Source organism: Schistocerca serialis, chromosome 9 (assembly GCF_023864345.2).
Source record: "Schistocerca serialis cubense isolate TAMUIC-IGC-003099 chromosome 9, iqSchSeri2.2, whole genome shotgun sequence".
NCBI lineage: Eukaryota > Metazoa > Arthropoda > Insecta > Orthoptera > Acrididae > Schistocerca > Schistocerca serialis.
Window position 1 is genome coordinate 329539374 of NC_064646.1, and position 144179 is coordinate 329683552.

Consider the following 144179-nt stretch of genomic DNA (forward strand, 5'->3'; position numbering starts at 1 on the left):
GCAATTTTGGTGCATAGATTCTGAGAAATCAGTACCCAGGACAACCACCTCTGGCCGTAATAACGGCCTTGATGCGCCTGAGCATTGAGTCAAACAAAGCGTGTACAGGTACAGCTGCCAATGCAGCTTCAACACGATGCCACAGTTCATCAACAGTAGTGACTGGCGTATTGTGGCGAGCCAGTTGCTCGGCCGCCATTGACCGGCCAGACGTTTTCAGTTGGTGAGAGATCTGGAGAATGTGCTGGCCAGGGCAGCAGTCGTACATTTTCTGTATCCAGAAAGGCCCGTAGTGGACCTGCAACATGCGGTCGTGCATTATCCTGCTGAAATGTAGGGTTTCGCAGGGATCGAATGCAGAGTAGTGGCACGGGTCGTAACACATCTGAAATGTAACGTCCACTGTTCAAAGTGCCGCAATGCGAACAAGAGGTGACCGAGACGTGTAACTAATGGCACCCCATACCATCACGCCGGGTGATACGCCAGTATGGCGATGACGAATACACGCTTGCAATGTGCGTTCACCACGATGTCGCCAAACACGGATGCGACCATCATGATGCTGTAAACAAAACCTGGATTCATCCGAAAAAAATGACGTTTTACCATTCGTGCACCCAGGTTCGTCGCTGAGTACACCATCGCAGGCGCTCCTGTCTGTGATGCAGCGTCAGGGGTATCCGCAGACTTGCTCTCCGAGCTGATAGTCCATGCTGCTGCAAACGTCGTCGAGCTGTTCGTGTAGATTGTTGTTTTCTTGCAAACGTCCCCATCTGTTGACTCAGGGATCGAGACGTGGCCGCACGATCCGTTACGGCCATGCGGATAAGATGCCTGTCATCTTAGACTGCTAGTGATACGAGGCCGTTGGGATCCAGCACGGCGTTCCGTATTACCCTCCTGATCCCACCGATTCCATATTCTGCTAACAGTCACTGGATCTCGACCAACGCGAGCAGCAATGTCGCGATACGATAAACCGCAATCGCAATAGGCTACAATCCGACCTTTATCAAAGTCGGAAACGGGATGGTACGCATTTCTCCTCCTTACACGAGGCATCACAACAACGTTTCACCAGGCAACGCCGGTCAACTGTTGTTTGTGTATGAGAAATCGGTTGGAAACTTTCGTTATGTCAGCACGTTGTAGGTGTCGCCACCGGCGCCAACCTCTGAAAAGCTAATCATTTTCATATCACAGCATCTTCTTCCTGTCGGTTAAATTTCGTGTCTGTAGCACGTCCTCTTCGTGGTGTAGCAATTAAAATGGCCAGTAGTGTAAATAACAATAAGCAAATTTTACACTAATACCAAAAGGTGTTTCGCGCTTACATATTCGAGCATTCTTGAAGCAGGCAGTATACACGTTGTTTCTGGACGAATAGTCAATATTTTAGAACATTCCTCGTCAATGGCCAAATAGTAAAGGGCGCGTAAAGTGGCCAAACAATGGTAACTGATAGAAGCTTATCACTTAACACTGTTTGAATACGCAAAATATTTTTAAGTGAAAAAGAAAGTGATGCACACTGAGCAGCTAAAACATTATGACCACCTACCGAATAGTCTATTATGTCCATCTTCGGTACGGATAACAGCGGCGACGCGTTGTCGCATGGAAGCATTGAGGGCTTGATAGGTTGCTGGAGGAAGTTGGTACCACATCTGCACACAAAAGGTACCGAATTCCCGCAAATTCCGTGGTCGCATCCCGGATGTGTTCATTCGGGTTCACATCTGGCGAGTTGGGGGGATAGTACATCAACCTGGAAATTGCCTCTGTTTTCCTCGAACCACTCCATCACACTACTGGATTTGTGACATGGCGTATTATCTTGTTGAAAAATGCCACTGCCGTCGGGAAACGTGATCGTCATGAAGGGGTATACGTAGTCTGCAACCAGCGTACGATACTCCTTGGCCTTTAGGACGCCTTGCACGAGCTAATCTGGACCCATGGATGCCTACGTGAATGTTCAAAAAAATGGTTCAAATGGCTCTGAGCACTATGGGACTTAACATCTGTGGTCATCAGTCCCCTAGAACTTAGAACTGCTTAAACCTAACTAACCTAAGGACATCACACACATCCATGCCCGAGGCAGGACTCGAACCTGCGACCGTAGCAGTCGCGCGGTTCCGGACTGAGCGCCTAGAACCGCTAGACCACCGCGGCCGGCGCCCACGTGAATGTTCCCCTGAGCATACTGGACTCGCCGCCAGCTTGTTTTTGTCCCGCAGTATAAGTGTCAAGGAGCTATTCCCCCGGAGGACGACGGATACGCACCCTCCCATCGGCATGATGTAAAGGTACCGGGGTTCATCAGACCCTGCAACGCGCTGCCACTGCGCCAAAGTCTGGCGCCGATGGTCACGTGCCCATTTCAGTCGTAGTTCCAGATGTCGTGGTGTTAGCATTGCACATACATGGGGCGTCGGCAGCGGATGTCCATCGTTAGGAGTGTTCAGTGTACTGTGTGCTCATATACCCTTGCACTCTGCCCAGCATTAGCGTCCGCCACAGTACGCCACCTGTCCTGTTTTACTAGTCTGCCCAGCCTACGACGTCCGGCATCTGTAATGAGGGGTGGCCACCCGACCATACGACGTCTGACCATGGTTTCACCTTGGCTTCGCCACGTGCTGAAGACTCTCACGACAGCACTCTTCGAACACGTGACAACGCGTGGACTTTCCGAAATGCTCGTACCAAGCCTCCGTACTATCACAATCTGCCCTCGGTCAAACTCAGATTGATCGCGCGCATTTCCCCTTCTACACACGGACAGTACGCTCACTGATTACCACATGCACCGTGCGCGTATCTAACTAGCAGTCATTCCTCGCCATGTAACGCTGCTATTTCTCGAACGGATTCATACCAATAGTAGGTCTGTGATCATAATGTTCTGGGTGATCAGTATATTGGAACTAAATCCGTTTTTCTGAAGGGTTACACAGTGACCAATTTTTCGTAACTAAGAGGGTACTACCGCCACTGCCATCGAAACGGCATCCCATGTTTGTTGTTCTGATTTTCGGACATATTTTCTCTGCCTGGTCACGCCTCTGTATTTGAAGGAATATCAGTCGGCTGCAGCACAGCCTTTCCAATCGGATTTTTGTATTAGTCCAAACTTAACAGAACAGGGATGGTTTTAAACAATATCAATTAATGCATAACTGTCGAAAAAGGATAGAATGGCGGATGATAGCTTTGTATATAAAAGTGTTTAGAAGTTAGTCTTATCGATTGTAATATGCGTGCTTTTGGAGCAACTAGCCCTTATGGAGTGAACAACTTGCCCACTTTTCCCGGCGAGTAGCGGTCACTTATCTCGATCGGACGCTTTATTGGTCCACAGAAGAAACTATGAAACTGAAATAAATAACAAGGAACTACATTTAGAGTCCAAAAGAGGTTGTTTGAACACTATGTTAAAAATTATTACTATCCATACAAGTGAGGTAAAAACGATACGAATGACTTATCTTACATCAGACGACTCAAATACAAAAAGTTTTCACTAAAAAATAACGGAAGAAGCTACCTCTGTCAGTATCACTGACAACAATAGCGATGTATATTAGAACTAGTGTGACCACTTCTCGGCAGGCAGCAGCACTTTTCTGGGCAAATAGTATGCAAAAGGCACTTTTCCGTCCTGGCCACTTTACCACATGTTCCCCTACTGATCTTACTATTAACAGGTAACTTGCGCAAATTAGTATGTTATATTTATTAATAATAGTAACTGCAATATGAGACAAGATCGCAAATGTTTACTAAATGTTTTGAATGTGATTTTCTTTTACTCGTTGCACTGTATTACAAAAACCTGACTGATTTTATAATTCTTGCTACAAACATGTACTACATTTGAAGGTAACCGTATCTATCATATGCTCTCCCGAATCCATGCTACTTCCGTTTCACATTTATATTATAGTAGCTGATCGGTGCTAGTTGTGGTACTGGTACTTGTCTGCGTTGTGGGACAAACAATAAAAGATTCCCGCGCTAAAAACCACTTATCGCTGACGTAAGCAGCAAACTTTACTTGTATTGTATGTTAACCGGGGGCCTAGAAACGACGGAGAGGCTCCGTCCCTGCCGCAGCCGCAGTGGTCCACAACCCCACACCGAACCACCCTTTCAGGGTTATTGTGCGGTTCGGCCCCCAGTGGACACCCCTCCCCCCCACGCCGCAAGGGAACGTCTCACACCAGACGAATGTAACCCCTATGTTTGCGAGGTAGAGTAATGATGATGTACGCGTACGTGGAGAACTTGTTTGCGCAGCAATCGGCGACATAGTGTAGCTGAGGCGGAATAAGTGGAACCAGCCTGCATTCGCCGAGGCAGTTGGAAAATCACCTAAAAACCATCCACAGGCAGGTCGGCTTCCCGGACCTCGACACAAGTCTGCCGGGCGGATTCGTGCCGGGGACCAGGCGCTCCTTCCCACTCCGGTAAACCTTACTTAGTTCACGGAACGAATTCATCAACATCAATTAAATCTAAGTATATCCTAAAATATTACTATCTCTGTAATTTTTGCTACTAAGCAATAAGCTCTTAACGTTAGTTGAATTTTTTTGATTTTGCTATTAGGCATTAGAAGGATATTGTTGAATACGGCTGAAAATCGAGGGCCGCATGAACACTTGACTCAGGCCGTCCGCGAGCCGCTGTTTGACGAGCAATGTTTTACGTGGTGAAGTCTCCTTGAATTCATCGCATCTTTATCATTCTGCACTCGTCTTCTAGGTGGTCTTCCGCAATTTTTTTTCTCCACTCCAACATCTGATGAGGAGGATGTATGAGACAGGGTAAGTACTCTGAGACTTCAATACGAATATAATAATTCCAATTCCAAAGAAAGCAGGTGCTGACAGGGGTGAATATCACTGACTTACAGTTTAATAGGTCTTGGTTGGAAAATATCAATACTAAATCTTTACTTAATAGAAAAACTGGTAAAAGCCGACCTGGGGGGGGGGGGGGGGGTGGGGGGGGGGGGGTGGTAGATCAATTTGGATTCCGGAGAAATGTAGGAACATGCAAGGCAGTACTGACCCTTCGACGTATCTTAGGAGATAGATAAAGGAAAGACAAAACTATGTTTATAGCATTTCTACAACTAGAGAAGCTTTTGACAGTGTTGACTTCAGTAGTCTCTTTGATATGCTGAAAGCAGCATAGGTACAATACTGGCAGCTATAGGAGTCGAGGGGCATGAAAGGCAAGCAATGGTTGAGAAGGGAGTAAAACACGGTTGTAGCCTATCCTGATATTATTCCTTCTGTACACTGAACAAAATAGTAAAGGAAACCAAAGAAAAAATTGGATTAGGTTCAAATGGCTCTGAGCACTATGGGACTTAACTTCTGAGGTCATCAGTCCCATAGAACTTGAGAACTACTTAAACCTAACTAACCTAAGGACATCACACACATCCATGCCCGAGGCAGGATTGGAAACTGCGACCGCAGCGGTCGCGCGGTTCCCTACTTTAGCGCCTAGCACCGCTCGGCCACCCCGGCCGCCATTGGATTAGGAATTAAAGTTCAGCAAAGCAGGCAATTGAACAGACTGGACAGTGTCTTTGAAAGGAGGTTTACGATGAACACCAACAAATGCAAAACAGGTATAATGGAATGTAGTCGAATTAAACCAGGTGGTACTGAGGGAATTAGATTAGGATGCGAGACTCTGAAAGTAGAAGATGAGTTTCGTTATTTGGGCAGAAAAATAATTGATGGTGGGCAAAGTACAGAAGACATAAAATATGGACTGGCAATGGCAAGGCAAACGTATCATAAGAAGAGAAATTTGTTAACATCGGATATTGGTTTAAGTGTTAGGAAGCGTTTTCTGAGAGTATTTCTACAGATGTATAGATGTCAAACATGGGCCATAAACAGTTTGGACACGAAGAGAATAGAAGCTTTTGAAATGTGGCACTACACAAGAATGTTGAAGATTTGATGGGTAGGTCACGTAACTAACGAGGAGGTGCTGAACAGAATTGGGGAAAAAACGAATTTGTGGCTTAACGTGACTAGAAGAAGGGATCGGTTGATAGGATACATTCTGAGACATCAAAGGATCACGAATTTAGTACTGAAGGGAAGCGTGGCGGGTAAATATCGCGTACAAGGAGCTCAAGAGATGAATACAGTAAGTAGATTCACCATAAAATTACGAGTTATTCGGAGATGAAGAGGCTTGCACACGGTAAAGTAGAGTGGAGAGCTGCATCAAATCAGTCTTCGGACTGTAGACCACAACAAACATCATCTTATGGCATCGAAAAGGGTGTCTTCTCTTGCAATTTCGGGTATTCTTTCATTTCGAATGCATTCCGGTCTGTAGATAAGACAAATTTATCCTTAAAAAATCTACCTCAATGGACGTCTTTTTTTTTTCTTTTCATTTAGCTCCAATGTTTCTTCGCCATACGTGTGTTTCTCTCTACGACTTACTACTAAAGCAAGACCTTTGTTTTACTAGTAGTTTTGTCACTACACAGCAAGGAGTTAAGCTGGCCGATTACTATTTTTCCCTGCGTAATTTTATTTGTGGTGTGTTATGTGCTCCTTCCATTTGTTTTAAAAATGACGCCAAAGTATTAAAATGTATAGACATAATAATTTGGTAGAATCCTACATGCGTGTCTTCTTGTTCATCTTTGCCCACTACCATACATTGCACGTTTTTTTTTATTATCGTTTATGTTCCATTCTGAACATATTAAGTGGAGTCGCCTTTGCCTCCTGCTATCAGAACCTGGTCACTGGCGAGGAATAAGCATACAGTATTCTTGCCCTACAGCGATTCCTGTTCCACGATATTTCCTCTTACAATTTTGTAGAACTTCTTCAAAGTCTACTTCAGTAAAGCCTGTGTCAGTGAAAACTTGGTTTCCTGCGAAAATAGGAACAGGAGTGCGTGTTTTCTTAAATAACATCCTATATATTTTTTTCGGTAACCCACTCGCACTCCTCAAAAGCTGTTGAAAAACTTATCACACTGTACCATCCACGTAAACATTATGTTATTAAATACGTAACACAAAACTCACTTCGACTTTCCTGTACTAACATACAATGCAGCTCCACAAGTCGGAGCTGACAGCAATCTGACACGCGAGGAAAATGCCTGAGTAGGATTACGTCTACCTTCAACACAATACACGAAATTGCTAATGATGCAGTTTCTATTCAAGGATTGTCTTTACTGTGTATAACATATCGTGTAGAAGTACAATAGTAACTTTCTACATGTACTCGTATTGCATATATAAAAACACTACCTGAGGTACGTATTTACACCAATCTTCTGTAAGTCCCGCTCTGCCTTTCTCTCTCTCTGTCCACCTCGTCCTGTCCCTTTCTCTGTCTATCTGCTCTACCCTCTCTCTCTATCTGCTCCTCCACCCTATATATACCCACCTGCTCCTTCATCCTCCCTCTGCCCATTTGCTCATCTTCCCTCTGTCCATCTCCTTCCCCCCCCTCTCTCTCCCTCTCTCTCTCTCCACCTCCTGCTCTCCCCTCTCTCTCCGTCTCCTCCGTTCTCTCTCTCTCACTCTCTGCCCACCTCCTTCTCTTCCCTCTCTCTGACCATTTCCTCCTCCCACTCCCTCTGTCTCTCTCTTCCAACGCTCCCTCTGTCCATTTTCTCTTCTTTTTTTCTCTGTCCACCTCCTCCTCTTCTCTTTCTCTGATCCTCTTCTCCTCTTCCCTTTCTCTTCATTTATCCCTCCCCTCTCTGTATCCATTTCCCACCCCTCCCCCTTTCTCTCTCCATGTCATCACCCCAACCCCAATAGAAGTTTGCTAGTTCTCTCTCCACAGTATTATTTCCTGATAGAAGTAATATGTGTGCCAAATTTAGTTGAAATCTATCCAGTGGTTTAGGAGGAGATGCGGAACATACATACATACATGCTTCTACTTTTAAAATGTGAATGGATTATTGCAATTACTGATCAGCTAACCAATGTTCTCGATAGACGAGTAGCATTTCTCCCTTCTATTGGTTGGTGTACATTGTTCTCACGCAAACCTTCAACTGAAGATTGACTGAATCACCTGCACGCATTTTCCTCTAGTTTCATTTTCATTTACTGCCAACTTCAGCAAGTGGGAGAGTTACGCTACCCCTGGTACCTCCACTGTCTACCAGTACAAAAAAATGGTTCAAATGGCTCTGAGCACTATGGGACTCAACATCTGAGGTCATCAGTCCCCTAGAACTTAGAACTACTTAAACCTAACTAACCTAAGGACATCACACACATCCATGCCCGAGGCAGGATTCGAACCTGCGACCGTAGCGGTCGCACGGTTCCAGACTGAAGCGCCTAGAACCGCTCGGCCACATCGGCCGGCTACCAGTACAGGAGAGTCAAACCAGTTTTTAATTATATCATGTTTACGTGAATGGTACACTGATACGTTTGTGAACAGATCTTGAGGAGTAGATGTGATTTACCATATCAAAAACGTTGGTTACTATTTACGAAAGATGTACTGCTGTTCATATCTTTGTTACGAACGAAGTTACTAGAAGGTAATCACCCTTGTTAATATCCCCCATGTAGCTAAATACTGTCTCCTTGATACAGTTATTTGGGTTGGTCAAGATAAATGGCAGCCCTGTGGGCCAATTCGAGTAAAAATATCCCTACTGACATGTGCATAATTGTTATTGATTACTGAGATATGGTTGTTAGACTGTAACTAAAAACCCCACAGCAAGTGAGCAAAGCCAAATGATTAGGGTTCAAAGTTGGAATTCCTTCGATTTCAATGCACTTCAAATCCCCTTGACAAAACCACGTGAAGCTCTTCCTGTGTCGTCTTGCTCTTTTACGAGGGAGCACTGTTTATAATTGGAACGATCAGTTCGTTTCCTATGTTTACGTTTACTTTGCAGACATTGTCTTTCACCCAGCACGTCAGGCAAAAATTAACAGAGTAAGATTCGGAGACCTCGGTGGACAAGAAACTTCACCATTTCCCCCGTTCCTTCTTCACAGGAATATTAGGTTTATATGATGGGTGGGCTGGATCGGCAGAAATGCTCTAGTTTTCTGACCACCGGCGTCACAGAACCTTGCCCTGTACATTTTTGCCCTTAGGGATGGGTGTAAGAGAAAGTCTGCAAAGAAAAAGTACGAGAAAGCCACTTCCGAAGACCCATGCATGATTTTGTTAAGCGGATTGGAAATGCAGTGAAGTTGGAGGAGAAATTTATGAAAATCAATTTGGAACCTAATCATCTGCATTTTCTTAACACCGGTATGAGTATTTGTTTGCATTACATCCTAGTTGTTCAGTCGCTACTCTCGCCCAAGTCACTGGAGAGTGCAGCCCTCTCTCGAGTTATTTGTACCTGAGAGGCAATGGCGAGGACGCAACCCTCAAGAGCGGCTAACGGGACACTCGCCATGACGAAAGGGAGAACACTTCTGAATGAGCATTCGGGCGGGGGCCGGTCGTAGGTCAGGGCCCGCGTGCCTCGTGCGCTAAAGGACGGATATGTACACTTTCTTTTGTTTGTGTTAACTGTGAATAATAAGTGCTTCTCTATATGCTATCATTCACTACAATCCGAATGGATCCGAGCCATTATACGGTCCCTTAAATTCCTAGTCTTCCACTAACACTAACAGCAGTATCTCTATAATCAATAAAAATTAGGGGCATGTTACAATGAGGTAAAATATCATTCTGCATATTTTTGTAACATTTATTACACAATTGTATACGATAGTTTTTAAAAAATATACTATTATTTTAATTTTCTTGGCCGAACAACATTTTATCTGCGCAATTACATCCATGCACTGATGAAACACACTGGTTTTTCTGAAAAATTTATTTTGATAAAATACAACAAAACGGATCAATGCACACAATGTTTATTTCAATACAAATATGTACAAGTGTCACTGAAAGTAACTGGAAAATTTCACACCATTTCTGTCACAGTTACACAAAACATGTACATTAAGCATTACACTTTCAATCCTCAATCAATAGGTTTTGTCAGAACGACATGTAAATCCACTATTCACTTGGCAGTTACTGACAGTACATACCAGCTGAAAAAGAAACGGGATTTTCGACACGCTACAAGTGACTGTTTCTTCTCGGCATTCTTTATTGGCGAAAGTTTTCGCACACGAAAGGAGAAACTGATATGTTAGCTGCCGGTGTATTTCATTTCTCAGTACCTCTCAGCTTCCTTGCATTGCTTAGACAAACGTAGGGTTGCAGCTTGTTACGACTTCCCTGTAGAGTAATAGGAACGTCGGATGAAATTTGTAATCGTAAATACCCCCTTATTTTGAATAATCCTCTATGCAACCACTGGTTTAGAGAGCTAAGATAACTGAAGCTATCTCGTTTCTACCTTGCACACAAGGTATCTGTTCTCCTTAGCGTTATCAATCAATGAAATCCAATCGTCAGGGTGATATAGATGAAAGAATATTTTGTTCTTCTCTATAAGGGCACATAGTAGAGTACTATGTCTTGTAACAAGGAGTTTCTGATCTACAGCAACGAAACATATATGGAACTGATGCCCTGGTTTCGACTCCGTGTTATGCTACTGTATTAGAATTCTGTCAGTTATTAACACGTACAGTTTTTGGTTGTGTGGGTTAGGGACAACATTTTTCCATTATGAACAGCAGTTACAATGGTTCCTGCTCACCCAAACAGACGGCAATTGTCCTTGAAGGGGGCCATTTCTAGAAAGATAAGAGCACCCGCTATCACTCAGTACCTTAAGTTTACTGTCCTTCCACTCACAAATGTTAATGTCACGTTCCCTTTTTTTATTCAAGCGACTTTGCGCTCCCGTCCTTGTCACAACATTCGTTTTATCAGACATGATGCCTTCACTTACTACATTGTTCGCCCTAACAAAGAATTTTGTGGTTCAGAATTTTACTAAAAATAATGTGAGGCGGAAACAATTTAGCTAGCGGATTCAGGACGCCATATACAATCCTATTCCGATTTGAACTCCCTGTTGACAGAAATTTGGTTACAACGTTGCTCGAGCCGACAGTTCAATTGTTGCAGAATCCAACAACACTTCTACACCTGCCGATGCTATGTCTGCTTCATTCGGATACTGGTGGCAGTTCCGTGCCACCGTGCATCTCATCTCAGCGATACATGCAACAGGGCTGTCGCATCTTGCTTATTATGGACAATCTACTGCAGTTGGTCTGGTATTGTGTAGGAACCCTGACAATAATTTAAGGATTGAGCTGAATAGATATTGTGGACAAATTTTAGTACTTCCGTAGCTTTTTGAACTTGTTCGTCACGAGACCAGAACGCAGTAGATACCGTTCGTTGGCTGATGACCAACATAGGTGTGCACAGAATATCAGAACAACTTTGTGACTGATTTGAAGAGTTACTACCAAATAGAACACGTCACATTATTCTTAACGGAGAGGAAACTTCGAACGTAAAAGTTATTTCGGGTGTACCCCAAAAGAGTATTATAGGAGTAGTACAATTCGCTATATAAACGGGTGATTCACCTAAACAGTTGACCTCCTCAGATACTTCCAAAATCTTTCACGGTAATGTAATTCTGTTTCACCTTGCAAAATTGTGAGAAAACCCTCATTATGAGATAAACGTCTCTTTTCATAGCAGTATTAACATCGGTATAACCTTGGCCTTTTCACATGGAACTACTGTAATTTCAAATGCTAGTATCGTACTTGTAAAAGATACGAATTCAAATACGTTTCTTGCTTCAAAATCCGATTACCAGTTTCGGAGAAATTACACTGTTCAGAACTTTGGATTTATTTGTTTTGAAAATGAAATCGGTTGAGGAGAAGGAGGAAAGTTTTCATTCAGTCTGTGTCGTTCACGTGTTTAATGCTGGTTCGAAATAATGAACGTCTTTCACAAACCATGAGAGGTACTAGTTCTTCACAGAGAGCCGGTCAGAGTGGCCGAGCGGTTCTAGGCGCTACAGTCTGGAACCGCGCGACCGCTACGGTCGCAGGTTCGAGTCCTGCCTCGGGCACGGATGTGTGTGATGTCCTTAGGTTAGGTAGGTTTAAGTAGTTCTAAGTTCTAGGGGACTGATGACCTCAGAAGTTAATTCCCATAGTGCACAGAGCCATTTGAACCATTTCTTCACAGAGAACAAAGAAAGAAAGGGAAGAGAACTAATGAGTTGTGCACACAACAGTACTCTGACAGGCGATGTCCAGTAAGAATGACAATTCAGCGAATAAGCAACAAATGGTTACTGCAAGAGCACTCCAGTACTAAGCACAGGGTAAGTTAACAAGCCCGCAGCAAGCGGAGCAAAGGAAATATATGTTCTGGCATCTGTTGCTCATAATCCACACGTTTGCTCCAGAGAAACAGCGAGTGTTTCTGGAATAGCTATGCCCAACGTTGTCCGCATTTTGCACGCAGACAGCTTACATCCGTACCATGTATTACTTCACCAAGTTACTCAGCGAGACTTCATAAGACAAGTGGAATTAAGTCGTTAGGTTCTGCTGATACTGCAAGATAACAAACCCTAAGTTTTAAATACTGTAATTTCTCCAAAACTACTAATCGGATTTTTAAAGAGTGAAACGTCGCTGAATTCTTTTTACGATACTAGCAGTAGGAGTTACTACACTTCCATTTAAAGAAGCGAAGCTGATACTGATATCTCTAATTACTATACAATATGCACTCAAAGCAATGCGATTACCTGCCAAAAGCCGAATAACAACGTTTGCAACCCGGTCACACGTGCAAGAAGAGAGACAATGAGGTTCTGGAAAGTATGTGGAGTCATTCTGACTATAACTCGCGTCATGTAAGACGGCGCTTCTGCGCATAGAGGCGGAGCAGTGGAGGGATGAGAACTGTGCGTGCGCGGCAGCAGAGTGTGGGCAAACGAAGTCCACGTTGCCGACCGGCGTTGCTGCGGACGACAGTCACGCTCATTTGCGCATAGTACATCGTATTATACGTTCAAGTCTATGAGGGGAATGGTAAATATTAAAACCAATTTCGATCAGTCGTCATGGGAGAAATATTAATTTACGCGTTGACGGCGTTGCATCCACGTCGCCTCACAAATTTACTCCACATAACTTTGGGAGGTGAGAAAAGCTGACACAACTTTGTGAAGACGTGAAGTACAATTTTTTCAAAATGACAATTGTCTAACGACAAGATTATTGAAACTGCTTGCAATAATTGTCATTTACTGCGATTTGAACTGTATTATAAGTAAAAATTTAATACATGACAAAATTAACTACAAGCACAAACGAAACCATTTTATTTGCTTGACAACAGATTCAACTCAATATAATTTTTAAAAATTTCTATAAGGTGTATGTGTTGATGTGTTTGACTGTAGTTGAGTGTAATCACTGCGTGTAAAAAAGAATTAGTGGTAGGAAAGACTAATGAAAATTTCGCTATTAATGGGCATTACCAAAACTCATTCAACGAACTCATTCGACATTACAGTGAGAAACCACATTTATAATCCATTGAACAAGCAAACAATTTACCATCATCTGCGAATAACTCCAGGGAATGATGACCTGTAACATCGAAAACCACCGATATCTCTCGACCAGTAACAATTACTGTCATTTTAGGGCCTTATCCAATTTGTTCCTTGAAAATGACACGGGTTTACATGGGAAAATATCGGACTTTTGACGAATTCGTCCAGCTGCTTTCTCGCATGTTATTAGAGCATACAACATGGTGGGAAAAACTTAACTTCTCCTTGGGCAATATGAGGAAAATTATAGTCTGTATAATTCAATGGATACAAAGTCCTAATCGAAAAGGACAGGAAGTTCTCATTATTATGTATGCAACTGATATGTTGACAAACACATTTTTTAAACCATGCGTCTTTAAAACTAAGCAATACTATTACTTTGTTCCAAAGTTTACATCGTAATACTACCGTCACTTCTATTTGAGTCTGTTTCTGAACAAACTGATTGCAAATTTACGATGATAAGTTCAAGGCTTATATCACCCATCACTTCCCTGTAAAAATTATTCTTTCTGAAGCTTTTCAGCATGACGCACAGATGTGCCCACACTACAGGTGGGATGTTGTCATTGCCTCATGCACAAGCGATTCAGTGAATGTTATCTTGAATTTTTTTTCCCTACCATATAGCGTTATCCTTTGCCCAAATTAATTCCATAGAGCTACACTGACAGTGACACATGGGTAAACACAAAACTGTGTGAAAGTATTCAGTTGCAAGACAGTCAAGTTTGTATGTTCTGTCACGTGACCTGTATAAATTAACGAGCTGCAGGACATTTTCACAATTCATTTGGTTGAAAGAAGACTGCGATATCTCAAACGATTCAGGAAATATGTGAGATGAACAGCTTAGGTGTATCACCCTGCATCTGAATGATTAATTGAAGAATGTCGGAAACTCTATGAGGCTACTCGTGGATGATGCCTTTGTACACAGACAAGCCGCAACGCTAGAAATTTGTAGTGAAATGCAAAAATGCCAGTCGAGGATCCATACTTGGTAAACGGATTGGTGTTGACCCTCGCCGTAAACAAATGCAACGTACTGCACATAAACTGGCAGAAATACGCATTTTTACACGAACGCCGAACAAGCATTTTAGGCAGTCATACCCATTATACAGGGCGTTAAAAAACAGGTGTCGAATACTTTTAGAGGTGGTAGTACTCAAAGAACTAAGAAAAAAAGTCCAATAAACATGGGTCCGGAAATACATACTTTCTGCGATAAACACATAGTTATAGGAGCTGTTCAACGTGGTGTCCATTCATGACAATGCACCCCTATGCCCTCCGACGTAAGGAATGACGCACTCTTTTAGTATGCCCGGTTATTGCTCTACCTGCTGGCAGCCACTGAAGATGCAACCCTGTAGTGTCCGCACATCATTGATTGGCGCAGCGTAGACCAATTTCTTTAAATGTCCCTACAACCAAAAGTCTAGGGGATTGAGGTCTGGGGAACGAGCAGTCCAACATGTGCCGCTCCACCTCCCCGACCAATCCAGAAGTCCTGAAATGTCTGCGTCAAATGTTCACGTACATTGTGACGAAAGTCTGCTGGTGTGCCATCATGTATGAACCACATTTGTATTCGTTGCTGCAATGGTCGACCTCCAGCAAGGTAGGCAATACATCAATGAGAAAGTTCAGATAATGTGCCCCACTTAACCTTTGTGGCAGCACGTATGGCCCTATTAATCTATCGCCAAGTATGCCTGCCCATATGTTGATTGAGAATCGGTGTTGATATCCTGTTTTCTGAACTGCTTGGAGATTTACTTCTGCCCATGCATGCAGGTTATGGAAATTCACAACACCATCTCTTAGGAACCCTGCGTCTTCAGTAAATAAAATCTTGGGTGTGAACAATGGATTTGCGGCTCACTTCTGCAACATCCATTCACAGAACCGTCGTCTGCCATGATGTTCCTGTGGTGTTAGGGCCTGAACGCGCTGTAGATGATACGGGTAGAGCAACTGTTCATGAAGTACCCCCTCCCAGACAACAGAGTGAGGCGCCTTCTACTAATGCTAATCGTCACACACCGATCCCAAGGTTTCTTCCACCGAACGTAGCACACGCTCCTCCATTTCGAGCATGCGGACTGTGCGGGGGAACTGACGAGCTCGCTGTTTGGTCCCCTCCCCCAAATTAACCAACCAACCCAAAAAGCCAACTGTGTGGGGCTTTCCACTGTCAGTCTTCCGATGTGAAAGGGTACGTGTGTGCCTCAGACGCTGGAAAACTTTGCCTAACAGCTTATCAGAGGGCCCTCTGCGGTATGGATATTTTTCAGAGTAGAGGTCAAGGGTTCGCAAGCTATGTCCACTCGTTAAATTGTTAAACCACAGCAGAATAAAACTTCCTGGCAGATTAAAACTGTGGGCCGGACCGAGACTTGAACTAGAGACCTTTGTCTTCCGTGAGCAAGTACTCTACCGACGTTTTTTGTGTTTGGTCGTTGCGGACGTCACATGACATCCGTTCAAGTTCGTTGTTGATTCTTTCACTCAGTTTTTTATTACAGAGGCCAACCAGCTCTCTGACCGAACACGCTGAGCTACCGTGCCGGCTTCCAACTGAGCTACCCAAGCACGACTCAGGCCCCCTCCTCACAGCTTTAATTCCGCCAGCTGCGAGGGCGCGAAAGGCAAAGGTCCCGAGTTCTAGTCTCGGTCCGGCACACAGTTTTAATCTGCCAAGAAGTTTCATATCAGCGCACACTCCGCTACAGAGTGAAAATTTCATTCTCATAGCAGAATACATTTCACTTATTGAGTAGTACGCTTCGATTGCTAACAAGTGGTAGAAGAGAGAAAATGTGAATCTACTACACCATTTATACGTACAGACAGCGAAATAACAGCAAACATATAAGTTAATCTGCGTTTGGAAGAAGTTAAAATACTATGATACGCACCCAGGGTTGGCAGTACTGTATGATAAAACACACAAACACGTTCAAAACTAATGTAGCCTACAACGCGACTCGAACCACATAATTGACTGCAGACCACCTAATGGTAGGCAGAGTATAGTGAGTAAGACGTAAAACCCTGCAGACACATTTGACGGAGCGCCAATGCAACGTCTGTGCTTATAGCCGCAACCAAGCGTCGTGCAGCCCTTCCTATAAACACGTCTTTATTTAGGAAAAGTATGCGTTCCCCGACCCTCATTTATTGGACTTATTTTTCTTGTGGAAGAATACTAGGGAAAAGTTGTCCACACACGAAAAAGGCAGCTTTCAAAACCTTCTTTTCCTGAGACTTCCACATATGTGAACGCGTGAAGGGACGGTTTTATGTGTGCTCTTGTACCCTGTGAGTCAGATGAAGATATACTCAGCAAAAATGGACAAATTTCAGAATGTAACCTCACAAGCACACGAAGCAAATATCCCTCATAACACTTCACACGAATCTACAAACAGAAATAAATGTACTTTTAACTGTAAAGAACTTGATGAAGGCAGCATGCTGTCGAAATGCATCGTCCCAAGCGGTATTAAAAGGGTGAAGCTATTATTGTTTTATTAATTTTGTGGTACAGTCGCACACCTAAAAAAATTCCGCACAAAATAGAAAAATTGCAGCAAAAATATCGCCTTCAATATTTCTGTGCACTGTTAAGTACAAAGCGTTTCCAGCATTTTAACGGAGCCGCAGGTATGCAAGCGCTAGCGCACAGGTCACGCAATTGCTAAGTCGGGGGTTCATTTCTCAGTAGTAGGATTTTTTGTACCTTTACTTGAATAACATTTTTATGCCATTTAAACACTAATTAACAAATATTTAATCATATTTTGCATAAAAATTACATCTTGAATTTTTAATTAACGTACTAACTGCATTAAAATGCGAAAATTCAGAATAAATTAAAACTTGGTACAAAACTTCGTAACATAAAACAGAAAATTAAAAATAAGTAATTCTAGAGACTGAAAAGTATTGTTCATACATATAATTTTTTCATTTACCAATACATCGTTTCGCACTTTTGTATCAAATTTTAATTTATTTTTTTTGCAATTGTTAATTAAAAGTAACGAGATGTTGCTCTTTTTTAGAAAATTATTATTTGATATTTGGTATTTAATATTCCCGTTAGATAATAAATACAGAACTCAAATAAAGTTAAAAATTGTTAGTAGCGAGGGTATTACAATTAACTGTAAGTACGCACTCTGCTACTGGCAGCTCTACAATCGCCTTCGAAATGTTAACTGTTATACAGTGTTTGGAAACCTTAAACTCATATAAGACGATCTTTTTTTGAGAAGCATATTGCACTGCTTCAGGATTGTGTCAGATTAAACTTTTTACAAGTGTAGCCGCATTAGTTCGAAATAAGACACATTTTGAAGAAACAAAATCAGATACAATAAAGTTTAATTTGATGCGGCTGGTTCACGTAGTTATTTGTAGTTGACAAATTCAGTTTACATAAGTTTGTTCCTCAGGCTGAGCAGCGTAATAAAGCCATTACCGTATAACCTGGCCGAAGCGCTTTTAACACAGTGCTGTCACCAACTTTCTCAACAGCGGATTTTCTCACTCGGTACCTGTGAGCAATCTACGCATCTACGGGGAGTGAATACGATAGCGTCCAACGCTGTCGGACTACAGGACAATCAGCGACAGAATATCGCTGGCAGCTGGCAGTCTTCAACTGCGAAGTGCAAACGGTTGCAGGCGAAAGAATAGCCTTTCATAGAGCTGCGACAGTGCTGACGCGTTGCCGTAGAGATGTGTACAAAATCGCCTTTCGTGACTCTGTCGATCACGGAAAGTCGATTATGAACGAGCTCCTCACAGGAACTACTGCTGTGGTGTGGTAGGTTACTGCTGCTGTGGTTGACACGAAACTCTGTAATATGTGATTATGTTCAGAACTTTACTACGCATGTCTCACGACCAATTATACAGGGTTATTACAAATGATTGAAGCGATTTCACAGCTCTACAATAACTTTATTATTTGAGATATTTTCACAATGCTTTGCACACACATACAAAAACTCAGTTTTTTTAGGCATTCACAAATGTTCGATATGTGCCCCTTTAGTGATTCGGCAGACATCAAGCCGATAATCAAGTTCCTCCCACACTCGGTGCAGCATGTCCCCATCAATGAGTTCGAAAGCATCGTTGATGCGAGCTCGAAGTTCTGGCACGTTTCTTGGTAGAGGAGGTTTAAACACTGAATCTTTCACATAACCCCACAGAAAGAAATCGCATGGGGTTAAGTCGGGAGAGCTTGGAGGCCATGACACGAATTGCTGATCATGATCTCCAGCACGACCGATCCATCGGTTTTCCGATCTCCTGTTTAAGAAATGCCGAACATCATGATGGAAGTGCGGTGGAGCACCATCCTGTTGAAAGATGAAGTCGGCGCTGTCGGTCTCCAGTTGTGGCACGAGTCAATTTTCCAGCATGTCCAGATACACGCGTCCTGTAACGTTTTTTTCGCAGAAGAAAAAGGGGCCGTCAACTCTAAACCGTGAGATTGCACAAAACACGTTAACTTTTGGTGAATTGCGAATTTGCTGCACAAATGCGTGAGGATTCTCTACCGCCCAGATTCGCACATTGTGTCTGTTCACTTCACCATTAAGAAAAAATGTTGCTTCATCACTGAACACAAGTTTCGCACTGAACGCATCCTCTTCCATGAGCTGTTGCAACCGCGCCGAAAATTCAAAGCGTTTGACTTTGTCATCGGGTGTCAGGGCTTGTAGCAATTGTAAACGGTAAGGCTTCTGCTTTAGCCTTTTCCGTACGATTTTCCAAACCGTCGGCTGTGGTACGTTTAGCTCCCTGCTTGCTTTATTCGACTTCCGCGGGCTACGTGTGAAACTTGCCCGCACGCGTTCAACCGTTTCTTCGCTCACTGCAGGCCGGCCCGTTGATTTCCCCTTACAGAGGCATCCAGAAGCTTTAACCTGCGCATACCATCGCCGAATGGAGTTAGCAGTTGGTGGATCTTTGTTTAACTTCGTCCTGAAGTGTCGTTGCACTGTTATGACTGACTGATGTGAGTGCATTTCAAGCACGACATACGCTTTCTCGGCCCCTGTCGCCATTTTGTCTCACTGCGCTCTCGAGCGCTCTGGCGGCAGAAACCTGAAGTGCGGCTTCAGCCGAACAAAACTTTGAGTTTTTCTACGTATCTGTAGTGTGTCGTGACCATATGTCAATGAATGGAGCTACAGTGGATTTATGAAATCGCTTCAATCATTTGTAATAGCCCTGTATACTACCTCGGATTACTGAAGAATGGCATACAACCCGTCGCCTTTGATCAATGAAATCAAAATTTGCCACAGATGATGTATTGCATAGATTTAATAGCAAAGACGAATGTTGAGAAACAAAGGACTGCAGGACAGAAAAGCAGATGGTAGACTTATCACGTACATTGATACTTCGAACATAATGTTAAGTATATCGTTTCTTTGAGTCCTAATATCCTGTTCTTCATCTGACCTATATAGTTCAACTGAAGAATAGGATACTAATGCAAAAATGAAAGAAAAAAAAGGGACAGAGCAACGTTACCACGGAGTACCTCAGTTGACATATGTGAGTTGTATGCCAAACTTCAGCTGAACTGTATAGGTTAACTGTAGTACGGGATACAAATTTAACGTTATGTCCACTTTTTCGCCTTCGCTATCACTAGTACGCTATTCTTCAGTTGATATTAGAACTATGGAAGGCGAAAGGGGCATATACGTAGAATCTGTATCCTATATTTCAGTTGACCTATATAGGACAACTGAAGAATAGGATACTAATGCTACCGATGACGAAAAACTCCACTTAGTAACAATGGCATCCTGTACTTCAGTTGAACTATGCAAAGACTAATAAAAGCGACAAACATACAATTTGTATCCCATACTTCAGTTGAGCTATATAGGCCATATACTTCAGTTGCCCTAAATGTATCAACTGAAGTATGGGATTCATTTTTTGTTTTTCGCCTTCGATGCTGATAGTATCGACTGAAAAACATCATAGTAGCACTATCAATGGTGGAAAAACCTACAACAGTAAAATTTGTATCCCGTACTTCAGCTGACCTATGTAGATCAACTGAAGAATGGAATACTAGTGTCAGCGAAGGTGAAAAACTCTACAAACGTAAAATTTATATCCCGTACTTCAGGTGATCTATATAGGTCAACTGAAAAATAGGATACTAGTGCTAGCGATGTGAAAATAACAACATACATAAGATTTGTATCCCGTTCTTCAGTTGACCTACATAGGTACGAGACACAAATTTTTCGTTTGTCGGTCTTTCCGTTTTTCGTTTGTCGGTCTTTCCGTCTTCGGTAGTACTAGTATCGACTAAAAATCATCGTAGTAAAACTAGTGCAGTTGACGAACCCTGCTTCAAATCTTCCATACTCACAGAAATAGATAAATCCAACTCACAGAAATAGATAAATCCATACCTACACACGAAAACCAAAAAGTAAAAAACTCTCCAGAATGAAAAGCAATTCTTCAAAAACATTTAAGACTCATTAAGAATGAAAAGTACCGAATGAATTGTAACGAACAAATGATTTAAATTAATACAAACGACAAAAATCAAACACAATAACAAGCCCTGTCTTTTAAAAACATTTATTTATTTCAGTTTACGAGGATGACGCCTCACTACAGAAGACAATGGATTTATTATCTATGGCTATGATGTCATTGGTCAAAGCCGATCGGTTGCATCCCATTCTTCAGTTGACCCTACTACCTTATGGAAAGCGTTTCACCACTGATTTCCAAATCAGACACTAATGTGACAGGCAGGTGGCGCAAAAACAAAATCTTAAGTGAATTTATGCTATTTAGCCACAGGAGACTCAAAGCGTCCAAAATTTTTTATCTTATGTCCCACAAAACAAAATTATCAAATTCATGTCCGACGCCTGCTAAACCATTCCAAAGCAGGTTCATATAGACTTATGAACCGATTTTCATTTACTAAGTTCGGTTGGCGGGTCGTTGCTGAACAAATAGGCGAATTCCAGGCTTCATTTAGTTGAGCCATAAACAATTTTTAAATCAATCGCTTTCGTCCGAAGTCAGGTACAGGGAGCACATTATAAATTCTCTAAGCAGCTGCCGTTCGTACGTTTTCATCTACGTCCATCTACGTGTATGCGAGGCCGCCTTACCGTATGTGGCATGGAATTCCCCTGGCACCTCCATCATTTGCAACATTCCGTGTTCTATTTACGAATGCTGTGTGGGAAAAACCGATGTCTATAGACTGCCGTTGTTGCTGAGGTCTTCAGTCCAGAGACTGATGTGATGCAGCTCTCCATGCTAATCCATCCAGTACTAAACTGGTGATGCCTTGATGCCTCAGAACATATCCTACCAACTGATCCCTTCTAGTCAAGTTGTCCAACAAATTTCTCTTCGCCCCAGTTCTACTCACTACCTCCTCATTAGTTATGTGATCTACCCATCTAATCTTCAGCATTCTTCTGTAGCACCACACTTTGGAAGCTTCTATTCTCTTCTTGTCCAAACTATTTATCGTACATGTTTCACTTCCATACATGGCTACACTCCATACAAATACTTCCACAAACGACTTCGTGACACTTAAATCTATACTCGATGTCAACAAATTTCTCTTCAGAAACGCTTTCCTTGCCATTGCCAATCTACATTTTATATCCTCTCTACTTCGACCATCATTAGTTATTTTGCTCCCCAAATAGCAAAACTCCTTTACTACTTTAAGTGTCTCATTTCCCAATCTAATTCTCTCAGCATCACCCGATTTAATTCGACTACATTCCATTATTCTCGTTTTCCTTTTGATTACGTTCATCTCATATCCTCCTTTCAAGACACTGTTCATTCGTTCAACTGCTCTTCCAGGTCCTTTGCTGTCTCTGACAGAATTACAATATAATCGGCGAACCTCAAAGTTTTTATTTCTTCTTCGTGGATTTTAATTCCTACTCCGAATTTTTCTTTTGTTCTCTTTACTGCTTGCTCAATATACAGATTGAATAACATCGGGGAAAGGCTGCAACCCTGTCTCATATCCTTCCCAACCACTGCTTCCCTTTCATGCCCCTCGACTCTTACAACTGCCATCTGGTTTCTGTGCAGATTGTAAATAGCCTTTCGCTCCCTGTATTTTACCCCTGGCACCTTCAGAATTTTAAAGAGAGTATTCCAGTCAACATTGTCAAATGCTTTCTCTAAGTCTACAAATGCTAGAAACGTAGGCTTGCCTTTCCTTAATCTGTCTTCTAAGATAAGTCGTAGGGTCAGTATTGCCTCACGTGTACCAACATTTCTACGGAATCCAAACTGATCTTCCGCAAGGTTAGCTCTACCAGTTTTTCCATTCGGCTGTAAAGAATTCGTGTTAGTATTTCGTAGCCGTGATTTATTAAACTAATAGTTCGGTAATTTTCATATCTGTCAACATCTGCTTTCTTTGGGATTGGAATTATTATATTCTGCTTGAAGTCTGAGGTTATGTTGCCTGTCTCATACATCTTGCTCACCAGATAGTAGAGTTTTGTCAGAACTGGCTCTCCGAAGGCTACCAGTAGTTCTAATGAAATGTTGTCTACTCCCAGGGCCTTCTTTCAACTTATGTCTTTCAGTGTTCTGTCAAACTCTTCACGCAGTATCATATCTCCCATTTCATCTTCATCTACATCCACTTCCATTTCCATAATATTGTCTTCAAGAACATCGCCCTTGTGTAGACCTTTTATATACTCCATCCACCTTCCGCATAAGATCTAATTTCTTTGATTTTGTGATTGTGGTCATTTCGCGAGACATACGAGGCAGGAAGTCTATGATGCCTGACTCTTCTTCAGAAGTACGCTCTCGGAATTTCAATCTCTTCGCGAAATGCACCGCCCCTCTTATAACGACTGTCACTGGAGTTTGTTGAGAATATTCGTAACACTTTCGTACCCACTAAAAGGTCCCGTGACGAAACGTTTCGCTCTTCTCTACCTCCTCTATTGAAGGGACATGGTAAGTGTCCCTGAGTGATGAGCAATACTCAAGAATCGGTCGAAACAGTTCTTTGTAAGCCTTTTCTATCGTGGATGAATTACGTTTCGTTAGGATTTTTCCAGTGAATATCAGCCTGTCATCTGCTTTTCATACTGTTAGTTTCATGTAGTCATTCAACTTTTAGTCGCTGCGGACGGCTTCTCCTCTGTTACTGCTACCAGTCATTTTTCAGGAACAGAATAAAAGACAAGTAATGGGTCTTCGCCTATTTACGCACAGTTTATAAAATTTATTCAAATTGGCTGTAATGTCATTGGTTTGCATCATACAACACTGGTTCACCTGCATCTAATCACAGAAATCGCAAAGTTTCACTCTCTTGTAATTGTGTCACCCGCCAGGTTGTTGACATTGCAGACACAAACTGGTGACTGAAAATTAAACATGTCTGGCATGATCTTAAGCACTCATGCTTGCCTATGATATCACAGGATTCGTCACGACGCTAGTTTGTTACGTATTCCACGGATAATATCCACGCCAAAAGTTATACTGTTGAACGCGTCAACTGGACAGACACAGATACGTAAAGATAGGTAAATTTCTTTTAAAAAATTTCTTTAAAAAAGTGTATAGTTACATTGCGGCCATTAACGGTGTTTTTTCTATAAGTAAATGACTATTACTACTTAAAAATTCCGCTGTGATAGGAAGGAGTTGTTAAAAAGAAACACATTTAATCTATATTTGGATACGCTTCAGCTGGGTAGACAATGCATTTCAGGAGGTACATTTTGAAAGAGTTTTATAGCTGTATATTCACTTCTTTCTGTGTCTAAGTAACATTCATTAACGGCTAATGCAGATCATACTTCGTTCTGATGTTGGACTTGTGATATCATTGTTACTGTCAAAATCGGATGGATTGCTGGTGACAAATTTCATAAGTGTACACATGTACTATGAGGCTGTGGTTAAAATTCCCAGCTGTTTATAGAGATGCCTACAAGGTCTACCTGTGTGAAACTCACACGTAACTCTAATTACTACCTTTTGCGCAGTGAAAACTTTAAGTGAGCAGTTACCCCGGAATATTATCCAGTAGGATATCAGCGGATAAAAATATCCAAAATATGTTTACTTAGAGACTTCTACATCCCCCAAGGTGGCAATTGTCCTTACGGCAAAAGTCCGAATCTAAACGTATTATCAGGTCTACTACATCAGTAGCACCTTTTCTCTCCAATGGTTTAAAGCTTCAAATGTCTGATAATTTTACGACTGTAGGAAGTGATATACTTCTTTCGTTTCATTATTTTCTTGGGGGGGGGGGGGGTTGCAAGGGAAAAAATTCGAAAAGGTTTGAAATTGTCTGTTACATTTATTGGAAGTCAGTAAGTACTCTCATTTTCAAATACTGCTTGAATGTAGTATGGATGATTTGCGCACTGTGAGTTGTGCTGCCTCAAGATATATAGCCCACACACTTGCAACTTTAATACTTGTCATATGGTCTTCATCATCAACTTAATCATCATCATCATCATCATTCCACTCTTCCTGCCAAGTGTTAGGCCTCTTGACCTATCACGGACTCGTCGAGAAGTTGTACTGCCACATTTTCATTGATCGACCTAGTGGTATAGTAGCGTGGTTTTTAGAATGCTCTTTGAGCTCATTCGTAGTAGATGTTTTCTCCAGCTGTTTTGATAGCTCTGAATGTAACGTACGACGAGTTCCACTTAAAGCTCATCTTCGTTCCTTTTTATGTTCCAATTTGGTGTAACCAGCTGTTCGTCTCAAGAATTTCATTTCATTTCACAAGCTGTTTGCCTTTTCACATCTTTTGCCTTTATTATCCACGCTTCACTGCCATAGCACAGCACAGGTCTTGCTAAGGTCTTATCAAGACGTATTCCAGTGTGTTTCTAGAGTACGGAAGGTTTCATTGGATTATTAATTACTCCCATTGGTTTTGGATGTCTTGTGTGTTTTTCACCTAGGTCGGTTTCTTCCAGAAAGAATAGTTTATAGCCTAAATACGTGAATATCATCACTCTTTCTACAATTTTATTTTTCAAACCTATCTTACTTTGTACTGAGTATTTTCTGGCAAAGGTCATAGTTTATGTTTTTCGACTTTGATGTCCATGTCGTATTTCTCGGATATAATCTCTAAATTGTGTTACAACGCTGCAGGTCATTCTTAGAAGACGCTATAATAGCATCTGCAATAAGTAACTAAAGCCTCTAGCTTCTCTCTCTCTCTCTCTCTCTCTCTCTTTAATAATGAAGCAATGCGGCGTTTGTCTCCACTCTTGGATGATTTTATTCGTGTAAATAATGAACACGAGTGGTGAAAGGCCATACCCCTGCATGTACACTCCTGGAAATGGAAAAAAGAACACATTGACACCGGTGTGTCAGACCCACCATACTTGCTCCGGACACTGCGAGAGGGCTGTACAAGCAATGATCACACGCACGGCACAGCGGACACACCAGGAACCGCGGTGTTGGCCGTCGAATGGCGCTAGCTGCGCAGCATTTGTGCACCGCCACCGTCAGTGTCAGCCAGTTTGCCGTGGCATACGGAGCTCCATCGCAGTCTTTAACACTGGTAGCATGCCGCGACAGCGTGGACGTGAACCGTATGTGCAGTTGACGGACTTTGAGCGAGGGCGTATAGTGGGCATGCGGGAGGCCGGGTGGACGTACCGCCGAATTGCTCAACACGTGGGGCGTGAGGTCTCCACAGTACATCGATGTTGTCGCCAGTGGTCGGCGGAAGGTGCACGTGCCCGTCGACCTGGGACCGGACCGCAGCGACGCACGGATGCACGCCAAGACCGTAGGATCCTACGCAGTGCCGTAGGGGACCGCACCGCCACTTCCCAGCAAATTAGGGACACTGTTGCTCCTGGGGTATCGGCGAGGACCATTCGCAACCGTCTCCATGAAGCTGGGCTACGGTCCCGCACACCGTTAGGCCGTCTTCCGCTCACGCCCCAACATCGTGCAGCCCGCCTCCAGTGGTGTCGCGACAGGCGTGAATGGAGGGACGAATGGAGACGTGTCGTCTTCAGCGATGAGAGTCGCTTCTGCCTTGGTGCCAATGATGGTCGTATGCGTGTTTGGCGCCGTGCAGGTGAGCGCCACAATCAGGACTGCATACGACCGAGGCACACAGGGCCAACACCCGGCATCATGGTGTGGGGAGCGATCTCCTACACTGGCCGTACACCACTGGTGATCGTCGAGGGGACACTGAACAGTGCACGGTACATCCAAACCGTCATCGAACCCATCGTTCTACCATTCCTAGACCGGCAAGGGAACTTGCTGTTCTAACAGGGCAATGCACGTCCGCATGTATCCCGTGCCACCTAACGTGCTCTAGAAGGTGTAAGTCAACTACCCAGGCCAGCAAGATCTCCGGATCTGTCCCCCATTGAGCATGTTTGGGACTGGATGAAGCGTCGTCTCACGCGGTCTGCACGTCCAGCACGAACGCTGGTCCAACTGAGGCGCCAGGTGGAAATGGCATGGCAAGCCGTTCCACAGGACTACATCCAGCATCTCTACGATCGTCTCCATGGGAGAATAGCAGCCTGCATTGCTGCGAAAGGTGGATATACACTGTACTAGTGCCGACATTGTGCATGCTCTGTTGCCTGTGTCTATGTGCCTGTGGTTCTGTCAGTGTGATCATGTGATGTATCTGACCCCAGGAATGTGTCAATAAAGTTTCCCCTTCCTGGGACAATGAATTCACGGTGTTCTTATTTCAATTTCCAGGAGTGTATTTTGCCCCACTCTTATAATTTATCCCTTTCGTTGACAAAGACCTAAGGCTTTCACCGCAAATATTGCACAAATGGAAAGTGCTATTGATGTGCAGGTTTCACGGAATGTATTGGTAGCCAGAGGCTCATACGGTCAGCCAATAAACAGATTGTAATAACGTTGGGAATGTGTATTTTTGTGCAAACATACATTTCTTTTTAAATGGAACAGTGCCTATTGGCATTAACAAACTAAAAGTGGGGTAAACCAAAATTTCAGTGATGTTTGCTGCAGAATTCTAGTGCGAAGTCAATTACGAGATACCGTATTTTGAAAAGTTCCCGCACCGACATTTGTTGTGCCATTCTAACTCAGTAATTGCTAGCTACAATGTTGTTATGTTTGTTTACAGTATACTTATGAGTTCATTGAGTGCAGTGCGAATTACTAATCAGTTAGCGTGTGACCGTCTAAGCAGTAGCTCGCGAGTGGAAGATGGAATTTACCAATTCAGAAAAAGCCGACACGCTCATGGTGTACGGAGAGTGTTGGAAGAATGCAGTTCCTTCTAGGACGGTATATGTGGCAAGATATTCCAATAGATGTCAACGAGCTCAGCAATTATTCATTAATCTCTTCAACCAGTTACGCGAAAGTGGCAGTGTAACACCTAGACAAAGTAACAGAACGAAACATATGACGACAGAAGACGGGGAAATTAATGTTCTTGCTGCTGTTGCAGTAGATAGGCAGGTTAGCTCTGGAGCCATCCCACGCGGAAGTGGCATGAGTCAGCCAAGTGTCCTGCGCATGCTCCATCGACATATGTTCCATCCCTACCACATCAGTTTCTGTCAAGAGCTGCATGGAAATGATTTTGAGGATCGTGTTAACTTCTGTACACGATCATTAAGACAGGATACTCCAGATGTATCATGTATCTTGTTTAGTGCTGAAGCCACATTTACCAATCATGGCCAGGTAAACCGCTGAAACATGCACTACTGGTCTGCTGACAATCCATGTTGGCTTCGTCAGGTGGAACGTCAGCGTCCATGGAGTGTAAACGTCTGGTGTGGGATAGTGAACCATCAGCACATGGGCCCGTTTGTCATAGTCGGAACACTGAACGACAACGAGTATCGCAGTCTTCTAACAGACCATCTTCCATGGATGCTAGATGAGTTCCTCTACAGACTAGCAGTATCCTGTGATACCAACACGATGGTTGTCCAGCCCATAGTGCAGGAACTACTACAGCACGTCTTCACAAATTGTTTCCAAATCGCTGGAATGGACATAAAGACCAGCCCGATCCCCAGGTTTTGTCGCCTGTACACCTTTCTCTAAGGGAAAAGCTGAAAGACCCTATACATACCAACTACACTCGATGACATATGAAGACGTGTTACTGCAGCCTGCTCGGATATTTCCGTTGAAATGTTAGCATGTTTGCACCGGTCGTTCCATAACAGACTGGAAGCGTGTATTGCCGCTGCCGGTGATCTTTTTGAACACAACCTGTGATGGTCAGTTGTCTCGTACTGGTCAGAGTCCACTGCATTTGTGCCGGCCGGTGTGGCCGAGCGGTTCTAGGCGCTTCAGTCTGGAACCGTGCGACCGCTACGGTCGTAGGTTCGAATCCTGCCTCGGGCATGGATGTGTGTAATGTCCTTAGGTTATTTAGGTTTAAGTAGTTCTAAGTTCTAGGGGACTGATGACCTCAGATGTTAAGTCCCATAGTGCTCAGAGCCATTTGAGCCATATGCATTTGTGTTGTTCTTCAGTGTTTACTACCATAGGTGTTGTACAAGTGTTGGTGTGGGAAATTTTCAAAATAATTTATCTCGTAAACGACTCTCACTAGAATCCTAGAACGAATACAGTTGCCATTCTAATTTATCCTACTTTTATTAATTCGTTAATGTCAATAGCCATTGTTCCATATAAAAAATTGTATTTTCGCACAAACATACGTTTTAGTAGTATTACTACAATCTGTTTATTGGATAACAATACCAGTCACTAACTACCAGTCCATTCTGTGAAAATCGCACATCAATAGCACTTTTCATTTCCGCAAGAATTGTGGTGCAAGATTTAGGTGATTCACCCTGTATTATTGACGAGCTGCACTAAATAGACTTTCATTCGCATCTTCGAAAAAAGAGACCTGAGTAATTGTTACAACTACCGAGGAATAACTACATCGGCCTACAAAATTTTTGCCAACATCATGAAAAACAAATTGTACAGACACTATGAACCTCCCATGGCTGAGGAGCAAAATCTCTTTCGAAAAGTAACGTCATGCTACGATGGCTATTTTTCACTGAAACTGCCAGCAGAAAAACACAATCTAGAAAGACACATTGCCTTCGTCGTCTTCAAACAAGCTTTTGATAAAGTCAACAGAAACAAATCGGTATAGACTCTGGCAGATGATCGAACCGTCAGCATAAGATTAGAGCACTTAATGAGTAGATTATGACAGCATTTTAAATTTTTATATTCGGTCAATAATTATACGAAATACCGAAAATTTAATTGTTTTTGTCTATTGAAGAAGTTAGATAAGAAACCTACAAAGGGACTAAATAACCGTTAGTAATATCAGTTTGTTTCAACATTCATGTCACATACTTCAAAGAGATTATAGAGGGGACTTAGTAGATCAAGTCATGCATAGGAACCAATGTCCGGAACGGTTCGTTTCCGTATTAGAAGTAAAACAAGATGTATAAATTTCACTCTTATTTACGGTGATATTACAACAGCTGTTATACTACGATCACTAAATTCGGTTCATACAATGTATCAGCGCAGTTAGTTCACATAAACTGTGTCCAACATGCATGGTGTAAGGTTAATCACTTCTGTCGCAGCCATGATCAGTGCAACCACATCTTCGTCCCACTGGACAGAGGTCTCGTAAAAAGTACTGTTCCTGTGGCCCCACAAAAAAAGGCCAGAGGTGTCAATTCTGAGGATCTTGGTGGCCAAGCCTGTGGTCCATCTCGACCGATCAACCTGTCCCCGTTTGCTGCGTTCAGATGGTTTCGAACGCGAACTGCAAAATGTACTGGTGCGCCGTCACGGTGAAACCACAATTCTTGCCTATGTCTAACGGCACATCCTCCAAAAAAACTTGGCCAGCACTTGTTGCAGGAATATCAAGTACGTGGCAGTCGTTAGGTTGGGAGGAAGGTTGTATAGCTCAAGTCACACGACCATAGCAGATACCTGCCAAGACACTGATGCCGAAGGTGCGCTGAAATCTTCACGTACACGTGGCTTTGGGGTTTTGGTGATCCAAAATGTGGCTATTACGAGCGTTCAAAACACCTCCCCTGTTGAAATGCGCTTCGTCGGTGAACAAAACTGAGGACAACCCACACAATGGTGCAAAAACAAAATACAGAAATTTACATGTGGCGCAAAATCCGCCGACAGCACGGCGTGTACCTTCAGAGTGGAGTTGGTGCTTATGCAGAACACGCCAGACAGGCGAGTGAGACACACGCTAGTCACGTGCAACGGCTCGAGTGTTCGTCAGCGGGTTCTGTTCAAGTTGTTGAAACACTCCCTCTTTTAATATGACAGTGCGCCACATTCTTGGAGAACCACAGTTTGCTGTATCGCTTGTGAATTTCTCACTTTCCCGCAGCCATTGTTCCACTCTGGAAAAGTGGGATATGATGAGTCACACAATTCGAAAAGTACTAGTGGTACAGACGTTGAGGTTCTATTCCATTACAGCGAGCTTCACCGTAAATTAACAACCATATCGGAATACTCTGCGTAAGTGTATCCAGGCATTCTTTATTGCAGTACTAGTCACTGTAATGTTAACTTATGCATCAGCAAGGGGCATCAGAACAAGGTACACTACTGGCCATTAAAATTGGTACACCACGAAGATAAGGTGCTACAGACGCGAAATTTAACCGACAGGAAGAAGATGCTGTGATATGCAAATGATTAGCTTGTCAGCGCATTCACACAAGGTTGGCGCCGGTGGTGACACCTACAACGTGCTGACATGAGTAAAGTTTCCAACCAATTTCTCATACACAAACAGCAGTTGACCTGCGTTGCCTGGTGAAACGTTGTTGTGATGCATCGTGTAAGGAGGAGAAATGCGTACCATCACGTTTCCGACTTTGATAAAGGTCGGATTGTAGCCTATCGCGATTGCGGTTTATCGTATCGCGACATTGCTGCTCGCGTTGGTCGAGATCCAATGACTGTTAACAGAATATGGAATCGGTGGGTTCAGGAGGGTAATACGGAACGCCGTGCTGGATCCCAACGGCCTCGCATCATTAGCAGTCGAGATGACAGGCATCTTATCCGCATGGCTGTAACGGATCGTGCAGCCACGTCTCGAGTCAACAGATGGGGAAGTTTGCAAGACAACAACCATCTGCACGAACAGTTCGACGACGTTTGCAGCCGCATGGACTATCAGCTCGGAGAGCAAGTCTGCGGTTACCCTTGACGCTGAATCACATGCAGGAGCGCCTGCGATGGTGTACTCAACGACGAACCTGGGTTCACGAATGGTAAAACGTCATTTTTTCGGATGAATCCAGGTTCTGCTTACAGCATCATGATGGTCGCATCCGTGTTTGGCGACATCGCGGTGAAAGCACATTGGAAACGTGTATTCGTCATCACCATAGTGGCGTATCACCCGGCGTGATGGTATGGGGTGCCATTGGTTACGCGTCTACATCTACATCTACATCCATACTCCGCAAGCCACCTGACGGTGTGTGGCGGAGGGTACCCTGAGTACCTCTATCGGTGCTCCCTTCTATTTCCGTCTCGTATTGTTCGTGTAAAGAAGGATTGTCGGTATGCTTCTGTGTGGGCTCTAATCTCTCTGAATTTATCCTCATGGTCTCTTGGCGAGATATAGGTAGGAGGGAGCAATATACTGCTTGACTCTTCGGTGAAGGTATGTTCTCGAAACTTTAACAGAAGCCCGTACCGAGCTACTGAGCGTCTCTCCTGCAGAGTCTTCCACTGGAGTTTATCATCTCCGTAACGCTTTCGCGATTACTAAATGATCCTGTAATGAAGCGCGCTGCTCTCCGTTGGATCTTCTCTATCTCTTCTATCAACCCTATCTGGTACGGATCCCACACTGCTGAGCAGTATTCAAGCAGTGGGCGAACAAGCGTACTGTAACCCACTTCCTTTGTTTTCGGATTGCACTTCCTTAGGATTCTTCTAATGAATCTCAGTCCGGCATCTGCTTTACCGACGATCAACTTTATATGATCATTCCATTTTAAGTCACTCCTAATGCGTACTCCCAGATAATTTATGGAATTAACTGCTTCCAGTTGCTGACCTGCTATTTTGTAGCTAAATGATAAGGGATCTATCTTTCTATGTATTCGCAGCACATTACACTTATCTACATTGAGATTCAATTGCCATTCCCTGCACCATGCGTCAATTCGCTGCAGACCCTCCTGCATTTCAGTACAATTTTCCATTGTTACAACCTCTCGATACACCACAGCATCATCTGCAAAAAGCCTCAGTGAACTTCCGATGTCATCCACAAGGTCATTTATGTATATTGTGAATAGCAACGGTCCTATGACACTCCCCTGCGGCACACCTGAAATCACTCTTGCTTTGGAAGACTTCTCTCCACTGAGAATGACATGCTGCGTTCTGTTATCTAGGAACTCTTCAATCCAATCACACAATTGGTCTGATAGTCCATATGCTCTTACTTTGTTCATTAAACGACTGTGGGGAACTGTATCGAACGCCTTGCGGAAGTCAAGAAATACGGCATCTATCTGGGAACCCGTGTCTATGGCTCTCTTGAGTGTCGTGGACGAATAGCGAGAGCTGGGTTTCACACGACCGTCTTTTTCGAAACCCATAATGATTCCTACAGAGTAGATTTCTAGTATCCAGAAAAGTCATTATACTCGAACATAATACGTGTTCCAAAATTTTACAACTGATCGACGTTAGAGATATAGGTTTATAGTTCTGCACATCTGTTCGACGTCCCTTCTTGAAAACGGGGATGACCTGTGCCCTTTTCCAATCCTTTGGAACGCTACGCTCTTCTAGAGATCTACGGTACACCGCTGCAAGAAGGGGGGCAAGTTCCTTCGCGTACTCTGTGTAAAATCGAACTGGTATCCCATCAGGTCCAGCGGCCTTTCCTCTTTTGAGCGATTTTAATTGTTTCTCTATCCCTCTGTCGTCTATTTCTATATCTACCATTTTGTCATCTGTACGACAATCTAGAGAAGGAACTACAGTGCAGTCTTCCTCTGTGAAACAGCTTTGGAAAAAGACATTTAGTATTTCGGCCTTTAGTCTGTCATCCTCTGTTTCAGTACCATTTTGGTCACCGAGTGTCTGGAAATTTTGTTTTGATCCACCTACCGCTTTGACATAAGACAAAAATTTCTTAGGATTTTCTGCCAAGTCAGCACATAGAACTTTACTTTAGAATTCATTGAACGCCTCTCGCATAGTCCTCCTCACACTACATTCTCGGTCACCTCTTGTTCGCATTGACGGCACTTTGAACAGTGGACGTTACATTTCAAACGGGCTACTAGCCGTGGCTCTACCGTTCATTTGATCCCTGCGAAAACCTACATTTCAGCAGGATAATGCACGACCGCATGTTGCAGGTCCTATACGGGCCTTTCTGGATACAGAAAATGTTCGACTGCTGCCTTGGCCAGCACATTCTCCAGATCTCTCAGCAACTGAAAACGTCTGGTCAATGGTGGCCTATCAACTTCCTCGTCACAATACGCCAGTCACTACTCTTTATGAACTGTGGTATCGTGTTGAAGCTGCATGGGCGGCTGTACCTGTACACGCCATCCAAGCTCTGTTCGACTCAATGCCCAGGCGTATCGAGCCCGTTATTACGGCCAGAGGTGGTTGTTCAGGGTACTGATTTCTCAGGATCTATGCACCCAAACTGCGTGAAGATGTAATCACATGTCAGTTCAAGTATAATATATTTGTCCAATGAATACCCGTTTATCATCTGCATTTCTTCTTGGTGTAGCAATTTTAATGGCCAGTAGTGTAGTTTACTGTATTGTTTGGTGACGTGGGTCATAGTGCATGAAAACGCGGGTCGCGCTAAGCGTGTCACGCCCTTCAGGAACCTTCGCAGTCGCAAAAAAGAAAAGCGGGTGTAGAGCGGCAAGCTTGCAGCGGAGTCGTTCGCTCGATAGCGGGGCAGCGAGCGCCAGTGGGCCAGTTACTGGCGATGGCTGTGTCGCAGGCACCGGCGCCGGCGCCGCGGGCGATGCACCTTGGCGTCGTGCGGCGCGCTGCCACCTGTTGAAAGCGACTGGACACGGCACGCAGGACAAACGCTGCCCAATCACAGCTGCTGATTTATACAGCAGCCCCGTCCGCGGCACGCCTCCTCGTTTACATTTCCCTCCTCAGCTGAGTGCGCTGCGAACATCGTGTCGCGCGTGATCGCCCACTGTCCTTTCTAATCTGTTTCCGCCTCCTGCGTGCCACTTTACGGACGCACAAATTGCACGCACAGGTGTAAATATTTCACCGATGGGAAAGTGCCCACTTGCGGACGTTAATGACGGTTTCCTTAGACCGCCTATGTGAAAAGCGTGACCTTACGCACTTAACAATTAATTAGTCTTACGAGCTATTGGTGTGTATATAGTAGCTTACAAGGGAACAGGGCATGTGACACTGTTGATGGGAGCGTTAAGCTTGGCAGCGGCCCCCTTTGTGTTATTAGCGAGGAGTAGGCTATTTGTCGGCACGGAGTTTCACCCTCTTTCTTCTCTCAAAATCAGCATGGTACAACACACAGCCGCGCGGGATGAGCCGAGCGGTCTAAGGCGCTGCAGTCATGGACTGTGCGGCTGGTCCCGGCGGAGGTTCAAGTTCTCCCTCGGGCATGGGTGTGTGTGTTTGTCCTTAGTATAATTTAGGTTAAGTAGTGTGTAAGCTTAGGGACTGATGACCTTAGCAGTTAAGTCCCATAAGATTTCATACACATTTGAACGTTTGATACAACACTCTCTCTCTCTCTCTCTCTCTCTCTCTCTCTCACACACACACACACACACACACACACACACACACACATACACATACAGAGTATTACAAATAGTGTGTGGGACATGTTGCAAATAAACAAACTAACAGGTCACCGGTTTTGCTCATCTTAGGCATGGTTGCCATACATACGCAAGGTGGCTGCTCAAACTTGGAAAAAAAATTCCCTTAGGATTCCAGGTTTGACGAGGAAGGTCGTGTCAAGAAGTTCCTGATAAATTAAAAGTGAGCGGGAGATACCACAATACCCACTTTTCTTTCCTCTCATCTGAGCTCTATACCAGCCATAAGCAATATGGTTCAAATGGCTCTGAGCAATATGGGACTTAACATCTGTGGTCTTCAGTCCCCTAGAACTTAGAACTACTTAAACCTAACTAACCCAAGGACATCACACACATCCATGCCCGAGGCAGCATAAGCAGTACTTCAACCGCAGTTTTTAAACACCGATAACTTGTATGAAATACTGTTCATACAATTAACATACTTTCAAATATTAGGTATTTTAAAATATGTGATTAATAAACCTCAACAAAATTCAATTTCAATGCTAGGTTAGAAACGCAGAATTCCCTGAGATTTTATGAAAGTCCTGAAATTCTCCGAGATACCCCTGATTTTTCAAGGTAAAATGTAATTCCCTGACAATTTCAGATTTTCCAGAAGAATTGCCACTCTGATATGTAATGTTCTAGTACTATGCGCTTCGCAGTCAATCTCGAGAAATTGGCGTTCACAGTTTTACGACTCTGTTCAGTGGCGTACAAGAGCGCCAGCTATCGGGTAGTTAGAGCAACAGGATAAAAGCCTGTCTGTAACGCTAACGATTCTCGCCATACCATTTTTTTCACATTTTTCGTAATCTGCCGGCAAGCACTTCTATTGCTTCCACTAATTATGGTTCCTCAAAAAGAAACAATAATAATAAATATAGGGAAATTGTGGCGAAACATAATAAAAATCTGAATGAAATGGACATCTATTTAGCGATACAAATCATCTGCTATAGCGAATGCAGTGTACGTTATTAAAAGCAGATACAGTCCGCTATGAATTCACTTTCATATCCACATAAATCTATCCACAAACAATATTATTTCTAGACGTCAACACGAATGTACCACAACGATTATTGTTATTATTATTGTTATTATTATTATTATCACCTATCTTTTTCGAAGAGTCCTAATTCGTTGTAGCTATATAAGAATTTGATGGAAGATCAGAAAAATGTCGATGCTCGAATGCAATACGGACAATTTGTAGCCTCCTAAATAATCCGGTTATGCTAATACCGCTGATCCATGGTTGGCACTCTCGTATTGCACGTAACAGGCTCGCAATACTCTGAAGCTGCATTCCTCGAAAACGCTTCAGGCGCACAACGTGCTAGAACATCATGTGATGTCTTTATGTATGTACACAACAAACGTGTGACGCATGCGCAAAATCGGTGACCCGCTGGGTTTATGCTTCCATTGATAGTATTGCAGACGCCGCCCAGGAATCTCCTGCAAAATAGGTATGTATTACTACTCCAGTAACGCCGGACACATCATTAAAACAGCGCAAATGTCGGAGGTTGAACAGAAACAGTAACTGCAACGCTGTCATTACTACCGAAATACATTGAAGCGTCAAAAAAACTGGTATAGTTACGCGTATTCAAATAAAGAGATATGTAAACAGGCAGAATACGGCGCGGCGGTCGGCAACGCCTATTATTAGCTCTAAGCACTATGGGACTTAACATCTAAGGTCATCAGTCCCTTATACTAAGAACTACTCAAACCTAACTAACCTAAGGACATCACACACATCCATGCCCGAGACAGCGTTCGAACCTGCGACCGTAGCAGCAGCGTGGTTCAGGACTGAAGCGCCTAGAACCACTCGGTCACAGCAGCCGGCAAGACAACAAGTGTCTGGCGCAGTTGTTAGATCGGTTACTGCTGCTACAATGACAGGTTATCAAAATTTGAGTTTGAACGTGGCGTTATAGTCGGAGCACGAGCCATGGGACACAGCATCTCCGAGGTAGCGATCAAGTGGGGATTTTCCCGTACGACCGTTATATCAGGAATCCGGTAAACCATCACATCTCCGACATCACTGCGGCCGAAAGAAGATCCTGCAAGAACGGGATCAACGACGACTGAATAGAATCATTCAACGTGACAGAAGTGCAAACCTTCCACAACTTGCTGCCGATTTCAACGCTGGGCCATCGACGGGTATCAGCATGCGAACCATTCAACGAAACATCATCGATATGAGCTTTCGCAGCCGAAGGCCCACTCGCGCACCATTAATGACTGCACGATTAAAAACTTTGCGCCTCGCCAAGGCTCGTCAACATCGACGTTGGACTGCTGATGACTGGAAACATGTTCCCTGGTCGGACGAGTCTCGCTTCAAATTCTATCGAGCGGATGGACGTGTACGGGTATGGAGACAACCTCATAAATCCATGGAGCCTGCATGTCAGCAAGGGTCTGTTCAAGCTGGTGGAGGCTCTGTAACGGTGTGGGACGTGTGCAGTTGGAGCGATATAGGACCCCTGACACGTCTAGATACGACTCTGACAGGTGACATCTACGTAAGCATCCTGTCTGATCACATATACCCATTCATGTCCATTGTGCATTTCGAGGGACTTGAGAAACTCCAGCGGGACAATGCGACACCCCACACGTCCACAAGTGCTACAGAGTGGCTCCAGAAACACTATTCTGATTTTAAATACTTCCGCTGTCCACCAAACTCCCCACACATTAACATTATTGAGCATGTCTGGGATGCGGTGCAACCTGCTATTCAGAAGAGATTTCCGCCCCCTCGTAATCTTACGGATTTATGGACAGCCCTGTAGGATTCATGGTGTCAGTTCCGTCCAACTCTACTTCATACATTAGTCGAGTCCATCATGCCACGTCGTGTTGCGGCACTTGAGCCTGCTCGCGAGGGCCCTACACGATATAAAGCAGGTGTACCAGTTTCTTTGGCTCTTCCGTGTATTTGTCCTGTTATATCACTGCGCCATCCTTTAATTATATCTATGTGTATTAGTAAACGTCTAATACAGTGCATAAACTGTAGCAGGATGCCCGTCTAAAGGCTTCAGGGGCAACAAAAATTCGATTTTCATGATTTCATATAATCACTGACCGAACTGAGCAATTCAAAATGCTGTCATAATCTAGTTACATAAGGTATAATCTTATGTTGATATTTAACACAGTAAGTTAATAATGAGAGTTAGAAACTTTGCGTGTGTCTGAGGTAGTGCAACTTACGGTGCGCAAATTACCCAGACTACAAAAACATTATGGCCACTGCCCATTGCGAGGTTGAATGCTTCCTGATGGTGTCGCGGTCACGTGGCGTAGTGAAGAAAGAATGTAAGTGGAAGAGTGACGAATGGGCAGTCATTATAGTGAAGATAGAGGCTGCGAATGTAGAAATCCACTAATATAAACGGTTTTGACAAAGGGCAAAGCTGTTGTCTCGTTGGCGTACTACTGTCGTGAGCACTTGGTGCAACAACGAGTAGGTCTTATGGTACTGGACGACCACGTCTCATCACAAAATGTGCAGGTCGGAGGAGCCCCCACTGTGTAATCGGGGATAGGCAGCAATCTGTGCTAGATCTGACGGTAGAGGGCAATGCTGGAGCAGGCAGTGTTTCGGAACACGCCTTTCCAAGGCCATTGTTGAACATGGAGCCCCGCATCACACTACACCTATGTTGACCATGACATTGTCAGTCATGATTGCAGTGGGCACAGCACCACTGAATTTTCAATGTGGATGAATAGAAACGCCAGTCGAATGAATCGCATTTCTTATTACACCAGGTCGATGGCTGAGTCCTTACATGGCGTCATCCAGGCGAATGACTGCACGTAACATGCACCGTGCCACAGATGCAGGCCGATGAGGGCTATTTGCTATGGGGTACATTGAGCTGGGCTTCCATGGGATATGTGGTGGTAATCGAAGGCATGATGATAGTAGTGAACTCGCTGAGATTACGGTGGACCACCTGCATCGCTTCATGCTTGAAGTCTCCCCCTAAGGCGGTGAAATCTTCCAGCATGATAACAGTTCGTGCAATGTCAAAATAATGCTACAGTGGTTTAAGGGGAGTTATGGTGAACTCACACTGATGTCTTGGCCAGCAAATGAGCCTGATCTGTTTACATTGCAACACATATGGGGCGCCAGCTGCGTGCCCACAAACCAACATCCAGTAATTTGCGGGAATTGCTTTTCCTGTGCGTAGACATATTGTGCCACAAATTTCAGCAATCATGACACGGATTTTTAGAATCCATGCCAAGCAGAATATCTGTTGCACTGTGTTTGAAAAGTGGAGTAACACGCTATTAAACAGGTGGTCATAACGTTTTGGCTCATCGCTGTTATATTCATCGATTATTTGAGAATGAGAACACTTAGTGACTTCATACAAAATTTGCACATAATTTCAAATCTTTTTAAGAATTCATCCTCCTTGACACACCTCACAAAATAATGAAGGAAAAACTGTCATCGCTTACTGTATTTTCGCTATTCATACAGTAAAACTTCAGCATCAAGCATAGTCTTTTAATTTATCACCTTCCTTACTCCTAACTGTCTGTAGACAGTAGCTACATGTACCAATGAAAGTACCTGCAAAATTATATTATTTTGCGACACGTATTTCAGGAGATATGACGTCAAAAACATTGACATACGTGAAAAACCAGCTTTCCTGAAACGGAGGACAAATTACCCATATTATACTCATCCAGTTTTTGATAATGAGAGCTCTTAGCGACTCCCAACAAACTTTACACAGTTTTGATTTTAAATTTTTCGAGCAGTTGAACGGAATGGACAGTGTCTTGAAAGGAGGATATAAGATGAACATCAACAAAAGCAAAACGAGGATAATGGAATGTAGTCGAATTAAGTCGGGTGATGCTGAGGGAATTAGATTAGGAAATGAGACACTTAAAGTAGTAAAGGAGTTTTGCTATTTGGGGAGCAAAATAACTCATGATGGTCGAAGTAGAGAGTATATAAAATGTAGACTGGCAATGGCAAGGAAAGCGTTTCTGAAGAAGAAAAATTTGTTAACATCGTGTATAGATTTAAGTGTCAGGAAGTCGTTTCTGGAAGTATTTGTATGGACTGTAGCCATGTATGGAAGTGAAAGACAAGAAGAGAATAGAAGCTTTCGAAATGTGGTGCTACAGAAGAATGCTGAAGATTAGATGGATAGATCACGTAACTAATGAGAAGGTATTGAATAGAATTGGGGAGAAGAGGAGTTTGTGGCACAACTTGACTAGAAGAAGGGATCGGTTGGTAGGACATGTTCTGAGGCATCAAGGGATCACCAATTTAGTATTGGAGGGCAGAGTGGAGGGTAAAAATCGTAGAGGGAGACCAAGAGATGAATACACTAAGCAGATTCAGAAGGATGTAGGCTGCAGTACGTACTGGGAGATGAAGAAGCTTGCATAGGATAGAGTAGCATGGAGAGCTGCATCAAACCAGTCTCAGGACTGAAGACCACAACAACAATAACAACTAAAAAAAATAACGTAATTTGGGTTTTGGGTCTTCAACTATAAAGTTTTTAGGTACTTAACCGTCAAATATTCAACATATCAACTCATTTGTAAAATAATCAGACGTTTGCAGCTGTTTTGTTCATAGGAGTGTGATTATTTAAGGAATCGGTCATGTGTGTCTTTGTTTCGGAGGGGGAAGGGGGGTGGGAGGCCATTGATTATCCACAAGCAATGACAAACCAAATGAAAGAAAAAAAAATCGAAATCTGAAGTTATCCATTAATCCCGATGCTTTCGACGGGCAGACAGCCGTAGTTTTATGTTATTTAAATAATTTCAAATAGCTGGGAAAACAAGTTAAGGTTATATGAAATGATATTATGGCACAGGCTCTGTAATAGATATCGCTGCTGGGTACACTTCGTTTCATTGCTAAGATACTGTGCAGATGCAATAAGTTTACGGAGGAGATAGCTTACAAAACACTCCTGCGATCCATAATAATAAACCCACTAATAAATTGAGACACCCCCGCCCACCACCAAACTTACAACCGCGCCTAGCCATTTGAATATATCGTGTGTTTACCACTTCGTTTCAGTCACCAGCCAGAGTTGCACAGATTGCTACAGTATTAAGATGCAGGTATTAGTTACTAGGACAGACACACGATGGAAAAGTGGAAGAAATGAAAGAAAAAGATCGGAAGAGAATCGAAATGATGAACGACATTAGAAGAGGACGAATATACACACAATACCCAGTAGCACGTCCTCTTGCATTGATGCATGTCTGTATTCGTCTTGCCATATTATCCACAAGTTCATCAAGGCGCTGTTGGTCCAGATTGTCCCACTCCTCAACGGCGGTTCGGCGTAGACTCCTGAGAGTCGTTGGTGGGTCACGTTGTCCATAAACAGCCCTTTTGAATCCATCCCAGTCATGTTCGATAGGATTCATGTCTGGAGAATATGGTGCCCACTCTAGCCGAGCGATGTCGTTATCCTGAAGGAATCATACACAAGATGTGCATGATGGGGGTCCGAATTGTCGTCCATGAAGACGAATGCATCACCAATACGCTGCCGATATGGTTGCACTACCGGTTGGAGGATGACATTCACGTATAGTACAGCCGTTATGTCCCCTTCCATGACCACTAGCGGCGTACGTTGGCCCCACATGACGCCACCCAAAAAGAGCAGGAAACCTCCACCTTGCTGCACTCGCTGGACAGTGTGTATAAGGCGTTCAGCCTGACCGGGCTGCCTCCGACGATTGTCTAGTTGAAGGCATATGCGACTCTCATGGGTGAAGAGAACATGATGCCTCTCCAGAGCGGTCCATTCGACATGTTGTTGGGCCCATCTGTACCGCGCTGCATGGTTTCGTGGTTGCAGAGATGGACCTCGCTATGGACGCCAGGAGAGAAGTTGCGCATATGCAGCTTATTGCGCACAGTTTGAGTTGTAACACGACGTCCTGTGGCTGCACGAAAAGCACTATTCAACATGGTGGGATTGCTGTCAGGGTTCCTCCGAGCAATAATCCAGAGGTAGCTGTCATCCACTGCAGTAGTAGCCCCTGGGCGGCCTGAGCGAGGCATGTCATCGACAAATCCTGTCTCTCTGTATCTCCTCCATGATCGAACAACATCGCTTTGGTTCACTCTGAGACGCCTGAACACTTCCCTTCTTGAGAGCCCTTCCTGCCACAAAATATCAATGCGGATGCCATCGAACCCCGGTATTGACCGTCGAGGCATGGTTGAACTATAGACAACACGAGCCGTGTACCTCCGTCCTGGTGGAATGACTGGAACCGATCGGCTGTCGAACCCCCTCCGTCTAATAGGCGCTGCTCCTGCATGGTTGTTCACATCTTTGGGCGGGTTTAGTGACATCTCTGAACAGCCAAAGGGTCTGTGTCTGTGATACAATATCCACAGTTAGCGTCTATCTTCAGGAGTTCTGTGAACCGAGGTGATGCGAAAGTTTTTTTGATGAGTGTACAAATAATGAAGCAAGATGCTAAGAGCAGGATGCAATGGCGAGCCTGCAGTTGAAACCTGTCGTAAGACAGATACACTAAAGAATGTAGAAACAGTTAAGCGAAGCACGTAAAAAATTGTTATCGTCAAATGTGTAACTCTGTGCATCGCAGCTAGCGTGTCACTTCCACTACGGGCGTCGCCTACCACAGCGAACATCTGCAGCCCGCATGCCGTGTTACGCGGGTTGCATGGATACGAGGCGTCTAGCAACCGTTTCTGCGCAGCAAAAAGCCGTTCTTCGCATTTCCGACACCAGTTTCACTGCTGATTTATGCACTGATGAACTAAAAAAGTATGACCACAGCCCGTCGCAAGATTAACTGCTACCTAAGGTCACGCGACGCAGAAGTATATAAGCGAATCAGGGGCGAATGAGGAATAATTGTAGCGTTAGTATGAGTCGTAAATGGGGAAATTTACTGAAGGAAACTACGTTCACAAAGAGCATATTGCTATGGCCCGAATCCTGGAAATGAGCATCTCGCAACGGCGAAGATAGTCGGCAGTTACTGTCGTGGCAAGTGGTTGAAGAACGGTAAACGGTAGACGACGAAGTGTTGGACGTCCACCGCCACTTCAAAGGAAGTGGAGTTCGGTGGTTTGCTCGCTCTGTATATCAGGACAGTCGACGATCAGTAGCAGATCCTTTCGGAGCAGGCCGTTCAGTGAATACTGTTATACATGGGGTCCCGCAGCAGACGACCCTTTTGTTTTCCCATGTTGACACAAGGAAATAAATTGCTATTGCCGTAGGCACAGGACCATCAAGGTTAGACCAGGAATCAATGGAAAGAAACGTGTCGCCTGGACGTCTCAATTACGTTTCATGTTACATCAAGTCGATGGTCGTCTCCGAATTAGCAGTTATCCAGGCGAACGGTTGCTCGAAACATGCACCGAATCATGGTTACAGATCTGCGGGGGACATTCACCTGGGACTGCATGCGATCTGTGATAGTAATTCAAGGCATAATGTCAGGTATGAACTACGTGAAGATTACTACGGACCACCTGCATGCCTTCAGGCTTGATTTCTTCCCCAACGGCCATGGCATCTTCAATGACGATTAACAGTCCGGGTCACAACTCCAACACCGTTGCACATTGTTTCGGGAAGCATGCTAGTGAACGCCCGTTGATGTTTTGGCCAAAAAAATTCTCCTGATCTGGACTCTATATAACACATCCGCGCTCACATGGCACCGGCCTGTAATTTATGGAAATTTCGTGACCTGTCCGTAGATATCATACCTCTGCAAACTGGCCAATTACCTTTCGAATCTATGCCACGCAAAAACACAGCTGTTTTGCGTTCCAAAGATGGAGCAACACGCTACTAAGCAGGTGGTCGCACAGTTTTTGGCACGAAAGTTACTGTCCCCGTTGATCTTTTTCAACATACCAATTTACGTAAGTTGTCATCAATTTTGTTCAACGCAACCCATCTTTAATCGAATGTGACTTTTTATGCACGATATATTTACCGCCCAGCGATTGAAATTTTTGCTATGATAATCTTACCTATTTTAAGCACTATAGACTAGCAGCGAGTAGCTGCAAACAACAAGCCTTACGACTGGAGCCCACAACACTTTTTTAACAGAACAATGAGACGAGTGTGGGAAAGGTTTTACGATCTTGTTGGTTGTCAGGTCTCTGCCCAAGTTGTTGGGTACACTATTTTAATGTATCTCAAAGTTGCTGATTCACCCTTTTTTAGTCAATGATCACGTCAGTTACAATTATATGAATCAGTGTTACAATTCTGACACAGTCAATATTCCGACTGACTGTAATTAAAGTGCAGTTACCCACGGAGGTCCAGTGTGGGCTATACTTTTCGTATAGAAGCGAAACTTCTTAGATATGCCACTGCGTTAACGTGGAACCGATTTACGCTCGAGAAAAATTAGCTTCAGTTTTGGCTACCACGTGCAAATCTGGCGCTGTGCACTATTTGTATGAAGATATGACAACCATGCTGTCATTTGACAAACCATGACTGTGAGTTAAGAGTATCGCTATTGAGGAGAGAGGCTGTGCACTGTTCGTGAAACTATGCTGTGTGAACGGCAGCAGTTTCAGTGCTGCACTAAGAGAGTAACTGGACTGGAAGGTATGAAGTATGAAGAAGGTGCCATGTCATTAAATCGTTTTAGGAAGATGATAGTGAATTTCGAAACTCTGGTGAACTTTGCGTTGCGTCTAGAAGAGGAAGGTATCTTATTCTGGTGGAAGTTATTGACAAGGTGTCCGCCCCGATAGCTGAGTGGTCAGCGTGACGGATTGCCGTCCTACGGGCCCGGGTTCGATTCCAGGCTGGGTCGGGGATTTTCTCCGCTCAGGGACTGGGTGTTGTGCTGTCTTCATAATCATTTCATCCCCATCCGGCGCGCAGGTCGCCCAATGTGGCGTCGAATGTAATAAGACCTGCACCAAGGCGGCCGGACCTGCCCCGCAAGGGGCCTCCCGGCCAATGACGCCAAATGCTCATTTCCATTTCCATTGACAAGGTTGCTGTTGTTGTAACTGACCCTGCAGCGCGTGCCCCGGATAGTGCTACTGCTCGCGCAGTGTCACGACTCACGAGAGTTACGCTGGGAATAGTCAACAGTACGGCAAGTTCTGAGGTGCTCGTGCAAGACGCAAACGATGCATCAACTGAAACCTCATGATCCGCAGCAACGTTCTGAATTTGCGCTTCGGTTTCTGGCAAGGATCGAAGTCAATGAGACATAGCCGCGAACAATTTACACGACAGCGAGCTGTGAATACTGCTATATTTGGGGTACTGTTAAGCCACGTGTTGTGCAGTAACAGCCACTGCACTCGCCGACTGTGTAGTGTGGATTCATGAGCACAGTTATCCTCGGTCCTTTCTTGTTTGAAGGGAAAATATACCCATAGAGCCCTTCAGGTGTACCATGACGTCTGCATGTCATCGAGACGCCCTTGTAAAACAGGTATTTCCTGCTTTGGAAGAGCGCAACTGCTGTGAAAACAGCAGTTTCCATACACGTTGGACAACACATTGCGTCGCTCGCCCAGTGAATGATCTGGTTAATCCAACCTTCCACGAAGGTTATTTCCAGAGGTTTTTTACATTCAAGATTTCCTTGTTCTCACAGTAATGGACATTTTCTCGATTTTTACTAGTGGTCATCTATCCATGCGCACCAGGTAATAACTTTTAGCACTTTTTCAGCTAATTCTCATTTTATTTTGCATTTTATGTCACGTCTAAACTACTGTTTGTTTAGGCGCGAGAAAAGTGTTAAGAACGTGCATGTAGACATACAAGTTCTCATGCGTGATTTTCGTTAGCCACTGTAATATGCTGATAAGCGACCACAGTCTCTACTGTCATTGCTAAATACCCTGTGTCTAGTATATGTGCTTGAGCGATTGTCCGGAGAGGACTGATTAAAAGGAAAGACTTTATTCTCAATAACTATTTAGTTCGTATTCAGTAAGAAGGCTGATAACCATGCCGTTACTGCCCTGAAATCTGTATGTTATCACAACAACAACGACAATAACAAGAAACAGCAACTATACAGGGTGAATACAAATTCCATCTACGAAATTACATTCAGTCCGGAACCGCGCTGCTGCTACGGTCGCAGGTTCGAATCCTGGCTCGGGAATGGATGTGTGTGATGTCCTTAAGTTACTTAGGTTTAAGTAGTTCTAAGTCTAGGAGGCTTATGAGCTCAGATGTTAAGTCCCATAGTGCTCAGAGCCATTTGAACCATTTACAAAATTACAGAGGCTCTTCACCAGGTATTTTCTGAGTATTTTGGTATAAGGTCTCCTTGTTTTCCGGTGGTTCGTTAAAGACTAATGACGTAATTGTGATTTACTTGGTTTGTTACCACAATTACCTTTGTTTCTGAGAAAATACCTTCACAGTAATGAATAACTCTGCAATATACAATCACCAACACAAACGACACACAATATGGAGTTAAATAATAACCCGTACATACAAAAATAAGAACTGGTAGGTCTGAGAAGACTCTCCACTCAAGGCGGATTTCCGGACCGAGCCCAGCCACACTGATTCGTAAGAGCGTGTTGGCCCACCTTTGGAACGCAGTTAAGCGTCATTTTGCCTAGCATGGATTCGGCAAGTCTTTGCTGGGCTTCCCGAGGTACGCGGCTCTGCTGCGCGTATTATAAGAAATTGTAGGAACCTTGCACAACTGCGTCTAAACATTTTACCCATCACCGTTTCGTCTATACTCATTACTGCTGTTAATTTCTGTGTCATTTAGGGCCAATAGAAACGCGAATATCAGTGCGATGAAGATTAAATCCATGAAGTATAAATCACAACACTTAAGAATCGGTACGAGGTCATGAGGAAAAGTTTAAGAGGGCCTTCAAAATTTCGAAATAAAGAGTCTCTGTGTGGAGATGAATAATGCTTTTATTGATGATGTTGCAAATCACTTTTACATAAAAGTGGCGAAATGAATGTTCCCATTAGCACCAGTTGTCATTGTTTATGCCCCTGTAGCCCATTCAAGACGCCTTAATTTTCAATTTCAGCTCATTTCTCCGACAGTTTTGAGAAAACTTTCTACGCCATCGTTCTCCCTGAACTCACGAGGTGACTAATGTAACGCATTCTGCGAAGTGGAGTCTCTAGGACCCCTGTGTTAATAACCCGAGATTTAGGAAGCAAATCACCGAAATTTTTATTTTACGTTATCTAACAATTATTTTACAATTATTTAAGTGTTGTTTAAATACTCCTTGTTGGTTTTATTATTGTAAATAATTCATCAGTATTTTACCGTTTATCACCCAAAATCACATACTTTTGTGCGGCTTTTTAAACAATAAACATAAACGAACTGTCAGAGAAATGAACTGTACAGTCCGAGAAATTGTAGTATCTTTATTTATAGCAGCTAAATGTTCACATATGTCTAAATTACAGGGTTTAAAATTGCACTTGAAAGATACAAAAATAAAGTCTACAAAATTGACATTCACTGCTGGGATCTACATTTTTCTTGATCACCACTCAAAACACGTTTGATTTTAACTAACACTTTAAGTACTTTCCTGGAGGAAGAGGAAGGTCCCCATCACAACTGCCTTGAAATTCTTGGTCTGAATAATCTGTTCGCTAGCAGAACTGTGATCATTGCCTATTGTAAGATCGCCGTCTTTTCCGTCTGTTTGTTAATCTATAGGGTGATTATAATTTAAGTTAAACTTTCAAAACGCTGTAGAAATAAAATCACTGGTCAGAATGACGTCAAATTGCAACGGAATATTATCGGAGAACGAGGAAAACGTATGGCAGAAGAAAATTGATCAATAGATGGCGTTGTATGTGTCAGAATATGTAAATGAAAACACTTGTCATGCGCACGACCCATTGAAGTTGGTATAATCACGCCGGGTACGTGGCTTGTCCTATGCAGGATCGCGCTCCGCTTGTAAAGCTGTGTTACTAGAATGGCCGGCCGTTGTGACCGAGCGGTTCTAGGCGCTTCAGTCTGGACCCGCGCGACCGGTACGGTCGCAGGTTCGAATCCTGTCTCGGGCATGCATATGTGTGATGTCCTTAGGTTAGTTAAACTAAGTTCTAGGGGACTGATGACCTCAGATGTTAAGTCCCATAATTCTCAGAGCCATTTGAATCATTACTAGAATGATGACTGTGCACACGTCGCTCTGAAGAAGTTCTGGACGCTGAAGGGTTTGAAAAAAGGCGTTGGTCCGATGACTGCCGTGGGTTTGGAGAAAATGATTCGGAAATTCTAAAAGTCGTGTTCTTTTGGTGTGCAACCTGGTAGAGGGTGGAAACGAATTGATTCGACGTCAGTGGAAGCAGTGGCACAACAATGTAGGAGGAGACGAGTGGTGATGTGTAAACGTGTAGTGAATGGAGAATTGCCCGAACATTGGACATACCCGTGAGCACGGTGCGTAAAATCCTATGAAACGTCCTTCTTTGCTATCCATTCAAAATTACCCATGTGCACGAGCTGCTTCGTGTTGACCTGCCAGCAAGGGAGACCTTTGCTTTAGAATTTCTCGCTCGCATGGACGTTGACAATGATTGGCCGTAGAAGATTTTCTGGACAGACGAAGCCCACTTCCATCTGACAGTATGTATCAATACACAGAATTGCCGAATAGGGGCAACGGAAAATCCACACGAAAATCAACCAGTACCACTTCACCCTGAAAATGACGCTGTGTGGTGCGGGTTTACGGCATCATTCATCATAGGGCCATACTTTTTTGGAAGAGACAGGTGCTTCCGGTGCTGTTACCTGTACCGTCACTGGTAAGCGCTATGACCGTCTTTTCGCAACCACGTCATTCCAGCTCTCCAACATCGTGGATGGGACCATTTTTATGTAAGATAGTGCACCTCCGCACATTGCAAATCCAGTTAAGCAGCTGCTGAAGCTGCCATTTCGGAAATGCTAGAATTATCAGCAGGAATTTCCCTACGGCCTGGCCGTCCCGATCATCTGATCTTAATCCGTGTGACTTCTGGCTGTGGGGCTATCTGAAAGATGTTGTATTCAGTGTTCCGATTGCAAACCTAGCTGTACTGAAGGAACGCACTGCGCAACACATTCTGAACGTGACCCCGGAAACACTTCGATCACTTGTGGGACATGCTGTCCCTAGATTTCAACTTGTTGCAGAAAACGGTAGACAGCATATTGAACATGTTTTGCGCGAGTCACACGGAAATTAATAATCCGATCTGATTTTGATTTATGCTTTTTATGCGGTTTTCGGCCTTAGGACAATTAAAAACCGATGTGATTGGCGCTTTTTATGCAGTTTTTGGGCTCGGGACGATTAAAATCCTATGCATGTGATGCTTTTTATGTGGTTCGTGGCCTCAGGACAATTAAAAACCGATTTTTCCCATCCGATATGATATAACCTTGCCGTGGTGGATGGGCTTCGTAACTAACAGAATCAGACATGTACACCAAAGCACACTGAGTAGTGTAGTTTGTTTAGCGTCAAACGCAGACCTTAGGCATTGTTGTATGATTCATTTGTCATTTGTAGTCGACCACTATTAAATTATGATGCTTACAGCGCCATCTACTGCTACACTTTGTAACTATTTATTTTTCTTCTGCCATACGTTTTCCCCCTTCTCCGATAATATTCCGTCGCAATTTGACGTCATTTTGACCAATGGTGTTATTTCTACAGCGTTTTCAAAATTTAACTTTAATTATATTCACCCTGTATATCACTGACACCCACCGACTAATAATCTCATCAAACTCACGACCGCTGAAACTGACACGTCCCTGGGAAGACATTTGGTACTATACTGAAGAAAAAAGAGGTAGGTAATCTCGAAGCGCTGTCTAGCAGACCACAACACCTGTCAATATAATGTGCCAATAACAAACAAAGAAGGCGATAACGCAACCGACAACAAAACGTCGTAGGATTGGCGATTTAAGGAGGGTAGGGAGAGTTAAGAAGCAGTTCGCCTGAACTGACCTTGGAGACGGTTCGAAAATTTTCGCGCTGTCTGATGGGCCACATCTCCTGAGTTAAGGTTTAACAAACGTTTTAATCACAATACCCGTCGTTTCAAGAACTGTTAAAAATTATACCTTCCATTTAATCACACTTGCTTCAATATTTCGGCTGATACTAGAGATAAGTGGATTAAATAAGCAACAAAATTACGTGGTCCTCTGCGTATATCACATGCCGCTATCTTGAATGGATCAAGAATGATCGATTCTGATGTATTACAATGTATCAAGCTGCGCACTTCTCAAGTCGAATTCATATCACCATCTTCATTTCCTGATGGTTTCTCCTTGGAGTTTCGATTCCGTTTACTCTCTCTTATTTCCGCTATAAAAGTTTTAAACGCACGGCTATTCAAAATGAATACAGCGACTACGAACGGCAATAATTATTTAATGCATAGTAATACATCGAAAGAAATTACGGAGGTCATAAAAGAAAGTTCAACAAAACTTTAGGTATTTTTATAGGTGTTCTATATCTCTTTGCCACACGGACAACATCTAAGCAATAATCCATTTCATACTACACATTAAAAAGAATATATGCCGTCATCGGCGCGAGTACATTTGAAATGCGCAGTTTGAAATGCGCAGTTTGAGTCCCGGAATTGTTTACGGCCATGGGCGCACAAACAAAGGATCTTTCACACAATCCCTTTAAAAAAGATCCATGGAGAGTTAGGCCCGGAGTTATAGGTGGCCAAGAGCAGAAGACAGCGTCGTCCTATCCATTACGATCGATCCAATGGCCTGGGAGATGTTGATTTAAAAATGTGCACCCTTCCATATCCCAACGGGGAAGCGCTGAAATCCGTGGGATCTGTGTCAAGCTGCGGCATCAGTCATTGCTCCATGAAACTTTGTCGAAAACACTTTGCTCAACGAAGAAGTATGGACTGTACAATTTTCTTCCTGACATTATTTTTCGGTGAGTCACGCTAATATTTAACCAACACGAGGACTTGTCTGTATTCCTTATTGAAATGTGCCAGCTAACCTTACACATTGTGTAGGAGATGGCCTCACTGCTAAAAATAAGATGTGCGGCAAATGTTTCTTCCTCCATTGCTTCCACTATTGCCGTAGCATAATTCGAACGTTTCCGCAACGACTGGAGTTTTTAACTCTCTTTTATATCCTATTTAGTTGTTATGGATGTCTCATTACTGCTAAATAGAGGGTCATTCTAAAAGTAAAGAATGTTTGTTTCATCAGACTTTTTAGTCAAGATAATGAAAAACACATTTTGGTATCTTAGCTATTTTTATAGCTAATAGCCGTTCAAATGAAAACCATTTGCAGTAGCACGGAAACACATGCAGTAGCGCTCCACAAGCTCTTCTATGCCTTCTGCATACTCAGATGCCGCCAAGCTACTGAACCAGTCTTTCAGCTCGTCGTTGTATCCATAGTGCTTTCGCTCAAAAATTCCTTCAGTTTGGGAAAATGACGGTAATCACCTGGAGCCAAGTCTTGGCTATATGGCGGATGTTCAAAAATTAAACTGCTGAATCAACTCTTTCGTCAACGTAGCATGAAGCAGGCACGTGATCTCGTGAAGAAGTACAATGCCGCTGTTTTGAACGGCGCGACGTAATGAGTGAAGGGTCTGAAAGTAAGCGATTGTATTTATGGTATCTTCTCTAGGCTTTGTGTGCATCGTGAATGATCCCATTCCACTGAGTGGCGCTTTACTTCAACTTCAAGCGAAGCATAGTCTCGTTGTCAGTAATATTACTCCTTGCTATCATTGACGTAACGAGTTGGCCGGCCGAAGTGGCCGTGCGGTTAAAGGCGCTGCAGTCTGGAACCGCAAGACCGTTACGGTCGCAGGTTCGAATCCTGCCTCGGGCATGGATGTTTGTGATGTCCTTAGGTTAGTTAGGTTTAACTAGTTCTAAGTTCTAGGGGACTAATGACCTCAGCAGTTGAGTCCCATAGTGCTCAGAGCCATTTTTGAACGTAACGAGTTAAAAAAGTCAGTACCGCTCCCACTAGTTGTTTTTCGTGTTCATCTCTCAAAGGTTGAGGAAACCTTCTGGTATACGCCTTTCTATAGCCCAAATCGCAGCTAACAGTCTGATATAGAACTTATCTTGAAATCTCAGGAAATCACTATTTATATTCATCATTAGTGAAGCGACTATCTGGCTGAATTTTTCCCTCGATCCTTGATTTGAGTTTGTCAGGCAAAACTGAATGTCGGCATGATAGTTCTTCGTCATGAATATACGGTCGTCCGGCATTAATGATGCACCATTTTCGAACTGCAGCTTCATTCATCGCATTTCCATAAACCTCTGTTATCGGTATGTAAATTCCATAAATGTAATTTCTGCGTTTGTGATCTGCCATTAATTTTGTCACACATTTTAAAAAAACGCACCAATAAACAACAAACGACCATTCCCGCTCGCTGCTAAGTCATAATGGCAAGTAACGATTAGGAAAGTCTACGAAACGACGTTGGGGTGGAGCAGAATTGCGAGGCCCATAAGATCAGTACGTTCTTTGCTTTTACAGTCACCATCGTAGTTATGGCCGTTTGCAATCGTTGTATTCACCTCAACTGCCCTGCTGATCGGCATAGTTATATTTTACAATAGCTATTCGTGTTTCCGACGTCCGTTGCGAACTTCAACTCGGGGAGTATCAGCACTCACCACTTAAAACCCACTGGATGATGGGTTTCGGGGCTGGGCAGATAATGATCCGCGCAGCTGCTGGCTAACCGCAGCGGTCCTCCACCGCATACGCCCAAGAGCGGACGCCGCAAGGCCGATTCAACAGGTTGCAGCGCGCACTTGACAACGCTGTGATCTGATTGAGTGGTTGCGTGTGCGCGCGCTGCGCTCGTATGTAGCATGCACCGAGGAACACAGTTCAAGGTCTCCCCTGTCCCCTATCATCTCCAACCACGTGCCGTATACAACAGGGCAACGTGTTCTTATGCTCGCATATCATCGTAACGCGGCGCAGATCTATGCTCTGTTAATCGTACGTTTAACGTGGAAGTAAAAATTGCGCCACATTCCCCTCCGCGTTTGTTGTTATCTCATTAAAAGCCACTTCCCGCGGAACATAAATGACGCCTTGACTTGCGCAGCTGCGTACACTTACGATTATTACAGTACGCATGCGCTGGAGTCTCGTTGCTTGCACATCGCCTTACTGGCGCATTTAACCAGCAGTTGTGCTGCCGTCGCCTTGCGGGCGCATTTAACCTAGAGCTGAGCTGAGCTACAGCTGTGCTGCACTACACGCAGCTGGTATCCGCGCCAGGAGTGTGTTCGGCTACAGCTGTAGCATTAACGAATCTTAACACCCCGACAACAAAACGTCAAATTCTCTGTACATATGATTCGCAAAAACGACGAACAGCCGGCAAATAATATAACTTCAAATTCCATTTACGACAATTCGTAAGAATAATAAAATATTACACAGTAAAACACTGTAATATTCTACACAAGAAATCAAACGGAAAGGGACGGGTACGAGAGAAAACGAGCAACAGAAAAATCAATCGCAGACATATGCCATTTCATGTTCGTAGAGGTACGTGTAATTTAAGAGCGTATTGTTGAGACCTCAAAAGTAGACAGTGAATCAATGTTTTTTTTTAATCTCTTTGAGCACCTTAAACACAAAACACACAGTTTTGATGTACCGGTACCGAAGGATTTAGTTTACACCATCGTCTCGAAGACTTAGGATCGCTGGTTTATGACGGTTCTCCGCGCCTGTCTCACACAACTGAGTACAAAGCAACTTCACATTTTTTCACGGCGCATACGAACGAGAAGACCACATGAGAACGACTGATAGGACAGGGAAAGCGAATGTCCAATGAGTTGTGAATAGGAGACTACACGAGTTAAACATGTAGCGAACAGTGAAGACTCTGAATGCTTTAGCGTGCTCGTGTCATTCACGCCAGGTTATCAACGAAATAACTAATTCATGATCAGGGCCTGTATCCAGTCGCGTCACAGCATGCGGTGTAGCGCCCTACGACTAATCGGTGAGCGCCCTGAGTTTAAACTTAACGATGAATATAATCAACAAAGTCGTAAAACAGTCGAAACAGCTTCCAGAAAGCGGTGCCGATTGATAATTTCATCTACATATAAATCCACCGAAAGGATTTAAAAGCACATGTTCGTTACTACACGATTAATCATAGTTAACGTTTCCCTATTCCGCGCTATTTCCTAACCATTATGTAATGTGAAATACAATCCGCGAAAACGTTTTAAACATATTATCGTTACTGAATGTTAAAATAACTTTATTTATAAATTGAAATTTCAGCCTTATGTCATTATCAAGTGGAACAATTTACTGCTTCAACACATTTATTTATTTGTGAATTTATTTCACTGGACAAGTTTACGAGCTTCAGGTCCTTGCTTAAACCTTCACGTCCTTTCTTACGTCCTTACTGGGTTGATATAAGAATACGCATAGTAAGGGAGCACTATGTAATAATAATAATTAGTATCAGAAGTAGTAGATATACTGATGAATATATGTATTCACATAATGTCATTTCAGAGATGACAGTCTTATTAACGTTGTGCTAAGTAATTTCTTCCTTACATTCTTGTCGAAAGTGCGTAACTGCATACCAACGGAAAAACATAGCGACATTGTACGGGAAATCAGATCTGGAAAAGAAATTTCCAGTCTTAGGAAGAACACAAATACAAGGATGCCCTAGATCACATAATGCGTTGTACATACAGTAGAACGTATGAGGATATGCTACATGCAATAAAATGTCTGGTATTTTAATTCTGTCGTGTGCTAAAGCACAAAATGGTTCAGTTTAATAATGGTCAAAGGTCGAAATTGCTAACGGAGTTTTTAAATGCAGTAGTTTTAGCATTCAAATGAGACAACGATGTCCTTTAATAAGTATTAGATGACTATGAATCCCATCCTCGAAAAGATAGTCTTCGAAAAAACAACTTTTCGGCTATAAGTCGGTAACAAGAGGGAATTTCTGTCGGTAACTTCACGTACTGTGTGTTGCATAGTCTGATTTGCGGAAGTTGCTGTACGTTGCGTTTATAAAATTGCTTACTTACTTAATAAAATATTCGGAATAGGCGCAAAACTACTCCACAACGGCAAAACATTTTACAGCGAGTGCGTAAAATCGTAATGTTAAAAACGTTTTTCTCTCTTGTAAATTCACAAAGGTAAGAATAGTGAATAGTTACTAAATACAACTACTATTTGGAAATGTACTGTAGCCTGCCCGGAACAGGCTCCTATGTAACTGCAATGTTACAGCGCGACCAAAACTGCATTCGACAGGCTGGTTGCATTCTCATCAAAATTCTACATATATGTAAGAAGTGATTCTTTTTGATTGATGTTCGTATTATATATATGGATATTAAATTCGCATGACTACTCGAGAGCTCGCACACCATTTATTTTCATTGTTAGTTTTTATGCGGAGACGTCGGAGTTTCCCTGAGAGAAATTAAAGCCGACATACGTTTCTGCGGTGTTCTTCCCGTTGCTTAGGAACAGATCGATTAAAATGCAATTTTTATCATAAAATGATGCTAATTTTTTCACAGAATTAGTGCAGATCCTTATAAAAACATGGAACGAAAATACATATTACAATGATTGCTACATATTGTTGTGTGATTTTGAGTAAATAGTGCTGAAGTACGGCGTTGCATGTAAATAATCGTATAACAACGCTTGTGTGGCGTTGTGTTAACTTAGCTATTTCGAGAAATAGTTCTGAGCTTTACTGCGGATGTCCCAGTGGAGAATGGCATGATTAAACCAGCAACTTTGGGACCTTATATGCCTGGCACAGCAGCTACCTTTATAACTAAGGCTAGGGGTCAACGATCCGTCCACATCCAGACTATTGGGAACTATACGCTAGTTCAGGTGAGAAAGTATTAGGAGGGAACCGGCCGCAGTATTGCTGAGGAACCATCCCAGCATTCGTTTGACGTGATGTAGGAGGAGAAAAGCTCTCTACTTTGCTTTACCAACGTTCTATTATAGAAGCAGGTCACATAAAGTGACCACACAGAAATACTGTATATCAAATCCAAACAGCCGAAACTTCGGAACAACTCCTTCACCTGGTGTTTGGCGAATTTTTAAAGGTTGCATTTCTGGTACATTGAATTTCTATTACTATCATTGTCTTTGGTAAGTACGGTGATAGAAATTATCAAGGCGAAATAAATGTGGAAAATGCGCTAGAAGTGGAGGCGATAGCAAATTTTTCCTGTCAGAATCCATGCCTTTTCGAAATGTTAAAGGAGGTCAGTGTAGTAAAGGCACACGACCTACGTTGGCTGGAGATATTTTACACTTACATTTAGACAGATGAGAGAACCAAGGGAATCATAGCTATAGGCACGCTGTAACTACGTTTACGGTTTAAAGGAACTAAATCAGTATTGAAACAACTTTATTTGCGCTTTCATAGGCGTTCTGGTCAAGTGATGGTGGTTATTTTATGGAGAGGATGGGTTCTTTGCTTCTTCACAATGTTATTATACAAATTATAAATATGTGGGTTTTTTACCACAACGATTCAGGTAGTACGCAGAATAAAGCTACGAACGCCTAGGACTTGGTAATATCTACGAGCGCCATGGAGCAGTATTTTAGTTTGTAAAGAAATCGCACTAGGTCGGCACTATCATTATAAGATGAACCTTTATTTCCGAAAACTGAAAGGAAGAGTTCAATGCAGCAGAATGTGAGTCATATTACGTTGTTATCTTATATGCTATGCTACGAGCAGTTTACCCAGCACTCTTCGTAATATTATGGTACAGTTGCACCTTTCATAAAAGTAGCGATCTTCGTAATATTATGGTACAGTGGCACCGTTCATAAAAGTAAGTTGGCGACTACGCAAAGACAGCAGAATAATAAAACAGCAATGACTGAGAGTATTAATTATGATTATGCAGGTTGTTCACAGGCGTTATTTAGGAAGGAAGGCGGGAAGAGTAAGGTATGGCCAGTACGTGGCAATATCTACCAGCGACGACTTAGTACATGTACTTTAGTTTCAGCATAATGCGTAATAAGTTAAGTGCATCATTGGAAGACAAATCTTTTATTAGTAGACACTAAGAAAGAAGGTTCATGACAGAGAATATCTTTCAGGTTACTATATTAAGTGTTTTGTTGAAGACGGGCAGTTTGATCCTCTTTCCCCGTAATATAATAATACAGCTGCATTGTTCGTGGAAGTAATTCAGATGCTACGTAGGTAAGTTTGAATGGTGTAACGGCAATTTGTAAACGGCACAACGTAAATTTATTTAAGACTTTCCTTAGTCTATCAGAAATGAAGGTTGAATTGTAAAGTTGCAAAATATTGCAACACTGAAATGTGTTTAGTGACAAACACACAATTCGTTACGACAGCGTTCAGTGAACATCATCGCCAAAATATGCATGCAATACGACACATAACCTCCTCGCTACAGTTCTGCCTGCCAAACAGAGAACACACGTTAAAAATAAATTCAACGATGAAAAAATATATTAATCCATCTGATGATATTGGCATTAGAATCGAAACGCGGAGTTGTGTAACAAAGTGGCTGGAACAATTTACAGATAATATTTTGTAGTGAAAGTCGTTACAAGCAACATACTTAGAAATCTTTTACGAGATAATTAAATCTGTTTTGCGATGATTTATTCCGCGATGTAGGAGTGAGGAGCGGGTCGATATGGCTCCGAGCAGCGGAGCGAGTGTCGGTGAGGTCTCTGCGAAGCGCGCCAGATGTGGGGGCTTCGACCGCCACGCGCGCGTTAACTGGGGCAGGCGGGCGCGATCAGCTGTTGCTGCGGCCACGGCTGCCAACTCACCGCAGTAGGAGGGCTGCGGCGGCGGCTCGTAGCAGGCGGGAGGCGGCGGAGGCGGCAGTGGCGGCGGCTGCGGACCCGCCCCCGCGTGGTAGTAGCCCGGCTGGTAGCAGTGCGGCTGGCCGTAGTGCGGCGCGTACTGCTGCTGGTGGTGGTAGCCGTACTGCTGGCTGCGGTACTCCACGTAGTTGCAGCAGTCCATGGCCACCGCACACGCCGCGCACTCGCCGGCGGTTGGCAACGCGCGCCGCCCTTCTATCTCGACGCGACCACGTGGCCGGACTTCATGCCAGACGGAATACTACGCGGCTTCGGCGGGGAAACTCGAGGACATTGCCTCGGCGTGGCGCCCTCCTTTTGGCAGTGACAGAGGGTACGTGGGTGTCAGTGCAGGTGCCAGTCCACAGTAAGAAGCTATCGTGTCGTGTAAACGGTAGAGCTTTGCCGTTCGAAACGAAGGAAGACAATGTTTTCGTCTGTCCCGGTCACACATTCAGCCGGAAAGCACGTGTTGGCCGAATTGAAGGCGGTGTTTATTTTTCACGAGAGGAAGATAGAGAATGGTTCAGAGGCCGGTGGGAAGAAAAGAGAGGGGGGAAGAAGCGGAAGGAGGACCCTCGCAGAGCGGGCTTGGCGCGCCATGGCTCGGCGTCGCGTGTCGGAGCGACTGCGGCCGCTGCGAGTCGGCCGCCTGGCCGCCGCCCCTCCACCGCCCCTCCGCCGCCGCCGAATCAATACGGGCCCCCCCACCACGGCGGCGGGCCGCCGCCGCTTTCGCTGCGGGCTTGTCCCAGCCGCCGACTTGCCCCCGCGACGCGGCTCGCCCGTGTACGACAACAATGCGACTAACCCCGGCCGCGCGCCGCCGCCCCCACCACCACTAGGCTGACGCGCCGCCACCTCCGACTGTTTTCGCCGAGCGGCCACGCACAGACAAGACTTCCTCGACGAGGTGGACAATCCCCGCTGGCCGCATCCCACCGCGCCACGAGGGCGAACTTTCCCCTGACATGCGTACCACCTCTATCGACGCGAACTGGGTACCATGTTACAACTGAAACCAGGCGTATAACGCCCATTTGTCGGAGAACATGCTATAAACCTTCTCGGTATAGCACAGCCGTGGTGTAGCGAGAGGGAGATGTGTAACGGCAGTTACACGTGAGGTCTTATAAACAAAATAGAGAATATGAATTACACTCGAAATTTCGGACCAGATTCTCAGGGCCGCGCGGGCTTAGCCGAGAGGTCAGAGGCGCTACAGTCATGGACTGTGCGGCTGGTCCCGGCGGAGGTTCGAGTCCTCCCTCGGGCATGGGTGTGTGTGTTTGTCCTTAGGATAATTTAGATTAAGTAGTGTGTAAGCTTAGGGACTGATGACCTTAGCAGTTAAGTCCCATAAGATTTCACACACACAAGATTCTCAGGTTCGCATGAAGAAAGCGAGTCGGAGAATACACTTCACCCGAGGATGTCCAAAGCGCGAGTAAAACGTTGGGGGAAGTTGGTCAAAACGAAGAACATTCTCCGTTTTATGAAGTGAGGTCCATAGCATACTTCGAGCTGAGTTAAGTTCTGTTGAGGTTACGTTTTACCGAAGGTTTCGTACTAATGATAGAAATTATGTTGCTTGGAAGCAAAAAAAAGTTTTCAGACTGATGTAGGAGTCGGCTTAGGTATACACCAAACAACCGTCTCACTGACTTTTCCAGGTGTTCCGCATCACATCTTCTCACAAAACAGATATTATATTTTGCTATGTTAGAAATAAGTAAGCGGATCAGAAAAACCGATAACTGGTTTATTATAATCTCTTTCTCATAACGAAACCACGTGCGGCCGCTTACGTACTCGAAACGCGAGCACATCATAATGCGTCGTATTTAGCCAAAATTATCTCGTGTTAGAAAACTCTTTGAGAGCGTTCGGTTTGGAGTACATGAAAATATCATGTAATCTTAACATTTTGTCGTATAGTTTGTTAACCTAACTTCAATAATAAAACAGTTTCCCCTCGTCCAAAATTCGGTAATATCGCAAGAACCTGTCCGTAATCGTCTTAATAATTTGTTGCCGGACATAAAAATCAAAGCCAGCCGGTGTGGCCGAGCGGTTCTAGGCGCTTCAGTCTGGAACCGCGTGACCGCTACGGTCGCAGGTTCGAATCCTGCCTCGGGCATGGATGTGTGTGATGTCCTTAGGTTAGTAAGGATTAAGTAGTTCTAAGTTCTAGGGGACTGATGACCTCAGATGTTAAGTCCTTTAGTGCTCAGAGCCATTTGAACCATAAAAATCGAAACATAGCGCAACTCTTCCAGAACACGCTGATGCCTGTTCCATAATTGTACACTAGGTAGTTTGCCTGTTTGAGCGAGTTGAATGAAATGTAATATTACGCGTGCATTCTGCGCCGGCCACGGCAGACAACAAACACCGACAATTTTATCAAGAAGCAGGCGAGGTAGTGAGAAGGAACTCCCTCAATGGAGAATATGCTTCGAATTTTTTCATCCATACGAAATTGAGAACTTTCTCAAGAGAATGTTCTTTTGCTCTGAGAATCAGGTAAATGATATCTACAATCGCACCAAAAAGTATTGGCACACGTGCGTATTTATCGTTGCTGGTTACAAACGCCGCACTTTCCGGTACACAGTACATGTACGTGCTACCTCACATACCAGACATTACAATTCTGCCCATAGTGCCTACCATTAACAAAGAAATGCAGTGTTATGGGCAAACACGTATCTCCTCTGCACACAAAAAGTATTGGCACAGAGCATGGCATCTCGGTATATTGCTGGGTTTTCAGGTACCGGAACGCCATCTGCTGACACATTAGACACTGCGTGTTGTTGACGGCCCGGTCGCCAGTATGTTGCTGTAGTGCGCGATAGTGGTCAGCATGGGGCCGAAGAAGAAGGAACATTCAGTGGCGTTGCGTGAGAGAGTGGTATTGCTCCATTCACAAGGGAGAAGCTATCGACAAATCGGAGCAGAGGTGTCTGTGAGCTACACCACGGTAAGAGCCATCATTCAGAAATATAAAGAGACTGGAACAACAGTGAATAAGTGTCGTCCTGGACGTCCAAAAGTGCTTACAACCCGAGAGCGTCGCCATATCATCGCACTTGCTCGGAAGGAACCTGCTACAAGTGCAGCAACTATTGCTGAGATTGTTCAGACAACGTCCGACAAGACGGTTAGTGTTCAGACTATACGAAATGTGTTGAATGAGGCTGACATGCATGGACGTTCTCCCAGGAAGAAGCCATACATTTCGGAAATTAACCGGCAGAAACGCCTGCAGTTTGCCAAGGACTACATCAGCAAGCCGATGGAGTTTTGGAACACTGTGATATTTAGCGACGAATCGAAGTTCAATGTGTTCGGATTTGATGCAAGAAAGAAAATTTGGCGCAAGCCGAATACGCACCTCGACATCAAACACATGCATCCCACAGTCAAACACGGTGGGGGCGGTATCATGGTCTGGGGCTGTATGGCGGCTTCCGGCGTTGGAAATCTAGCTGTAATTCACGGCACAATGGATCATATGAGATACATTGACGTGTTGCGAGGTAATTTACACGCTAGTGCACAGAAATTGGGCCTTACTGGGGTGTTTCAGTTCCAGCAAGACAACGACCCAAAACATACCGCCATGAAAACCCGGGAGTGGTTACTGTACAATGCCCCCAGAAGGGTTCTAACACCACCTCAGAGCCCTGATTTGAACCCCATTGAGAACCTGTGGGCTCATCTTGACACACAAGTCAGAAAAAGGCGTCCGTCCGGTAAAAACGACTTGGAGAAAGTGCTCCTGGAGGAATGGTCGAAAATTACCCCTGATATCACCCGGAATTTAATACAAAGCATTCCTAGGCGTTTACGTGCTGTTATAGATGCTAAAGGGATGCACACTAGCTATTAGATGGTGAACATCAATGAAGAAAACGAACACACTGTCCGATTCATATGCGTGTGCCAATACTTTTTTGGGTGCAGAAGAGCGATGTTTTTTTTCATGACACTGTATGTTACTTTAAGGACAGGTGATTTTGACATATTTGTAAACTATGTAATGTAAGGTGTCACATGTATGGGTTCTGTTCTGAAATATATGTTTCGTTTAACCTACAACCACTAAAATGTAACTGTGCCAATACTTTTTGGTGCGATTGTATATCTATATTCCGCAAGCCACCACATGGTGTGTGTGGTAGGGATGGCGGTTATCGTTGAAACAACCGGTTTTCCGTTATACCGGTTCTTGTCGTATCCAGTTTAATTCAACTGTTAAAATCACTCAAAATAACCGGTCCTGAAATAATCAATTTTCGTTTTTTTACCTGCTGTTCTTTCGATTCATAAACGTAGACTTCGAACATCGATCAAAATTTTTTAATGTAGAAGAAGGAATAGGAGTTCTCGATTGATATAGGATTGAGACTGGCAGAAATTGGTCTCAGTGTCTCTACCAAAGATGGCGAAGGGGAAGAGACGGACGCTGGGACTGCGAGAGCGAAAGTCAAAATTTGATCGACTTTGCTGCAGAAACACTTTTGCGTGCTGTCAGTTTTTCACCCTGAAGCGACCACAAAATTAATGGTTCACTTATCATCACAAATTTGCAGAACGCCACTACAAATAATAGGTATATCAATCAAATTTAGCTTCTCTTCCAAGGCGCATTGTGGATATTTTCTCCTTATATGATGTAGCAAGTTTGTTGTGCGTCCCCCTCATTTTAATATATTACAGCTAATGAAGCTACTACTCTTCGTGAAAAACTTCCAAGCTATGGATGGTATCATTCTACAATAGAAGCCATGTTCTAAATGCGTCCGTTGCTAGTTTCCAATTGCCCGCATTGTTATTAGAATGGGACTGATCTCTTTCCCCATTTTTTGTAACCCCCCAACACTTCAAAGCAATGGAAAATTTGCAAATAAACGTTATTTGTTTTTACCAAAATTTTATTTTAAAACTAAGAAATTTAGCACTGTCGCTATAACAAGCTGATTGCCAGCATTTTTACTTGGTTATTAGTAAAAAATGAAACAAACCTATTATAGCTGAAAACCAAACAAATACCGAAAAATACCCGTTATTTATAGCTTAAATATCGGTATCGGTGATAACCGACCGGTTTTCTCCATCCTTAGTGTATAGCGGAGAGTACTTTGTATCGCTGCCACTTTCCCCATTCCTGTTAGAGGCGGGAATGGTTCGCGTGAAGACAGATTGCTGATAAGCCGTTAATCCTCCGTGCTGGCTAGAATCACTCTAATTATATCATTATGGTCTTTTCGCGGGGTGTAAGTAGGAGGAAGCAATTTGTTGCCTCTTCTAGAAACGTACGCTGTCGGAACTTTTAACACTGAACCACATTGAGATGCAGAATGCCTACTGCAACGTCTGCCACGGGAGTTATTTCATCATCTTCGTGACGCTTTCGTGCTTACAAAATAAACCTGTCATGAAACGCGCAGCTCTTCTTTGGATCTTCTCTATTTCCTCCATCCGTCCTATCTGGACTATATAGAGCACAGTGCTAGGACACCCAGGTTTTAGGTTTTCCGTGATTTCAGATGGTTCAAATGGCTCTGAGCACTAAGGGATTTAACTTCTAAGGTCATCAGTTCCCTCGAACTTAGAACTACTTAAACCTAGCTAACCTAAGGACATCACATCCATGCCCGAGGCAGGATTCGAACCTGCAACTGTAGCGGTCGCGCGGTTCCAGACTGTAGCGCCTAGAGCCGCTCGGCCACTCCGGCTGGATTTCCGTGATTTCCCTAAATTAATCCATGCAAATACTGGGACGGTTCCTTTGAAACGGAACGGCCGAATCTTACCTCGTCTTTGAAATATTCCGAGAGTGTGCTTTGTTTCTAATGGGGCCTTAAACAGTAATCTTCCTTCCTTCTTTCTTCTTTCTCCGTCTCTCTCGTCATGTAGTCGATTCCGATCAGTGACCCCTTGAATTAAGGCACTCTAATTAATCAGTTCTGCACTATCTCCGAAGACTTTCTAGAATTCATTATTTCTGTGACGCCACCAATCTCATCCGATGGCCGCGCGGTCTAAGGGCGTCTTGTCACGGTCCCCGTCGGAGATTCGAGTCCTCCCTCGGGCATGGGTGTGTGTGCGTTGTTCTTAGCGTAAGTTAGTTTAAGTTAGATTAAGTACTGCGTAAGCTTAGGTACCGACGACCTCAGCAGTTTGGCCCCATAAAACCTTACCACAAATTTCCAGTTTCCCATCCTTTGTCGCCCACATCCCCTTGCAAGCAATTTAAGTCTTTTCCAGTGAATCATGTCTTTTTACGATGTGCCCAAAGTAAATTAGCCTTTGTTTCAGTATCACACCTTCCAAAGACCAATATCATTTTATTTACTGTAATACCAACCTATTCGTCCTGTTTGTAGTCCATGGTACTCTACCGAAAGTTCTCCAACACCGCAATTCAAAAAAGTCTATTCTACGACGTTGAGCCCTTTTCATGATCCAGGTCTCACATCCACATTAATCACAACTGGACAGACCAAGGTTGGGCCTTCCGATTCTACCACGTAAATGGTTCAAATGGCTCTGAGCACTATGGGACTTCACATCTGAGGTCATCAGTCCCCTAGAACTTAGAACTACTTAGACCTAACTAACCTAAGAACATCACACACATCCATGTCCGAAGCAGGATTCGAACCTGCGATCGTAGCGGTCGCGCGGTTCCGAACTGAAGCGCCTAGAACCGCTCGGTCACAGCAGCCGGCCCTACCAGGTAAAAAGCGTCTCTTGATTCTGTGAGTGCAATCATGATCAGCAGAAGTGCGACAGCCAAAATACTTGAAAATGGAAACTATCTCCATTGTTTCTCCCCCTACATGCCTTTTAAGTGGCAGGCGTTTACCACAATTTTCGTTTTCTTGACACTGAACATCAGTCCAACCTACGCACTTACTAACTGCAGTAGGAAAAGTGAGCTTTGACTCTTCTTCACTTTCTGCCATCAACAAGGAAACATCTGCATTTCCAAAGTTACTCATATTTATCTCAGTTATTTGAATTCAACTTCCTTCTTCATATAAATATTTCAGAATTTGTCAAATGCAGCAGTTAGATAAACTTCACTTAAAAGATGACCAACAATTACACTGCAGTCGTTTCAAATAAAATACTGTATTGCACTATGGTATATAATATACACGGTTATTTACAATGTTGTTGCCAACCTACTTCTGCAATGCTTTAAAAGAGGCCACTTTTTTATTTTTTAGTATCACTTCACGGATTTCTTTTGTCTTGTTTTATGTTCATTTGGTGCAATAACTGTATATGTTTTTTCTCTTTGTCTTCCCAAATACGTAATCATTTTATATAATGCAATATTTCACGTGTACTGGGAATATCTTATTCGCTTTCATCATCATCATCATCATCATCAGTCGCTTTATCACCCTCATTTCGTCATCATCAATAATATTTTCGCCATCTCGTAGATGACAGCTTGCCAACGGTTCAGGTATTCAAGATTCTTATACCGTGTTGCATCCGGATTTGCGTTATTTCAGATCGTGAAAAATCGGACTTTCACAGCATGTTTATACTGTATGTACATGAGGGAACCAGGGGCTCTCACTTGCTTTGTCCAGACGTGATTTCGCAAATATTTCAACGATTGTTTGACAACATCGAACTTCCCACACGACTGGGTGTCTTCGTCTACTTTGTTGTTGTTGTTGTTATTGTTATTGTAGTAGTTTACAGTCTAGAGACTATTTTGACTCAGCTCTCCACTATCGTCTATCGTGGTGTACAAGGCCCGTCGCATTTACTTAAATGCTGCAACCTACACGAACGGAAATGGAAAGTACATACCGTGAAGCACCAGTCCCATATTTACCGAAGCTTTCGGAAAAGTTCATCACATAATATCCAATGAACTTTCGTCCCATTCGGAAACTGTGTTCTTCATCAAAATCACTAGGACGTATGACGCCCAGAGGCATGAATATACTTTTTTAATTCAAAGTGGCATAGCAGCAAATACCGTCCTAATGTTATCTTGAGGACACACCGTGTCAGTTTATGGAGACTGCCGACTGGAGCCTGGTAAGACAGTATACGTTTTTTCACCACATATCAGACTCTATGGTAGATATATTAGGGAATCGACAGGGCAGTCAAGGATCCATGCACACCTATAGGCGTTGGTGATGTGAACTGTGAAATTGTCATTTAATATCCTGGTCATGAGGGTACGACAACAGAGTTTACCATTCTTGCTACATACTGGCGAGCATTCATTATCCCTTCAGCTGTTACCAAATCAACCCTATTCTCATATCCAATTGCTCCCCATGCCCTAATTTCAGGAAGCAGACAGGTATGGGTATCCAGAACAACTGCTTCCAATGACCTTTCTCCATGTCGTTTACGGACACATTTGAGTACGTCTGACCGCCACGCCACAGAATGTCACCAACGAGTTGACTCTCATTCTACACCATACACGAGGTGTTCCAGAAATGTAATGAGGCTGACAACACTGCAAGCGCTCTGGCAATGGTACGTTGTTCTACTTGTGCAGAACGGTGCTTTCATCCCTCCCAAATGCTCAGTCCGATTTTCGGGTCCGTACAGCCATCACGCGATTTTTGACAGCAACGTCAGTGAACTTCTTTTGATGTATGTTCCGAAAATGGAAAAGAGGAATTTCGAACAACGTTGTGCAATCAAGTTTTGTGTTGAAGTTGGGGAATCTGCGCTTGTGATCTTCGAAAAGGCAAAACAGGCATCTCGGGAACATTCTTTATCAAAACCACGAGTTTTTCGTTGTCACAAATTATTTTTGGAAGGCCGAGAACACGCTGAAGATGAATGTCGCTCAGGGTGACCCTCAACTTCAAAAACCGACGATAACTTCGAAATTGTGTGTGCTCTTGGGAGCTCAGACCGACGTTAACCAATAAGAATGATGGGTGAATTGCCAAACACTTTCACCGCACGTCAAATTTTGACCGAAAATTTGCACATGCGAAAGGTTTGTGCCAAAACCTCACAAGTGAGCAAAAGGACAGTCGAAGAAACGTGTGTGTTCATCTTCTTGAGAGGATTGCCAATAACCGTAATGATATGAGTCGTGTGATCACAGGTGATGAGTCCTAAATTTTTGAGTACCATTCTGAGACAAAGGGACAAAGTGAGGAGTGGCACACCGAGACATCTCCTCGACCAAAAAAGGCTCTAATGAGCAAATTAAAGATCAAAGCAAAGCTAATTTGCTTTTTTGACAGTAGAGGTATCGCGCATAAAGTTCCTCCAGGACAGGCTGTCAACCAAGTGTTCTTACAAAGACGCCGCCGAAAGGCTCAACAAAAGGATCAATAGGGTGTGACCGGACATTGCAGATAAGTGGACGCTGCATTATGATAACGCCCCATGTTACACGGCCATTTCCAACGCGGAATTTTTAACCTCAACAGGCATTCATGTTGTTCCAAAACCCCATATTCACCTGATCTGAGTCCTAGTGCCTTTATTCTTTTCCCAAAATTGAAAAATTTCTTAAAAGGACGATATTTTGGGACTCTGGAGAATATTCAAAAGGATGTGACAGACATGTTAAAGGCCCTACTAGTTGAAATCTTTCGGCGCTGTTATCAATACTGGAAACGACTACACCGTCGGTGTATAGTTGCCGAAGGGAACTACTTTGAAGGAGACAATACTGTGTTTTTGGAAACGAATATGAACTTTGGTAGATAAAAAAAATCAGTCTCATTATTTTTCCACACACTTCGTAAGTCTCTGTTGCTTGAAGTATGGCGTCGGCGTTAAGCGACGCATGTGAACTCGGTATCTCAACTCAGCTTCCACTAACCCGTTTCCAACGTTCCGTGGTAAGACTCCACCTGTAACTTCCACCCCGATTTCAGCTGTTGTATCTGTCTGTTCGTTCGAGCCAGTGGAATAATCCTATGAGCTCAAAAAATGGCTCTGAGCACTATGGGACTTAACATCTATGGTCATCAGTCGCTAGAACTTAGAACTACTTAAACCTAACTAACCTAAGGACATCACACAACACCCAGTCATCACGAGGCAGAGAAAATCCCTGACCCCGCCGGCAATCGAACCCGGGAACCCGGGCGCGGGAAGCGAGGTCGCTACCGCACGACCACGAGCTGCGGACAATCCTATGAGCTTCTCGAGGTGCAGTTGTTCTAGCACGACCCATGCCGATTCTTCTTGTGGGCTGTCATCCTTGGTGAGTCTCGTCATCAAGCGTTCTGAAATCATTGCGTTACAGCCAACTATCGTACTGCCTGCGCGATTTTTCGGCACGATCCTTCTATGTCCCTCATATGAACGATTCGACCTACTCAAATTCCGGAACATGGCAGTAAGCTAGACGACAGGTCCTGTGGGCATGCTGTGTTGTGATCTCCAACTAAAAAGTCCCTGTAGCGTTAAACACACCAAGTATTCGTCACGCTTTTCTTCATCTACGGTAACGGCTTTTTTCTGTGCTTAAAGCGCGAATAAGGATGAAATTTTAATCAAGGTGCCTCCTAGGTTCGGAAATACTGGAGTATTAATTACATGAATGCGTGGTGTCTGTTCTTTCGGACATGACTTTTTGTAGAACGAGTGTCGATGAGTGAAAACATACGCCGAATCGTGACTCTTCTTTACTAGCCAGATGCTTAACCAGGGGGCCTCCCGGACATCGCATTTACCGCACATGCGAGGACTATCTCAACACACTTCGCGGCTGACTCACTTTCCCACCTAGCGCGATCTATCCGCAGTCCGTTTCCAGGTCCTCCATGCTCTCTAATTTTAGATTCCAGTTGGAGGTCAAACGTTCCGCACCGAAAGTTGTGGATTCATTGCCCATCGAGTTAAATCAATTATGTATCTGGAAGTACAGACACCACGCATTCATATAAAATTAGCCAACATTTAGGGTATGGATGAGGACCGCGGATAAGCGGAGCTGAGTGGGAATGTGGGTCGTCCAGGGAGCGAGCCAAGATTCTGCGCGTTTACGATAAACACTGTCTGGGCGGCGCAGTGGTAAACGCAATTGCCTGGTGAGTGTATCTGTCGATATTACAAGATATGCTGAATGCGGCGGATATAGACATTGCCCTCCCCCAGAAGGTCTATGTCCAGGATTTCGTCGGCCTTTTCGGAGACACTGCTCACGCCTCCCACGCGTCTTCCACTGGCAGTGGCGTGGGAATACTTCTTCCTGATGGCGTAATTGCCGAAGACGTCACTTTCCTCCATAGGGCGAATGTCAGAATCTTTAATATCTATACGCCCACCGGATCGGACGACGCCGTAAACGGTCCGCTTTCTTCGAAGATGCGATAGCACCCCTCCTTATGGATGCCTCAATCTTCGGTGGGGATTTTAACTCCAACCAGGCGCCAAAGAACCAACTGCCACACTACGTTTCACGTCCTGCGCTCTCCATCATCATACCAATCTTCGCGGACATGTGGGAGTATACACATAGCGGCCGCCCGGCTAGTCGAGCGGTCCAACGCGCTGCTTCCCAAACGGGAAGGCGTGCTGGTCCCCGGCACGAAACTGCCCGGCGCATTACTGTCGAGGTCCGGTGTGCCAGCCAGCCTGTGGATGGTTTTTAAGGCAGTTTTCCATCTGCCTCGGCGAATGCGGGCTCGTTTCCCTTATTCTGCCTCAATTACACTATGTCGGCGATTGCTGTGCAAACACTGTCTCCACATAATTCGTACATCATACTTACTCTACCACGCAAACATTTGGGGTTACACTCGTCTGGTATGAGACGTTCCCGGAGAGGGGGGGGGGGGGGGTCCAGTGGGGGCCGAAACGCGCACAATAACCCTGGGTTCGGTGTGGGGCGGCGGTGGGGTGGGTGGACTGCTGATGTCTGTTGTGAACCACCGAGGACTTCGGCGGGTCGATGCCTCTCCGTCGTTTCGAGGAACCCAGTTCAATACACAATGTACATAGCGATAAGGCGGGTTTCACACACTATACCAACCACTCCTCCAGCAGTACAGACCGCATCTATTGCTGGCGCCCCACTGTTTGGGGCACACAGGCTTCTGAATATGGCCTGTTACTTTTCTGACCCTGCGGCCTATATACACACAGTCACCGTGCGCCGCCTGATGTTATGGTATGGGCGAGGCCCCTGGAAATTGAACGTGACACACCTACATCCGCCTGGATGCCTACAACTCGTGGAGACAACGTGGACGTCATGATCCCGTCGGGGAGATGCTTACCGGACCGCACTGTCTCGGCTGCTACGCGCCAAGCGGGCTCTTAGGAAGGCGTTGATTGCTCACATCAGGGAAATCGCCGCCTGGAGGCGGATTCACTAAATTTTTACTACCGCGTGATTGTTCCGTAATGCCGCACTCACTTGCCAGTCAGCAAGCAATGAACCGTGCAAAAGCGGGGATCACGGTACTTAAGAGGCAGCCCCTGGAAGGGACGATTGCTCGTGCGCGCACCATGGATAGCATGGACCGCGAAGGGCCAGCGATGTATCACATCATCGCGAAACGCCGGCGTCAGCTACGGGCGCTGATCTATGCTGTAACTTTAGACCATAATGTACGATCGGGAATGCTCTCCACGATCACTATAGTCAACTGTTCGGGAATCACGATTATCCCCAGGCGCGACTGAGGAATTCTCGCCTTACGTATGGCACATTACCGCAGGACGCGCCGATGGCATTACTTTAGGGAGTGACTGAGGAGGTGGCTACTGCAGCTATACTGGCCGGCACGCCTCAGAAGTCGCCATAAAAGTTTTACAGGACCTACCGCCAATTACGGACACCTGCCTGGACGGACATACGCCGCGACTTGATCTACATCTACATCATACTCCGCAAGCAACCTAATGGTGTGTGGCGGACGGTGCTTTCGGTACCACTATCTGATTTCTCCAACCCTGTTTCACTCGCGAATAGTGCGTGGGAAGAATGATTGTCGGTAAGCCTCTGTATGACTCTAATTTCTCGAGTTTTCTCCTTGTGGTCAATACGCTAGGTGTATGTGGGGGAAGTAATATGTTGTCTGGCTGCTCCTGAAAAGTGCTGTCCCGAAATTACAATAGTAAATCTTTCCGTGATGCACAACGCCTCTTTGTGACATCTGCCAGTGGAGTTCGTTCAACATCTCCGTAACGCTCTCTCGCCAGCTAAACGATTCCGCAAAGAAACGTTCCGCTCTTTGTTGGATCTTCTCTGTCACCTCTATCAGTCCTACCTGATAATGGTCCGCAGCTCGTGGTCGTGCGGTAGCGTTCTCGGTTCCCACGCCCGGGTTCCCGGATTCGATTCCCCGCGGGGTCAGGGATTTTCTCTGCCTCGTGATGACTGGGTGTCGTGTGATATCCTTAGTTAGTTAGATTTAAGTAGTTCTAAGTTCTAGGGGACCATAGATGTTAAGTCTCACAGTTCTCAGAGCCATTTGAACCATTTTTGAACGTGATAATTATCCCAGATAGATGAACAACACTCAGGAGTCGGGCGAACAATCACCTTATAAGGCGCTACTTTCTTGGATGAGTTATATTTCCTTAAGCTTCTTCCGATGAATCCGAGTCTGGTGTCTGCTTTTCCCACTATCTGTTTTGTATGACCATTCCACTTAAGGTCGCTCTGGATATTACGTCTACATATTTTACGGCAGACGCTGTCTTCAGCTGTTGGTCATCAATAGTGTAGCTGTACAGTAGTGGATTTCTTTTTCTATGTATGCGCAATATGTTACATTTATTTGCGTTCAGGGTCAACTGCCAGAGTCAGCACCATTCAGCAATTCTCTGCAAGTCGTTCTGCAAAATTTTAATATCCTCTGGCATTGCTACTTTGGTATAAACAACTGCATCATCTGCGAATAGCATTAAAGAGCATCCGACGCTTTGTACTAGATCATTTACATATATTGTAAACAGCAACGGTCCTCTCACACTTCCCTGTGATACTCCGGATATTACCTTTACATCTGTCGATTTAGTTCCGTTAAGAGCAACGTGTTGAGTTCTATCTGCAAGAAAGTCTTGAATCCAATCGCAGGTCTGCTCCGATACTTAGTAAGCTCGTATTTTTTTCATTAAACAGCGAGGCGGGACGGTGTCTAATGCCTTACTGAAATAAAGGAACACGGCATCAACCTGAGCGCGTTGTCCACTGCGCTGTGGATCACATGGAGGAACAGAGCGAGCTGATAATTTTATCATAATGTGGGGCCACAGTCATAATATATTTCTTTAAAGTCAGTACCGCCATTAGACTTTTTTATTTCCGGTGTTACATTTACACGATCATGATTTCGTCTTTAAAGTGCCATTATCAAGTGTTTTAATGTTATACAGTGCCTAAGATAGCATACTGTCGTATTTAAAATACACTATTAGACAAATTGTCTAAGGGTCAATATTTCTGGTAAAAGCCTACTGTTTTGTATTAGACAATGTGTCTAATAGTGTATTTTAAATACGACAGAATGCTATCTTAGGCACTGTAACATTAAAACACTTGATATTGCCACTTTAAAGACGAAATAATGATCGTGTAAATGTAACACTGCAAATAAAAAACAGTCTAATGGCGGTACTGACTTTAAAGAGAGCGAGCTGAGTTCGGAGTATCTCTGTTCATAGAGGAGATGTTCATTTTCCAAAAACGTCATAATTCTTGAGCATAAAACATGTTCCATAATTCTACAACAGATTGACATCAACGATATAGGTCTATAACTATGTGGATCTGTCTTGTGGCCTTTCTTAAAAGCGGAATGACCTGCGCTTTTTTCAGACGCTGGGTGCCTTTCGTTGCTCAAGCGATCTACGATAAATTACTGCTACAAGGGGAGCAAGTTCTTTCGCATAATCTTTATAGAATCTTATAGGAGTCTCATCTGGTCCTGAAGCCTTTCCACTACCAAGTGAGTGAAGCTGCTTTTCAATTCCGCGGTCGGCTGTCTCAATATCTGCCATTTCGACGTTCGCACGACGTTTGAAAGGAGGGACAGTGTTGCGATCTTCCGCGGTGAAACAACTTCGGAATACCGAATTCAGTGTTTCGGACTTCTCTCTGTTCTTCAGTTTCGGTGCCGGTGTGGTCGCTGAGAGAATGGATAGATGATTTTGCCCCACTTACTGATTTTACATACGACCAAAATCTCTTAGGCTTTTGCTCAGGTCGGTTGACAACGCCTTGCTTTCAAAATCATTGAACACTTCTCTCATTGCTCTCCTTATGCTCATTTTCGCTTCGTTCAGCTTTTGTTTGTCAGCTAGGTTTTTGCTTCTCTTGAATCTGAGGTGAAGTACTGTTTGTTTACGCAGCGTTTTTCTAACACGGCTATTAAACCATGGTGGATCTTCCCAATCCTTAAAATCTTACTCAGAACATACTCGACTGGCATATTGAACGATGCCTTTGAATTTTTTCCATTTGTTCTCCACATCCGACCCCCCCCCCCCCCCTTCGTCATCACCGAATATTTGATGCTGACTGTCGAGATATTCTGAAATTTGTATCTGTCACCCTTGCTGAGTAAATATATCTTTCTGTCCCCTAAGTATAGATTCCTGGCGTCTTCCTCGAAAGATTGCTTGTCCCTGTCCATAAACCACGCGGTGTCCGCCCCCGGTAGCTGAGTGGTCAGTGCAACAGAATGTCAATCCTAAGGGCCCGGGTTCGATTCCCGGCTGGTCGGAGATGATCTCCGCTCAGGGACTGGGTGTTGTGTTGTCCTAATCATCATCATTTCACCCCCATCGACGCGCAAGTCGCCGAAGTGGCGTCAAATCGAAAGACTTGGACCAGGCAACGGTCTACCCGACAGGACGCCTTTGTCACACGACATTTACATTTACCAGGCGGTGGAACCTCCGTCAGTGACTAACGCCCACTATCGCTCCTGAACTGTGATATTAAGATCTTCATCCTGCTTTTGCCAGCACGTTCAGGAGGGTCGTCCGACAGGTGGTGTCCCACGATCAGGCTTCTTAGGAGGCGATTCCAACATCCGGACTGCCTCATGTCGATACCGTGACATGATCGTGCTTGCGCGAGGAGGCCTGACCTCTCTTGATCTCAGTCAGGTCTTCGATAGTGTTGATCACTCCTATCTGATGATATCATTAGTTCCTTCCTTTTCGTTTCTGCCCCTCCCCCTTCAATTTATATAAATGGAATATTGGTTTGGTAGCACTCGAAATCGCCTGAAATTTGGACAGATGTTAAGAACGTATAACAATTTCCATTTCCGCCAGTGTATATTCATTTTAAACAGCTTAGTGTGCTCAAGCCTTGGCCTTTCTCTACAACTTTGTCACCCCCTCCCGGCGCACCTCCTCCTCCCATATACGAACTTTCCTCCATTACAAAATTAATTCCTCCTTGATGCCCTAAGATGCGTCCTATCCACCAAGTACATCTCTTAGTAAAGTTGTATAATAAAACTCTTTTCTTCTCGATTTAATTCACTGCGTCCTCTACTGTTATAAGATATGCACATTTAATTTATAGTATAAAACTTGCATCGACATTAGATGGGTACAACGTTATGTACATAATCGGACAAAAAATACTTTCGTCTAATGATGTTTTTTTTCCTTTAAATTAAATAACGCACAGAAAAAGAAGTAAATTTTGAAACCTACTTTGCTTCTGTATAGTCCGAGAAAGTTTTCGATCAAACTTATCGAAATAAACTGTGGGCAATAATGAATGAAAGAACCTATTTAACACACCTCACAGGGAAATCTAAAAGCTTATCATCAAGTTTTTTTTTTGTTTTGTTTTACAAATTCAATGTCCTCCTCAATCTCTCTACTCTATCGAGCATCATCATGAAGGATCGAAGAGGATTTAGGAAAGAACGTTCGTGTAGGGAAAAAACTTTTCCAATAAAGCGACTCAAAGAAGGAATGTACATCAATTAAGGTGAGAACGAGGCTTGTTTTTCGCCCACTCATTTAGAGTCACACTGACAATGTTCCTAAAAATTGGGAATCAGATAATTATACACGAATTAAATTATATAAATACAGTATTCTTAAATGCACTACTAAAAGGAGATGACAAAGTAAAAAAATCAGAAGTGAAGATGATCTGCAGCTACCAGTGCATCGGCTGAACCAGTTACACTAACAACACAATCATAAAAGCTCACTACATAAGACGAAAGCTATGTTCTTTCAAAGTAAACAATACGGTCGTAGGTAGTAGTATTAAATAACCGAACAGGTGTCGTACTGTGAATATTTTGAGCTTGAATTAATTCTCTCTGTTGACGAGCAGTTAGCAGTAGCTGTACTAGTGCAGCGTGGCGGACAACGACACGCGACATATTTAACAGTAAAGACATTAAGCTTTCAGACACTTGTGTGAGTTTCGAGTGATGTGAAAAGAACATACGTATTTAGTGCATTGAATATGTCGCGTTCTGTTCCTACAGAACAGCATTTGCTGTAAGTGATAGTCCACTGGTTTCATATGAAGAAATTTGCTGCGGAAAGCCATCGTTTGCTAGTGGAAGCGTATGGAGAACATGCTCTGTCAGAAACAATTTACAGAGATTTTGAGGTGAGTGACAAAATGCATGTGGTGTGCCATGAGCTTCCGCAACCGGGTCAGACACAGCAGCACGATTCTGGCGTTCTGAGACGAACAATTAACCTGCTGGAAAGTGCCATGGCCGTCAGGGAAGACAAATGGCTCAAATCACTATGGGACTTAACATCTGAGGTCATCAGTCCCCTAGACTTAGATCTACTTAAACCTAACTAACCTAAGGACATCACACACCCATGCCCGAGGCAGGATTCTAACCTGTGAACGTAGCAGCAGCGCGGTTCCGGACTGAAGCGCCTACAACCGCTCGGCCACAGCGGCCGGCTCGGGGAAGACATCAAGCATGAAGGGACGCAGGTGATCTCCAGTACTATTCACATAGCCCACATCTGTCATGGTGCCTTCGATTACTGTCACAGCTCCCATGGAAATACAGATTAATCTTGACCATAGTAGTACAGGGTGTTTATAAATGAATATCAGGTTTTAACGCTTTATAATATTTATTATATTAAACTTACAGCTATAAATGATATGTCAAATGAAAGAACAACTCAAACAGTTTTACCAAGAACCTTATAAATGTTCAATGTGAGCACCATTTGTCACACGGCACACATCAAGTCTATAGCCGAGTTCTTCCCAAACGTTGATAAGTGTGTCTTCAGCGATTGTAGCAACAGCTGCTTCAATCCGGTTTCTTAATTCAGGGATGTCTGCTGGTAGCGAAGGCACGCACACACGATCCTTGATGAAGCCCCTAAGGAAAAAATCGTATGGCGTTAGGTCGGGTGAACGTGGAGGCCATGCAAAGCAAGCCCTGTCATTGGGTCCCTTGCGGCCTATCCAGCACTTGGGGACAGTGAAGTTCAACCAATCGCGTACTTCGCTATGCCTGTTAGCTGGCGCACCATCTTGCTGGAAAATGAAGTTCCCTGGCTCATCTTCTTCCAACTGAGGGAAGAGCCATTGCTCTAGTGTATCAAGGTAAGAAGTGCCAGTTACAGTAGGTTCACCAAAAAAGAAAGACCCTTAAACTTTCCGCTGGGATACTGCACAAAAGACAGTCACTTTAGGGGAATTTCATTGCATTTGTACCACCTTTTCTGAGCCCCAGATGCGCACATTGTGAGTGTTAACATGTCCACTAAGGTGAAAGGTCGATTCACCACTGAAGACAACATGATCCAGAAAATCTTCATCGTCATGAGACAACACTTCGTTTGCGAAATTGGCACGTAATCCGTGGTCTGCCGGCTTTAGATCCTGTAATAAGTGTAAACGGTAAGGACGTAGTTGTACGTGTTTTCTTAAAACTTTCCAAACAGTCGACACAGGAACTTGTAATTCACGACTAGCCTTCTTGACTGATTTCTTCGAGCTACGAGTGAATGACTCTCTCACTCGCTCACCAGTCTCTTCACTAACTCTTGGTCGTCCTGTGCTCTTCCATTTACAAAGGCAGCTGGTATCTTCAAATTGATGATACCATCTACGAATTTTATTATCACTTGGAGGATCACAACTAAACTTTAGCCGGAACGCACGTTGCACAGTAACTACAGATTCGGTCTTTGCAAACTGCAAAACACAAAACGCTTTCTGTTCACTAGTCGCCATCTTCGCTACTACCGCTTTCCAGCTGATTGCGGCAGAAAAATTGCGCATGCGCACTGGTGCCAAACAAAACTGTTTGAGAAACTTCCTGGCACATTAAAAGTGTGCCGGACCGAGACTCGAACTCGGGACCTATGCCTTTCGCGAGCAAGTGCTCTACTGTCTGAGCTACCCAAGCACTACTCACGCCCCGTCCTCACAGCTTCACTTCTGCCACCTTCCAAACTTTACAGAAGCTCTCCTGCGAACCTTGGAAAACTAGCACTCCTGAAAGAAAGGATATTGCGGAGACATGGCTTAGCCACAGCCTGGGGGATGTTTCCAGAATGAAAACTGTTTGAGTTACTCTTTCATTTGACATATCATTTATAACTGTAAGTTTAATGTAATAAATATTATAAAGCGTTAAATCCCCGATATTCATTTATAAACACCCTGTATAATACTGCCCCATTGGCCTGCGTACGTAACACGATGTACGTTTCGTGCAGTCATTTGTGTGGATGACAGCGCATACAGACACGACCACTGACCAGACAACAACTATTCAATTAATACGCCGTAAAATCTCGATGAACACGTGTCCACTGCAATCGTACATGGGAACATGTATCGGGTCCTCTGCTGCAGAGCCCATATTCAACAACGTGCGCTTGTGGGTGTGCTCCGAATCACTTGTGCCTGCACAAACATTGCTCTCTGTCGTCAGATCTGCCACAGATCGTCGTCTATCCTGCTTCTCCTCCACGTTCAGTGAACAGTCGTGGACGTCTAGCACCTCGTCGTCTACTCATCGTTTCATCGTCCTTCGACCACTTTCCACAGAGGTTCGCTCCAGTACCAAGTGAACAGCCACCCAGCTTCGCCATTTCCGAGATACTCGTTACCAGGTATCGGACCATAGTAATCTGCCCTTTTTCAGTGTCAGTTACGTCAGTGAATCGCCGCATTGGCGATCTTTATCGTAGGTAGAATGATTCGTTTCTGCCCCTACTGCTGTCGTTATATACAACCCGCGACGTTGTAGTTGGCATTCATAAATCACGCGCGAGGTTTTCATATTCTCTCTCTCGCTACGCGGAATTATTAGACCTAAAGAAAAATAAACAGGACCTATTTGTAGGAAATTTAGTGCAGTTGCACTGGGGTACGTTTTCGCTAGAGGTCGTAGTTTTCGGATTATTGAAGAAAAATGTACAAAAATGACCTTCAAATGCACTCCCAGTCCCACATTTAGCCCTCACCGGTCAGGATTTCTAGTACGTTGTTCATGCCACTCCCTGCTGCCACTGTATAAATATTTCCGACTGCACGAATTCTTTCCCACGTTCGACAATTCTTGGCCTTCACTGACTGGCCTTACTACGCCACCAGCTTAATCGAGCACTTACAAATTGTAAAACTGACGTTTGGGTAAATTTGAACTAACAGTGTTGCAAATTCTAACAGTATACAGTAAATGGTTACGCCGTTGTAGTCATCACGCCTTCTGATGACGAAACTAGCGTTTATAAGGGTTAAGTTAGGATTGAATTGTCAATAATGATGTTTTAGTGTAACGTTTACAAAAGTCGTTTTCTTTCATCACACTTACAATCAAAGTTCGAGGTTAATACCAAAAGTAAGGTCTCATATTTTTTTATAAGTACATAGACCTGTTTATTTCTACAATGCTCTACATCACTCTACAGCTTGAACATTTAGCTATTTTTCGAATAATCACCATTTTTGTCAATGCATTTTTGGAGACGCTGTGACAGTTTTTGTATGCCCATGTCATACCAGCTCGCCGCCATGCTGTTCAGAAAGTTATGAACTTCTTCTTTCACCTCGTCGTCAGAGCTGAATCGCTGGGACCAGATTTAATGCTGACGGGTACTGTGAGACTGAAAAAACTCAAACGGGCAATTCAGACTTGGTGCCCAGTGACCTGTTCCCTAGGTTAAAAGAACATTTGGCCAGAAAGCGATTCAACTCCGACAACGAGGTGAAAGAAGAGGTTCATAACTTTCTGAACAGCATGGCGGTTATCTGGTATGACATGGGCATACAAAAGCTGCCACAGCGTCTACAAAAATGCATCGACAGAAATGGTGATTATGTAGAAAAATAGCTAAATGTTCAAGCTGTAAACTGATGTAAACCACAGTAGAAATAAACAGGTCTATGTACTTATAAAAAATAGGAGACCTTACTTTTGGGGTTACCCTCGTAATAATATCAACGAAGTAGCTGACTATGCTGGTGGCGTGATAGCCCATTCAACAGTGTCCAGTATAGGAAATAGTGAAGTGGTAGGAGGGAGCGCCACGAATAACATACTAGACACCCTGATTGGGGAGGGATGCGGTCGGATGGAACTGCATTTGAAGATCACTTTCGTACGTGTTTCTTGAGTAACTCAAAAACTGTGGTCTCCAGCGAAAACGTATCCCACACAAAATTTAACTACATATATTCCTACGAAGGGGTCCTGCTCATTTTTTCCTACAGGACTAGCGTGTAGCGAGCTAGAGAATATAAAAATCTGGAGCGTAGTTTATGAAGGCCACCTGTAACATCGAGTGTTGCATAAAACGACAGCGGTAGGGGTAGGCTGAATTGCCCTGTATACTATCCTCATCACGTCATGTGACCCCGCCTTTACCAGGCAGCATTTAATCTCGCCGTGGGCAGTGGTCATAATAATTGGAATACTAACGAACAAACCTCCTGTAAATGCATCCAAGACAATTGAAGATTCACAAGGTCAATGAGTCTGTGACAGTTTTACGAGGGTAGTGGATATAATCAAAACCAGAAGGTCAGGTTGAACTGAAGGAGTGAAAAAGAAATGTGGTCAATATTACAATGGCAAAGCAAGTTTTCCACAAAAAGAAAGGCAGCAAACTGGTGTTAGAGTTAAGTAAAAGGCTGGTTAATTGCTTCGCGTGAGTTCTTTTGTACGGTTCTGAAAGTTACATTGCAGAAGAGAGAGACAGACAAAACTGTAGCATTCAAGATGTGGGCTTGGACGACAATACACCAAATGAAATGGGTGGATAAAATGACAAACAATAAAGTAGTGGAAAGCGTTAAGAAGCAAAGAAATCTCCTGAACTGGGTTAAGAAAAGGAAAACAGATTGGATGAAACACATACTGCAACTAATACGAATTCTGTCAACAGAAGCGGAGAGAGACAGCATTGGAACAGAAACAGTTACAAATACCAATCTACACACCAATGTTTGATTAAATGCTGGCATATTTGTAATATGGTACGCCAAGTAGTTTCCATTGTTGTTAAAATTTATTTCACGTGCATCACGAATAATGTCAGAGATTAAAAATGAAAATTTTTATTAAGTTTAATCCACAGTGCTATGTAGTTATCTGTAAATGGACAAAGTGAGATCATATGTAAAAAACTAATCTTGTGTATATAGTCTGTAAATTAACATGATTCATATCACTTCGGCAGTAATTGGGCTTTTAATTAATAAAGTAACTATCTATTCAACTAAATTAACTGTATGTCTCGCATATGTGGCTGAGTTTAACTCAAAGGCCAACAGGATACCGTTTAGCACAGAAATGTGGACTTCAAACGCAAAAACTTCACTTGATCAACTCCCAGAACAGAAGTAATTAGGTACACCATCTCACAAGATGGTATCCGACAACTCTGGGATAGTCTCTTTGCGCCATTGCTAAACTAAATTACTGTGATAGCAAGTTAGACAATATGACAAAACTGTTGTCGAACATAATCTTTCCAAAGGTGTTTGATTCTGTGTTAATGACTATAATGGAACACACACACACACACACACACACACACACACACACACACACACAAAATTGGACGAAAAGCTGAACTTTTGAGACTCTGTCATTTATCCCCAGCCACTAAAATTTTATCTCCTTGTTTGAGTTATGCACCATAAGTTTTTAAATTCTTTTTGTTCTATATAAAGGGAAGAATTCCATAAAACTTAAGTTTATCTATAAACAGCATTGAAATGAAAACTAGACATGGGGAGAAAAAGTTCGTAAACTATTATTTCCAAAGTAATCGCTGTAACTGTTAATACATTTATCCCCTTGTGACACAAGGCGGTCCGTGCGTTCATGGAAGAATGTTTGCTGTTGCCTAAGGAACCTTGATTGTACCCAGCGGTGCTCCTTTTCATCTGAAGAAAATTTATGACTACCAATGTCTTTCTTCAGGCCACCAAAAAAATGAAAATGCCAAATATCATGTTGCCAAGGTTGTTTCGTCAACGCTGCCAAAGTTTCGTTGGAAAGCCCTTGCACATCTTCCAGACAGTTCCGACCTCTCCCCAAGCGATTTCCATATTTTTGGTGTCCTGAAGAAAGACATTCGTGATCGTCGATTTGAGTTGGATGAAGAAGTGCATCCCTAGGTACAATCATGGTTCCGCAGGCTACCGCAAACATTTTTCCATGAAGGCAATGGCCGTCTTATATGGTAGTGGGATAAATGCATTAACAATTGTGGTTATTACGTTGAAATAATAAACAGCTTAATTTTTTCTGTCCGTCTTAATTTTTTCATTTGACTGCTTATAGGATAGTAACATGATTTACACAATCGTCTGGTATGATGATTACAATAAGAGGGTTTTCCATTGAGTGCCAACGAGTGGCCCCTATTTGCCGAAACGGTATTTTTATAAGTTGATCACAAGTTGCTATCCTGAGTGAATGAGTGGTCGCGACATCTGGAAGAGATCATATGTTACTGTCCCTGTGACGTTTCTGCTCCTTTCTCTGAAACCGTTCTATCATGTGCAAAGCGTTTACTACCATCTTGATAATGAACACATTATTCCAAATACATTAAATGTTTGGAGATTGTCTTCCAATAAAGGGTGGATTTCCGACTACACAGTGTCCTGCGCAGAACAGTTAAGATATACAAGTACATAAAAGCGGGTAAATTCTATTTAAATAACATGAAATGCTACTTAAGGTCAACAAGCACTAGCAGAACGATAAACTCAATTGACGTCTACAGTGTTTTGTGTTAAGCTTCTGGTTCCGACTGTTTTCGACATGATGAGATTTGTGTTCCGCATCATTTCATTTACCCATACAGGAATGAAACTCTCTGGAATCCGCCAGTGCTATTTCAGCCCCGATTGGTTCGCGGAGTAATTATTTCATTTCATGGAATCGCGTTATTACACGGTCAGCGCATACGTCAATGTTCCATATACCTGTCGTTCAACAGAACTGCCTGATCTTTTAGTCAAACGATGTCGTAACTAACCACGACTGGCGGACAGTAAATATGAATTGCAAATCAAGCATAACGAGGGCATCGTAAGCAGTACGGATACAAGACACCATATCACAGAATTACCGTGCTTTACCCTATTAACCAAACACACACTGATGCGCCAAAGAAACTGGTATAGGTATGCGTATTCGAATACAGAGACATGTAAACAGGCAGAATGCGGCACTGCGGTCGGCAACGCCTGTTTAAGACAAGTGTCTGGCACAGTTGTTAGACCAGTTACTGCTGCTCCAATGACAGGTTATCACGATTTAGATTGAGTTTGAACGTGGTGTTATAGTCGGCGCATGAGCGATGGAACGCAGCACCTCTGGGGTAGTGATGAAGTGGGCACTTTCTGGTACGACCCTTTCACGAGTATACCGTCAATATCAGGAATCCGCTAAAACATCAATCTCCGACATAGCTGCGGCCGGAGAAAGAGCATGCAAAAACGGGATCAACGACGACTGAAGAGAATCGTTCGACGTGACAGAAGTGCAAGCCTTCCTCAAATTGCTGCATAATTCAATGCTGGGCCATCAACAAGAAGTGCCAGCGTGCGAACCGTTCAGCGAAACATCACCGATATGGACTTTCGGGACCGAAGGCCCCCTCGTGTACCCTTGATGACTGCACGACACAAAGTTTTATGCCCTGCTAGGACCCGTCAAAACCGACATTGAACTGTTGATGAGTGGAAACATCTTGTCTGGTCGGACGAGTCTCGTTTCAAATTGTATAGAGGGGACAGACGTGTACGGGTATGGAGACAACCTTATGAATCCATGGACTCTGCATGTCAGTAGGGGACTGTTCAAGCTGGTGGAGGCTCTGTAATGGTGTGGGGCGTGTGCAGTTGGAGTGATATGGGACTTCAGATACGTGACTTCAGATACGTCTACATACGACTGTGACAGGTAATACGTACGTAAGCGTCCTGTCTGATCACCTGCATCCATTCATGTCCGCTGTGCATTCCGACGGATTTGGACAATTGCAGCAGGACGATGCGACACCCCACAGCTCCAGAATTGCTACAGAGTGGCTCCAGTTTAAACACTTCCGCTGGCCACCAATCTCCCCCGGCATCAACATAATTGAGAATATCTGGAATTTCTTGCAACGTACTGTTCAGGAGAGTTCTCCAGCCCCTCCGACTCTTACGGAATAATGGACAGCGCTGTAGCATTCATGGTGTGAATTCCCTCCAGCACTACTTCAGACATTAGTCGAGTCCATACAACATTGTGTTGCGGCACTTCTGCATGCTCGCGGAGTCATACACGGCAGGTGTAACAGTTTCTTTGGCCCTTTAGTGTAGAAAACCGCCTGCAACCCTCGTGTTATGTTCAGTGATTTCAACCTACATTCAAACCTCGAGATTTCCTTGCTAATGTTGTTGTTTGGTAAACAACAAAAATAAATACGAAGACACATTACAGAATCAGTGAACACGTCAGAAATTTGTAGTACCAATAATAAGAACACACTCGACAACTGGGGCGTATGAGAAAGTTTTGCAGCAAATTTTCAAAACTCCAAAAATATATTTTGTTGTCTATACTCCACTGATATCAATGAACCTAGCCCAGCGAAATTTCAATTTTGTATTCCCTCTCAAAGTAATCTGGTGCCCAAGTAAGCATTATAGTCGTTCGCAACGCTCACCCCCTTGTTGACCAACGATGCTAGAGGCCTTTCTGGCGCGCCAATGTATGTCGGTTCTGGTGCGCCTATGTATGTCGGTTCTCCTTCAACTGACTACGTAAAAATACCCAGTACCTTTGTATAGTAATCTACTAACTATCCTACCGAACGTTTTGAAAATGGTCAACTCTGGGTGCCACAAAAATAAATCCTGGTGTTTATTGACGCACTGAAGCCCTCGCCAAAGCACTGTTTTGTTTTGACTGTGGTTCTCTTTTCCTGGCTTAATAGTGGACTCGCGTATCAGCTGCAGTATACTTCAATTTTTCCAAAGAAAATTTTGAAATGTAGTACCTTTAAGGTTTTCGATTCACAGTCAACAGACTCACCGATTCACAATCAACAGACGCACTCGCTGCTTCGAATGCAGAACTTTGTTCAGGAAATTATATATGAGTGAGTCGTAGATTCCAATTATCTCGAAAACTCATACATGTTAATGTGACGGGTTTCCATCGGGATATTATGAATTTTATGGACCACTGATTCAGAAGAAATCTTCGTTAGCGTCAAGAACAAGAAAAATGTACAGTGCTTTCACAAGATCTCGTTTAAATTGGATTGCTCATACTTTTGAGGATTTAGGCATTTTGACTACTGCCGCACATTATATTTATTCCTTCGTAAAGTTTGTTGTAAATAAGCCACGACCGTTCAAAAGGAACAATGATGTAGATAATCACAATACCAGGAGACAAAATTACATTCATTATTTTACACTAAGGCTGTATTTGTCACAAAAAGGGGTGTGCAATTCTGCCACTAACATTTTTGATAACTTCTCACTCATTTACATGAAATGTATGACAGACAGAAAAGTTAAATATGAAAACGAACAGAAAAGTTTCTCCTCGACAGCTTCTATCCGGTAGAAGGAATTTATGTTATGTGTAAAAGACTGTGGTATAATAATTACTAGTGACCAACATCTAGCCATAAACAGGACGGTCAGAAACACTCTGAAAAGCTTGTAAAGGTGTTGCAGGCAGGTAGTGCTGAGAAACAAATGTTAAGAAAAAATCGTATACTTTGCGCCGTTTCCGAGTCTGGCACTGAAGTTAGCCAATCAGGACTTAGTGCGCACAAATTCAAATGGTTCAAATGGCTCTGAGCACTATGGGACTTAACTGCTGAGGTCATCAGTCCCCTAGAACTTAGAACTACTTAAACCTAACTAACCTAAGTACGTCACACACATCCATGCCCGAGGCAGGATTCGAACCTGCGACCGTAGCGGTCGCGCGGTTCCAGGCTGTAGTGCCTAGAACCGCTCGGCCACATCGGCCGGCGCGCAAATTCAAGCGGCTCGCAGAGATGGTGTCTCCAAACGTGTCCGTTTGGTTTTCTAAAACCGAACAAGAGAGAGGAACAAAAACAGAAAATGGGGCAATAGTAAGGAACAAATCCAAGCCAAAGAGAGAGCAATTCTGCGCTATCGGCTACTTTATGAGAACAACCGACACTAATTGTATCTGGAGGCGGAAACGACGCAAAGAAATGAATTTTTTTCTTACCAATTACTTCTCAGAACAACCTACTCTGCAACAACCTTACAAGCTTTTTCAGACTGTTTCTGGCCACCCTGTATACATATGAATATGAAATGTCAATAGAAAATGACTCGTTCCAAATCATTACGATTAATCGTACAAATAATACATGGAGCCTGAAACTAGCTATCTAACATAGTATTTGAAGATCAGTGCCCGGGCATCAATTTCCGACAGCGATAGGGCGCAATTGTCAAGAATCCTGGAAAAAAATCACCTTCACAAATTAAAAGATTTCCGAGTGCTGCTAAGTACAAAACATTTTTAACTTATTAACATAATCGTTGGTGGCAGAGTATCTCGCTTAAAAGTCTTTTAATCGGCAAGGTACTGGTACGAATCTCATTTGTAAAAAGAAACTTTGAAACTGGGCAAGTACCAATTACCGAACGTATATATAACGTGTCAACTCAGTTTTCACTCAATACACAGGTTTGAGACTTAAGCTGCCGAAGAAAGTACCCTTGCTTTCCGCTGTTGCGAATACTCTCTCAGGGCCCTGTTTGGAACGCGTATTTGCACTATGCAACCTTATTCACGCAGCATTATCTCAGTGCTGTATTACAATGGAAAATAAAAGAAATATGCCTTTATGTAATGAAAAGCTTTATTTATTTTATCTTTTCCCCAAGTTATCTTTTTTTTTTTTTTTTTTTTTTTTTTTTTTTTTTTTTTTTTTTTAAAAAATTCCGATTTTGGCCGTCTAGGGACCGCGTCAAACAACTATTTTTCAATGTACATTTCTCCTATTGCGCTCCTCCTCTTTTCTCTTCTGCCAATATGTCCTCATCCTCTCTCTGTGCTGCTCCCTTCGGTCTTCTGTCCACACTGTTCCTCCAGTTCTTCTCTTCTTCACTTCAAATCCGTCAAAATGTTGAATTTTGTCTCTCATTAAGTCTCTGTTGGTTATATCATCTTCTCCTATACCCATCTCCTCTAAGTCTGCTTTGACTTCTTTGAACCAGGTAATTTGGGTTCTGGGGTTCTTGTCAAAAAACATGAATATTTTCTTTGTCAGCCTTTCATCATTCATTCTTTTCAAATGGGCGTAAAAGCTTACTCTTCTCTTCCTCATAGTATCTCCCACTTTCTCAATTTTGTCATACACTTCTCTATTACTTCTAAGCTTCCAAGTCCCATTCTCAAACCTCGGCCCAAGTACTCTTCTAATGATTTTTCGCTCCTTTTTTGCTATAGCTTCCATTTCCTTGTTGGTGTTCATTGCTAAACATTCAGATGCATACAGACACTCTGGCTTAATCACAGTGTTGTAGTGCCTTATTTTTGCGTTAATTGATACTGACTTCTTGTTGTACACATTCTTTGTTAGCTGGAATGCCATTTCCATTTTTCTTGTTCTTGTTTTATTTCCTTCTTTATCTGAAGCATTGGGCTGGATGATTTCCCCTAAATATTTGAAATTAGAAACCTTCTTTATCTGGCCATACTTTGTAATCATATTGTTCGGTGCCTCTTTTACATTGGTTAGGTACTCTGTCTTTTCAAAGGAGATTTTCAGTCCTGCTTTTTCTGCTGTTTCATTCAGAATATTGATCTGTTTGACTGCTTCTTCCAAACTTCCTGCCAGAATCGCTAAGTCATCAGCAAAAGCGAGGCAATCTACTTCTAATCCATCCTTTATTCTTCCTAATCTGATTTTTTGTATTCCTTCTTCAGTCGTTTTCTTCCTCCACTCTCTAATAACTTTTTCTAACACACAGTTGACTAGGGAAGGTGACAACCCATCTCCTTGTCTTAATCCTGTTCTGATTTTGAATGGTCTGGATACCTCACCACGGAACTTTACTTTTGCATAGGTATCCGTAAGTGTTTCTTTGACGATTGCGACTGTTTTCTTGTCTGCTCCGAACTCCCTAAGGATGTTAACCAAGGTTGTTCTGTCAACGGAGTCGTACGCCTTCTTGAAGTCAACAAACGTGATAAAGATGTCTTTTCCTCTTAATCGTCTATATTTAATAATTAACTTCAAGTTTAAAATTTGCTCCACACAAGATCTTCCCTTCCTAAAGCCTGCTTGGTATTCACCAATTTCTTGATCAAGTTGTTTCTCCAATCTGTTTTGTAGGACCTTAGTAGAATTTTATACGTTACCGGAAGTAAAGATATCCCTCTGTAGTTATTTGCATCGGTTTTATCCCCTTTCTTGAAGATGGGGTGGATTAATGCAGTTTTCCATTCTTCCGGTATACGTTCCGTTCTCCAAATCTCATTGATTATTCCCAGTAGTTTTTCTTGAGTTGTATTATCCACACTTTTCCACATTTCTGCAATTATCATGTCTTCCCCTGGTGCTTTATTGTTCTTAAGGTTTTTAATGATTTCTCTGATTTCTATGAGGCATGGGGGTTCAGAATTATTGTTTACTGTGTTTGGGGTGTTGGCTGGTAATTTTTCAATAGGTTCCTGACAGTTGAGGAGTTGTTCAAAATATTTTGCTAATATTTCACAATTTTCTTCATTATTCATTGCTAGTTTTCCACTGGTATCTTTAAAACACAGATTTGGTGCTACATATTTTTGTAGTTTCTGTCTGAATGTGCTGTAAAAGGATCTGTTATTGTTTCTCCTAAAATCTTTATCCATTTGTATAAGTTGGTTCTTTTCAAATAGTCTTTTTACTGATCTAATGAGTTTTGCTGTAGAAGATCTTTGCTGTTTGAACTCCAGGTAGTCCTTATCACTTTTGGTTGAGTGCCATTTCTTCCATGCCTTCATCCTTTGTTCTATTGCTTCCTCACATATCTCATCCCACCATTCGTGTTTCTTTCTCTTTTTCATTTTTGCGACTTCTTGAGCTGATCTTATCATTCCTTCTTTTATATCTTCCCATTTATCCGAACATATAGCTATGTTTTGACAGAATTCTTCTCTTTTCTCTTTCAAGATGTTTGCGTCTATCTTTTGTGTTTTCCTGTTTTGTATTTGTTTCTTTCTTTGTGCTATGACATTTAATTTGATTGTCGATAAGTAGTGGTCAGTTACAATGTTTGCCCCTTTCCGAACTCTCACATTCATTATTTCTTTTTGATTATAGTGTGTGATGGCTATGTGATCTATCTGGAACTCTCCAATACTTGTGTTTGGTGATTTCCATGTTTTCTGTTTCTTAGGAGGTTTTTTGAAATTTGTAGACATTAATTTTAAGTTATGACCCTTGCATAGTTCTATTAAACCTTCTCCATTTCTGTTTGTCCTTTTGTGAGCCGGTTAGTTTCCTACTGTTTTTTTGTATTTTTTTCTTGGCCTATTTGTGCATTGAAGTCCCCAAACAGTATTTTCACATTTGATGTTGGGATTTTAGAAAGTTCGTGGTCTAGAGATTCCCAACATGTATCTACTTTCTGAGGGTTTTTCTTATTGTCATTGTTGATGGGTGCGTGGCAATTAATAAGTGTATAGGTTTTATTTAGGGCGCGGAATGTGAGAAAAGACAAGCGTTCATTAGGTGACTGGAAGTCGGTTATTGAGTTTACCCAGTTAGATTTCACGATGAAGCCTGTTCCAAGGTGGGGAAGGCCTCTTCCACGAGGGTTCCAGCCTTTCTTTCCTTTAAATATCCTGTATCCTTCATAATCCATTAAATCTTCATCTGTAAATCTGGTTTCCTGCAGCGCACATATTTGGATTTTATATACCTTCAAGACTTTGGTGAGCTGCTTCAGTTTTCCCGGCTTCAAGAGCGAGTTAATATTTAGGGTTCCAAAGAAATGTACGTTGTTTTTCTTCAGTTTAGAGGATTTTGAATTTCTTGAACGACATGGTGCTTCAGGCTCTCCAGAATCCTTAGGCCTGATTGCGCTGCTGTTAGCGGCGGAGGATTGGTTACCTCCTGGAGTAGTTCTATCTAGAGAAATTGACATCATGCATAGTTGTTTGAAATTCAGGGGGGAGATGGCTTTTTGGGCCATTCCGAGGTTAAAACTGGGATTGTGAGTTCCAGAGTGTGTGTTCAGCCGCTCCTAACATGGAGAACAGACGCTGTTTGTAGCCGCTCCCCTAGGAGTTCAGACGCTACATTTCGTTATCTTTTATGTCTACTATAAACAATTTTAGATAACATTTCTCCAGTTACCTTCTCCCCATTCCAATGCATGTTAAGGGTGGCCCGACTCCACAATATAATGATTTTCAAATAATGAAGTCAATGTGTAGCAAGTTTTGTTGGATTCGCTCCGTGCCCTCCAGATTTGTGAACTATATGTCACTCCTTCCCGCTCTCATCATCATCCGTGATGGTGGAATCTCCTCAGGACTATGACTAATCAGCTTAGTGAAAACTAAAACTCACCATAACTATGTCTAATCACCTTAGTGAAACTCAAAAACAAGAGATTTAACAACTATACGGTTCGTTTCCCATTACTCTGGCATGTGATCCTCCTCCTTCCCACCAACCCAAACAAAATTGAGACTAGGGATGTCGTAACAAACAATATATTTGTCTAGGCAGTAAGCCATGCTTGTACTGGCTTTGAAATTGCTCTAGAGTCGGGACATTCCAGATTTATAATTACGTGTTACCATTTTTCCACCACGCTCCCATAAATAATGATGCTACGTGTGTCTTAAATCCACAACAACTGTCTCCTAATCAAAATTGTATTTGTAACAACTTACGTTACATGCTCTATGCGTCCCAGAGTGGTTACATCCATTTTTAAATACACTGACGGAAATGGAAATGGTTACACCATGAACACTTTTATCGGACGTTGCCAAACTGATACTGTAGCACGAAGATGCTTAGATAGATCTGGTAAAAGGGCAAGAAAAAATATTTCGTAAACAAGATACCTTACTTGTTGATATAGTCTCCCTTGAGGGTATACATTTGGTCCAGCGATCCTCCAGATTTTTCATCCTATCGGAAAATTAGGTTCTGTCAAACTTTACAAAATATTGTTGACTGCAACTGTCACTTCCTCATTTGATGAAAATTTGTTTCCAGCAATCTAAATTTTCAAGTTAGGGAACAGGAAGAACTCACTTCTGGCTACGTCTGGTGAATAGTGCGGATGAAGAACCAAGTCAAAGCCAAAAGCACGCATTTTCGCCATTATTATCGCTGACGTATGGGATGCTGCTCATCCTGGTCGAAAGAGTGCTTTTTTGTGTGTCATTGTTGGTTTTTTTTTTTCATCCAACCCATGTTTCAAACGATCCAACAGTGAGGTATAATAGGATCCAGTTGAGGTCCTGCCTTTTGCCAAGTAATCTATGAGGGTTATTGCTTGGGAATAAAAAAAACCACACCAGTGGCTTGGCCATCACCTTACAGCTGACAAACTCCTCGTCTTTGTCTTTTTCGGTGCACTTTCACCAACTTTTGTCCATCGTTTTGACTCTGGCGAGTAACGATAAATCCAGGTTTCACCAACAGTCACAAATCGGTGCAAAAAGTCTTGTGCATTGCCATTAAACATCACCAAACATGGTGTTGAAATGTTGTGCCCGATGTCTTTGGGCAATCGCAGCACCCACCTCGCGCACGGCTTCTTCATAGTTGTAATGCCTGCAGTCTTAGCAATCTCACGAGCTTTTATTCGTTGGTCTTGTATCGCCATATCATGGATTTTGTCAATGGTTTTCCTTGTGGTTACCTCTACTGGACGGCCCATACGCGCTTTGTCTTCTGTGCTTGTCCGATAACGTTTAAATTCATTGATCCAAAAGTAAATGGTCTTTGATGATAGTGAAGAGTCCGGGTGAACTTCACTCATCTCCGTTTCAATTTGTGTAGCAACCCTTCAAATGAAAATGTTTAATAACAGTAAGAAACTCGGTTTTCTCCGTTTTCAAAAAAATGGTTCAAATGGCTCTGAGCACTATGGGACTCAACATCTGAGGTCATCAGTCCCCTAGAACTTAGAACTACTTAAACCTAACTAACCTAAGGACATCACATACATCCACACCGAACGCAGGATTCGAACCTGCGACCGTAGCAGTCGCGCAGTTCCGGACTGAAGCGCCTAGAACCGCTCGGCCACCGCGGCCGGCTCTCCGTTTTCAATAGCAGTCGACACACTGACCAGTTCAGACGGCTATCGAAAATGAACTGTATGATGCACATTGTTGATAATTTTTTAAAAGATCCTTGGAGTAATCAAGCTTACCAACAATGAAGACGCAGCAAAAATGTTTCAGTCTTTTACAGAAATTTACCAGAGTTACCAAACAATCCTCTTTAAATCGCAGTGGTATTGGTCCATTAAAATTTCATGCTGATGTGACTTTATTTTCAGTATTTTCGCTACATAAAAATTCATTCCTACAGATGACGAATGGTGTGTGTAAATGATGGATCTTTGGTCTGTTGCTGAAACCTTTCAAGTGAAGATCGCAACTCGGCATGCCCACGGGACATGCACATATACCTTACTGCAATGTTTCGAAGTCTAATATGGGTCAAATCATCAGGACGAGGGAAAAGAGAATTGAACGGAAATATCGCGCAGACAGTTGTTGGGTTTAGTGTAATGCCTTCAGAAGGAGGGGTGACGAGATAGATTCAGGAAAACAGTGCGGCACGACGAGCAGGCAGGGCTGCTTCCAGAAAGACTAGACCACGAGAAGATCGTAAGATTTTTCCACTGGCTCGGACGAATGGACGGATGACTACAGTTGAAATCTGGGCTCAAATTTCACGCAGTGTGTCACCACGAATCATCGAGGACGTATTATTTGAAGCTGCGTTGATATTTCGAGTTACCATCCGTTGTTTACCGCTGATATTATACAAGAGGCAACAGACACTTGCATGGTGTTCAGGAATTATTGTGCCGGGAGATACTGGACATGAAAAATGGACAGATTTGGTAATTGTTGAAGTGATCATGAATGCACGCTAGTAAGTGACAAGAATGGTACGCCTGTTGTCACTTCCTTCTTGACCAAGGTACCCGCTGTGTCCGCCCGTAGAGAAGGTACGCAGTCATACACAGAGAGAGCGCCACGTAACATTGACAGCCTCTACATAGGCCCAACATGACGGTTCCACTCAGGCAGTTAGCTATACAGAGCCCGCATCGGTAGTTAGTTTGACAGGATAAGGAGCTATCATCTTTCGCCATCCAGAACAGCCTAACAAAACACTGTCCTAGTTATCTTAGTGATCCTTTAATGTGTTCAGGGCTGTAAGTGCGCTAAATGTCAGATCAGTGCAAGTAAACTTTTAAGAACATTGCCGCACTTCACATTCACAATCAAGCAACTCAATGTAATTTTCTCTTAATAAATTTTTGTAAGACCAAACGGTGTATACCATCAAACCAACTCACGACTCAACTCTGCTATTCACACCATGAACGCCTTGAGGAAAGTACAGATCTTTGCCAATCCTGTCTGACCACTGCTTTGTCATCCATGGAGCAAGTCTGCGGTGTGATGGGAATATTTATACTTTTATACCAGCCTACAGGCAGAAATCTCCGCGAACTGACACAAGAATTTCTTCAGAACCACATTTATAGGCTGTTTATTTCAATGGAACAACGAATAGAAGAGTGAATGCATGCCTGTGAGAGCCACATCTCATAGAGGTATTAACAATGGGTATTAGTTTTGAACTGAATGGAAGCTTAATCTTTTAGTGCTTCTGTGTTGGTGTGCGTGCGTTACGTCGGAGCTGAGTGCTTCGAAAGTGAGTAAATTGTTGGTCCCCGTATGGTGGGTGCTTCCGCTAACTAATGGATTGCAAATGATAATTAAATCAAGACCCTACGCTGCCGAGAGGCGTTGATATACATCAAAGGGGACAGTTGAAAATGTGTACCCCGACCAGGACTCGAACCCGGGATCTCTTGCTTACATGTCAGACGCTCTATCAATCTGAGCCACTGAGGGCACGGAGGATAGGGCGAATGCAGGGAGTTATCCATGCAGCTTTTCGCGGATGATGCTGTAGTATACAGAGAAGTTGCTGCATTAGAAAATTGTAGCGAAATACAGGAAGATCTGCAGCGGATAGGCACTTGGTGCAGGGAGTGGCAACTGACCCTTAACATAGACAAATGTAATGTATTGCGAATACATAGAAAGAAGGATCCTTTATTGTATGATTATATGATAGCGGAACAAACACTGGTAGCAGTTACTTCTGTAAAATATCTGGGAGTATGCGTACGGAACGATTTGAAGTGGAATGATCACATAAAATTAATTGTTGGTAAGGCGGGTGCCAGGTTGAGATTCATTGGGAGAGTGCTTAGAAAATGTAGTCCATCAACAAAGGAGGTGGCTTACAAAACACTCGTTCGACCTATACTTGAGTATTGCTCATCAGTGTGGGATCCGTACCAGGTCGGGTTGACGGAGGAGATAGAGAAGATCCAAAGAAGAGCGGCGCGTTTCGTCACCGGGATATTTGGTAACCGTGATAGCGTTACGGAGATGTTTAATAAACTCAAGTGGCAGACTCTGCAAGAGAGGCGCTCTGCATCGCGGTGTAGCTTGCTCGCCAGGTTTCGAGAGGGTGCGTTTCTGGATGAGGTATCGAATATATTGCTTCCCCCTACTTATACTTCCCGAGGAGATCACGAATGTAAAATTAGAGAGATTAGAACGCGCACGGAGGCTTTCAGACAGTCGTTCTTCCCGCGAACCATACGCGACTGGAACAGGAAAGGGAGGTAATGACAGTGGCACGTAAAGTGCCCTCCGCCACACACCGTTGGGTGGCTTGCGGAGTATCAATGTAGATGTAGATGTAGATCCCTTGCACGCTCCCCGTGAGACCCACATTCCCAATTTAATGTTCACACACTACATTCCTAGTGCCCCTGCACATTACACTCTTCTTCTGTGCGGATGCACACGCATTCCTCGAACTCTTACAGGACTCGGTAAGATTGTCTGCCGCGAGTAATAAGTGTAATGGGCAGGGGCACTACGAATTTAGTGCGTGGACATTAAGTAGGGAATGTGGGCCTCACGGGGAGTGTGCAAGGGATCTAAACATTCTGCGTGGTGTCTGTTTGTTCTATATCGTGTCTCCCTGCCAATTTCGCGCAACGACGCTCTGGGCGTGTTTTTTAGGAAATTGACTAGTTTGAACCTGGGACCTGTTGCTGGTAGGGAGACGTCAGACCACACATGAAATGTAGAATTCAGAAGAGTTCAGTGAGACTAGCGATGATATAACCAAATACTTAATGATTTCAGCGTCAGCTCCACTGCACTCCCTGTAAAGGAATCTTAATACTAACTAAATTTAGTGGAAGGGGTTCAAGGCTTTCCTATTTTTAGTTAGCTGGTAAAATAACGTCGAAAAAGCGGTTAAGTTTAGCATTGGAAATTTTATTCTATTCACAAAACATCGTTTATAAATTGAACTATTGATAAAAGGAAATGTTTTAATACAGGATGGTAAAAACCAACTGCGTTCAACAAAAATGTGAACGAATATTCCCTGAGTGGGTTCCCAAGTTCTACAATGGATCGAAGGATGGCCTATGCCATATCACATCTATAATCTAGGTTTAAATTAAGTTTCACAAGAGAGAAAACTATCAAAATGGTCTACAGTGACCCTCAATTATCTTTAATTACTTATCTAACTTGTCGTAAATTACAGTGGCTGATGTGGCTTCTCAATAACTATATAACAGAAAAATCATCGCGTTTCAGATTTTTACTTCAAGTGGCAAATGTGAACACCATGAGCTTTAATTGACGATCGACACTAGTATTACGTAAGGGGGTTTGTAACAGATGAGACTTCTGCAGTTCTGAGTGAAGCCTTATGCGCTCAAAAATGCGGCATCATGTGCGTTCATTACCTTGTCGGTGTTCGTCAGGGGGCAGCTCTCCTTACTACAATTTACCGAAGTTGGTTTAAAAAAAAACTATCTGGCTGTGTTTTCATCTGACAAATCAGGGTCTCAATGTTAACCCTAAGCTCCGCCTGCAGAAATTCTGTCTATCCAATGAGAAACGTTATACTTTTCGTGGTGGGCAATGTTTTTAAAGTTTGCAACGTAACAGAGACGCGAGAAAGTCTCACGCTAAAACTTGCAGCTGGTGTGGTCCTTTTAGCGTTATCGTAAGATCTATACTGTTCTTCTGGAGGGCTCTATCTTTTAACATGGGCTGGGGGGTGGTCCTAACGTAACAGAGACGCGAAAAAATCTCACGCTAAAACTTGCGGGTGGTGTGGCCCTCTTTGTGTTATCGTAAGATCTATACTGTTCTTCTGGAGGGCTCTAGCTTTTAACATGGGCTGGGGGGGGGGGGGGTGATCCTAACGTAACAGAGACGCGAAAAAGTCTCACGCTAAAAACTTGCGGGTGGTGTGGTCGTAGCGCTTAGCTGGCGACGTGGGTGTCCGTCCCTTATCGTAGGGCCTTCTCGCTTAACACGGTTCTGCTCTCGGCTTCTGTTCTCGTTTCTCCCCTCGGAACTGCGTCTGTCTCACAGTGGGAAGGTATGACATGCATTTAGGCAGTCTTGTGTTAGTCTGTGGTATTCCATTTGCTCACTCGTTACTCGTATTACTTTGGTTAATTTAATGTCACGATTTATTCGGAGCTATGTGACATACTACCGGATTTGCTTGTCATGTCAGGGTTTTCATGGAAGGTGTTGGATTTGCCTGACACCTTACAGGGATAAATCCCTGCAGTCGTACTATCCTCTGTTCTCTCGGTGGCTCAGATGGATTGAGTGTCTGCCGTGTAAGCAGGAGGTCCAGGGTTCGAGTCCCGGTCAGGGCGCACATATTCATCTGTCCCCGTTGATGTATATCAACGCCTGTCGGCAGCGTAGGGTCTTGATTTAATTATCATTTCATTCTAGAGCGCTGCATGGTCACCGATGGTATCTGTCCTTTAGGACATGTCCGGAAGAACATATACCATCTTCATATATAACGGGGCCGAAGTGTTAGGTGTTTCAGGGGGCGCCGTATCGAAGATTTCTAGCGTATTCAGGGAAAGCCGAAAAACACCATCCAATAAGCAGCAACGCGGCGGAAAGTGTGTGTTGAGTGATCGTGATATTTGGTCCTTGAAGAGGATTGTGACAAAAAATAGGAGGTTGACAACCACAAAAGTCACTGCAGAACTGAATGTTACGCTCGCGAACACTGTCAGCAGAACAACGGCACGATGAGAGATGAATAAGCAGGGACAGCTGGAATTCGAAAACTTCTCATCACTAAAGCAAATGTTCGCAACAGGAAGCCGTGGTGCCGAAGCCATAAAACATGGATTGTGGAGCAATGGAAGAAAGTCATTTCGTCGGATGAGTCTCATTTCACACTGTTTCCAACTTCTGGCCGAGTTGACGTCTGGCGTACGTCCTCCAAAGCCTACGATGCGGACTGCTTGTTGCCAAGAGTGAAAGATAGCGGTAGTTCGGCTATGATTTGGGAACCCATATCGTGGTAATCAATCGGTCCCAGAGTTACTCTACAAGTTCGCATAACTGCCAAGGATTTTTTGGTTGATGAGGTCCATTCCAATTCCGTATCTTTGTTCCCCGATGGCGAGGCTGTGTTCCAGTACGACAGGACCCCTTTTCACACACCTGGAATGATCCAGGACTGGTTTTGTGAGCACGAGGATGAATTTCTCATCTGCCCAGGCCACCATAGTAACCAGATCTCAATATAATTTTTGTGATCTACTTTGGAGAGAAAGGTGACTGGCTGCTATTCGTCTCCTTCATCGTTACCTGAACTTATCACTGTTTTGCACAAAGAATGGTATAGGACTCTCTTGAAGACTACACATGACCTTTATTTGTCCTGTTTTGAATACTGATACGAGCATATTAGGTATGGTAATGCGTCGCATTTTTATATTTTTCTTCCAGAATATTTCTAAGTTTTGATCCTAATAACACGGTGATTTTGTTGCTACTTTTATGTTAGTGTAGCAGCGGTTCGTAAGCTGCCCCTCTGACGGAATGCTTTGAGAATCCTGATGAACAAAATGATCGCATGGCGTTGATGGTCGGGAGTCCCCACTTGGGGAAGTTTGGCCACTGGGTTGCAAGTCTTTTCAGTGGGCGCCACACTGGTCGGCTTGTATACCAATGATGATGAAATGAAGATGAGGAGAACGTAACACCCATTCCCCGAGTGGAGAAAGTCTCCGACCCGGGCGGGAATCGAACCCGAGCCCACTATACGGCAGGCAGATGCGCTAACCACTAAGCTAAAGGGGCGGACAGAATCCTAATACTTTGTTTCTTTTGGAGGTTGATGTAGAAGGTGTACAACTTCGCTTCCGCCGTTTGCCGACAGGTGGTGACAACGGTAAGTAGCGGTCGAAAGAAACAGATCGCAGACGTCAGACAGTTAGCTTGGACCTCGGACAACATAACCTCATTCAAACATTAGTCGATTTGTGTCTGCATCATAAAGTTGTTCTTGATTGAAAATATCACTTTACGAGTCTAATTCTCGTCATTTGCGGAAGGTGTTAATGTTTTGTTTCAATATGAAGAAAACAGCGGCTGAGTCTCATCGAATGCTCTGAAGTACGTATGGTAAGGATGCTATTAGTGAAATAACGTGTAGTGAGTGGTTTTAATGCTTCAAGAACGGTGATTTTAACGTCGTAGACCGGCATAGTGGTGGAAGAGAGAATGTTTTCGAAGATGCAGGATTGGAGACATTGCTGAATGAAGACTCGCGTCAAAAACAAGAAGAATTGGCACGATTCGTGTGAGTGATACAGCAAGCCATTTCAAAACGTCTCAGGGCCATGGGCATGATTCAGAAAGAAGGAACTTGGGTCCCGTGTGAGCTGAAACCAAGTGACGTTGAATGGCGTTTGTGTGTTGGGGAACAGTTGCTTCAGCGGCAAAAACAGAACGGATATCTCCATCGCATTTTGACCGGGGACGAAAATTGGGTTCATTACGATGACTCTAAACGCAAAAAATCATGGGGTATCCCGGCCACGCTTCCACGTCGACGTGAAACCGAATATTCACGGCTCCAAGATCATGCTCAGCTCGGCTCGGCCTCGTGTACTATGAGGTGTTAAAACCAAGTGAATCAATCACAGGTGCTCGTTATCGAATGCAATTAATGCGTTTGAGCAGAACATTAAAAGACAAACGGTCGCAATACAGCGAAAGGCATGATAAAGTGATTTTGCAGCACGATCCCACGTTATAAAAGAGGTCAAAACGTAATTGGAAACGTTAAAATGGGAAGTCCTACCCCACCCGCCGTATTTTCCAGACATTGCTCCCTCTATCACCTGTTTAGACAAATGGCCTGGCTGACCAACACTCCCGATCTCATGAAGAAGTCACAAATTGGATCGCTTCAAAAGATGAACAATTTTTTTCGAAGCGAGATTCGTACACTGGCCGAAAGATGGGAGAAAGTAGTGGCCAGCGGTGGAAAATACCGGTGATCAAAAAGTCAGTATAAATTTGAAAACTTAATAAACCACGGAATAATGTAGATAGAGAGGTAAGAATTGACACACATGCTTGGAATGACATGGGGTTTTATTAGAACAAAAAAAGTAAAAAAAAACTAAGTATTGCTAGACGCGTGAAAGGTCTCTTGCGCGCGTCGTTTTGTCGTGATCGTGTGCTCAGCTGCCACTTTCGTCATGTCTCTCAGGTCCCCACACCTCAGTCCGTGTGATTATTGGCTCTGGGCTTACCAGAAATCGCAAGTGTATCGTGATCGACCGACATCTCTAGGGATGCTGAAAGACAACATCCGACGCCAATACCTCACCATAGCTCCGGACATGCTTTACAGTGCTGTTCACAACATTATTCCTCGACAACAGCTACTGTTGAGGAATGATGGTGGACATTGAGCATTTCCTGTAAAGAACATCATCTCTGCTTTGTCTTACTTTGTTATGCTAATTATTGCTATTCTGATCAGATCTGTCGGACATTTTTTGAACGTTTGTATTGTTTTGGTTCTAATAAAACCCCATGTCATTCCAAGCATGTGCGTCAATTTGTACCTCTCTATCTACATTATTCCGTGATATATTCAGTTTTCAAATTTATACTGACTTTTTGATCACCCTGTACTTTGAATGATACATCTGTAAGCAATTTGTTTCATTAAAGCCTCAAATGTTGGTGAAAAAACGGCGGAAGCAAAGTTGTACACCTTTTAATTGATACAGTCGTAGAAGATGAGAAGAACTCGTTTTATTTAATTATTAGTTCGGTTTTAAATCATAATTAATAACACAGAAAACACAATAGAATTTTTAAAAAATATGAAAAAATTTCAAAAGAGTCATGGTATTAATAGTTTTTCGCCGAGTACTTGCTTCTCGTGAAAAATGGTTTGCGAAACCCTGCTAGTATAGCAATAATGTGAGGAAACAGGTGTGGTAGCACAGCCACAGAGGAGAAGCGTTTGCGCCGGCGAGCCTCTGGACGGCGCTGCAGCAGCGTACGGCGTGGGGCAGGGCGGCTGGCGGCGCGGCCTTCTTGGAGATCGACTGCCGGCGCGGACTTATCGACCACGAGCGGGGCAAAGGTGAGGGGTCAGCCGCTCCTTGCGCGCCTCTGCCGGGTATTGAACCGGCGGTCCTCCGCCGCCTCCGGAGCCTGGTGCGAGACGCCGACGCGTCTGCCCACGTGTCTTCAACCTGGACCACACTAGTCTCGTACTTTAACATACGACACCATCTCTGAACTGCACAGCAGTCTCCCTTCCACTTTCATTACATTCAGCAGCTTCTACTCTTGGATAGAGGAAGGTTGATGCCTGCGATTTATATGAACCTCTGTGAATTTAGATAGAATCGCTCCTTCATTGTACTGTGGCCGATTGTGAACCGTGCAGCTGCCTCGCTTTCACTGTTTCATTACTTCAATGTGCTTCTACACCTATACCTCGACTGGTGTAGAGCGATGGACGTCTGAGGTTTACACTGAAGCGTCAAGGAAACTGGTACAGGCGTGTGTATTCATATACACAGATATGTAAACAGGCAGAAGACGGCGCTACGGTTGGCAACGCCTATATAAGACAACTGTCTGGTGTAGATGTTAGACCGATTACTGCTGCTACAATGGCACGTTATCAAGATTTAAGTGAGATCGAAAGTGGTGTCATAGTCGGCGCACGAGAAACGGGACACATCATCTCCGAGGTAGCGATGAAGTGGGGATTTTCGCCTACGAGTGTGCCATCAATATCAGGAATCCGGTAAAACATCAAATCACCGACATCGCTGCAGCTGAAAAAAGATCCTGCAAGAACGGGACCAATGAAGACTGAAGAGAATCGTTCAACGTGGCAGAAGTGCAACACTTCCGCAAACTGCAGCAGATTTCGATGCGGGGCCATCAACAAGTGACAGCATGCGAACCATTCAATGAAGCATCATCAAGATGGGCTTTCGGAGCCGAAGGCCCACTCGTGTACCCTTGATGACTGCACTACACAAAGCGTTACGCCTAACTCGGGCCCGTCAACACCGACATTGGACTGTAGATGACTAGAAACATGATGTTTGGTATTTGTGGCAGAAAGTGAGCGGACAGTGAATAACATGCTGAAAGATCTGAATGAAGCTTGTGTGGAATATGGGATGCAAATGAACACTGCAAAAACAAAGAATATGGTCATCAGTACAAGACGCAGACTGTCCAATATTAAAATAGGACAATCTATCATTAGACAAGTAAGTGCATTTAAATATCTCGGAAGCACAGTAACTGAAGACTTGAGATGTCACCAAGAGGTGAAAGCTCAATCTGCCATAGCGAAGGAGGCATTCAACAGAAAGAGGAGACTCTTATGCGGCAAACTAGATAAGGGTGTAAGGAAAGGGCTTGACAAATGTTTTGTCTGGAGTGTGGCACTATATGGGGCAGAAACATCGACGCTGAGACGAGAGGATGAACAAAGGTTAGAAGCATTTGAGATATGAATGCGTAGGAGAATGGAGAGAATAAGCTGGATGGAAAGAGTGAGTAATGAAAGAATATTGTAAAGGGTTGGTGAGAGAAGATGTCTGCTGAAGGTTGTAAGAGAAAGGAAAAAGAATTGGTTGGAACATTCATTGAGAAGGGAATGCTTGCCAGTAGGTGCTTTGGAAGGATTGGTTTGTGGGAAAAGACTGAGAGGAAGAAGGAAATACAAGACGATAAACGACGTAACGGGAAGAGGAAATTATGCAGACCTGAAGATGGCAGAAGACCGGACAGCCTGGAGAAGACCGGACAGCCTGGAGAACTACCATGTGAAAACCCGCCTTTTGGCGGAACACAGATGATGTTGCGTAACCTTCGCAAAAAAAATTTTATCTTAATATTTATCCTCCTGTCTGTTACTTAAAAATAAACAGTGTTTATAACAAAATCGAAATTGTCACTATTTGATTCAGGTTTTCTTCGAAAATGGTTGATTTTTGACGTGAACGGATTTATCATATAGCGTTAGAAAACGCCATTTCTAGAAAAAAGGTAAAATTAAAAAAAAAAGTAAAACAAAATAAAACACGTAATACATATCTTCAATTCTTGGTATAAATCATGTTTCTGTTGTTCATAAACAACTTTCGCATTTATTAGTAATAACAGGAACCTCTTGCCTTTGATCATGATGACGAATTTTCTGCTGGTTACAAAAAAACAGCAACATATTTTTTTTATATTTGTGCTTGTTGACTGTATCTGTATCAAAAGTAATCACTTAGGTTAGAAAAAAGCGGAGAAGTTTTTATTACTTATAAAATTCAATTTACATTTTGTGCGGATATAGAATCACAGTGGACTCACACTGAACAATGTGCGCTTCAAATTATGTGCGAGCAAACAAAAAAGGAGGAGGAGTCGTCGGCTCTCAGTTCCTGTCTCCAAGTTCACTTTCACTGCATCCTAGCAGTTTATGATTCTAGAAAAACGGAAAGTATTCTATAGGTTCTGATGAGTGAGTTTGCGACTGTCAAAATACGTATGTAACACAAATGGCAGTATAGTTTGACTACATCGATCTAGAAGCTAATCTTTGTTATACCACCAAGGGACCACAGACTTTAGTACGTGACATAAATTTCAGGTTGATACATTCATCCATTCCTCAGAAAAAGAGGCCTTAACGTATGGGCAGACAGGCAAACAGCCTATAACAAACGACAATTTTCTTTTTCGTGTGATATAATCACAAATTAACAATTTTCAGATCTTAACCTTTCGTTGTAGTACGAATCCCTGCTTCTTGACAAACATGATTCTAGACCTACAGGGAGAACCTTATAGGTTTTAATGAGTGAATTTGCAAGAGTAAATGGCCGTATCTTTTTGTTGCACCATTACGTCGCCATGGGGCCACAATCTGGACGTCAAATCATTATCCTGTAAATCAACATATTTGTTGCATATGACCGAAGGAATGTGCCATTGTTGTTGTTGTGGTCTTCAGTCCTGAGACTGGTTTGATGCAGCTCTCCATGCTACTCTATCCTGTGCAAGCTTCTTCATCTCCCAGTACCTACTGCAGCCTACATCCTTCTGAATCTGCTTAGTGTATTCATCTCTTGGTCTCCCTATACGATTTTTACCCTCCACGCTGCCCTCCAATACTAAATTGGTGATCCCTCGATGTCTCATAATATGTCCTACCAACCGATCCCTTCTTCTAGTCAAGTAGTGCCACAAGCTCCTCTTCTCCCCAATTCTGTTCAATACCTCCTCATTAGTTATGTGATCTACCCATCTAATCTTCAGCATTCTTCTGTAGCATCACATTTCGAAAGCTTCTATTCTCTTCTTGTCTAAACTATTTATCGGCCACGTTTCACTTCCATACATGGTTATACCCCATACAAATACTTTCAGAAACGACTTCCTGACATTTAAATCTATACTCGATGTTAACAAATTTTTCTTCTTCAGAAAAGCTTTCCTTGCCATTGCCAGTCTACATTTTTTATCCTCTCTACTTCGACCATCATGAGTTATTTTGCTCCCCAAATAGCAAAACTCTTTTACTACTTTAAGTGTCTTATTTCCTAATCTATTTCCCTCAGCATCACCCGATTTAATTCGACTACATTCCATTATCCTCGTTTTGCTTTTGTTGATGTTCGGCCACCATTGACCAGACGTTTTCAATTGGTGAGAGATCTGGAGAATGTGCTGGCCAGGGCAGCAGTCGAACATTTTCTGTATCCAGAATGTGCCATAGCCGACAGAAAATGCTTACATGCAGACAAGCATTCTGATGGCAGTGTCAATTACGAAATCTGGAACGAAGAAACCATTCTGATCTTCGTTTCAACTTGAGCTATGTTCACTGAAGCTGTAATCCGTTTTATCTTTGCTGGAAAACGAGACTTATCAAAGTCCCAAGAACAAGGCTGAACATTAAATTCTAGAAATTCTTTAAGTTTCAATTATATTATTTTCTTTACTACTTAAAAAATGAAGAATAGAATAGAGACCATAAGGCCTGGAATGGGGCCAGTGTATTTTGTACTTCTTTACTACTTAAGAAATGAAGAATAGAATAGAGACCATAAGGCCTGGAATGGGGCCAGTGTATTTTGTACGAATGCACTCTACGAGACAGCGCTCGCCAGGTCTACGTCGTAGGCGCAAGCGATCCTCGCCACTTGCTTGCAGGCAGAATCTGCTTTCAGCGCTAAAGACGACGGTGCGCCATTCCGTCTTTCAAGTGATCCTCTGACGGCACCAGCCGAGCAGTGCACATCGATGCTGTGGCGAGAGTTGAAGACGGGCTAGAGGTGTGCGCGACCATGGTCCCACTGCTAGTGACCGGTTCGCTACATTTCTTGTTCACACGACTTGTCTCTGTGCTGTAGTAGCTGTACGATCTGGCCACTGCCGTCCTTACAATGCAACGATCATGGTGGGCGTCTGTGCTGCGTGAAGGTCCAGAAAGTCGTGTAAGGTGTATGATAATGTTCACGTGACTACTGGCACAAGCATCGTAATACGACGATTATGGCGGGCGTCTGTGCCGTGTGGATGTCCCGATCCTCGTCTACGGATGTGAGAATGTTCACGAGACCATTGATATAAGCACCGCTGCACAACTGACGCAGGAAGTCCAAGCTGTGTGGCAATTCTCCGAAAGGACCATCCCGCAACTCGGAAGGCCACAATTTGACCCCTTTCAAACTCGCTCAGTTGGCTGCAGGAAGCACGAGTGCGTCTCCGTGGTGTGGTTACCTGCGTCTGGCTGTAAGCATTCCCTATCGAGGTGAAACACAGATGTCACTCTGGCATCTATGCTACTATTCTGTGTGTTGACGGACGATGTTGAAACCAACATTGCCGGCCGGAGTGGCCGAGCGGTTCTAGGCGCTACAGTCTGGAACCGCGCGACCGCAACGGTCGCAGATTCGAATCCTGCCTCGGGCATGGATGTGTCTGATGTCCTTGGGTTAGTTAGGTTTAAGTAGTTCTAAGTTCTAGGGGACTGATAACCTCAGAAGTTAAGTCCCATAGTACTCATTTGAACCATTTTTTTGAAACCAACATCAGTACTTCTATTACCGCCCAGGTGGCATACACTTCGTCGGATTAAAATCGACGTCGTTTTTCCAGGTATACTATTTTTTTTTCGGCAGTGTATTTTCCTTCTCCTCGATTAATCTCAGTCTCCCTTCATTAGATATCCGAACTACGCATCGATCTACGTCATTATTATATAACAGCGCAATTCCAAAGCTCGTATTTTCTTCTTGCCTTGTATTGTTTATGTCACATTTCAATTCCGTAGAGGGCTAAATTCTAGACAAGAAAGTTTAGAAAACACTTCCTGATATTTCCGTTCATATTCAATGTTAACTTATCTTTTCAGAAAACCGGTATTGCTATTGCCAGTCTGCATTTTCCTTTTTTCTACTTCGCCCCTCGTCAGTTATTTTGTTACCCAAATAGCAAAACTTATCTACTGTTTTTAGTGTCTCATTTTCTAATTTAATTCTGTCACATTATCCTGATGCTAGGCAACGCTACAGAACTGTTATTTTATTTTTGGTGGTATTCTTATTATCTCTCTGGAAGACGCTGCATATTTTCGTATTACGAAAGTAAATATAGGACGGTAGCTCCCGAAGCACTGAAATCAAGATTGCAATGCGGTTTTGACAGCCAGTCATAACTCATGTCACGTGATCTTGCCAGTCAATGACAGCAGACATTCAGAGCATACGACACGTCTCTGCCAATAGCAACGTTATTATTAAACAGCGCAAACAGTTAATGGTGTAAACTAATATACATACAGTATAGCCACAAAAGGCTAGTATGTCACACATAATATCGCTCTTTTTCAGCATGTATTAGCCTTCAGAATATATCAAACTGTACCAATAAATTTTTATATAATGACATAAATGCCTGCCTTCTGGGTCAGAAATTTTTCAAAGTGGCTGGTCCTCAAAGTGATGAGTTTTGAATGAGAGTCAAACGCTCAATGATTTAAGAAAGTAATCGCACATTCTCACGTGTAACTTGATCCATCTTAAGTAAAAGGAAATTTACTTTGAAAATAACGCTTCTCAAATCGCCATTCGCGATATTTTTCCGCGACCTGTTAGAAATGTAAACAGTTGTGACGTCACGCTCATCGAAAGCAGTTTGTTATTATAAAGTATTGCGTAATTTTGCTGGCGGCAAATGCCTGAATGTGCGCTGTGTTTTGTTGTAATTGTCAACTCAAGTTTCTGTGTATGTGTGTTATGTATGTATGTATCTATCTTTTTGTATGGATGTTCGTGTATATATATATATATATATATATATATATATATATATATATACGAACATCCATACAAAAAGATAGATACATACATACATAACACACATACACAGAAACTTGAGTTGACAATATATATATATATATATATATATATATATATATATATATATATATATATATATCAAAATACACACACACACGAACATCCATACAAAAAAATGAATTATACAATGTGTGTGTGTGTGTGTGTGTGTGTGTGTGTGTGTGCGTGTGGTGGGGAGACAGGAAGAGAGTGGAGGGGGAGGGAGATTCGTTAATTATTTATCGTGGTTACATTTTGGTTTGTTATTGTTTTGGTGGCTAGCATGATCAGTGAGTTATTGCTTATATGGATTTGGTCGTTGAGTACCTTCTTTCCCATTGCAATGGCTCTTTGTATGTGAAAGTTTTCTTGCAAGGTCAGGGTCCCATGTTGGATGGCTCGTGTCCATGTTTTATCAGGTGTTCGGTGAAGACTATTTTCGTATTTCCAACTTCTTATATGTTATTTATATCTAGTTTCGAAGTCGCTGCTTGTCATCCCCAGACATACTGATTTATATTCTTGACATTCTAGGTGGTATATACCTGCTACTTGGTATTTATCTGGTTTGTCTGTTGTTTGTAAAAAAAGATTACATTTCACAAAACTGCAAGGCAAGGAATCTCAAGCTCCACAGCAACTTTGTTCGACGGGCGGTACGTTGTGTTCCGTTGACACCAGCGCACCGGATATATCATTTAGGATGATCGTTTTGGCGATCCAGGTGTAATGATGTGAGGAGACATAATGTTAGAGGGGCGTACTGACCTCCAAATATTTGCATACGGTACACTTTCCGGCTGACATTATTGTGCCACTGGGCCCCTTCCCAACGTGCTTCTTTCCAGGGATGCATTTGATTCTGATATATTTATGGACGACAATGCGCGACCGCATTGCACAGTGCAGGCGGAGGAGCTGTTGGAGAGGGAGGATACTGGGAGAATGGGCTGGTGTGTTCGTTCACTCGACTTACAGCCCATCAAGCACGTATGGGACGCCTTGGAGAGGCATATTGCAGACACCACACACCACCCAGCAGCTGTTAATCGCGCTAATGCACGAATGGAATGCCGTACCAAAAGGACTCATTACCAACGTTGCGACCAGCGTCGGAGAACGTTGCACACCACTGATTGCAGTCTGTAGTGATCACATTTCATTAAGAGCCATTCTCGCCTTTTTTAATATCCATGGGCATAACAAATTGCGGTGACTTAGAGGAATTATTGGCTGCGAATAAAAGTGTCATTCCACCATCAACTGGCAGAGAGAGAGAGAGATAGATACTCCAAAGGCGAAAACGAGAAGGTATGGTGAAAACTACGTATTGCTAGGCTTCACGAAAATTGCAATCAACAGTGAAGAACGTCCGCAGTATGCAATTTAAGCATATTAGCTGCTGATAGCTTGAAGTCTAGCAAGCTGACATCTTGAACCCAAACATCCTGAATTAAACCAAAAGAATTTTGTGTCAGGAAACGAAATGTTTTATTGTCTACCGAGACATATTTTACTAAGACGACGAATGTGACTTTTAAGGTCCCTTTAATCTCTTACGAGATTTCACATACGACTACTAAACGCAAGAAACCACATGCGGTTGCCAAATGTCCGGTTTTTCCAGCAGCGATAGATATATCATCACCTATGTTTGGTGACTCATTTGCTCACATTAGAAAAGTATATCTATCTCTAATGACACAGAGCTAAGAAGTCTTTTAGACATTTCTGATGACTGACTCGAGCACTTAATCTCTAAAAAATTGTAACAGTTGTTTTGCACTTCAAGTGGACGAAGCGACTGATAATCGTAAGTATGCTCATTTGACCGCTTATACGAAGCTTTTAACATTCGAGAGGAATTGCTTTTCTGCGATACTGAAAACAGCTACGCCTCGAAGCCTTTTTGGCGTGATCGGTACTTTTTTAAATCAAAACTGGATGTCATGGAATAGGTGCATTGGAGTAAGCACAAATGGAATTGGCTCAATATCTGGAATTCAAGGCGGATTGCAAGCGAAAGTTGAAGCTGTAGTTCCTGATACAGTATGGACTCACTGCATGATGGATCAGCAGGCTCTTGCGCTAAAGAACTTAGCCGACCCTTTCATAAAATGCTGAAAATGGTTGTAGAGACATTCAGTATTATTATGGCAAAATCTATAAATTCACGACTTTTTAAAGTGCTTTGTGAGGAGGGGATAATATATTCTTTTTCTTAAAGGGGAAAAGGCACTCTCTGGTAGACTGTGTCAGAAACGCAGATTTCTATTGAAAATGGCTTACCTCACTGATGTTTTTGAGAAACCAACTTACTGGTCTCACTTGTGATACTTTGCGGAAGAGCAAATTTGATGAAATGTCTTTGTTGAAGTTTCGGCTACATATTAGTAGAGAATTCTCAACGCTGTGCCAAAATGCATTGAAGATACTTTTTCGTTTTGCAACAACATACTTGTGCGAGACCGGCTTTTCAGATTTGGCAGCTATTAAGTCGAACTACCGTTTAACGATAAATGTAAGCAAAGAAATTCAAGTGGCTGTTTCTGCTAGTACATCACGTCTTGAAAAATTATTTTCCAACGCAAGCTCTGGCTCTTGTAATGCTTGTTGTAAATAAAGTTTATTTCATAGATTTTGAATAAATGAAAATGTGATAAACAATACGTTCCGTATTTTCGTTACAATCATTCACGTAGTTTTGTTTTCAGTTGCGTAAAATCTTTCTAAATTGAATTAGAGAAAATGGACTATGCCAACGGCCTTGCCGCAATGGTAACACCGGTTCCCGTCAGATCACCGAAGTTAAGCGCTGTCGGGCTGGGCTAGGATTTGGATGGGTGACCACCCGGTCTGCATAGCGCTGTTGGCAGGCAGGGTGCACTCAGCCCTTGTGACGGAAACTGAGGAGCTATTTGATTGAGAAGTAGCGGCTCCGGTCTCGGAAACTGACATACGGCCGGGAGAGCGGTGTGCTGACCACATAACCCTCCATATCCGCATCCTGTGTCGCCAATGAGCTGAGGATGACACGGCGGCCGGTCAGTACCGCTGGGCCTTCATGGCCTGTTCGGGAGGAGTTTTAGTTTTTAAAATGGAAAATAAAGGGAAGAAAATATAAGAAATGACTATTTTGTTAAGAAAATAGGCAGGGGGCTAATATAGCTTTTACCTGTGAAAGGGAGCCAAAAAAAGTGAAGCCGTGTTTCTACATCAGATGATATCCATTCAAATTTCGCACCAGTCGCGTAAGAGTGGCGTTAGTAGAGCCACAAAGAGGATGGAAATCTCGTTTGCTATAAATACATGCTGCAACGGTCGTGAGCGTTAGATAACTTCGAGACTAGACGTGGTGCTGTTAGTCAAGAGAGCCTTTAAGGCGAAAAAGACGGTATTATCAGCACCCTACTGTGTTTGAACGAGGTCATGTACAGGGCTACAAGACGTTAGCTTTTGCATTCTGCGATATTGCAGAAAGGATTGGCTGTAATGTAGCTGCTGTACATGACTGCTGGCAGTGGTGTTCACGAGAACGTACGGTCGCAAGAACAAAGGGATCAGGAAGACCAGGTGAACTTCCGAGAAGGAAGACCATCGCATTCGGTGTATGATGGCTTTGTCGCATCGTACTGCTTCCGCAGCAGCAATCTGAGCAACAGTTGGCAGCACACTGACTCAACGAACAGTTACATTTCTAACAGTTACTTCAAGGACAGCTCAAGAGCCAGACGCCCAGTGGCGTGCATTGCACAGACACCAAACCACCACTGTCTGTGACTTCATTGATGTCAAGCGAGAGCTCATTGAAGGGCGGAGTGGAGTTCTGTTATGTTTTCTGATGAAAGCTAGTTCTACCTCGATGCCAGTGACGGCCGTCTCTTGGTTACGAGGCCAGTTGAGGGAATGTAACCAACATGTCTGCGTGCTAGACATCCTGGACTAACACCTGGAATTATCGTCTGCGGTGCTTGGTAATGCCGCGCACCCTGCCTGCAAATTTGCACGTCAGTATGGTGATTCAACCTGTTGTGCTGCCATTCCAGGGGATGTTTTGCAACAGGATAACGCTCACCCAGATACCATTTTTGTAACCCAACGTGTTCTAAAGAGTGTCGACATGTCTCCTTGGTCTGCTCAATTGCACATCTGCCTCCAGTCGAGAACATATGGGGCATCGTCGAGTAACAACTCCAACGTCATCCACAACCAGAATTAACCGTCCCTGTGCCGTCCGACCAAGTCAACAGGCATGGAGCTCCATTCCTTAACTGACAACCGGCACCTGTGCAACATAATGTATGCACGTTTGCACGCCAGTATTCAACATTCTGGCGGTTACACCCATTATGCGACAGTCGAAATACCCTCAGACTTCAAGAATAATATAATAATTCCAATCCCAAAGAAAGCAGGTGTCGACAGATGTGAAAATTACCGGACTATCAATCTAATTAGCCACGGCTGCAATATACAAACACGAATTCTTTACAGGCGAATGGAAAACTGGTAGAAGCCGACCTCGGGGAAAATCAGTTTGGATTCCGTAGAAATGTTGAAACATGTGAGGTAATACTGACCCTACGACTTATCTTAGAAAATAGATTAAGGATAGGCAAACCTACGTTTCTAGCATTTGTAGACTTAGAGAAGGTTTTTGACAATGTTGAGTGAAATACTCTATTTCAAATTCTGAAGTTGGCAGGGGTAAAATACAGGGAGCGAAAGGCTATTTACAATTTGTGCAGAAACCAGATGGTAATTATAAGAGTCGAGGGGAATGAAAGGGAAGCAGTGGTCGGGAAGGGAGTGAGACAGGGTTGTAGCCTATCCCCGATGTTATTCAATCTGTATATTGAACAAGCAGTAAAGGAAACAAAAGAAACATTCGGAGTAGGAATTAAAATCCATGGAGAAGAAAAAAAAAACTTTGAGGTTTGCCGATGACATTGTAATTCTGTCAGAGACAGCAAAGGATTTGGAAAAGCAGTTGAACGAAATGGACAGTGTCTTGAAAGGAGGATATAAGATGCACATCAACAAAAGCAAATGAGGATATGGAATGTAGTCGAATTAAGTCGGGTGATGCTGAGGGAATTAGACTAGGAAATGAGACACTTAAAGTAGCAAAGGAGTTTTGCTATTTGGGGAGCAAAATAGCTGATTATGGTCGAAGCAGAGAGGATATTTTAGACTGGCAATGGCAAGGAAAGCGTTTCTGAAGAAGAGAAATTTGTTAACATCGAGTATAGATTTAAGTGTCAGGAAGTCGCTTCTGAAAGTATTTGTATGGAGTGTAGCCATGTATGGAAGTGAAACATGGGCGATAAACAGTCTGGACAAGAAGAGAATAGAAGCTTTCGAAATGTGGTGCTACAGAAGAATGCTGAAGATTAGATGGGTAGATCACATAACTAATGAGGAGGTGTTGAACAGAATTGGGGAGAAGAGAAATTTGTTGCACCACTTGAGTAGAAGAAGGGATCGCTTGGTAGGACATATTCTGAGGCATCAAGGGATCACAAATTTAGTACTGGAGGGCAGCGTGGAGGGTAAAAATCGTAGAGGGAGACCAAGAGATGAATACACTAAACGGATTGAGAAGGATGTAGGTTGCAGTAGGTACTGGGAGATGAAGAAGCTTGCACAGGATAGAGTAGCATGGAGAGCTGCATCAAACCAGTCTTCGGACTGAAGACCTCAACAACAACAACATCCGTTATGAATGTAACAGCATTTCACACTTGCAATGGCTTATCTCGCGCTTACATTAATCTATGACCTTGCAATGCTAATCATTTACATTTGTTACCAATGCTAATGTATTCTCATAGTTCCATTACATTAATTATTTTTTAAGTGTTGAGCTTTTTTCAGTCGTTGCGTAATATGTACAAATTAAAAGGGTTTACGTAATACAGTCACTTGAACTGTTAATAGTGTAAAACCGCAATTTTCCTGCACACTTCTCGATTTCCACAGCTAAATCTCTTACACAGATGACAAAAAGTACCGCAGGCAACTGTTACCCGCGCAGTACGCTAAAACTCGACTGTCGGACAGGGGGGCTTTGGCTTTGGAGGTGTGGCGACGCGGCCGAGTGGAAACGCCGTTTGTGAAGCGAGCGATTGATCGTGCGGCGAGACGGGTGCGCGCGGGATTGCGCGTGGACAGCGGGCCCGCCCTGACCTAGGACACGCCGGGGCTGCCGCAGGGGAGGAAACCGAGACAGAGTGAAATTAATTTGGCCGCTCATCGCGCCGGCTTTTAATAATTTAACTGCGACGACCTTAACCTGAATGCGCCAGCGACACAGCTGCTGGCGGCGCAATGCGCTCCGCCTCCTCCCCGTGCTACTTCCGCATCGAAGATGCTACTGCACATTATAGCCACACCTACATGTGTGGCGACCACTGACAGCACGTAACAGAGGGTACTTAGTACTAGCGAGTTTCTATTAGTTTCGTTAGCGAGTTGACCGAGGGTAAAACGGCTGCTATATGCCTCGGCACGCGCCATAATCTCTATTATCTCATTTTCATGATATCGACATCTCCATCTATATACCACAAGCCACCTTACGATGTGTGACGGAGGATATCTCTGGCGCCACTGCAGTGGGTGACCGTAAATATGAGAACACCCCAAAAACACAACACATTACCATGTCTTATGCGGTGTAAGAAACCCGTTACCATTCCAAACGATTTCCAGTCCTCTCGGAATGTATAAATAAAGGTCTTGTGTGGTCTTCCAGGGCGTCTCATAACATACTTTCTGTAAAATAGAGCGTTCAAGTACCGATGATACAGTTGGATAATGATCAAGCAACCTTCTCTCGAAAGTAGACCGCAAACACTCAGTAAATATTGCAGTCTGGCGAATAGTGAATGAATGAACGATCGTATGGCATTTGTTGGTCGGGATACCCCATTCGGGGTTCGGCCGCCGTATTGCATGTCTTTTTCGCTGACGCCACTTCGGCGACTTGCGTGTCAGTGATGATGAAAATGACAATGAAGGACACACAACACTCTGTCCCCTGTCGGAAATCGAACCCGGGTAGCCAGGGGAGATGTGACAGTTCATTCTCGAGTTCACAAAACCAGTCCTGGACTATGCGAGCAGTGTGAATAGTAACATTGTCGTCTTGGAACATAACATAATCATTAGGGAACAAACACTCTACCACGGAATGGACCTGATCAGCCGGCCGCAATGACCGAGCGGTTCTAGGCGCTTCAGTCCGGAACCGCGCTGCTGCTACGGTCGCAGGTTCGAATCCTAAGTAGTTCTAAGTCTAGGGGACTTACGACCTCAGATGTTGATTCCCATAGTGCTTGAGCAATTTGAACCATATTTGGACCTGATCAACCAAAATGGTGCAATAATTCTTGGCAAAAATGGGACCTTGAGGAGTAACTGTGGAGCCCATGGAATATCACGATATGACTGCCCAAATCAGCACCGAATCACCGCCGTTCCAGGGACGTAAACTCGGCCAAAAGTCAGAAACAGTGTGAAACAAGACTCATGCGATCAAACGAGTTTCTTCCATTGTTCCATAGTCGGGGTATTACGGCTTCTGCACCACGTCTTCTCGTTACAGTCATTTGTGTTCTCATTAGTGGTTTTTGGAATACCAGCTCACCCTGCGATCCTTGCTTACGGAGCTCCCATCGTGTTGATATGGTGCTGACAGGGTTCGATCTGCAATGACTTTTGCACCTGTAGTTCTTATTTATCGTCACGATTCTCTTCAATGATCGTCCTTCAGGATCATTCAACACCCATTTTTGTCGGCGTCGTGACTTAGTGGATAATGTGTTTACACTTTCCCTGTGTGCAGTGTAAAGGTTCGATGCGGCACCTCCTGAAACACCAAACACTTCTGCTATCTTACAGGAGCACCCACCATGCGAACACCAACAAAATATGGCTCTAAGCACTATAGGACTTAACATCTGAGGTCATCAGTCCTCTAGACTTAGAACTACTTAACCCTAATTAATCTAAGAACATCACACACATCCATGCCCGAGGCAGGATTAGAACCTGCGACCGGAGCAGCAGCGCGGTTCCGGATTGAAGCGTCTAGAACCGTTCGACCACAGCTGCCGGCTGAACATCGAAACTTAGCTCCGACACAACGCGCTCTCAGCTACACAGAACACTGTTCTGGCAACGAATGACACCTGTAACGTGTTGACGAAATTGCAAAGGTGCCATACACGGTCAGATACAACAGCGTTTACTGCAGGCTTGGTTAGCATCTGCCTGTAAGTTCAAACACTTCTCGCAGTGTTTCCATGTTGTTGTTGTTGTTGTTGTGGTCTTCAGTCCTGAGACTGGTCTGATGCAGCTCTCCATGCTACTCCATCCTGTGCAAGCTTCTTCATCTCCCAGTACTTACTGCAACCTACATCCTTCTGAATCTGCTTAGTGTATTCATCTCTTGGTCTCCCTCTACGATTTTTACCCTCCACGCTGCCCGTCAATGCTAAATTTGTGATCCCTTGATGCCTCAGAACATTTCCTACCAACCGGTCCCTTCTTCTTGTCAAGTTGTGCCACAAACTCCTCTTCTCCCCAATTCTATTCAATACCTCCTCATCAGTTATGGATCTACCCATCTAATCTTTAGTGTTTCCATATTTCTGTCCAATCCCTTTATCTCATTCTCATCATATCGACATCTACATCTATACTCCACGACCCATCTTACGTTTTGGGGCTGAGACTATCTCTGGGTGAGTCAAATGAAAACATTAAATTTGTAATAACAAATCGAAATTTCCCTCCGTTATCCTGTAAGTTTATAAGCGTGTTACAAACAGCGTGCAGAATGGCCTGTAGGTGGCAGCATAGTGCAGATGCACATATACCGTCGCAATATCAGTATAAAGATGGCGGCCCCTCTTGCGACTTGCACCAGGGAAGAACAGCGTTTTGTTATTCGGTTTTTGCGTAGTGAAGGTGCGAAACCTACTGAAATTCATCGACGAATGAAGGTTCAGTACGGTGATGCATGTTTGTCACAGCAGGTTCTACGAATGGAGTAAGAAGTTCACAAATGGTGTGACTTCAGTGGAAGATGCTACTCGTCCAGGTCAGGCACAACGAGTTGTGACTGCACAGACCATTGCAGCAGTTGAAGCCATAGTGAAGGAAAACCGCCGAGTGACACTGAATGACATTGCAGCATGTTATAGTTTAGTCATGGGTCAGCACACCACACTGTGCATGATGTGCTCCAGTTTCACAAAGTGTCTGCAAGATGGGTGCCGGTTCCTGAAATGAGAGAACGACGTGTTGATGCTTGGGAAGAACTTCTTCGGCGCTTTGAACGAGAAGGTGATGGCTTCCTTGCAAGAATCGTTACTGGGGACGAAACCTGGGGTCACTTCCACCTACCGGAAACGAAGAGAGCGGGCAAGGAATGGCGCCATTCCTCATCACCAAAACCAAAGAAGCTACTAACAGAACCATCAGCAGGGAAGGTTATGCTGACTCTCTTTTGGAAAAAAAGGCATTTTGGAGCATTACATGCCTAGAGGGACCACTGCCACCAGTGCATCATTCACAGATCTCCTAAAAAATCATCTGTGGCCTGCAATCAAATCAAAGCGACGTGGATTGCTGTCAGCAGGTGTTCTTTTGCAATATGACAATGCAAGACCCCACACTGCGCGTACAACAGTTGAAACAATCATAGACCTGCATTTTGAGTGTCTTCCTCATCCACCAGACCTTGCCCCAAGTGATTTCCATAAGTTTGGACCACTCAAAGACGCAATGGGAGATAAGAAGTTCCGTTCTGATGAAGAGGTACGCCACGCGGTGCATGAGTAGTTGCGCGAACTACCAAAAGAATTTTTTTCTAAAGGAATGTATGCACTTTGTAAGCGCTGGAGGACTTGCATTGAGCATGGGGGAGATTATGTTGAAAAGTGATACAGCTTTGTACCACTTCTGCACAATAAATAATATTTTAAAAAAATATTTAAGGTTTTCATTTGACTCACCCTCGTGTGTCTCCCTCTGGTAATACTATCATTTACCCTCTTCCATTCGCAAATGGTGCTTGGAAAGAACGATTGTCGGTGTATCTCCGTATTAAGTCTAACCTCCCTGATTTTGTCATAATGGTCATTTCGCCATGTAGTGTGCGGGAGAGAATAATACGTTGGCCGACTCCTTTTGGAACGTATTCCCTTGGAATTACCATAGTAAACTTCTCCGTTACGTATTGTCAGATGAAAACACATGTTCTCGATTTCCTGTAGACACATATCTCCTGCGGTACAGATAACAGGTGTGTCACAGTGTGCGAGTGAAATAGTGCGGCAACTGGAAACGTACTCCCAAGCTTAAATATGTGGGCCAGTGCGATTCTTGTCGGCAAGATGTCTAACTTGCACACAGTTTCACCGTGAAATTCTGGTGGTGTATGGGCCAAATGCAGGCTTGGGTCCAGCCGTAATGAAATGGTGTCAACAATTTGACCAAGGCCACACAGACGTGGGCGATGTTGATCGGGAAGCCCAGATCTTGCAACATGCGATTTCCAACTTTCGGTGAGCAAGACCAACATCTGGAGGGAAAGTGATTTTACAACGATGATGACGTTCACACAGCGGTTCTCGAATGAATAAGTGACCAGGGAGCGGATTTCTATAGTCGAGGAACTGGAACGCTCCAGCTTTTGTTAACAGAGACTTGGTGGCCATGTTGAAAAATAGTGTCCTGTATTTGAATGACTGATAGGTAAGGCAGAATTCAATAAAAGTTACTACGTCTGCCATAATAATGTGTAACATACTCTTTAAGTTCCCCAATGGTAATTAAATTGTGATTGTTCAGTTTCTCCCGGCGTATTTCCTGCTAGAACAATCCACGGGTGTACTGCCGGTCCATAGTGTCCGACGGGCACAATATTTCGGCGATCAGACATGTCACCATCGTCAGGTGCGCTGACGAACTGAGCTCGTAAGGGTGAGCGGCCGTCTCAAATCCCATCCCCTCGCGAGGCGTTCTCCCTGCGGTCCGCGCCCGCGCGTCAGCGGTCGGTGAGACGCTGGAGTCGGCGCCTGTGGTGGCGTCGGTGTAATTGCCTCGACCGCCCTAGTCGCCCATTCGAATATCGAATATTGAGGAACACCGAGTAGGAACTGTCTTTTGCCCACCAAATAAAGCACGAGCATTATTTGGAAGTGTCAAGGACGATCTCGGTTTGCGGAAGGCCGGCATACACCAGATTCCGTGTCAATGTGGGAAGACTTCTATTGGACAGATATAACGGTACTTCGCGGGCAGGTGTGTCAATTAGCATCATATTAATTATAATCGGGAATAAATAGACTTTATTTTGGAAGAATTAAAAAGGGGAAAGTAATACGAAACTTTAATAACTGTACAGTATTACTAAGAAGCAAGATAATGAAAAGTAATAAAAAGCAAAGTAGCAAAGACCAAGCGGGACAGAAAGATACATGGGCGCGTTTGTTTTTTAATATACAGGGTGTTACAAAAAGGTACGGCCAAACTTTCAGGAAACATTCCTCACACACTAATAAAGAAAATATGTTATGTGGACATGTGTCCGGAAACGCTTAATTTCCATGTTAGAGCTCATTTTATTTTCGTTCTTCCACCTACGCTCAATGGAGCACGTTATCATGATTTCATACGGGATACTCTACCTGTGCTGCTAGAACATATGCCTTTACAACATGTGGTTCATGCATGATGGAGCTCCTGCACATTTCAGTCGAAGTGTTCGTACGCTTCTCAACAACAGATTCGGTGACCGATGGATTGGTAGAGGCGGACCAATTCCATGGCCTCCACGCTCTCCTGACCTCAATCCTCATGAATTTCATTTATGGGGGCATTTGAAAGCTCTTGTCTACGCAACCCCGGTACCAAATGTAGAGACTCTTCGTGCTCGTATTGTGGACGGCTGTGATACAATACGCCATTCTCCAGGGCTGCATCAGCGCATCAGGGATTCCATGCGACGGAGGGTGGATGCATGTATCCTCGCTAACGCAGGACATTTTGAACATTTCCTGGAACAAAGTGTTTGAAGTCACGCTGGTACTTTCTGTTGCTGTGTGTTTCCATTCCATGATTAATGTGATTTGAAGAGAAGTAATAAAATGAGCTCTAACATGGAAAGTAAGCGTTTCCGGACACTTGTCCACATAACATATTTTCTTTCTTTGTGTGTGAGGAATGTTTCCTGAAAGTTTGGCCGTACCTTTTTGTAACACCCTGTATATAAAAGAACATGTAACACATTATTGAGCTCTCTACCTTCAGTTATCGCGATAGGGCTAGTCGATGAAAAAGTGGTACGCGATTGCGAAATTCGTTAAGGAGATTATTTAAAGACTCTTCAAGCACGTTTAAAATACATCACGTGTGACGAAGTGATCAGAGACGTTTATTGTCGGGTGCAGTGAAAATGATTCCGATAACATAATTCGAACTTTGTATTAGCTGGGAAAAATACTCTTGGGAAACTATTATGGTTGTGGAACCCACGAAAGTTGCACGTAACGGAAACCTATAGTTTACGTAATTCTGCATTTTACTAAATTGTAAAACGCGTGCGCGCGGAACGTTAAGAGAATCTTATCCTTGGACGGTTGCGGGGGTAACTGACACAAACAACGCGCCACCATAAAAATAGTTCGCTTATTAACTAACAGATATTAATTAACGGGGACCTAAAATACTAAAAACAGTGCATACACTGTTAAATTGAACCCTGCGTGTGAAAGACAATCACATCGAACATTTCGACAGCGAATAATAGACATTTAAGTGCCGAATTGAGAGCCTGGGTCGTGTAGATATATGGACATTGTATGACACGCGTTATTCAGAACACGATATCGACCATTATAATACTGAAAAGAAGGATAAGATCATCACCTCCTATCCCGATTCATATTTCATATTTAGTTAGTGAAAAGAAAAGTGTTAATAAAAAAACTACATTTCAATTTTATCCACGATTTTGGCTTCATTGCGTAGTCTTGACTACATGATAAACAATATCTGTGGAAGTTGTATACAACGTATCGTCATAATATTTAGCCAACCAATATTGTTGGACACCAAAAATGTAAATGCATGAAATTGTTCTTACAGCGGATGTATAATGTATGAGTGCGACCAACTATATTGAGAAACTGAACATCCATTACGTACATGCATGTTTGTCTGCGAAAGTGGTCCTTGTCGGTGCATAGAGTTCGAATAGAATTGCTGGAACATTGCAAACCATTCAGATTAATCAAACATCTAAATACACATAATGCATCGCCAGAATGTGTTCTTTCTCCTCACCTCCGTGGCAGTAATTGAATTAAGAGTCAGCCGGTAATAACATTTAAATCAATTGACGACCATTGAGCTAGCGTCAAGAATTTTCAAACGTCCACTGCCATGTACGAAGGCGAGTGATACCACGAGTGATAACGTCGATCGAGGGGTGTCGTCGTGGTCGTATTGAATGACATTGAGCGGTCACACAGACAATGCGCACCATCGAAGGTCATTGCCGAGAACATCAGAAGCACACTTGACTTGGGTACCCCAACAAGTCGGCGGTCGCAGAGCACTGTTCGTCCGAAAATCACGAAATGGACTACCAACATACCAGGGTCTCGGCACAGACATCTAAATACTGCGACAGCGTCGTTAGAGATACTATCGAAATTCGTACAAGGACTCGTCAACCGACATTGCGGCTGCAACCTCAGCAGGGCATGGGAACCAGCACTGAGTCTAATTAAAAAGACGCTCAGTAAAGAAAACGAACGGGCGACTAGGGAGGATGAGGCATTTACACCGACGCCACCGTCTCAGCGACCGCTGAATCGCGGGAGCGGACCGCGGAGAGAACGCCTCGCGAGTGGAGGAGATTTAAGACGGCAGTCCTCCCTCACAGGCTCAGTTCGTCAGCGCACTTGACGATGGCGACATGTCTGATCACCGAAATGTTGTCTCCGTTGGACATTGTGGACCGGTTCAAATGGCTCTGAGCACTAGTACACTCTAAAACACACAGAAGAATTCAGAGATTTCTTCAAGAGAAAGAGCTGTGCAAATTAAAGAAATCAGTAACGCTTTGGACCACTTCTGGCCTTTTTGCAAGTAGTTATTCAGTTTGGCAGTGATTGATAAGAGGTACTGCATGTCCTCGTCGCAGATATCGTGCCAGATTCTATCCATTTGAACAGTAACAGAAGTGTGCTTAGAGTATGTAATAGTGTCCAAATTTCGCTGACCACGTGCTTCCATGAAAACATGATAACGACAGGATATTTACTGTGTTCTGGAAACTGTCATTAATGCCACATTATGTCATTTTATTCGCATTGACATCTACGTCTTGTTCTGCATTTTACGTATCGGAATATGAGTTAGGAATGGAGTGTAGTGCCACATTGTACAAATACAACTATAGAAACACCGGAAAAATTCGTCATTTTTTTCTGTTTCCCGACGTTCCTTAGTTGCTTCAAAATTCAGGGAGGTACGTTCCATCTATGCAACTAATTGAAGGCAGTTCGTTTTTTGCCATATCTCGGTCACAGCGGCCGGTGGTTGTAAGTCGCTCCTAGAGGTCCAAATGATGAAGTAGCCTAAATCTCTATACGATGCAGCAACGATTTGGTTCTTAAAAATAAAACTTAAAAAAATGCCCTTTCGAGAGCGTGTGACGAGTGCAGCTACTGAGGTTCGTTGTAGTTTATAAAGCATGCATCTGATGAATCAAAATGTTTCATATATAATGGTATAGTCTAAAAATATTATGGCGCGGACCTTCCATTTCTATCTACTATTGTTAAGGATTCGATTGCAGATAAATACTTCTGACAAGAGTATAAAGACGATTGCTGCTAGTTTCATTCTCAGTAATTTAAGTTGTCCTCCTGCCCGACCATACACTCCGAAATCGCTACGTATTCGGTAAAAAGTGGTGAATTATTTGTAACAAGAAAAAATTTAAAAGCCACTGTCAGTTGTTTCACACACAGCAATTTCATCTTCCATTTCTTAAACATATAGAAGTCACGAAATCGAAGATACTCATCACTGAGAAAGTGCGCTCTTACGTGTAAACAACAAGGAATATTTCAGAAAATACTAAACTTTGACGATTAACCAAGTCTCAGTACACGTTACAAACATGGAGAGGAAAAAAGTATTTTCGTACCCAGCGGTATACGAACGATTTTTTTTAAATTTCATTTTGTTCGTGAATGTTCGTTGCATTTGTGCAGCGCGGACGTCCCATGACGCCCATTCCAGTTCATCGTCGATCCGTTCACTCAGTTTTTTTCTTATTATAGAGGGCCGATACCCCTCCGATCGAACACGCTGAGCTACCGTGCCGGCTTGGCTACAACAACCCACATGCCTTCAGCGCTATATTGCACGTAATTCCAGTTGAGAGAAACGCTGGCCGACTTCGTTGCCGAATGATGAGGGCGTAAGCCGTAAATGCATGAAATTTTGGAAGGTTTCCTCTATCAGGCTTCACAAAATTCCTTTCCATTGTAATTAAAAGTTTTAAACGCGTGTCTATAGCTAATAAGTAAACCATTTTCGGAAAAAAGTACGCTAAGTCACTACTAATTTCAGCTAACACTCATGAGATATACGTAAGCAGAGCCGACCTTTTGGAATTTAACGATTTTTTAAACTTTCAGTTATGTAAAAATAACAGGTATTTTGGGAGAATGTTGACCCAAACTATTTTTATTGTTGTTATAATCATTCACAGTAACAATACAAACTATATTTCTAATAAAGAAAAACAGTCCAACATGAACTCAATTTGCACCCAGATGCGTCCTGGTGATTCTTCAATAACACAATCACTAAATCCGAAGCTAAAACCGCTTAATATGTCTAAAATAACAAATTCTAGGTGTAAATAAATGACACCGAACCGAACGAGTGGACCGTACCGAAAACTAAAACCTCTCAGTACAGTTGTCGAAAAGTCTGCAAGAGGACCGATCGGTAACGGGTCTCAGGAGCTTACAGAATAGCAACTTCGGATAAAGAACTGAAAATAACGTCACTACCGAGGCTAACCTACTGCACCAATCGGTATGAATGATATAGAATAGGGCCCCTGGCGACCTTACTGGCCAACGTATGGCTTGGCAAGCACGAAGACAAGCAGTAGAAACTCGCGCTGTGTGCGGAAGGGCATTCTCTTGCTCAAATGTAAGCTCAGGACGGTTTTCCATGAAGGCAACGAAACTGGGCGAAGAATATCGTCGACGTAGCGCTGTGCTGTAAGGATGCCACGGATGACAACCAAAGGAGTTCTACCATGAAATGAAATGGTTATCCATTTCACCACTGCTGGTTGTCGGGCCATATGGCAGGTGACGGTCGAGTTGGCATCTCACCACTGTCTGTGGCATCTCCAGACGCGTCTTCGCTGGTCATCGGCGCTCCGTTCGAAGCGGGATTCATTACTGAAGACAATTCTGCTCCAGTTAAATGGTTCAAATGACTCTACGCACTTTGGGACGTAACATCTGAGGTCATCAGTCCCCTTGACTTAAAACTACTCAAACCTAACTAATCTAAAGACATCATACACATCCATGCCCGAGGCAGGATTCGAACCTGCGACTGTAGCAGCCGCGTGGTTCCGGACTCAAGCGCCTAGAACCGCTCGGCCACAACGACCGGCGCTGCTCCAGTTAACGAGATTCCAGGTCGGATGTGCCCGACACCACTGCAAACGGGCTTGTTGTTGTACAGAGGCAATTCGACCCATGGCCGAGGGAGGTCTTGAACCTCCGACGGGGAAAGCCACGCGAACCGTGGCAAGGCGCCTCATACCACGCAGGTACCCCGCCCGTTGTACGAAGGTTAATGGTAGTCGGCGCAGGGGGCGCCATGAGCTCAACCGCCTATTAACGGTCCTTGTGGTCACTGAAGCACCAGTTGCACGTCGGATCGATGATAATGATGAATCCAGGTCTCTGAATGACTCTCGGACGATTGCTCTGTTCTCATGTTTTGTCATCTCACTAGGTCGACTGCTTTCTTTCGTCCATCCGATCCACCCGTTGTTACTTTGTTTTTTATTAATCATTTACCATTCATCACAGCATAAAGGATGCTAAAAATGGTTCAAATGGCTCTGAGCACTATGGGACTTAACAGCTATGGTCATCAGTCCCCTAGAACTTAGAACTACTTAAACCTAACTAACCTAAGGACAGCACACAACACCCAGCCATCACGAGGCAGAGAAAATCCCTGACCCCGCCGGGAATCGAACCCGGGAACCCGGGCGTGGGAAGCGAGAACGCTACCGCACGACCACGAGATGCGGGCATAAAGGATGCTATCAGTAATAAAATCTTCGATCCAATAACTCCGAATGAACGATCTTGAAATTCCGTGACAAATTAAATCCGTTTATCAAATCGGTATCTGATGCTGGGACCTTTGCCTTTCACGGGCAAGTGGTCTACCAACTGAGCTACCCATGGACGACTCACGACTTGCATTCACAGTCAGTATGTTCGCTAGTACCTTCCAAGTTTCCTAGATTAGAATACCGCTCTGGCACACATATTTCATCTCCCACGAAGATTCACATCAGTGAAAATTCATTCTGGGAACGTATCTTGTTTGTCATCGACAATGTAGCACAATAGTACATCGAATACCCCTGCATCAAGCACGAGGGTTGGAACTTTAATAGTGGCAACTATTTATTTACAGCTCGTACGAAATAGATTCGTGTTTCAAAGTTTTACTGTCCTTCAAAGTAGTCACCAGCATTGTGTGTAACACGTTGCCAGCGGTGTGGAAGTCGTAGGATACTCTTAGCAGTACCAGTTGTGTTGACAGTTCGAGCGGCGCGGTCTATTTCCCGACGAATTTGTAGCAGTTCTGAAGCGAATGCCTTGAAGTGTTTCCTCCAGTTTAGAAATCGAGTTGAACTTACGAGGGCTTATGTCAGGGGAGTGCAGTAGGGTGGCATAGCACTTAGCAGCCCCACCAGTCAAATAAATCAGTAACAAATGGTTCAAATGGCTCTGAGCACTATGGGACTCAACTGCTGAGGTCATTAGTCACCTAGAACTTAGAACTAGTTAAACCTAACTAACCTAAGGACATCACAAACATCCATGCCCGAGGCAGGATTCGAACCTGCGACCGTAGCGGTCTTGCGGTTCCAGACTGCAGCGCCTTTAACCACACGGCCATTTCTGCCGGCAAAGCAGTAACAGCTTGCACTGTACGTGCATGAGCATTGTCCTGCAAACTGATGGTCAGGTTCTGCAGAAAGTGTCATCACTTCTGTCTCTATGCTGTTCATTTTTGGAACACAACCTATGACCAGCTTAAAAGTGATGACACTTTCTGCATGACCTGACCATCATTTTGCAGGACAATGATCAAGCACTATGGGACTTAACATCTGAAGTCATCAGTCCCCTAGAACTTAGAACTACTTAAACCTAACTAACCCATGGACAGCACACACATCCGTGCCTAAGGCAGGATTCGAACCTGCGACCGTAGCGGTCGCGCGGTTCCAGACTGAAGCTCCTAGAACCGCTCTGCCGTAGCGGCCGGCTGCAAGCTGTTACTAATGTTTGACTGATGGGGCTGCTAAGTGCTATAACACGTACTACACTCTCCTGACTTAAGCCCTCGTAAGTTCAACTCGATTTCTAAACTGAAGGAAACACTTTATGGCATTCGCTTCAGAACTACTACAAATTCATTGGGCAATAGACCACGCTGCTCGAACTGTCAACACAACTGGCACCGCTAAGAGTATCCTACGACTTCCACATCGCTGGCAACGGATAACCATGCTGGTGACTGCTTTGAAGGTCAGTAAAACTTTGAAACACGTATCTATTTTGTACGAGCTGTAAACAAATAATTGCCACTATTAAAGTTTCAAGCCCCGTATTTGTAAGGCGTGTCAAAAACAAGTAGGACGTGAAAAGCGCAATACGATTGATTGAGTGTCGCAGTGAGAGAAATAATACCATTCTTCAACATAAGGCTTCATGTTTTTCGCAATTAAGTAAAAAACGAAAAATATTCTCAAGTAACGGATATATGAAAGTGTATGTGTGTATGAATGAATTCCACATGTCCTGAACCACTATATAGATTTCAACCAGACTTGGTATACATGTCATTTACTGTCTGGAAAGAAGGACTGAGAGGAAAGAACCACTTACCTCTCAAAGGGATGCGGATGTGTGTGTGAAAGCGAAATAGCCGAATATATTCGTCCAGTATTTGAGAATGAGAGCATTTAGCGACTTGCAACAAACTTTACACATAATTTCAAACCTTTACGAGATTTTTCCTCGCTCTCACCCCACCGACAAAATTACGAAAGGAAAAAACGCAGCCCCCGACAAAATTACGAAAGGAAAAAAGTTTATAGCTTACTATATTTTCGCTGATTATGTAATAAAATTGCCACATCAGGCATTACCTTTTATTACTTTTTTACTAAAACACATTTTGCAGAAAGCAATTACATACAACACTGAATGTATCTGTAAAAACATATCACTGCACGCCACATAGCTCAGGAGATCTGACATCATAAATGTTGACACGCGTGAAAAACTGCCGCGTCTTTGCATGACGTTTTAATCTATTACTTCTTTACTATTAACTTTACTCGCAACAAATTTCGCAGACAGTATCCGTACGCGTGAGCCGAATGTACCTAGAAAAGTATATCATTGCACGGCAATAGTTCAGGGGATATGACGTCATAAGCATTGAGCTGCATGAAAACGAAACTGCAGGCGAATTTCGCTGGGGATACTGGCGAAATATGTGTACAGAAATGTGTGAAGTAAGTGAACTACATGTGACAATTGCGTATGCGGGGCATACCCGCGGGTAAAGAGCTACTTCTAAACCCCTGGATCGATTTCAACCAAGTTTGGTACACATATTACTTACCATATGGAAATAAATTCTGTGGGAGTAAGAACCAGGAACCTCCTATTGGGGTGGGAGTGATAACGCGGATACAGAAAGGGGGTCGGGAGAAGAGATGGACAGAGGGGGGAATACGAAACTGTATAGAGATAAGTGTTTTTTGAAAGGTTGGTTGGTTTGGGGAAGGAGACCAGACTGCGTGGTCATCGGTCTCATCGGATTAGGGAAGGATGGGGAAGGAAGTCGGCCGTGCCCTTTCAGAGGAACCATCCCGGCATTTGCCTGGACTGATTTAGGGAAATCACGGAAAACATAAATCAGGATGGCCGGACGCGGGATTGATCCGTCGTCCTCCCGAATGCGAGTCCAGTGTCTAACCAGTGCGCCACCTCGCTCGGTTTTGAAAGGTATTTTGCCTTCTGTGATGCAGGTGCCACTGATGATAGGCATGCGCCTGATACTAGTCCGACAACAAAGAAATAAATGTGGCCGACCGGTTCTAGGCGCTACAGTCTGGAGCCGCACGACCGCAACGGTCGCAGGTTCGAATCCTGCCTCGGGAATGGATGTGTGTGATGTCCTTAGGTTAACTAGGTTTAAGTAGTTCTAAGTTCTAGGGGACTGATGACCTCAGAAGTTAAGTCCCATAGTGCTCAGAGCCATTTGAACCATTTTTGAAAGAAATAAATAAAAATAATCGCTACTGGACAGCTTACGTCTATGATCTGTTGCCAATATTATCAATCTGCAGGGCACCACTTGTTTGAACAAGTAACGGCTAGAACAATGTTCCCCAACAGTGTCCAGTGAGTTGTACTGTTCGGCAACTGATTAATGGAAACGAAAGTTACTTGAGGTATGTCCCAAACAAACACGACAGGGCCACCAATGCTCTCAAAATCCACACATGATGAATCACATAGAGTCAGTATTACTCTCAGACTGTTCGCCGAATATGCATTTGTCTTCAAAGGTAGTATCATCGACTTTAGACAGCATTTCCGCATGATGTACTGAATACCTGCTCATGACAGATGTCAATTTATTCAACTAGGTCAACAAACAAAAGAATCAGGCAATAGTAGATTAACATATCACACGAACACGCCTCAAGTCTCTTAAGTCTTTTGGAAATTCGTTAAATCAAGCAAGTGCGTTTATCTACTAAGCAAATCTCATGCTAATGCTGTACTCCAGATGCTCAGTGAACTTGAATGGGAAATTGCTGAAAGAGCTGTTTCTGTCCAGGTGAAATCATACAACCACCAACCAATCGCCATTCAAAGTCTATTAATTCCCATAGTTCGGCCATAATCACGCCGGAAACCGTTTCACCTGAATCATAGTTCATAGGGCTGTTCCTCCAATGCACTACCCTTTTTACCTTATGTACGCGATACTACCGCCATTTGCATATGTGCATATCGCTATCGATGACTTTTGTTACCTCATTGTTTCTGAGGTTGTAGCTGCTGTAGTGAGTTGATGTCAGAAGGCGTTGTATGTCTGTATAGCGTGAGTAGTGATTCGTGAACTGTTCAAGATATTGAGACTACGTTTCCTGCAAATGATATGTGTGGTGAGAGATCGGGAGTATATAGGGGATATGTTGGGTTACCAGCGAAAATTCTGCAAAGTACTCCAACCAACACTGCCACTATGTGGGCTTGCCCACATCCCCACAGAGTCTCTATGTCTTCCCATCTGATTTTCATTATTTTGAAGCCCTGTAGAAGTATATTCAGGCCGTCGATACGCTTCGAACGAAGAGGTGCGTAAATGGTTTCCTAGGTAACCACAAACAGTTTTCCATGAAGGCACTGACCATTTTGCCTCGCGGTGGGATAAATCTATTAACAGTTAACGGCAATTACACTACTGGCCATTAAAACTGCTACACCTACTGGCCATTAAAACTGCTACACCACGAAGATGACGTGCTACAGACGCGAAATTTAACCGACAGGAAGAAGATGCTGTGATATGGAAATGATTAGCTTTTCAAAGGATTCACACAAGGTTGGCGCCGGTGATGACACCTACAACGTGCTGACATGAGGAAAGTTTCCAACCGATTTCTCATACACAACAGCACTTGACCGGCGTTGCCTGGTGAAACGTTGTTGTGATCTACATCTACATCCATACTCCGCAAGCCACCTGACGGTATGTCAGAAATGCGTACCATCACGTTTCCGACATAGATAAAGGTCGGATTGTAGCCTATCACGATTGCGGTTTATCGTATCGTGACATTGCTGCTCGCGTTGGTCGAGATCCAATGATTGTCAGCAGAATATGGAATCGGTGGGTTCAGGAGGGTAATACGGAACGCCGTGCTGGATCCCAACGACTTCGTATCACTAGCAGTCGAGATGACAGGCATCTTATCCGCATGGCTGTAACGTATCGTGCAGCCACGTCTCGATCGCTGAGTCAACAGATAGGGACGTTTGCAAGACAACAACCATCTGCACGAACAGTTCGACGACATTGGAACAGCATTGACTATCAGCTCGGAGACCATGGCTGCAGTTACCCTTGACGCTGCATCACAGCCAGGAGCGCTTGCGATGGTGTACTCAACGACGAACCTGGGTGCACGAATGGAAAAACGTCATTTTTTTCGGATGAATCCAGGTTCTGTTTACAGCAGCATAATGGTCGCATCCGTGTTTGGTGACATCGCGGTGAACGCGCACTGGAAGCGTGTATTCGTCATCGCCATACTGGCGTATCACCCAGCGTAATGGTATGGGGTGCCATTGGTTACACGTCTCGGTCACCTCTTGTTCGCATTGACGGTACTCTGAACAGTGGACGTTACATTGCAGATGTGTTACGACCCGTGGTTCTACCCTTCATTCGATCCCTGCGAAACCCTACATTTCAGCAGGATAATGAACGACCGCATGTTGCAGATCCTGTACGGGCCTTTCTGGATACAAAAAATGTTCGACTGCTGCCCTGGCCAGCACATTCTCCAGATGTCTCACCAATTGAAAACGTCTGGTCAATGGCGGCCGAGCAACTGGCTCGCCACAATACGCCAGTGACTACTCTTGATGAAGTGTGGTATCGTGTTGAAGCTGCATGGGCAGCTGTACCTGTACACGCCATCCAAGCTCTGTTTGACTCAATGCTCAGGTGTATCAAGGCCGTTATTATGGCCAGAGGTGGTTGCTCTGGGTACTGATTTCTTAGGATCTATACACCGAAATTGCGTGAAAATGTAATCATACGTCAAATGAATACCCGTTTATCATCTGCATTTCTTCTTGGTGTAGCAATTTCAATGGGCAGTAATATACTTCTGGAATGCGAGGGGCGTTCATAAGCAATGCAACCCAAATTTTTCTCAGCCTCTTTAGTATGCAAAAGTGCAGAATTGGTTGTGTGAGAGCGTGAAATATTTCCGCTTCAGCAACTACAATTCCAGTTAGTTCCGATAGGTAGCGGCGCTATGTTCAACTATCAAAATGATGTCTGTAATGGAGGTGCGTTCCAAGCATAGATTTTTCATTGAGTTTCTTTTGGCCGAAAACGAGAGCATCGCAGTTTTTCATAGGCACACGCAGAACGTCTATGGAGACCTGGCAGTGAACAAAAGCATGGTGAGTCGTTGGGTGAGGCGACTGTCATCATCGCAACAACGTCGCCGAAACCTCTCCGATCTATATGGAGATGGTATTTGTTCCTTCGGACATGTCCGAAAGAACAGATGCTATCTCCATATAGTTAAGGCAAACCGGCCATTGACCTTCTGCTTCTGTGCGGATGCACACGCATTGCCCAAACTGTTACGGGACTCGGTAAGATAGTCTGCCGCGAGTAATGAGTGTAGTGGGCAGGGGCACTACGAATGTAGTGTGTGGACATTAAGTTGGGAATGTTGGTCTCACGGGGAGCGTGCAAGGGATAAATCCCTGCAGTCGCACTACCCCTTGTGCCCTCGGTGGCTCAGATACATAGAGCGTCTGCCATGTAAGCAGGAGATCCCGGGTTCGAGTCCCGGTCGGGGCAAACATTTTCAAGTGTCCCCGTTGATGTACACTCCTGGAAATGGAAAAAAGAACACATTGACACCGGTGTGTCAGACCCACCATACTTGCTCCGGACACTGCGAGAGGGCTGTACAAGCAATGATCACACGCACGGCACAGCGGACTCACCAGGAACCACAGTGTTGGCCGTCGAATGGCGCTAGCTGCGCAGCATTTGTGCACCGCCGCCGTCAGTGTCAGCCAGTTTGCCGTGGCATACGGAGCTCCATCGCAGTCTTTAACACTGCTAGCATGCCGCGACAGCGTGGACGTGAACCGTATGTGCAGTTGACGGACTTTGAGCGAGGGCGTATAGTGGGCATGCGGGAGGCCGGGTGGACGTACCGCCGAATTGCTCAACACGTGGGGCGTGAGGTCTCCACAGTACATCGATGTTGTCGCCAGTGGTCGGCGGAAGGTGCACGTGCCCGTCGACCTGAGACCGGACCGCAGCGACGCACGGATGCACGCCAAGACCGTAGGATCCTACGCAGTGCCGTAGGGGACCGCACCGCCACTTCCCAGCAAATTAGGGACACTGTTGCTCCTGGGGTATCGGCGAGGACCATTCGCAACCGTCTCCATGAAGCTGGGCTACGGTCCCGCACACCGTTAGGCCGTCTTCCGCTCACGCCCCAACATCGTGCAGCCCGCCTCCAGTGGTGTCGCAACAGGCGTGAATGGAGGGACGAATGGAGACGTGTCGTCTTCAGCGATGAGAGTCGCTTCTGCCTTGGTGCCAATGATGGTCGTATGCGTGTTTGGCGCCGTGCAGGTGAGCGCCACAATCAGGACTGCATACGACCGAGGCACACAGGGCCAACACCCGGCATCATGGTGTGGGGAGCGATCTCTTACACTGGCCGTACACCACTGGTGATCGTCGAGGGGACACTGAATAGTGCACGGTACATCCAAACCGTCATCGAACCCATCGTTCTACCATTCCTAGACCGGCAAGGGAACTTGCGGTTCCAACAGGACAATGCACGTCCGCATGTATCCCGTGCCACCCAACGTGCTCTAGAAGGTGTAAGTCAACTACCCTGGCCAGCAAGATCTCCGGATCTGTCCCCCATTGAGCATGTTTGGGACTGGATGAAGCGTCGTCTCACGCGGTCTGCACGTCCAGCACGAACGCTGGTCCAACTGAGGCGCCAGGTGGAAATGGCATGGCAAGCCGTTCCACAGGACTACATCCAGCATCTCTACGATCGTCTCCATGGGAGAATAGCAGCCTGCATTGCTGCGAAAGGTGGATATACACTGTACTAGTGCCGACATTGTGCATGCTCTGTTGCCTGTGTCTATGTGCCTGTGGTTCTGTCAGTGTGATCATGTGATGTATCTGACCCCAGGAATGTGTCAATAAAGTTTCCCCTTCCTGGGACAATGAATTCACGGTGTTCTTATTTCAATTTCCAGGAGTGTATATCAACGCCTGTCGGCAGCCTTGGGTATTGATTTAATTATCATTTCATTCTCCGATCCATAGTGTGCCGGCCGGCGGCAAACAGCTTGCAACTCCTGGAACGCTGGAAGGTACGGAAATGTGTTCGCAACTGCTATTACGGACTAGCATCAACCGTACAATAGAATGACGACAATGAAAATTTGTACTTGATGGGGACTCGAAAACGGATTTCCCGCTTATTGCGAGCGGTGGCCTTAGCATTGGGGTATACATGCACGACTCATGGCCACACTCGAACTTCCATTTGTCGTCAACCACGTGTCAAATATTTCAAATAGCTCTGAGCACTATGGGACTCAACTTCTGAGGTCATTAGTCCCCTAGAACAAAGAACTACTTAAACCTAACTAACCTAAGGACATCACACACATCGATGCCCGAGGCAGGATTCGAACCTGCGACCATAGCGGTCTCGCGGTTCCAGACTGCAACGCCTAGAACCGCACGGCCACTTCGGCCGGCCAACCACGTGTCCACAACCTGTACTCGTACTTCCATTATGTATATTCCCGAAAAGGGGAGACATTTTTATTAGAAAGTCGCGTGCCCGGTGACAGTGGATACACATGATATTGCAGTGTCTGTATTATTCCGAATTACGGTGAAAAGTTCCTTCGGACGTGCTTGTTATTCCGAATTACGATGCAAATCTCCTTCGGACATGCATTCATGCATCACAATTCGGAATAATACAGGCACTGCAATGTCGTGCTCTCGTTCTAGGTGATCGACGGATCACAACTAAACACCTCGTTACTCAAATGAAACTCTCTGCTGGTAGTGGTGACACACTGGTCCACCAGTTGCGGTTGTCATATGTGTGTGCCCTTTATGTCCCCCGCTGCCTAGCAGAACACCACAACGAGCAACGAAGGACGGTGTGTGAGGAATTGCTTGTGCGTTACAATGCTGGTCGTGACAATTTTCGTCGAACATCGTCACAGGTGATGAAACAATGATTCATCACTTCGAACCGGAAACAAAACGGCAATAAGTGCAAAGCCTCACCCTCAGACGGTAAAGTCATAAACGATCTTCCGCGGCTCTGAACAGGGTATTCCGTTTGATTTCCTCCTTAATGGTGCAACGTTCAACTCTGAAGTGTATTGTGCTACCCGCAGGGAGTTGAAAAAAAGACTTCAGCGTGTTCGTTGCCACAAAAAATCCAAACTAACTTCTCCTTTATGACAAATCAAGGCCTCACACAAGTCTGTGCACTCAAGAGCAGCTCAAAAAACTTCATCGGAATGTTCTTCCTCATCCACCTCCGATGTCGCACCTTCCGACTTGCATCTGTTAGGTCCAATGAAGAACGTGTTCCGCGGAAAACAGTATGTGGATGATGAACCGTGTGCGGCTCCTTTTCTTAGTGTGTTCACTGGCGCCATTACGTTTGCTCGCCTTGTCTGTCCGTGAGCAGCAGCACCGGCGCTTATCGATAGCGCGTACTGTGGTACCATCTTTGGAGCGGCCTCTAGTATTTCCGGGTCGTCGTGTGTCGACGGAGTTGAGTTGGGACGGAGCGGCAGTGAGGTCCGGACAGCCAGTACTCGCCCGACCGCTGGCGACACACATGCACTGTCCGACGGAAGGATGCGGTCGCGAGAGTGCACGACCACGTCAAGGACCGGATTCAGCGAGTTTTAGTCGAATGGATCGTGATATTCGAGTAGTGCAAGTTTCACCTGTGTGTGTGTGTGTGTGTGTGTGTGTGTGTGTGTGTGTGTGTGTCCGCCCTTCGAAGTGACCTCATGGCAATAAGTTGTCAGTCGACGATTTATACTAGGATCTTTCCCGTGCCTGGCCCGCATCTCGTGGTCGTGCGGTAGCGTTCTAGCTTCCCACGCCCGGGTTCCCGGGTTCGATTCCCGGCGGGGTCAGGGATTTTCTCTGCCTCGTGATGGCTGGGTGTTGTGTGCTGTCCTTAGGTTAGTTAGGTTTAAGTAGTTCTAAGTTCTAGGGGACTTATGACCACAGCAGTTGAGTCCCATAGTGCTCAGAGCCATTTTTTCCCGTGCCTGACTTGAGTGGGAACGACCGTTGGTTGGTCATTCTGTCGGTCGTCGCAGCGGACGACGTGCATTTGGTCTTCCGACCGCTTCTGGCTTCTCTGTGTTTGTGCCGAATTATTCGTCCGTGTTGTTTCACAGTGACTGGTTTTAGTATTGTGAGTTGTTGGTGGAATTGTTTTCCCGGATCCGTGTGTATCTTGTGGTTTTGAATAAGCAGTTATTTTAACGCTGTCTGCGTACTGGTTTTGGAGAGAGTTCCGAAAGGGGTATCAGGTCGGTTCGGGGCGCAGCAGCGAGCAAGTCCGTGCAGTGCACGGGCAAGACGGGGCCGCTGGCAGTGTGCTGCCACTGCCGGGTTGAGGAGGGGTAGTGCGAGAGCGACGACTTCGTTGCACGCTGTACCCTAGGCGTTTGAGTGAAGAGTTAACTGCTAATGCAACCTCGACTATTCTCAGATCTCGCGTTTGAGTGGCGGGTTGTTGCTCTCAGGGCTGCTGAACCTGGGGACCACGAGTGAAGTGTTTCGAGGTGGTGAAATATTGCAGCCGTCTTTCTCTATTTGTAATTCATCATTGAATTTAGTATTATTATTCGTAGTGAAGTGCAACCAGCGATATATTCTGCCTTGTGGCCGCTAACGGTTGGCTGGTTGTTTTGGGGAAGACCAGACAGCGAGGTCATCGGTCTCATCGGATTACGGAAGGACAGGGAAGGAAGTCGGCCGTGCCCTTTGAAAGGAACCATCCCGGCATTTGCCTGGAGCGATTTAGGGAAATCACGGAAAACCTAAATCAGGATGGCCGGACGCGGGATTGAACCGTCGTCCTCCTGAATGCGAGTCCAGTGTCGAACCACTGCGCCAGGCCGCTAACGTCCCAGTTACTTGCCCTGGAGGTTAGCATACTTTCTGGCAGTGTACCTTTCCTCATTGTGTTGATGCTATCCGACACGGCGTGTAGTTCGACAGCCTCTTGTATTGCAGTGTGCATATTTTTTTGGAAGGTCCTCTACCATAGTTCTAGTATTTCCTTCAGTCTTGGTTGTTTTATGAAGACGTAGTGCTGTCTGTCCATCCGCTCTTGCCTAAAAATATTCCATAGTAGTACCTGTGATCGGACGTTAGGCAGATTGGTTAGTTGGTCGGTCGGCGCTTAAGCTGCCCCTAGTTTGAGTTGCCATCCTGTTACTTGAGCACAACCCTTGGCTGCCTGTCTCACCTTACCTTACGTTTGAGTTACCTTCCCAGGCCGACCCTTGGACCACTTGCTGAGAACCGCTTGTCCTGATTCCTTAGATTGTGATGTTTGTTTTAAGGATATTTGTAATTTTCTGATTACTGTTGGTGTAGCCTTAAGCCGAGCAATAATTTCACTTCTTTCGCGAGAAGGCCTTCAGCCGTGTTACATTAATATTTTTTTTGGCAAACTTGTTTTAAAAGCAAGGGATTTATTTTAAAAGTGCTATTTGGAATTGTTTTCCTGACTTCTAATTCAGGCCTTAGCCCGTTTGTTACTTAAAATTGTTTCTGGGCTTCAGCCGAGTAATAATTTCATTTGTTGTGCAACCAAGAGTAACTTATTACGGCCCCATCCACAATCGTAACCTTATCCTGCCCCATCCTGAGAATCCAACTCTCAGATGATGGGTAGGCCCTCCCAGTAAGGTGGTGTAAGGCCGTCGCAATGAACGGATGTTGAAAAGCAGAGTATTGTAGCCAAAACAGGAGGAAATAATACGTTGTATTGCAGTCCTGAATAAAACCAACCTGCTTTCAGAAAAGAAAAAAAAATGTATTGCATTTGTATTGAACGCCCTACGTAATAATCAGCCCATTTATTTTTATTCCATCTGTCTCGTTTTCGTTCGACTGACCCTTACTGTAATCAGGTTGCACTATTAGTCGGTCACGTTCAGTGTCTGGTGCAGAAAACAGGTTCATTATTGTATACGAACACTCAGGTACAGTATCAAATGGAGTTGCGGGGTTTCAAAATAAAACCTCACGTCGAATGAACGAGAATTACTACATGTATCACGGGTTTCTCGAAACCGACAATTACGTTGTATTTCACGAAGTGTAAAGTGTTGTTTGAGCCGCGGTGGCCGTAGCGAGTGGGTGGGAAGCGCTCCAGTGGAACGGGGTGGTAGGGGGCGCCATGTGCCATCTGGCGCTGCGACCACTTGTTGCAGAGCACGGCGCTACGCTGGCCTCGCCTGGCCGGAAATTTGCAGTCCCCCTATCGCCAGCTACTTCCCGCTGTTTTTCACCTCGCCGTTGGTCCTCCTCCCGAGCGGGCTCCCCATCTTCACTACACCCGCCCGCAATCTGACAGCTTAGCCGAACGCTGTGCTGATACACTGCTGGTTATTAAATTTGCAACACCAAAGAGGGTAGCAAATAAAGAAAACTTACGTACTGTGTGTATACAACAGGAAGTATATTCGGTTACAATTGTAGGAGTCTAGAGGGTATAAGTAGGTGAAAGTTAATTCACAGAGCTACCCCTACTGGCAGCAACACGGCTGTAAAAAGCGACAGTTCATCGCGTCCAATGAGCTTGGGTAACATACACAGGTACGTCGTTCCATGGTGGTTCACTTTTTTGCTTTGAGTACATCAATTGTAGCGGCTGGTGAGTGCTTGCGTGCTACTCTCTCGGCAACTCAAGAACGTACACTAATCAGCCAGAACATTACTACCTACCTACTATCGATATAAACCCGTCCAGGCGAAACCAGCGCCAGCTGGCGAGGAATGACTGATGACTGCTAATCAGACACACGGACGGTGCATGTAGTATCAGTGAGCGTTTTTTTTCTTTTTTTCCAACTTCATGGATTTTTGCTTCTGTAGGGAATGGAAAGGGTAAAAATTTTCGTTTCATTTATTTATTCTTTTTTCAGCTTTAGTTTGGGCTCACAGAAGGGTCCTTTAACTCGCTGCTTTTGGTGTGTGTTGGAAAACAGTGTGTAGAAGTGCTAAAGGACTTTATGTCCTTAAATTATGGAGATTTACGTAGGGATAACATTTACGGAGGCTCAAATACTATCGCCTTCGGTACTTTATATTTGTGGTTGCGTAATGGTTCTACCGTACCTACTGTGGTGAGTTGTGGTGTACTGTCGCGTATCATGTCCAACTTCCGAAATGAGGTTCGTGCCTTCTCCTTGACCTTGTCTGAGAGGTAAGATTCGCTTAAGGCTCGAAGAATATCATGATTCCGGATCCACCATTGGGCTCCAGTGGTCCATCGTAGGCATCTGCTTTGTATAACCTGTAACTTCTGGTAGTTAGTGGCACACGTAGTACCCCAAGAGGTCGATCCATACAAAATAGATGGTTCGACTGTGGCGTGGTACAACTGGAGATTCGTGCGTTGGCTGAGGTACGAGCTCTTCAGTAATGGGAGGAGAGCTCTCAGCATTTTGAGGCCAGACGTCTTCTTCTCCATAATGTGATTACTATAGAGCAGTTTGGCGTCCAGATGCACTCCAAGGTATTTTACAGTTGTTGCCCAGGGGAGTGGCTGGTCTGATATCCGTAAGCGTTCACCGACGATAAGACAATAACTTTGGTTTTCTCTGCGTTGACCGTTATTTTGTTCCTGTGGGTCCAGTGGTCCACTAAAACTAGTTGGTGCTGCATCCGCGTGACGAGGTGGTCCATTCTGGTGCCTGCAGTCATCAGGGGCGCTGTGTCGTCGGCATAGAAACAGGCAGTAGCACGTAGCACCGTCGGGAGGTCGTTAATGTATAAATTAAACAGCAGTGGAGATATGACCGATTCTTGTGGAAGTCTGTCAAGAATAGGCCGTGTTGTTCAATTCTTGTCATCAATGCGAACATATAATCTGCGATCTTGAAGAAAATTGTCGAGAAGTTTTAAATAGCAGTCTGGTAGGGAAGTGGTACGTCGGAGCTTGACGATTAAGTTGCGTCGCCATACTTTATCGTAAGCCTTCTCTATATCAAGAAAGACTCCCATGGTTTGTTTTTTCTTGTTGAAATTGTCTTGTATAGATTCCGTGATGTGTAGTATCAGTGAGAAGAATGGGGAAGGCGCGCGCTCTATCTGAGTTTGACCGAAGGCAGATTGTGATGGCCCGGAGGCTCAGCGCGAGCGTTTCGGAAACTGCATGACATGTCGGGTATTCGAGGAGTGGTCTGGTGAGTGTCTTCAACACGTGGCGAACCACGTCCAGATGTCGTCGAGTTGGTCGGTCACGCCTCATTTGTCGGACGTCGTAGGCTCGGCCGACTGGTAAAACAGGGCAGACGGTGAACTTGGCGGAACTGACATCAGACTTTAATGCTGGGCAGATACAAGTGTGTCTGAACACACAGGGCACCGAACACTCCAAAGGATGGGCCTCCGCAGCCGACGACCCATGCATGTGCCAATGTTAACATCAGGACATCGACAACTACGGCTGAAATGGACACGTGACCATCGGCATTGAGCATTAGTGCAGTGATAGAGCGCTGCATGGTCTGATGAATCCTGATAAATTCTTCAATATGCAGATGGCAGGGAGCTAATCCGTCGTCTTCCAGGGGAACAGCTCCTTGATACCTGTGCTACGCGACGGAGACAAGCTGGTGGCGACTCCATTATGCTCTGGGGAACATACACATGGGCATCCATGGGTGCAGTTGAGCACAAGCAAGGCACCATGATGGACAAAAAGTATCGTACACTGGTTGCAGACCATCGTACACTGGGCGCAGACCACGTACGCTCCTTCCCTGGCGCAGAGTCATTTTACAAAAAGATAATGCGCCATATCACAAGGCCGGGAGTGCGACGGTGTGGTTCAAATTAATGTGCTGGCCGCCTAGCAAAACAGATCAGAGCTCGATCGAAGACATCCGCGATGTCGTTGAACCTGGCGTTAGAGCTCATTGCCACCCACCCGGAATTTAAGAGAATTAGGTGACTTGTAAGTGCAGATGTGGCGCCAAATCCTTCCAGCGACCTACCAAGGCCTCACTGCTTCAGTGCTACGTTACGTCTCCTCTTTTATCCGTGTTAGGTTAAGTAGTGTGTAAGCTTAGGGACTGATGACCTTAGCAGTTAAGTCCCATAAGATTTCACACACATTTGAACATTTTTTTCTGGACATACCAGCCATTAGATGGGTGGTCATAATGTTCTGGCTGATCAGTGTTTGTCTTCAATGGGAAAGATATGTGGTGCCCAGGGAGAAAGTGACCTTTGTCGAGGTAGTTCAGGAGACCACGGGAGACATGCGGCTTTGCATTGTAGGCTGGTTGTTAAATTATTTTATTTCCGCAACTTGTTGCGGACACTGCACATACTCGAGTGCATCTATTGCAACAGGTTTCGATACATCGTCCTCGTTTCGTCATAAAAACACTTGCCAGGCATATATGTGCACAGCGTCGTCGTCAACGTTTCTCACCTTGTAATGTTAACTACCTATCACACTACCTACACTTCTCCATTTAGCCGACACAAATGCATGAGTACGTGGGCAAACTTAAACTGTCAGTCAGAGAATCACTTTTCCCACGCAATGATGCATATGAGTCGGTTATATGAAGAAGTGCATGTGGTATGATTTGTAGTAAACGTTACAACATGAGGATAGTTCGCGGTCGCGCTGTCCACAAATTTTCATAGCACGCGATTTTCTGACGAAACGGGGACGATGTGTCCACATGTGTTACTTGGGAATGGGAACGGCCAGTGCCTGATAGCATGAGCGCAAATGAAACAATTTAAGACACAGCCTGCTGAAATAATACACGAAATCTATTCGCAGCTGCGAATATGGAGAACGTCAGATGTACAATGGAATGACGGCAATTAAACTTTGTGCCGGACCGGTACTCTAATTCGGATTTGCCACTTATCACGAGCGGTCACCTTAGCGTTAAGCTATCCGAGCAGGCTTCATGGCCAGACACGAACTTACATATGTCGTCAACCGTGTGTCCACAACCTTCATTCGTACGTCCATTACACACTCATGCTCATAAACTAAGGATAATACTGATACATGGTGAAACAACGCTCTGGTGGGCGGATTGCGGGTTTAATTCACCTCGGGGTATCACCATGCGGTGCATTTGACCTGGGGTTGTCGCACTGTGCCGCTGGCAGTAGTCCACATACGCAGAGGTGTGTTGGTGCATTTCTGAGTACGGTGCAGCGAGTAAGAGTGCAGACGTGTTCAGGCGTGCTAATGGTGACTGTGTTGAAAATGGCTCAAATAACACATATTGATGACGTTATGAGGGGTAGAATACTAGGGCGACTGGAGGCTGGTCAAACACAGCAGGTCGTAGCACGGGCCCTCCGTGTGACACAAAGTGCGATCTCAAGATTATGGAAACGATCCCAGCAGACAGGAAACGTGTCCAGGCGCTACAGCACGGGACGTCCACAGTGTATAGCACCACAAGAAGACCAATATCTTACCATTAGTGCCCGCAGGCGGCCACGGAGTACTGCAGGTAACCTTGCTCGGGACCTCACGGCAGCCATTGGAACAGTTGTCTACAGACACACAGTCTACAGACGACTGAACAGACATGGTTTATTCACCAGGAGACCTGCAAGGTGCATTCCACTGAGCCCTGGTCACAGGAGAGCCCGTAAAGCCTGGTGTCAAGAACACAGTACATGGCCATTGGAACAGTGGTCCCAGGTTATGTTCACGGACGAGTCCAGGTATAGTCCGAACAGTGATTCTCGCCGTGTTTTCATCTGGCGTGAACCAGGAACCAGATACCAACCCTTTAATGTCCTTGAAAGGGACCTGTATGGAGGTCGTGGTTTGATGGTATGGTGTGGGATTATGATTGGTGCACGTACACCCCTGCATGTCTTTGACAGAGGAACTGTAACAGGTCAGGTGTATCGGGACGTCATTTTGCACCAGTATGTCCGCCTTTTCAGGGGTGCAGTGGGTCCCACTTTCCTCATGATGGATGATAACGCACGGCCCCACCGAGCTGCCATCGTGGAAGAATACCTTGAAACAGAAGGTATCAGGTGAATGGAGTGGCCTGCCTGTTCTCCAGACCTAAATCCCATCGAGCACGTCAGGGATGCTCTCGGCCGACATATCGCTCCACGTCTTCAAACCCCTACGACACTTTAGGAACTCCGACAGGCACTGGTGCAAGAATGGGTGGCTATACCCCAGCAGCTGCTCGACCACCTGATCCAGAGTATGCCAACCCATTGTGGGGCCTGTGTACGTGTGCATGGTGATCACATCCCATATTGATGGTGGGGTACATGCGCAGGAAACAGTGACGTTTTGTAGCACATGTGTTTCGGGGCTGTTTTCTCAACTTATCACCAATACCATGGACTTACAGATCTGTGTCGAGTGTGTTCCCTATGTGCCTAAGCTATTAGCGCCAGTTTTGTGTTGTGCCACGTTGTGTGGCACCACATTCTGCAGTTATCCTTAATTTATGAGGATGAGTGTATATATTCCCGTATAGGGTTGCGCGCGGTAGTCGTGCGGTCTTAGGCGCCTTGCCACGGTTCGCACGGCTCCCCCCGTCGGAGGTTCGAGTCCTGCATCGGGCATGGGTGTGTGTGTTGTCCTTAGCGTAAGTTAGTTTAAGTCAGATTAAGTATGTGTAAGCCTAGGGACCGATGACCTCAGCAGTCTGGTCCCATACAACTTACAACAAATTTCCAATTTTCCGTACAGGGGAAACATTTCAATTCAAAATCGCTTGCCCAGTGTCGGCAGATAAATCGGATACTGCAGTGCTTATGATGCTCAGAGGTACGATGCAAGGTACAGACACTGCGATGACTACAGCCTTTATGAAATACATGAAATGTATTCGCAGTTGCGAATACGGACAACCATGAGCTGAGTAATAGAATGACGAGAATTGATTTTGTGCCGGCCCGGGACTCAAAACCGGATTTCCCGCTTTAGCCGAGCGGTCGCCTTAACAGCTTTAGTTTTCCGTGCACGACTACGTTCAGACCCAAACATCCGTATGTCCTCAAGCAAGTGTTCACAACCTACAGACTCGGGACAATTAAAATATGCCCCCTGTTTGGGAATATACATTATGGATGTACGAGTGCAGTTTGTAGACACGTGACTGACAACATATGGAAGTTTGGATCTGGCCCCAAAGCGTGCATAATGGTAAGGTCACCGCTCGCGAAGAGGGCGAAATCTGGGTTCGAGTCCTGGTCCGGCACAAACTTTTACTGTCGTATTCCATAACACAGCTGATGATCCAAATTGGCAGCTGCAAATACATTTCTTTATTTTATAACGGCTGTAGTCGCCACCGTGACGGAATAATGTCCTCCTTCAAATGTATTAAGTCTGTGGGTCCCAGCCACAAGAACTTGCGTTACCTTGTTAAAAGACAGCGTTAGTGTCCTCGAAGATAGGACTCAATCGCTGGTGCTCGTTTTCCTCGGAGCCTCCATACACGGGTACGTCCATCGTGATGCCGTTGCAGAAATGAGACTCGTCTCAAAAGACGACTTGTTGTTACTCATATGCCAATGTTATGGTCGAGTGCGCCTCTCTGATGCCGCGTCTAGTGAAGCCACAACCATGACGACAGTCTCTCGTGTTGTAGACATCTTCGTACTGTTCTTGTGAGTGCCTGTCTTGCTTAAAACAGAGCCATTTCCTGTCTCAAGATACGTACGTTGAAGAGGCGTAAGTTATGGGATAGCGATATACTAGTAGACAGATGGCGATAGTATCGCGTACAGTGACGGAGCTGCCATTTGTACCCATGTAATTCATGTTAAATGGTTTCCGACGTGATTATGGGACTTTGAACGCGGAATGGTAGTTTGAAACTAGACACATGGGGCATTCCATTTCGGAAATCGTTAAGGTGTTCAATATTCCGAGATCCACAGTGTCAAGAGTGTGCCGAGAATACCAAATTTCAGGGACAACGCAGTGGCCGACGGCCTTTACTTAATGACCGAGAGCATCGGCACTTGCTTAGAGTTGTCATTGCCAACAGACAAGCAACATGCGTGACATAGCAGCAGAAATCAATATGGGACGAACGACGAACGTATCCGGCGCGCAGGTCGCCCAATGTGGCGTCGAATGTAATAAGACCTGCACCATTGCGGCCGGACCTGCCCCGAAAGGGGCCTCCCGGCCAATGACGCTAAACGCCCATTTCATTTCATCCCATGACTTTCGCCTCTGCAGTGTACGTATCTTGAGTCAGGAAAAGGCCCTGTTTTAAGCAAGACAGGCACCCACAAGAACAGTGCGAGGAAATCTTGCGTTAATGAGCTATCACAGCTTTTGCTAACGGCACTGCATCGCCTCTCCTGGTCTCGTGACCATATCGGTTGGACCCTAGACAACCGCAAACGTGGACCGATGAGAGGGTGTCGACATTTCAGTTGGTAAGAGCTGACAGTACGATTCGACTGTGGCGCAGACTGCACGAAGCCACAAACTCATGTTGTCAACAAGGCACTGTGCAAGCTGGTAGTGGCTCCGTAATGGTGTGGACTGTATGCTGTAT

General features: G+C 44.1%; 1 pseudogene; it reads left to right on the forward strand.

Annotated features, from left to right (window-relative positions):
- Positions 1–109893: 109893 nt before the first annotated feature.
- LOC126420316 (5S ribosomal RNA) lies at positions 109894–110011 on the forward strand (annotated as a pseudogene).
- The last annotated feature ends 34168 nt before the right edge of the window (positions 110012–144179 follow it).